General features: G+C 47.3%; 1 protein-coding gene across 4 annotated transcripts; it reads left to right on the forward strand.

Moving 5' to 3' along the window:
• Positions 1-5,889: 5,889 nt before the first annotated feature.
• On the forward strand, positions 5,890-83,527 carry ETFA (electron transfer flavoprotein subunit alpha). 4 transcript variants are annotated; one of them, XM_075897359.2, is made up of 12 exons: positions 5,890-6,033; positions 24,288-24,437; positions 34,522-34,603; positions 34,943-35,025; positions 36,775-36,874; positions 38,263-38,373; positions 39,775-39,879; positions 41,169-41,237; positions 50,879-50,961; positions 71,846-71,911; positions 74,324-74,404; positions 83,290-83,527. In XM_075897359.2, the coding sequence occupies exons 1-12, from the start codon at positions 5,995-5,997 to the stop codon at positions 83,326-83,328; spliced, it is 1,008 nt and encodes a 335-aa protein (XP_075753474.2). In that variant the 5' UTR covers positions 5,890-5,994; the 3' UTR covers positions 83,329-83,527. The 4 variants fall into 4 exon arrangements, with proteins under 4 accessions (XP_075753474.2, XP_075753475.2, XP_075753476.2 ...); XM_075897360.2 differs by having other exon boundaries at positions 39,778-39,879; XM_075897361.2 differs by lacking the exon at positions 74,324-74,404.
• Positions 83,528-114,069: the final 30,542 nt, after the last annotated feature.

Below are 114,069 nucleotides of genomic sequence, written 5' to 3' on the forward strand. Positions count from 1 at the left end.
GCGCGGCGCAGCGAGGACAGTGGAATTAAAGATCTTTGATTAGGAAACCTAGTTTGTTTGGCGTCAAACCGGTCAGGGAAAGGGGGACCCCCCCCTTTTTCCCCGAACCCGGGGCGGAGGCGTCACAGACCCAAGCACCATATATTCCCCATCTGTGTAGAAAATGTCGACGGAGCCATGTAGATGAGTTTACTAGACATAGGAAAATGAAGCGGCGATTTAAATAATCGCCGCTTCATTTACATCAAAATAGCCACCGCACTGTGCCGATCAGCTGTTTGGCGGCACAGCGGGGTAGTCTGGATGCTCCATGGTCGATAACGGAAGCCTTTGTTGACTGCTTCGCTATGCCTCGTGGAATGAGGTTTACTGGAGTGGTCGATAAAGGCTTCTGTTGTCGACCCGCTTCCGTTGTTTGCTCACCCGTCTGGAGATGGGTGAGCGGAATGCAACGGAGGTATGGGCCACATGCTGCGTTCTCCACAACATTGTGGAGTGGAGTGGGGAGGCCTTCCTCCCTGCATGGATGGCAGCTGAGGCACAGACCTTTGAACAGCCCCACACAGCTGCCATCCGCCAGGCACACCAGGATGGGGTGTGCATCCGAGAGGACCTGACGGGCATGTTCGCACAAGCCCCATAGTAGGGTCGCTTCGGTCTCCCCATACAACTCCCTCCCAACCCCTCCCCTACCCCCTCCCCTCTCCTTACCTCCCCCCAATTGTAAATGTACTGCATAGAAGAAACCAACCTTGGTTATACTTGTTTGTTTGGTTACTAAGACTCCCTTGGTAGTCTTGTCTGTCAGGTCAGGTCAAGCGGAAGGCTTGCACCTACCAATTTAAATTGGGTCCAGGGTTAGGTTTAGTTAAATTAGCTATAGTCGTCGTGAATGTTCGTCAGGCAGTGTCGGTTCCAAGCATATAGGCCATCATCGTGCATGTTCATCGGGTGCGTCGGACGTAGCTAGGGTTTTTCTTTTAGTTTAGGCTAGGGTTTAGGCCACCATCACCTGTCCGAACTATCCCGAAGAACAGGAAGAGGATTCGTGGTTCGTGTGGAAGGCTCGAGTCAGTGTACCCGATTCCAGTCGTCTTCGAGGGATCTCCTGGCTGTTCCTCTCCCGAGGCCCGGAAGGACCAAAGGATTGAGGTTGCCAGCAACACTACAATCGTCCCTGCATCTATACTATGTACATATTCTTTTGTATGCGTCTTTTAACCTTTCTTGCTTGTTTGTTATCTATGTTAATGTAGTTATGGTTTAAATTTTACCTAAAAGTGTCAGTATTTATTTATGCACCACAAACCAATGACTAATTAAAGGAATGACTGGTGATAGATACGGCATTTGGTGTCCACATTTTGTAATCCTCTTAAATTTAGTTGGCTAATTGGCATCTCAAATCATTTATTAAAGTTACCTCGAGTAACACAATAACCAACACAGTTTTGTTTTCAACTGAAAAACTTGTTTTTATTTACAAGGGGAAGAGGGGGAGGAGATCTTCAACTGGGAGGGGGAGGAGACCTTCAACCAGGAGGGGGAGGAGCTACTCCTCAGAGGGGTGGCCCCTGCGACCGCTCCTGCGGGGGCGGACCTGGACATGGGGGGCAGGCAGCAGTGGGGCAGGCTGCACGGGGAGGTGGGCAGGAGGGGCTATTGCAGGAGCGGCAGGAGGGGGCATTGCAGGAGGGGGCCTGCGCAGTGCTAGGGGAGGGATGGCGGGGGCATGGGGTAAGGGATGGCATGGGCTATGTGGGCGGTGAGGGTGGTGATGGAGTCAGCCATCCTGGTGCACTGGGCCTGGAAGGCGGCCCAGGACTCCTGGCACCACTGCAGGTCTGCCTCCACATGTCGAGTGATGGCTGCCTCGATGCGCTCGACGGCCTGCATGTGGTGCCGAAGGAGCTGGTCCCGGTGGCGGAGCCTCTGCCTCCTTGGTTGGGCAGCTGGGGGTGCCGCTGCTGCCAGACTGGACGGTCCCCGGCTTGTGCTTGGTCCCGCTGCAGGGAAGAGAAGAAAGGATGGGTCAGTCAGGCAGCCCAGCCATTGTTCCCACACCTCATGCCCTCCACCCCTGAGCCCAGGTGACACCACAGTAGTGTGGCTTGTGCCCACTCGGTTCCCCCACTGTTCCCCGTGTTGTATGTTTGCAAAGAGGACTGCCCCTGGAGTAGGGTCCTCCTCCATGTATTGCAACCACCGGTCTGTATCCTGGCCATGTGGAGGGTGGGAGGGCATTTATGTTGTGTTAACCTGTGGAACTCCCTGCTGGTGGAGCCTGTGAGGCTTTGGGCTAATCACTGGTGTTTGACAGAGAGCGAGATGCAGCCCCACACAGTGCCTGGGAGCACATCTGGCAGAGGTGGTCTGGGCTCTCAGATCCCCATGGTGTGGGATATCTCCTGGATGGAACCAGGAGAGTGACTGGGGGGGGTGTCCCATCCTTGCAGCAAAACTCAGGCGGCCCTAGGGGTGGCCCGAGCGCTTCCCCCCCCTTCTCCCTCCCACTATCCCTCACACACGTAGCCCAGGGACATGTGTGGCCGCAGTGAGGACTTCCCTCAGGGAACCAGCCAAGGCACCGGGAGTAGGCGAGGGGCTCAGTGGGGGCCACGTTCACAGGGCTGTGACGCTGCGGTTTTCCCAGGAGCAGCTGGCTGTGCCTCACAGCCAGGCATGGGACAGTGTGCCGTTCTCCATGCTGCAACCTTGTGGAGGTGTGGACTCTGGGCTGAGTCCCTGCGGCCCTGGCTGGTTCCAGCTGGCATCCACCCTTCCCCCTGGTCCCGCCGCATGTGTGTGAGCAGCACGGTCCCAGGCGTGCCCTGCAGCTGCCTGCTGCGGTCACATGCCGCTCGGTCACCAGGCTGCACGTGGTTGCACGTGCTGCTTCCTGCCTAATGCTACACAGTGTGCAGCTCACATGGCCTGAGTGACGTGCTCTCCCCCTCTCCCCTCTGGATGCCTGGCTCTCCCCCTGTCCCCCGCCCTTGTGAGTGCAAAGTGCAACACTCACCGGTGGATCCTTCCCCAGCCTCCGAGGATGTGCGGGAGACGCCGGGGCTGCTGGAGGGGGCCTGCTGGGTGGCAGTGCTGGCCTCATCCTCCGACGCACTGCTGTCGCCTCCTTCCCCCACCTTGGTGGTCCTGGTGACGGGGCAGTGCACGCTTGCCGGGGCTTGCAGGGGCTGGCAGGGCTTGCGGGGCTGGCTGGGGCTTGCGGGGCTGGCTGGCCCAGGATGGCATGGAACCGGTCGTAATGGGGGCAGGTGTCTGCTCCTGCCCCCTGGACCTCGCTGGCCCGCACATAGCCCTGGCGCAGCTCCTTCACTTTAGCCCGGAGTTGTTCGAGGGTCCGAGCTGGATGGCCCTGCTGGGCGAGTGCCTGGGTCACACGGGCAAAGATGTTGGTGTTCCGGCGCCGTGAGCGTGTCTCATGGAGGCCCTCCTCCTCCTGCTACAGGTCGAGCAGGGTGTCCAGCTCCCCCGACGACCAGGATGGGGCCCGTCGTTTGTGGCCCCGGGGGCCTCCTGCACTGGGGGTGCGGGTGGCTGGTGCCCCCGGAGCTGCCATCCTGCTGCGGGGTGGCTGTTGAGGACGCAGGGGCCACGTGGCAGACCTCAGCCCTGAGGTCCGAATAAGGGTCCTGCCTGGTGACCCCAGCAGCCTGTGTCTGCTTTAAGACGGCTCGCATTACCAGGAAGTCCGGGAAGCTGAGCCTGGCTACGGAGCCTCAGAGAGCGCCTAGGGGTTTTTTTTGTTTACCCTGCTTTTGCGCTAAACATCTTAGCTGCCTGTCTACACTGGCCCTTTTGCGCAAAAGCATTTCCGGAAAAGGGCTTTTTCCAGAACAGGAACATCAAAGCATTTTCGCAAGAAGCACTGATTTCGGACAGTAGATCTTCAGTGCTTTTGTGCAAAATTAAGCGGCCAGTGTAGACAGGTGGCAAGTTTTTGCGCAACAGCGCTTGCTTTTGTGAAAAAACTTGCCAATCTAGACGCAGCCATTTAAACAGTATATTCTTGTCCTGTTGCTGGATGAATCCGTTCTAATTTTTCCATTCTTGGCTTCTTAGCCCAGTCTATAAAGCAAGGCTGGGCAAGATGCAGCCTCGGGGCTGGATCCAGTCCTGCTAACAATTTGATCCATCCTGTAGACTGCATCTGGCTGTATATCCTGTTGTCCATGCCACTGAATTTCCAGGTAGTGGCTCAGGCAGCAGGATCCCAACAACTCCCAATGGTGGAGCTACCCTGCAAGGGCTGGAGCCATGAACCTTTCAAATGGCTGCAGCAACCCCAGGTGGCTGCCAGGCAATGCAGTAGTGACAGGCTGGAGCCACAAGCTCTTTGTTGTATTTTTACTCAGGGTGGCGGGGGGGGGGGGGGGAAGAGAGGGGGAAAGGGGAATAGTCTAGACCAGTGTTTCTCAACTTTTTTTTATAAAGTACCCCTTTACAAAAATTATAAGTACCCCCTTTAAAAAAAAAGTACCCCCAGTACCTACAGTTTTCAGACACAAAGATTTGTTTCTACCATTGCAACACATTTGTTTAAATAACTTAATCATAGCTGGGATGGCGATGAAATTTTTGGAAGCAAAAAGTACAAAAATAATAAAGTGCTGTAAAACTTAAAACAAAAATTCAGTTTTTTCCAAATTTCAGCTGAGCTGACATACCTCCTAGACTTCTCTTGAGTACCCTAAGGCTACGTCTACACTGGCATGATTTTCCGAAAATGCTTTTAACAGAAAAGTTTTCCGTTAAAAGCATTTTCGGAAAAGCACGTCTAGATTGGCAGGATGCTTTTCCGCAAATTTTCGCGATTGGGGCTTTTTTTGCGGAAAACAGTACTGTGCTGTTTACACTGGCCCTCTTGCGCAAATGATTTGCGCAAGAGGGCTTTTGCCCGAACGGGAGCAGCACAGTATTTCAGCAAGAACACCGACGATCTTACATGAGATCGTCAGTGTTCTTGCGGAAATTCAAACGGCCAGTGTAGACAGCTGGCAAATTTTTCCGCAAAATCAATGCGCTTTTGTGGGAAAAAGCCCCGATCGCCATTTTAGCCATCGGGGCTTTTTTGCACAAAACAGTACTGTGCTGTCTACACTGGCCGTCTTGCGCAAATGATTTGCACAAGAGGGCTTTTGCCCGAACGGGAGCAGCATAGCATTTCCGCAAGAACACTGAGGCTGTCTAGACTGGCAAGTTTTTCCGCAAAATCAGCTGCTTTTGCGGAAAAACTGGCCAGTCTAGACACAGCCTGTTAGCAACAGTGGAAATGTGTGTTTTAAGAATGTAAAACTAAGATCTTAAGATCAAAGACATTAGTATTTATAGTTAGCTTCTGTAATACAAACACCCAATTTCATGAAGTTTACATCTATCGTGAATGGAAGTTTGTCCCCACCCAAACTTTAAATTCTATTTTTTTGAAGTGTGCAAAGCTGAAATCAGCGGGATATTTGTTTTGCTGTAAGATCTGGCCTTTATCAGGACACTGATGCGGAGCTGGAGTTGCTAAGTCGCCCTACTGTGGAAGGAGTCTCAAACTGTGGAGTAGCCCGTCCTCGTTGAGAGCCGCGCCTCCCTGGCATAGGACAGGTCTGCGAGCTGCCCGCAGGCAGACGTGCCCGTTCTGGCCGCGGTAGAATCAAACTCTTCCCCAGGCGGGCCCGTGATTGGTGCTCAAAGCTAAGTTTTGCCAGCTGGCCCTGCGCTCCCGGCTTGGAGCGCTGCGCCGCGCGCCATCGGGGCCACCGCCCCTCGCAGCAGCGCGAGCGCCAGCAGGGCTCGACCGCGAATGACATCACGCAGCCTGGCAACCGGCCCAAGAAACCCCCGTCACTTCCTGATTGGCTGAGCGCGCTGGCCAATGGGAGCAGGCAGAATGTCTAGCGTGTCGTCCCGCAGAACTCTCGCGAGATTGAGGTCTCGGGTGTCGTTGGCTGGAGGTGAGCGCGCGCAGAGGGAGCTGCCATCATGTTGCAGGCGCTCGGCGCTCGGCGCCTGAGGCGGGCGGTGAGTGCGGCGCGCCGCTCGAGGCCCGCTCCCTCAGCGTCGGGCGGGGGAGCCGCCCCCCCGTGGAGCCTTTTCCGGGGGCCGCGCGCACGGCTTGGGGAGGGCTGTGCCGGCAGCACCGCGCACTGGGCCGCAGCTCGCTCCCGGGGCGGTGCGCTCTGGCCCGGGGTCCCAGTCACAGCCTGCGCTGCGGTGGCGGGCGGGACTCGGGCGCTCAGCCCGCCTCCTGCGCTGGCCCGGGCCCAAGTGAATCCAGCGCACCCCGGGCTCTGCCGGGTGCTGTCCGACCTGTTGCCAAACCCCCCAGTGCGGGGGCTGGCAGCCTGTCCCGGGGTCCCGCTCTCCGTGTGCTTAGAAAACTGTCCCTACTGTCTAGCCTAAACCTGCCTGCTGCCATCGAAGCGTCTGAGCCTGCCCCTGGGGACGTGGAGACCAGTTGATTACTGGTAGCTTTTTTGACATAATTTAAGCACCAGTGAGGGGAAGAGGCAGAGAAAGAGGGTTATTTGGTCTAATTTGTACTGCATTATGTAAGAGTCTGGACACCCATGGCTCTTGAAAAATACATCTCCATAGATTGATTATCTCAATTTAAATAATGGCTCCTCAAATGATAAAGCATTCATCTAATAGCAAAAGACAAAAAAGTTGTCCTGGTCTGCATTTACTGCAAGCAGAAATCCAGAACTTGCATTTTAAATGATTTTAAAACTGTGTAGCACAATGACAAATGAAAATACATTTACTGCAGCTGTAAAAGACTTAGTTTTGGTGTCTGGACCTTCTGAGAGTATATAAAAACTTGTGTGTGTCAAGGGGGGAGGGGTTAACTGGACTTGTGGTGGTAAAATGGGCAGATCACTTTTATATGTTGGGATCAGATCACTTTTATATGTTGGGTCATAGCAAGCTATTTACTTTGTTACGTCATACTCTGTGTTCAGGCTTGTATGTTGCTGAGCTTTAAACCTAAGAGAATGCTCCAGGTTACTTGGTGGGTGGCTAGGTGAAGGAGTCTTCCTGCATATTGTCATTAATTTATTATTCTATATTTGGAAGGACATTCAGCAAGTCATTTATATTCCACCTACCTAAGTACCCCTTTTAGTAAAATGGTGAGAAATTTTATTTGTAAAATCCTTTCAGAACTTCAAGTGGTATGGAAATGCAAAGTATTAATACAATAAATGTGCCTTGTCAGTAACAGTGGTTTAGTAGGTCTGTCAACAGACTGTGAGGTAAGTTTCACTGTTTTTAGAAGATACAAATTGTCATCCTGACAAATTCTTACATTAAAGATTTTTTTGGGGGGGACAAGGATGATCTTTTCCTGTATGTCTGTACAGCTGCTTGCTTGTTTTGGGGTACTATTGTAGAATAAATAATAATCCTTTATTATGATCAATTTAAAGTTCCAAGTTTCCCAAAATGGGAAATACAAGGCCAGACTCCGCGTTTGTCAACATTTGCTCCCTCATTCTTGAGTTTGTAAGATAGAAATGTAGCCGTGTTAGTCTGGTCTAGCTGAAACAAAAAAACAGGATTATGTAGCACTTTAAAGACTAACAAAATGGTTTAGTAGGTGATGAGCTTTCGTGGGCCAGACCCACTTCCTCAGATCAAATAGTGGAAGAAAATTGGCATCACCATATATACCAAAGGATACAATCAAAAAAATGAACACACATGAAAAGGACAAATCAAATTTTCTTAATGGATTGTTCACTTTCAGTCCTTTGGGTACGATGTCCATCTTCTTGCACTTGATTTGTCCTTTTCATGTGTTCCTTTTTTTGATTGTATCCTTTGGTATATATGGTCATGCCAATTTTCTTCCACTATTTGATCTGAGGAAGTGGGTCTGGCCCACAAAAGCTCATCACCTAATAAACCATCTTGTTAGTCTTTAAAGCAGTGTTTCCCAATTTTATTTGGCCACAGAACCCTTTTCAGCTTAAAATAATTGGTTGATGAAGAAAACCTGCAAAATACTGTCTCTTTAAGAGAAGGCGGGGCAATGCCGCATTTTCGCGGAACCCTTTTGCTTCGCGGAACCCCGGGGTTACACAGAGCACCAATTGGGAAACACTGCTTTAAAGTAATGGCAGTGTTGTGATCAAGACTCTCTTCCCTGCAATTTTTTAAACAGTAAGCATTTGTAAAGAATGAAGGATAAGGAGACACCCATAATTTTAGAATATTTATCCTATGCAACAAAGAGAAGGGGAGGAGAATTTTAATTGAAGAATCCTGCTGTGGTATCAGCTGACATGAGAATCATATTTAAATATATGGTATAAGTGGCTTTGTAAATCAGAACACAGAGCAATGCCAAGGAACCTGGACTTTCAACTTGTTTACTTCAGAGGAAGCTCCAGTGGCTTTTTTTATAGGAATAATGTGTAATCTGTTTGTTCTACATTTTGAAACTAAATGTATGTAAAAACCAAATTCACTACTGTTGCAAGTAGATGTGACTCCGTTGATTGCAATGGAGTTGTACCCAATTGATTTCAATGAAGTTTTGAGGTCATGTGGATAGTCAGAAGGAATTTGCAAATTTGTGACTTTCTGTATTAAAATCCTGGATTCTCCATTGCTAGTAAAACACATTTGCCTCATCTTTTTGTGTGTCAAAAAAAAAAAAAAAAAAATCCGGGAAAAAGCCAATTCCCAAAAGCATTCGAGACGATAATGTTCTGTTTAATACGACTATTTGATTACCTTGCTAACCACTATTAAACATCCCTATTTTGGACTCAACCCTTATATCTTACCATTTGTAAAGATATTTGAGATCTTGGATGAAAGATGGTAGAATTTAATTTTTCTGTATGTCTAGTATTTCTTTTTTCTAAGAAGTTCAGAGGTCTTTCACCAAGGATGTGATGATGGCTCTCACATTATCATCCACAGCAAGAACCATTAGCTCCTTCATTGTTTGTTCATTAAGATGTGGAAGATAATGTGTGAGCCATCCCCATCTGATATCCTGGCTCATACCATTTGCATGAGAATTAAACTTGTGAATGAAGTTAAGTTCCAACCCTTCTCTGTGTATTTGGCTTGTGGAATTGGTCTGTGCCCAGGAAGACTCTTGATACCATCTACATCAGTGGTCTCCAACTTTTTTACACCCAAGATCACTTTTTAAATCTCAGAACAAGTGAAGATCTTCTGCCCCATCCTTCACCCAAGGCCCCACCCTCTCTATTCTCCTCCTCATTCCCTTGCAATCCCCAGCCCTTGAACACTCTACACTGCCACTTTTTTTCCTGATTCTTCTATAGGAAGAGGTTTTCCCAACATTTGGCCTGTCTAGACTGAACCAATTGTCAGAAAAACCCCTTCTTTTGGAAGCTCCCTTATTCCTCGTGAAATGAGGAATATAAGGGTTACCGAAAGTATGTTTGCTCTTCCACTATAAAAACAGAAGAACAAATGCATCCCTGGATGTGGAAGAGTTTTTCCGGGATATCTCCGGAATCCTGGAAAAACTCCTGCAGTCTAGCTGTACCCTCACTGAGTTGAGACGGGATATGTGGGCTCTGGGGTAGGAATGAGGGATTTGGGTATGGGAAGAGGTGAGAGATGCAAGCTCTGGGAGGAAATTTGGATGAAGGAGGAAGTGGAGAAGGGGATGCTGGCTCAGGGAGGGGGCACCATGCTGGGGAGTATTGGGGTACTAAGCAAGCCACGGGCTTGTGGATGTGAGGGTGCAGGAATTTGGGTTTGGGTATGTGAGTGGCTCAGGGCAAGGGGTTCCAGTGTATGATAGGCTCAGATCAGGGCTGGCCCTTTTTGGCGCCCCGGGTAGGCGGCGCCACCCCGGGTGCACGGTGCATGTGCAGGCCCGCCCCCAGGGTGCATTGTTGAACCTGTGTCTTACCCCCCGTCCTGGGGAGTGCGGGCCAACCTCTGGGTTCATGTCGCATGTGCGAGCCTGCCTCCGAAGTGTGCAGGCCTGCCTCTGGGTTCATGGCGCATGTGTGAGCCTTCCCCGGGGTGTGCGGGCCTGCCTCCGGGCGCATGGAGTATGCACTGCCTGGCCACGGCTGCTGGCATGCCACCTGGGCGGGCCGTGCCTTACTCTGCAGGGCCCCACGGTCGCGGGGGGAAGGGCACTGCGGGGGTTAACGCAGCTCCCGCCCTGGGCGGCCACTGCAGCTGGGTGCGCGGTGTCTGATGGCAGCTATAAGGGGCACCATGTGCCCCTTACAACCGCCATCAGGCGCCCCCCATCGGTTGGCGCCCTGGGCACCTGTGACGGTGCGTTGGGAGTCCCCCGTCTCCTGCACCCCGAAATGGCACAAACAGACTGCACCAGCTGGTGGAATAGAGGAAGTTTATTGCCTCTCCAGGATACAGCACAGCACAGATGTAATCTGGTCACAGAGCTGGGCTAGGATGCCTCAGGCCCCCTTGAGATGGGGGAGACTGGGCCCCTAAACTCCAGCCCCTTCCCTAGGCTGTCTCCTCCATGCTCCCAGACACCAACTACACTCACCCTCTTCCAGCCCTGCCCCCCAGCCAGGGCAGCCTCCACCTTCCTTTGTTCCTCTCCATGGGGGGTATCTGGTTCAACAAGTTTGGCATCACCTTTGCATAGTGAGGTTTTCCCTGCTGGGTCTTGCTCCAGACAGCAGGGGTCACCACAGCCCAGCAAGTACCCCCACTACGTCACAGTTCTCCCCCCTCCGAGAGCGAACTGAGCAGGGTCACTCCGCTCGTGACCTAGGGAAGTTCGGGCCCCTCGCCACGGGACAGCGCATCGGCGATGATGTTGGCGCTCCCCTTGACGTGGATCACTTCCATGTCGTAGTCCTGTAGGAGCAGGCTCCACCGCAGCAGCTTGGCGTTGGTCCCCTTCATCTGGTGCAGCCAGGTCAGGGGGCAGTGGTCGGTGAACACCGTGAAATGCCGGCCAAACAGGTATGGCTGCAGCTTTTACAGGGCCCACACCATGGCCAGGCATTCCCTCTCTACGGTCGCGTAGCTCCGCTCCCGGGGCAACAGCTTCCTGTTCAGGTACACGATGGGGTGACGTTCCCCTTTCTCGTCCGCCTGCATCAGCACCGCCCCCAGCCCGGTGTCCGAGGCGTCCGTAAACATGATAAAGGGCTTGTCAAAGTCCGGGTTTACCAACACTGGCGCCTTGGCCAGGGCTTCCTTCAGTGCACAGAGAGCCTTCTGGCACTGCTCTGTCCAGACCACCCTGTCTGGTCTCTCCTTCCTGCACAGCTCTGTGATCGGGGCAGCGATGGAGCTGAAGTTGGGCACAAACCTCCGGTAGTACCCCGCCATCCCAATGAAGGCCTGGACCTGCTTCTTGGTCTGAGGCACAGGCCAGTCTCGGATGGCTCCCACTTTGGCCGGCTCTGGCTTCAAGCAGCCGCTTCCCACCTTATGGCCCAGGTAGGACACTTTGGCCATTCCAACCTTGCACTTCCCAGCCTTTACGGTCAGCCCAGCCTCCCTCAGCCGATCCAGTACCTGGCTGACCTGGGCCACGTGTTCCTCCCAGGACTGGCTGAAGATGCAGATGTCATCTATGTACGCTAGGGCACAGTTCTCCATTCCCCGCAGCAGCTGGTCCACCAGGCACTGGAAGGTGGCCGGCACCCCTTTGAGGCCGAAGGGCAGGACTAGGAACTCAAAGAGCCCCAGCGGCGTGATGAAAGCCGATTTCAATCTGGCTTCCTGGTCTAGCGGCACCTGCCAGTAGCCCTTGGTGAGGTCCAGGGTGGTGAGGTAGCGAGCTCCCCCCAGCTTGTCCAGGAGCTCGTCGGGCCTTGGCATTGGGTAGGCGTCGGACACCGTGATGGTGTCGAGCTTCCGGTAGTCCACGCAGAACCGGATCGACCCGTCCTTCTTCGGGACCAGCACCACGGGCGAGGCCCAGGGGCTGGAGGACGGCTGGATCACCCCCAGGGCCAACATGTCCTGGACCTCTCTCTCCAGGTCCTGGGCTGTCTTCCCCGTGACTCTGAAAGGGGAGCAGCGCACTGGGGGGTGAGTGCCCGTCTGCACCCGGTGGACAGCCAGGTTGGTGAGACCAGGCTTGTCGGAGAACAGCTGCTGGCGGGAGCGCAGCACCTCTCGGATCTCGGCCTGCTGGGCCGGGGTGAGCTGATCCGAGAGGGAAATTGACTCCAGCGAAGAGTCCTCTCCGGTCCCAGGGAACAGGCCCGCCAGGGGATCCTCCCCCTGCTCCTCCCAGGGCTTACACACGGCCAGCACCAAGTTCTCCCTGTCCCAGTACGGCTTCATCATGTTAACATGATACACCCGCTGGCCGCGCGTCCGGCCCGTCAGCTCCACCACGTAGTTCACCTCGTTCAGCTGCTTAACCACCTTGAAGGGGCCGTCCCAGGTGGCTTGCAGCTTGTTCTTCTGCACGGGGATCAGGACCATCACCTGGTCCCCGGTAGCGTAGGCGCGGGCCCGTGCGTTGCGGTCGTACCAGACCTTCTGCTTCCTCTGGGCCCTGCTCAGGTTCTCTCTGGCCAGGCCCATGAGCTCGGCAAGTCTTTCCCGGAATGTCAGGACGTATTCCACGACTGGCTCACCCTCTGGGGAGACCTTCCCCGCCCACTCGTCTTTCAGTAAGTCCAGGGGGCCCCTCACTCGCCTCCCATATAACAGCTTGAACGGCGAGAACCCCGTGGACTCCTGGGGCACTTCCCTGTATGCAAACAGCAGGTGGGGTAGATACTTGTCCCAGTCCTGCGGGTGTTTGTGCATAAAGGTCCGTAGCATCTGTTTCAGAGTCCCATTGAACCTCTCCACCACCCCGTTGGTCTGGGGGTGATACGCCGAGGCCCAGGTGTGTTGCACCCCACTCTTCTCCCACAAGCACCGGAGCAGGGCCGACATGAAGTTGGATCCCTGGTCCGTGAGAACCTCCTGGGGAAACCCCACCCTGCTGAAAATGGTCAGCAGGGCATCTGCCACCATGTCTGCCTCGATAGAGGGCAGGGCCACGGCCTCGGGGTAGCGGGTGGCAAAATCCACCACCACCAGGATGTATTTCTTCCCTGTCCGGGTCGCTCTGTTGAAGGGCCCCACAATATCCATCGCCACCTTCTGGAAAGGCTCCTCTATGATGGGCAGGGGTCTCAGTGCAGCTTTCCTCCTGTCTTGGGCCTTCCCCACTCGTTGGCAGGAGTCGCAGGACCGGCAGTACCGCTGTACAGCTGCAAACATCCCCGGCTAGTAGAAGTTTTGGAGCAGCCTCAGCCGTGTGCGCCGGATCCCCTGGTGTCCCGAGAACGGGATGTCATGGGCCAGGTGTAGCAGCTTGCGGCGATACCTTTGGGGAACCACCAGCTGCCGCTGAAGCCCCCACTTCCCTACCGTCCCGGGGGAAAGCCATTCCCGGTACAGAAATCCCGTCTCCCACCAGAACTTCTCCTGGCAATCTCCTCCTAGGGGTTGAGCTGCACCCAGGTCAGCCCGGTCCCTCAGGGACTGCAGGGAGGGATCCGCCCGCACCTCCACCTGGAATTCAGCGGCTGGGGCTGGGATAGGGCCGTGGCTCCCCCCACTGCCTAGGTCCAACTCTAGGTCTGCTGGGACGGGGCCCTGGGCCCCCTGTTGGGGAACCTCGAGTTCCGGGCCGCCAGCCCCTCGCTTGCTCTGGCTACGGGTGGTGACCAGCGTCCTGTGGGGTCCGTCTGGCCACTCCTCTAGGTCACTCCCCATCAGCACGTCGGTGGGCAAGTGCGGGTGCACCCCCACTTCCTTGGAGCCCTCCTTGGCCTCCCATTTCAGATGCACCCTGGCTACGGGTATCTTAAAGGGGGTGCCGCCTATGCCCCTCAGTGTCAGCTGAGTGTCGGGTAGCATACGGTCTGGGGCCACTATGTCGGGTCGGGCCAGTGTCACCTCTGCCCCCGTGTCCCAGAAACCCGTCACCTTCCTGCCATCCACCTCCAGGGGTATGAGGCAGTCCCTTCGCAGGGGCCGCCCTGTCCCCACCCGGTGCACAGATAAATCTGTCTCCCGAGTGTCAGACCTCCCATGGGAGGGGCACTGAGCATCCTTCCCCCCTCCCCGAGCGGAGGTTTGCCTGCCAGCCCCTGCCTCTGGGGCAGCCTGCCCTTCCTCCCGCCCCAGCCAGTTATCCCTGGAAAGTCCCAGGTCCTGGGACCTGTTCTTGTGCCTGGTGCATTGAGCCCTCTTGTGGCCTCGTTGCCCACAGCGATGGCAAGTTAGGTTCTGTGGGCCCATTTGGGTCGGCTCTGCCCGGGCCCTGGCTGGTTTTCTGGGGTATCGATGACTGGTCATGGTCCCTGGGGCTCGCTTCGGCGGTGTCTCTCTCCGTTGCTCAGCCGAGAACCGGTCTCTGCGCGATTCTCTTTCTCTCCGGGACTCCCGTTCACACCCGGACCGGCTCTCTGTGAACTCATCCGCCAGTCTCCCGGCCTCCTGGGGGTTCTCTGGTCTCCGGTCCTTGAGCCACAGCCTCAGTTTGGGTGGGCACGCTTCATAGAACTGCTCCATCATGACCAGCTGGAGTAGCTCCTCTGGGGTCTGGGCTCTGACTCCAGACACCCACTTGCGGCAGTATTGCGCCAGGTGGGAGTCCAGGTCCACATAGGTCTCCCGTGGCCCTTTCTGCACCCCTCGGAACCTCTTCCTGTACATCTCGGGGGTCAGCCCGAACTTGTGCAGCAGGGCCTCCTTGACTCGGTTGTAATCCCCTGGCTGTAGGTCCTCCAGCTGACTGAGCACTCCGGCCGCCTCCTGGTTCAGTGCGGGGATGAGCTCCTGCAGCCAGTCAGCTGGAGGGACACGCTGCAGTCCACAGGCCCTCTCAAAGGCACTGAGGAACCCGTCTGTCGCCCATGTCTTTCAATTGGGCCACCACGAGCCTCTCCAAGCGTCTGGCAGTCCTGGGACCCTGGGGCCCATCCGCACTTGGCGCAGCTGGTGCCCCGCTGGGTCTCCGCTCTGCCATGGCCAACTCATGCTGTCGCTGCCTCTCTCGGTCCTGGCGGTCCCTTTCTCGATCTTGGCGCTCCTTCTCTCGGTCCTCTGCTTGCAATTCCTTTATCCGCAGCTGGATCTCCAGCCGCCGCAGCTCCGCTGGGCTGGTCCCTGCCCTAGATGGGCTACGGCTTGCAGGCCTCCCGGGAGACGCTGTCTCATCTCTCCAGTGGGTTCCAGCGCTCCTCCCCCTCTCTGAGCCTGACACACTCTCGGGGGGGGGGGGGGGGTCTGGCTGCTTCCCCTGGGGACAAGTTCCTGGCCCTGTGGCTGGTCATTCTCTTCCAGCTGGGCAATCAGCTGGGCCTTGGCTGCTTTCTGCACAGGCAAGCCCCTCTCTCTGCACAGCCCCACCAGCTCTGCCTTCAAGAGTCGGGCGTAGGCCATCTGCCCGCTGGGCCCCTCGGTGCAGACTCACCAGTCTAGTGCTGCAGCGCCCCACGATTCCCAGGAACCGCTTCGCTCTGTCTCCAGCACGCCTGGCTCCAGGGCTCCTGCTTCTACAGCGCCTTGTCGCTCGCCGCTGGAAGCTCCATCCACGGGGTGCAGTGCATCCCACTTCTGACACCAGTGTGACGGCGCGTTGGGGGTTCCCCGTCTCCTGCACCCCGAAATGGCACAAACAGACTGCACCAGCCGGTGGAATAGAGGAAGTTTATTGCCTCTCCAGGATACAGCACAGCACAGATGTAATCTGGTCACAGAGCTGGGCTAGGATGCCTCAGGCCCCCTTGAGATGGGGGAGACTGGGCCCCTAAACTCCAGCCCCTTCCCTAGGCTGTCTCCTCCATGCTCCCAGACACCAACTACACTCACCCTCTTCCAGCCCTGCCCCCCAGCCAGGGCAGCCTCCACCTTCCTTTGTTCCTCTCCATGGGGGGTATCTGGTTCAACAAGTTTGGCATCACCTTTGCATAGTGAGGTTTTCCCTGCTGGGTCTTGCTCCAGACAGCAGGGGTCACCACAGCCCAGCAAGTACCCCCACTACGTCACAGCACCTGCCCGGCTTGCCCACTCCTTAGTCCGGCCCTGGCTCAGATCTAGAGTCTGGGAGGTGCAGGAGTGTTATAATGCTGCGGCCAGATTGGGTCTTGGCTCCAATTGGGGGGTGGGGGATTAGCCAGGGTTCATTTTTAAATAAAAGACTGTCAAACACAAAAAGTTTCTGCATTGTCTTTATTTATGAGAAGGGCGGGGAACCTGTTTTGGGTCGGGGTCACTGATCCACAGAAAAGTCAGTGGGGGCCACACAAGGGAGATGCCAAAAAAAACCCAAAACAAAAAGAACTACAGCCAACAAACTCCTCCAACTCCCCCCCCCCCCCCCCAAGCCTCATTAATATGGCTCCATCTGTGCTGGTTGGAGCAGGGGACGTGGTACTGGGGAAGGATGCTAGTGGATGCTGGGGCAGGGGACAGGGTTCTGGGGTGGGGACAGGGTGCCAGGGAGCAGGGAGTCCCCTGCACCCACCTCCTCCCTGGACTCCTTCATGCCCCGCTGCCGTCATGGAGCAGGGAAGCCCTAGTGTGTGCTGCCTCTGGGGCCAACTCCTCCCTCCCACAGGGAAGGGTGCACTTGGGCTGAATGCTATGGCCAGCTGGCTGGGCAGCCACTCCTCTTTGCTCTAGCCCAACTGCCCTGTGCTCAGCCCAGGGAGGCCGTGCTGCACTCCTGCTGATTGGGAAGCCCTTCCTCTTTGCTCCAGCCCAGCTGGATGGAGGCACAGCCTCCCTGGGCTGAGCATGGTGCAGCTGGGCTGGAATAAAGAGGAGTGGCTGCCTGGCCAGCTAGCCATGGCGCTCAACCAGGGTGCACCACTCTCCAGGTGGGCTGAAGCAGAGGGAAAATTGCCCGAACAGCTGGAGTGTGGTGCAGCCTCCTTTGTCTGTTTCAGCCCTCCCGACCTAGCAGACCTCACCACGCCGCCACAGCTACTCACCTGTGTTGCTGCTCCATGAGTAGCTGCTCTGCAAAGAGTGCCAATTTAAAATTAGTTGCGCGCAGGTGCACAGTTCAGAGGGAGCTGAAGATCTGCAGAAAAGGACCTGGGGATTACAGTGGATGAGAAGCTGGATATGAGTCAACTGTGTGCCCTTGTAGCCAAGAAGGCTAATGGCATATTAGGTTGCATTAGGAGGAGCATTGCCAGCAGATCCAGAGATGTGATTATTCCCCTTTATTCGGCTCTGGTGAGACCACATCTGGAGTATTGTGTCCATTTCTGGGCCCCCCACTACAAAAAGAATGTGGACGCGTTAGAGAGGGTCCAGTGGAGGGCAACCAAAATGATTAGGGGGTGGAGTATATGACCTATGAGCAGGGCTCGACAAATACTGGAAAACCCTACTCGCTAGACAAAAAAAGGACTCGCCACCCTCCCCCCCAAGTGTTTTTTTAATAGCATAAATTCCTAATAAGAATAAGAATAATAATTACTAATATGTTAATAAATATCACCCAAGTTATTAATAAGTATCTTATAAACCTCTACCTTTTCCCTCTGCTGCCATGTCTCCTCCCCTTGCTCCATCAGTTCCCCTGGTGGATGTTGCCCCCCCAACCCCTCACTGTCCCCTGCTGTCCTGGCTCCTGCCCTTCTCACTGCCCTCAGCCTTCCTGAGACCTGCTCTCCTCCCTGTGCCCACTCCTCCAGTAGCCCTACTCTGATCTGATCCTCATCCCCTCTCCTAACACCTCCCTCTACACACCTGCCCTGCCTCTCTCCTCTGGTGCTGGTCCCTCCCCTGCAGGTGTCTGGCCTTCTGCTTCACCCCCAGAATCCCCTGGCACCTGCACCCTCCTGGTTCCTCCCCCTTCCCTCATTGCCCCTGCCCCCTTTGCTCTCTTTTTCCCTGATTCTCACCACCCTTATGCCCCTGTGCCCTTGCACATGCCTTGCTCCATTCCCGCCTTCTTTCTAGCCTTCTCCCAGCATCTCTTGCTCTCCCCTCTAGCTCCCATCTTGTCTCCCCTTCCACTGACACCTCCCCTCCTGCCCTTTACCTCATTGTCTGCACTTGGCCCCCTGGGATTTGTCTCTCCTGCACCCCTGTCCCTTGGTGCCTTCCCCTTTCTTCTTCTTCTCCTGACCACCTCCCCTCTTCAGCACAAGCCTCTTCCCTGTATTTTTCCCCTCCCCTCCTCCCTCCACAGCCCAGCCCAGCCCAGCCCAGCCCCTTCACCTCCCCCAGGGACAGCTCTAGGTTTTTTGCTGTCCCAAGCAAAACATTTTTGGCTGCCCCCCCCCCCTTTTTGTTTTTCTTTACATGTTTGCATTTTGTAATGGTTTTTTTTTTTGTTTTTCATTTTTGTCCCAGCATTTTAGCCCTATAAATAGCAAATAGCATTTTCATTTGTTTTTTTTTCCATAAAAGCAAAGGCGCTTCAAGTGAACTCCCCCTTTCACTCACTGCTGGGTCACAGCAGCCTTTTCCCTGGCCTGTCCAGCCCCTCTCTATGGAATAGCACCCCTCGCTCCCGACCCACAGGGGAAATGGTGCAGGGACAGCACAGAGCCAGAGAGGTGCAGGGAACAGTGGAGGCACAGAGCCAGAGGGACGCAGCGTGCGGGGTGTGGTGGAGGCACGGGAAATGGGATGCGGGGAACGGGAGGGGCAGAGGGATCGGGGTCTAGGGGCAGTGCAGGGAATGGGCAGCACAGAGCTGGGGGGCAGGGATTGGAGGGGAGCAGGGTGCAAAGACGGCACAGAGCCAGAGTCACAGGGAAGAGGAAGAGCAGAGGGTCCGGAGTACAGGGGTGCAGGGGCGACATGGGGAATAGACGGCGCGGAGACTAAATCGTGCGGGGCAGGTGCAGCGAGCCGGGTGGTCAGCCGGGAGCGGTCTTTCACCGTCGAGGGGGTTGGGGTCATGGCAGGACTGGAGCCGGTGGAGCGGGGCCTGGATGGGTTGCAGCCAGCTCCCGGGGCCACACGGCCAGAGTCGAGCTGCCACGGCCCTTTAAAATCAGCGGGGCCATGTCACGCCAGCGTCCTGGTGTCTGCTGGCATCCCGCCCTTTAGCTCGTGCCCCGCCTCCTCACACCAGAGCTGCACACAGGGAGCCCGGCGCTGAGAATCACTGCACTTCCCCCTTCCTGGCAGCGCTCCACTCCTCCACCCAGCCGGCAGATTGGATGGGGCCGCACTGGCCGTAGTGTGGGCTTTGGCCAGCCTGTCACAACTTCCCACTGGCCCAGTCCACCCCTGCACTCGTCAGCCAATAAAATCTACTCGTCATGGGCGAGTGCATTTGTTGAGCCCTGTGTATGAGGAGAGGCTGAGGGAGTTGCGTCTGTTTAGTCTGCAGAAGCGAAGAGTGAGGGAGGATTTGATAGCGGCCTTCAACTTCCTGAAGGGAGGTTCCAAAGAGGATGGAGAGAGGCTGTTTTCAGTAGTGACAGATGGCAGAACAAGGAGTTGTGGTGGGAGAGGTCCAGGTTGGATATTAGGAAAATCTATTTCACTATGAGGGTGGTGAAGCACTGGAATGGGTTCCCTAGGGAAGTAGTGGAGTCTCCATCCCTAGAGGTGTTTAAGTCTCGGCTTGACAAAGCCCTGGCTAGGTTGATTTAGTTGGGATTGGTCCTGCCTAGAGAAGGGGGCTGGACTTAATGAACTGAGGTCTCTTCCAGGTCTATGATTAATTGGTCAACCTAAGCATACTGTTATAGAGGCACAAGTAAATATAGCAGGCCTCTATGGGTGAACCCTGGTGGACTGGATCCAGCCTGTGTGCCGGTATTTGCCCCCCCCTGCTCTGGAGGGTCTTGGTCTTGGAGCAGGTATAAGAAGTGGCACTGTGAGGGCAGCTGCTCTTCCCTTGTATTCTCCCATACAGTAATGAAGATCTTGGAGGATCCTCTTGGGTTCATTATCTTTGTGGGGTTTTGTGGCACTAAATATGCAGGAGATACCTGATTACTATCTTATGTGATCTTATATGTTGATAAGGAGAGATTTATGACAAATCCTTTGGAAAATAATACAGGTATGAGTTGAAGGTGGCTATATTTCTTTTTAAAAAATCACTCAGTTGGGCAGCCAGTCTACATAGTTAATTCAAAATACTATCTGCAATAGTGTTCAGTGATTTTGTTTATTGTGTGTGAGTGGCCAATGCTCTGCTAAATTAATCTACTGTATGCTGTAGTGAAATACAACTGAAGTATTAGTGCGTGTTTGCTGTGTCTTTGCCTGTTTTAAAAGTGTGTATGTGTGTGTGTGGGGGGGTGTAATTTCAAGCATGGGTTTAATTTTCAAATGATTAAAATCTCACAATTATTGGGGGAAATGGTGTATAAACAAATATGGTGTCTGATATTGTCAATAATTTAATTGGCAAATTGCTTGAAACAATTTTAAAATCTTATAACAAGTATGTGAGATGAAATACAAAGTATTGTTACAAAAACTGATATTATTCAGATCATGAGTACAAATTAGGGCCCTGATCCTGCAAAGGTTTATTTTCATGGTTAACTTTATGCACTGTGAGTAGTTCCACTGAAGACCTGAGACTGGTCACACTCTGAAGGTGAATTGGTTAAGTCTTTGCATGATTCACCCTTGCACTGGGAATTCTAGCCCTCAAATCTTCTCCACCTTTTTTGTTGAAATGCATAATCACCCATTTTGGGAGTATATAATTTATTTTGAATAAATATATCTGTTTTCAGGTTTCAATGCTGGGGTTTCATTAACATTTTTACCTACCAATATTAACAGGGTTTTTCCATATAAAAAACTTAAGTTAAAATGGAACTTTTTAACACTAATGTGTGTCTGAATTATGTTATGCTTAGGCTGACCAATTAATTAGGATTGAAAAGAGTAATCTCATTTTTACAATACCCTGTATTTGCCTTATAGAAGTAATATATTTCTGGCATTTCATTACTGTCTGGAAGATGGTGAAACAAAGTAACAATGTTTAGAATTCTTTGTTTCATTTCAGTTTGATCCTGTTTCTGTTGTTGCAATTTTTATAATCTGAAGTGCTGCAGAACTAGTTCTAATAAAAGACCAGAATTGATTAAGTGATTATTTTAAGTGGCCATATTGGACTCTGTTGGGATATTGTTTGAATCCTCAGAAAAAAATTGATCATTTTAAAAATAAAATATATTACACTTAGATTAAAGTGTGGATACAGTCCAATAAAAGTGGCGAGGAGTCCTGTGGCATCTTATAGACTAACTGAAGTGTAGGAGCATAAGCTTTCGTGGGCAGAGACCCACTTCGTCAGATGCATGTGCAATAGACTTTGTTACAGTTTCTTTAGATTGCAAATTGCTTAAGATCCTAATTATTAATTTATTTTCCCAATTCCTGACTGTTATAAGGCAAAGTAAGAATACAGTATTTTTACAAAATAAGCACAGGCTCTCCCTGATGGCTGTAGGGAGAACCAGGGTTGCCTGTCCCTTGTGAGAGGGGTGTTAGTGCGTGTAGCGATCAGTATATGTACAAATAAATTTTTCCTACAGGATGACTGAGTGACATTTTCACATCACTCTGCATCCCGCTGTGTGCCTCTGCCCTCAGCTGCGTGGCCCCTGGGCGGGAGCCATGTGACCTACCTCCTCCCTGGTGCGTCTCTTTCTGTCCCCTCTCTCCTTTCCCAGTTCTCCTGTGGCCCAGTTCATTCCCCCTGAATCCCTGCTCTCCCCTCCAGTTCCTGACTTCTCAGTGACCCCACATCCTTTCATCTCCGGGTGCGCACCTCTCCTAGCAGTCCACTGCGGTGCTAGCAGCGCCTCTTGGCTGTCCCAGCAGGATCCTGAGTTGCAGCTTTTGGGGTGAAGGTGAGGAGTGTAGGGGTCCAGTCCCCGGCAGTGGCTGCAACACTGCATCTCCAATGCGTCCTGTGGTGGCACCACTGTCTTGTTCTCTCCCATCCAAGATGGTGGGGAGCCTCCCCCGAGCATGAGCGAATCCTGCAGGAAATTGAGAGCATGGACATGGCCAGTGAGGAGCTGGGGCTGGGGGTCTGCAGATGGTGTCTACTGGGGCTGGACAGGGCTCCTGCACTGACAGTTCCCCTCTGAGATTCCCTGGCTCCAGTGAATATTGTGGAGGCACAGCCCTTTGGGGGGTTGCCCCCACTGAGTTTTGGGGCACCTTGGGGCCCCTCGAGAAGGCCTCGCCCTCTGGGGCTCCATGTCCGCCCCTTTGTCCCCAAAGCATTGTCGACTTCCTGCTGGAGCCCCAGCTCCCTGCTTCCCCCCTCTGGCTCCTGGCAGGGCTCTGCTTTCTGCACTGCATCCTGGCCTTGCCGGGAAGGGGTGCACCCACTGAAGCATTGGGGCCAGGCACCTGGCTCAGATGGCCCTTTGGGGGTGGTGCAGTTATGCTGCACCCTGGCTCTCCAGAGTAGCTGCTCTACCCTTTGACTCCTTGAGTTTGCCATGGAGCAAAGGTGCCCCAAAGGCCTTTCACACAGGGTTAGACAAACCTCAACAAGCCTGATTGGAAAGGCTGGGCTGCAGCTGAGCGTGCGGCTCAGTGAATTCGTGGGTGGGGGCAGGGTGTATGTAGACAGGGAAGAAGGAAGGAGAATGGCACATATGTGGGGTGCAGTAAGGGGGATTGCAGGCAGCCACAGCTCAGCTATAATTTATTGGCCTTGCTCAGTCAGAGGCTCAGGGCTCCTTGCATGGAGCTGACTTACTGGGCAGGGCTGATTAATCATCTGTGAAGATGTGCTGCCCTGCAGCTTAGAGGGAACACTGATTGTGGGGGTGAGAAGGGGATATAGGAATGGAGACAGGGGATGGGCAGTGTGCGGGTGCAGAGAGGGAGGGTTTAGGGAAGGATGGGGAAGTAGGAATGGAGGCAGGGGGTGAAGACTTGGATAGGCAGTGTGGGGAAGGGGTTAGGGAAGGATGGGATAGGCAGTGTGGGGTGGGGAGAGGTTGGGGAGGATGGTGAGTATAGGAATCGAGGCAGGGGATGAGGTATAGGGTGGAGGATGGAGGTGGGAGTAGGGATGGAAGGAGGGGGGTGGACTGTGGGCTGTGGGTCATGGAGTTCTGGGATAAGGATTAACAGCCCAGATTACCCCACCGTACTCTTTCCTTGTGACCCAGTGGAGTGTGGATGTGTAAAGCTGGGGGCTCCCCTATGATTCCATGTCTTTTGCTTGTGCCCTGTCCATACAGAGCATGTCCCAGCCCCGGCAGGAGCTTGCTTGCCAGGTTGAAGGACACTTCTGGAAAACTGCAAAGATGGGCAGTAAGTGGGCGTGGAGAGCAGGAAATTCTCTCTACCTGGCTGCTTGCATGTAACCCAGCCTCTGCCCCTTGCTCGCAAGCCAGGTGCCCAGGAGCACCCAGAATGAAGGGGAATCATTTGGAGTTGGGGCCCCATTTTACTGATTGTGTTTGGTTACACGTGAGGCCCACAAGCCTCCCATGCTGGCTGCTAGAAGGAGAGGCAGGTGGGGCACAACCCCCTAGTAATCATCTATTTGCTTTCAAACAGTGTGTCCTCCATTTTCCCTCCCATTGTGTCCTGCTTTCTTTCCCTTGTGGATTTCATCCTACAACCATCCAAGTTCTTTATTACTTCCATGTGCTCAGCAAACCATTTAACCAGGCATTTCACCAGGCTGATCAATTGACCTAAAAATCTAACTTATGAAATTGTTATTCCTTAGTTCTAACCATTATTTCAAAACTGCTATGCTGCATATAGACTGAAGTTAAGAATATTGTCACTTGCTTAGAGCCTGATTTCTTCAAACACTTTAATAAAAATAAGTTAGTTCAGTTGATTTGTTTGGTGTTAGTGTACAAGAAAAAATGCTTTCTATGAGGGTGTGTCTAGACTACAGGGTTTTGTTGACAAAAGTGGACTTTTGTCGACAAAACTATACCTGCGTCCACACTGCCTTTGAGTTATGTCAACATAACGTCAACAAAACTCAGCAGTTTTGTCAACGTATGTAAACCTCATTCTACGAGGAATAACGCCTTTTGTCGACAGAGTTCTGTCGATAGAAGGCATTATTGCATCTACACTGACCTTTGCGTCCACACTGTTATGTTGACAAAGCGGCTTGCTTTGTCGACAGAACTGGCTGTAGTCTAGACACTCTTTGTCGACGGAAGCTTTGTCGACAGTATCTGTTGACAAAACTTCTGTCGACAAAACCCTGTAGTCTAGACATACCCTAAGGCACTAGGTGGTTTCTGTAATACTGTAAAATACTTTGTTCCTTTAACATTTAATGTTAACCCTATGCGTGTTTCTTTTTTAAGGCCTCAATGCTCCAGCGATTTCAGAGTACATTGGTAATAGCTGAACACACAAATGAGTCTCTAACACCCATTACACTAAATGCTATCACTGCAGCAAAGCAGCTTGGAGGTGAAGTATCTTGTTTAGTAGCTGGTACTAGCTGTGACAAGGTAAGAAACCTAATCATTTTTCAGTCCAGATATGTTTAAACAATGACTACAGTTAAGTAATATCAAACAAGGTTTGGGTCGGTTTGAAGAATGTCCAAGTAAGAAACTATGCCAATGGTTACTACGGATGTGTTGGTGTAAACATGTAATCGATGAGTGTGGGCTGATTGGGTATCTGTCGTGGTTACACATAGACCACCCCTCATCCAAAATTTTTTCAGCAGTTACACGTTTAACTTAATAAACTCATTTAAACATCCCTAATGGTTAGTTATGTCAAGGAAACATCCTGCTTCTAAACCGCTGATCTTCTAAACGAGAAATGTGCATTTTGGGTTTTTTAAAATAGGTGACAATGCTAAAAGGGAGTGTATCAACTTAAGTTCTGTTTTTAAAAAAAACACCAGGTTTTTAATATAAATACCCAGGCCAATAAAAATGTTAAAATTGCAGTTAAAATTGTTTTTTTAATAGCATTCTCCTATAAAGCTTGAAATCCAGATATTGCAGCTGAGAATCTGAAAGCAAAACTTGCTTAATGAACTTTTTTATTCTGTGAAAATGGCAAAAAGTAAACCGCGCATAATGGCAAATAGAATTTTTTAAAAAATCTCACTGTTACTAATCAAAGGTGTTACTAACATAAAGATTTGGTTACAGTGTACTGGGGGCGGTGCCCCCTGCTCGCTACAGTCGCCAAACTCCCTCTCAGGATAGGTAGCCTCTCCCTCCCCACACCTTCGACAGCCCAGGAGGGCCAGGCTGAGGGATGGCAGGCTAGCCCTGGCTTCCCTCTCTTGCTCCTGCTGCTGGGGGGGTGGGTTGGGCCGAGGGTGTGGCTGGCCAAGTTAGCTCCCTTCAGCTGCCGGGGATTGAGCTGGGCTGAGTCTGGCCTTGTTCTCTCACTCCAGCCGCCGTGGGGTAAGAGGGCTCTCTTTGGGGCCTTGCAGGCCCTTCACTCTTCCCTGCATCCCTTTCCCCCCTTCCCAAGACTGCTTTGGCTCTTGGGTTCTATTGTCTCCACCTCTTTGCCCCCCCTGGCACCAAGGAGGGGGGCCCGGTTGAAGCCATGCTGGTCCCAGCTCTCTCCCTCCAGCCATCGGTGAGGATCCAAGTCCATCTTGGCCCTTGCCCCCCCTGCCACTTTGCCCCTCCCCATGGCTGCTTGGGAGGGTGGGGGAGGAGGCAAGGCCTGGCTGGGCCTGGCTCTCGCCCTGCCCCGGGTGTCTGGGGGTTGGACTGAGCCAAGGTCACGGCAGGGGAGGCCTTGCGGGACGAGGGGGCGCAGCTCCCACACTTCCCTCCAGAAGCTCCGGGAAGACTGGGAAGGGCATGTGGTTGCCACCTCCCCACCCCCCCGCACACTCACTACCCCCAGCACCAGGGAGGCTGGGGCCCTCAGCACAAGTAAGGGAGGAGGCCGGTTGGCTGAAAGGGGAGGGACTGCAGGATGCAAAGTGATGTAATGACATCATGATGTCATCCTGCAGGAAAAACTTTTTTATATATAGAGAGATGGTTAAATTGATAGTGTTTCTGAACTTAATGTATTGCAAGTGTTTAGAGAACTAATGCCTTGTTTGCTTGCCAGTCATCTCAAGAGACTGTACTAGACCAGATTTGTTGCATTGTCACTAAGGATTTTGAGAATAGCTTTTTATCACTTGACACCTACATGCCAATACAGTGTAACTATATAAGGACTGTGGAAGTGATTATCATGTATGGTAATTAGTAAAATTTACACTGAATTAGTATAGAATTGTTTTTCTTGTAGTCAGAATTATTATTTTGGGTAGAGAACTAGGGTTGTAAAAATTAAATGGAACTCATTAGCATCTGCTTATTGGTTAACCAGTTAAACGAAAAAACTTCCACAGGGCCCCATGAAGCTTGTTTAGCCATGTAACTGATTTCAGATTTTATTTGGTTATACGGTTAATATTTTTAGAAGCTTTTACATCCCTGCAGAGAACCATACACATGGCAAATGCCATTAGTGACATTGAAGTTGTGGCATCCTCTTTAATCAGAAATCTCAAGAAAAAGTATTTATTATAAGCTAGCTATAATCCTAGTTTTAAATTCAAAACCTGACATGTAAGGTTTGAGGCCAGAAGCAAATACTAAGTTTCAGAAAAATCTGGTTCATGTTTTGTAGCAACATTAATACAGGTTGGACCTCCCTGGTTTGGCACCCTCAGGAGCTGACTGGTACTGAATGAGAGATTTTGCTGGACCAGGGGAAGGTGATTTCTGATGCCCCTGCTGCTGGCCCCACCCTCTGCCCTGCCACCCCACTGGGTTTCCTGGCAGCCCTCCTGGGCCTTGCGCCAGGCTTCCTGCCCTGCACCAACCCCATTAGCTCAGTTGAGCCATGCACCAGCCCTACCTGGCTGCCATTCTCCTTCCCCCAAACCCAAGTGAGCCTAGCACCAGGATTCTACACCTCCTCTCCCCCTGCATTGTGCCGGACTCCTGTCCCCCTTCCCTGCATTGAACCAGGCTTTTCCACTCCCCCCTCTCCCCCCAAGCATGTTGAGACTTTAAGATCCTGGAACATCTGTGGGCCTGCCGGACCATGGATGTTGCCAGACCAGACAGTCACAGTTTATAGAGGTGCAACTTGTACCCCTTTATTTTGGAGATTTTTTGCTCTCATAACTTGAAAATGAACAAGTTTCACCCATTACTTTTAATGCTCAATGTGTTTGTGTTGTGAATTAGGTTCTTTTAGAAAATGATACTGCACTGTAAAGTGAACTTCAAAAAGAAAGTTGTAAGATTGTGTACAGGTGGCTCAAACTCATAATACATGTTATGTAATGGCCATTTTGGGTTTTATTTCTTACACCCCTTGTTATGTTTTTTTGGGGAAAACACTGGTATTCAGGAAAGCAAGGAAGTAGTGTTGGTTGGGACAATACAAGTGCAGTTTTATAAATTTACCTCAGTCCAATTTGCAACAACCCTTTTGTAGATTAGGCTTTGGTTCTGTGCATTGGGGATGTTAATTTATCATTTAAAATGTTAATCCATTTCAACTCTAGGTTTAACCAGTTAACCTTGGAGCAGCCCCATGCCCATGGTGGGTTGCCCTGGCTAGGCTGGGTCCCCTACTTGCCTGCAGCTCATCGTGGGCTGCCCCTCCTGGCTCAGGCCACCAGTTAACCTGATACAGAGGCAGCACCATGAGGTGGCAGCAGCCCCAGCCCAGGGGTGGGGGGTGGGGTCTGAGCTCCTGGACCCAGCATGAGCTTGAACTGAGCCAGGCTGCTTGCCTGCCTGGCTCCTAATACACTTTAAATGCAGGGCTGCCGGGGGGAGGGGAGTAGGTTCCGGACCTGGCACAAGCCGGGACTGAGTAGGCTGCTGGCCAGCCTGCTAAAAAATTTACTGGGGTTAAGGGTGGAGAATGCATGTTGTGTATAGCATTAACCTATAAGCTTTTGCATGTTGGTTAATCGACTATACTATTACATCCCTACTTCATAGGAGAGTGAAACTGGACTATGAGAACAGGAGGGGAGGGGACTGGTTTCCTGCTGTAGCAATCACATGAGTTCACCCTATCGCTTCCCTCATTTTTCCTTTATTCAGTACCTCTTAAGTCCTTTATCAGGCCATTTATCTGGTTTCTGGATGTCTTGCCTATGGAGTACCTTGCACTAGATATTCATCCAGCCTTATGAAATAAACTGCTATTTATAGCTACGCTGATCATGTGTCTCTTTCTTTTTTCTGTGACTCTCCCAAATTTAAATGCTCTGTTCCGGTGGTCCATCAAGTAGTGAAATGTCCCAGAAAGCCCTGCCAGAAATCTCACTACTTGATGGGACACCGGTGCAGTGCAGCAGCTGGGCCAGCTTCTGGTGGTGCATGGCCCCTCTCTCTCTCTCTGTCCTCTTCCTTTCCCCCATGGGACCGCCTTTGCCATATGGGGCCCTGGTCTGGTGGCCCCACCTTCTTCTCCTCCAGGCCACCTTGGAGCCCTGGCAAGAGCTGAACGGAGCCCAGCTGGGGCGCTGCGGGGTGAGGTGCGCTTGGCTTAGCAGGTGCTGGGACTGGAGCGGGGCCCATCTGTGGAGTTACTTTTAGTACTGCATTCTAGTCCCCACGGGCAGTCCTGGCTCCAGCTGGACTCAAGTGGCAACCCCATGAGGCGCGTTTCGGTGAGTCTGCCCCGGCTGGAATGTGCCTTGTGCGGCTGCTGCTTGACTGCACCTGGAGCTGGGCAGCCTGCGGGGACTGGATTGTAGCACTAAAAATAGCACCGCAGGTGGCCCTGGCTCCACTCCCAGCAAGCGGTCCCATGTCAGGAGCGGCTGGGGTTGTGGGGACTTCTGGGGCTGGGCTGCAGGCTCCAGCCCTCAAACTGGAAGGCAGAAGGTGAGAGAAGGGGCAGGAGGGAGAACTAAGGAGAAGGTGGGGGTGAGGAGAGGAAGGGGCTTGTACTGAGAGGAAGGGGGACAGGGCAGGAGAAGAAAGGGGCAGGCACCAAGAGGCAGGGTGGAGGAGAGAGAAATGCCAGTGGGGCAAAAGGAGATGGTGAGGAAAAGGGCAGGTGGAGGGAGGGAAAGAAAGGTGTCCAGTGGGAGTGGAAGAGGTGAGGGGACAGGGTGTACTGGGAGAGAAAAGGGGAGGGACAATGGGGGCAAGAGGGAGAAAAAGGAGTGGGTGCATGGAGAAGAAGCATTGAAAGGAGGGATGGACATGAGGAATACAGGGGATGGAGCAAGTCATGTGTGAGGCCACAGACGGGCATGAGGAGAACTGGGGCAAAGGGTGGTGAGGAGGTGGGCACCAGGGAGAAAGTGGGCAAGGAGGGCAGAGGCAGTGAGGGAAGAGTGAGGCACCAGGAAGGTGCAGGGGTAAGGAAGGTGGAGGTGCCAGGAGATTGTGAAGGGCAGACACCTGGAGGGGTGGGACAGGCACCAGAGGAAAGGGCAGATGGGTAGAGGGAAGTGTTAGGAGAGGGGATGGGGATGGGTAGTTACAGATGATCATAGTGGGGCTAGAGAAGAAATGGACATGGGGAAGAGAAGGGCTAATGCAGGGGAAGAGTTAGGGATGGTGGTGAAAAGGGCAGGAGCCAGGACAGTAGAGACAAGTGAGGGGGGAGGAGGCATCAGGGGAGTAGATGGGGTAAGAGAAGGGTAGGAGACATGGCAGCAGAGGGAAAAGGGAGAGGTTTATAAAATATTCATTGATACCTTGGCTGCCACAGTGGCACACCTCCAAACAAGCACACATGAACTCAATACTGGTGCACAAGACAAAATTTACTCTGCTCATGGGAGGAAAATCTTAAGGGAACACTTCCCTCAGTCTCTCCCCTGAGTTAATGCAATGCAAATTGGGTTAATGCAGTTGCAGAATAGTTGCATATGGGAGGGGGTGTTTTGTGGGGGCCAAACTCATCCCTGTTGGTAGGAAGACGGTTGGAGGAGTTTACTTCTGGTTATTTGTCCATCTTGACCCGGGGAGTACTACCTCAGAGGTGGGACTTCTTGTGGCAGTGGGTGTGGCTAATGTGTCCCTAATTTTGGTTCAGAAAATATGGTCACCATACTTATAGCTTATGACCTTTTTTTTTCTTATCTGAAAAAGTTCTCCCTGACACTTGCTCCTTTTTTTTAATGGTGGCCTGGAAGGAATTTTTCCCACACTTTATGCCTTTTGTACCTCACATTCCTAAAGGGAATGAAAAACCTGCCTGCCATCCACCTCTGACCACATTTCTTTTCCCTTCCCTGCTTTGTTAGCCCAGACAACCCCTCCCCCACTTATTTGTGGTGCAGTCATTGATTTCAGAGGAAGTAATATTAAGCTCTTGAATAATCAGTTGAAGCAGTTGTTAATGGATTTTATAATAAATGTTTCTAATCTTGCAGGAGTTGTCTTCAACCTTTTTAAACTCAAATAAAAACTTAGACATTTTTGGAACTTGGTGCCCCCTCCATGACCATAAACAATACCTTTCATTCATTCAAATTTGTACTGGTCACTGCTTCATCACAGCAGAGGAGTGGTTGGTTGAAACCTGAGAGTATGGTGGTGTGACCTGATGCTTGTCATCTCAACTTTACTGTAATTACAGAAATATTTGGAGGCTCACTGTCCCATCCCTATTGATAGTTCCAGTGCCATAAGGTTATTGCATGCTACTATTTACAAGAGGCCAGCATGTTTTACAGGCAGTCCCCGGGTTACGTACAAGATAGGGACTGTAGGTTTGTTCTTAAGTTGAATCTGTATGTAAGTCGGAACTGGCATCCAGATTCAGCCGCTGCTGAAACTGACCGCCAGTTCTGACTTACATACAGAATCAACTTAAGAACCCCAGGCATCCCCAAGTCAGCCGCTGCTGAAACTGACCGCCAGTTCTGACTTACATACAGAATCAACTTAAGAACCCCAGGCATCCCCAAGTCAGCCGCTGCTGAAACTGACCGCCAGTTCTGACTTACATACAGAATCAACTTAAGAACCCCAAGCCAGCTGCTGCTGAAACTGATCAGCAGCTGATTCCAGGAAGCCTGGGGCAGAGCAACTCTGCCTCAGGCTTCCTGTAGTCAGCGCTGGTCAGTTTCAGCAGAAGCTGACTTGGGGCCGCCTGGGGCAGAGCAGCTGGGGTGCTGCTGGGTTGCTCCAGTAGCGCCGCTCCTCGGCACTACTGGAGCAACCCAGCAGCACCCCATCTGCTCTGCCCCAGGTGTCCTGATTCAGCCGCTGCTGAAACTGACCAGCAGCGGCTGAATCAGGACCAGAGCAGCTGGGGTGCTGCTGGGTTGCACCAGTAGTGCCCAGAGCGGCGCTGGGGGACCAACCGGCAGCACCCCAGCTGCTCTGCCACAGGCATCGGGAGAAAAGCCTAGTCTGCTGGGGGGGGGGGGGCGTACTAGCTGCGCCCCCCCCACACCAGCAGATCAGGAAGACTCGGGCGGCGGACCGAGATGCACCGAGATGCACCGCGGTCCCGCCGCCTGGGTCCTCCGCGGCTTTGCTCCCCGTCTCCCTGGTCTGCTGGAGACCAGCAGACCAGGGAGATGGGGAGCGCCTCTGAGGACGCCGGCAGCGGAACAGCCCAGGCGCACCTGGGGTGCCCCGCTGCCCGAGCCCCCCCCCCCTCGGCTTTGCAAAGCGCGGGGAAGCCGGCGGCGGGGCAGTCCAGGTGCGCCCGGGGTGCCTCGCTGCCCGAGCCCCCCCCCGCGGCTTTGCAAAGCGCGGGGAAGCCGGCGGCGGCGGGGCAGTCCAGGCGCGCCCGGGGTGCCTCGCTGCCCGAGCCCCCCCCCGTGGCTTTGCAAAGCGCGGGGAAGCCGGCGGCGGGGCAGTCCAGGCGCGCCTGGGGTGCCTCGCTGCCCGAGCCCCCCCCCCCCCGCGGCTTTGCAAAGCGCGGGGAAGCCGGCGGCGGGGCAGTCCAGGCGCGCCTGGGGTGCCTCGCTGCCCTCCCCGCCCCCCGCCCCCCCCGCCACTTTGCAAAGTGCGGGGAAGCCGGCGGGGCAGTCCAGGCGCGCCTGGGGTGCCTCGCTGCCTGAGCCCCCCCGCGGCTTTGCAAAGCGCGGGGAAGCCGGCGGCGGCGGGGCAGTCCAGGCGCGCCTGGGGTGCCTCGCTGCCCGAGCCCCCCCCCCGCGGCTTTGCAAAGCCGCGGGGGGGGGGGGGGGGGGCTCGGGCAGCGAGGCACCCCAGGCGCGCCTGGACTGCTCCGCCGCCGGCTTCCCTGCGCTTTACAAAGTCGCGCGGGGGGGGGGGGGGGGAGCTCGGGCAGCGGTGCTGCCCCGCTGCCCGAGCCCCTCCGCGGCTTTGCTCTGCGTCTTCCTGGTCTGCAGACCAGGGAGACGCAGAGCAAAGCCCCAGAGTACACGGGCGGCAGGACCGCGAGGTCCCGCAGTCCGTGTACTCTGGGGCAGCCCCGTTCGTAACTGCGGATCCGACATAAGTCGGATCCGCGTAAGTCGGGGACTGCCTGTATGATGGCTTCTTTTGCAGTTTTTGTCTTATTCAGAAATTTTGTGTACTTAATGCAGTGCTGGGCAAAACTCAGCCTGGGGGCTGAATCCAGCCTGCCTAACACTTTGATCCATGTTGCATAAAAAAGCCTCCACCTGAGCTTGATTTATATACTTGGATTTTCTGAAACTACACCAAACTGTAGGGTCTAAGGTTTTAAACTACAACTCATTGTGATCTTTGTCAAACTTTGTAATCCGTGTAACTCTCAAATTTACTGTAAACTGCAACATTGTCTCTGCCACCTTGCTTGTAACTTTCCCTAAGCTGCATTCTCCCCTGAATGAATGGCGAGAGAGTGAGATAATGTGTTTGAAGAAGGCTTAGAACAATGGAGCACATTGAGTCAATGAGTCATCACAGTCTGGGCATGCTCCTTGCTGGATAAAGGGAAGTCTGGGCATGCTCCCTGATGACAAGGTGAATGAGTTACAGGAGCCATTCAGACACTATATAAAGAAAAGGAGAACATGTGAGACTCTTTTTTTTTTTTTTTTTTTCCCTTCTCGTGCTCCTGAGAAGCTCCTCTCCAGAGTCTGTCCTCCTGACCAGCTTCCCCAGCCATGAGCCGACAGACCCTCCAGAATCCACATGCCTTGGCTCCTTCTGCAACCCATATGTCTGTCTAAGGGTGTGAATGCCTCAGGGCAGGAATGAATGGGTGTGTGGGTGTGAGTGAGAGCGTGTGTTCTATCTTCTTTAGTTTAAACCTTTTCAATTTAGAAAAGAGGAGATTGAGGGAGGATATGATAGAGGTCTGTAAAATCATGAGTGGTGTGGAGAGGGCGAATAAAAAAAGTTATTTATTAGTTCCCATAATAGAAGAACTAGAGGACACCACATGAAGTTAATGGGTAGCAGGTTTAAAACTATTAAAAGGAAGTTCTTCACACAGCATGTAGTCAACCTGTGGAACTCCTTGCCAGAGGAGGCTGTGAAGGCTAGGACTATAAGGGTATGTCTGCACTACCACCCTAGTTCGTACTAGGGTGGTTAATGTAGTCAATCGAAGTTGCAAATGAAGCCCGGGATTTAAATATCCCGGGCTTCATTTCCATCTTGCCGGGCGCCGCCATTTTTAAATCCCCGGTAGTTCGGACTCCTGGGCTTCATTTGCAACTTCGATTGACTACATTAACCACCCTAGTTCGAACTAGGGTGGTAGTGTAGACATACCCTAACAGTGTTTAAAGAGAAGCTAGATAATTTCATGGAGGTTAGATCCATAAAAGGCTATTAGCCAGGGGATAGAAATGGTGTCCCTGGCCTCTGTTTGTCAGAGGCTGGAGAGGGATGGCAGGAGACAAATTGCTTGATCATTGTCTTTGGTCCACCCTCTCTGGGGCACCTGGTGCTGGCCACTGTTGGCAGACAGTCTACTGGGCTAGATGGACCTTTGGTCTGACCCAGTACGGCCGTTCTTATGTTATATAAACCTTTTGTGGCTGCTTTCTCCTCTTTAGTTTTACCTAGTGGAAATAAACCCATACTAGTGTAACCCTGGGTGGTCTCCAGTGAGAATATTTTGGGGGTATCAATCCATGCTTCTTGCTGCTTTCTATTTATAGCCTGCTGCCCATGCCACCAAATTTCCAGGCGATGGCTGAGGCAGCCAGATCCTATTTAAATGGCTCATAGTCGTGATGCTACCCTGGCAGGGGCCAGACCCCAGAGCTTCAAGCCCTTTAAATAGCCACAGCAACTCTGGGTGACTGCCAACCAGTGTGGTAGTGACGGGGCCATGAGCCTTTTGCTGTGTTTTTTAATTCAAAGCTTCTGGCTTCAGACAACTCTGGGGCCTCTAGCCCCTGGTCTAGTGTATAGACGTTGGGCTGGGAGTCAGAGATCTGTGTGCTGTTTCATTAATTTTGTCACTGACCAGCTACTTGACCTCAAGCCAATTTATGCTTCTGTTCAGCTTCTGAGTTTGTCTTTTCTATAGAGTGTGAGCTCTTTGCGGAAGGTACTGTTTCTTACTATTTGTTTTCACAGTACCTAGCACCCTGGCATTTAAAGCTCAATTGGGCCTCTGTGTGCTGGTGCAAACTAATAATAATACTTTTTGTAATCATAGGTAGCAGAAGAACTCAGCAAAGTAAAGGGTATTGCAAAAGTTTTAGTGGCTCAGCATGATATGTACAAAGGATTTCTAGCAGGTGAGCAATATTTGTATATAGCTCTTGGCCAAAAATAGTCTATCATTCTTAGCAATGAAAACTGTAATCAAAAGGGGGAGGGATAGCTCAGTGGTTTGAGCATTGGCCTGCTAAACCCAAGGTTGAGAGTTCAGTCCTTGAGGGGGCCATTTAAAGATCTGGGTCAAATCTGTCAGGGATGGTACTTGGTCCTGCTGTGAAGGCAGGGGACTGGACTCAATGACCTTTCACGGTCCCTTTTAGTTCTGTGAGATAGGTATATGTTTATATTATATTATTATATTTTATTTAAAAATATAAATGAGACTGTTATAAACTGTGGCATGTATTTTTCCTCAGAGGAGCTGACACCATTGATTTTGGCAACTCAAAAACAGTTTAATTACACACACATCTGTGCTGGAGCATCTGCTTTTGGAAAGGTGAGCAGATAAGAGAAACACACAAATGTATAGTATGTAAGAGGCGAAGAGCCCATTACAATTAAGTGAGAGTCAAAAATCCATGAAATACTTGTATATTCTGTAACCATGTTGGACTTTTCTGAAATATAGCAATATAAAGGAGCAATTTAAACCAAGTATTTAATTTTAACTTTTGTGGGTGTTAAATAAAACAAATAGGAATTAGAGATCCAAAATCATTTTGCCTTTAGAAAAGAAGAGTATAAAAAACTAATTGTGGTATCTCTTTAAAGTAAAAATTAGCTTTTTTTTCTATTCAGTTTTGTGTTGTGCATCTATGAAGAAGGAAAGCATGCATGCTCCTTAGCATTAAGCTATTTTTTTACATATGTCTATCGAGTAATGCAGACTAGAGTGTAAAAATATATATATATTGTCTATGAAAAACACTGAACTGTAACTCTAAGTTTTATCATTTTTTTTAAATGAAAGTACAATTCTCAGTATCTCTTTTGTCTATCACATAAACATTCAATCAGTAATTAAATCAGGCTTCCCTCAGATGAATTTTAACTTGCAGTCCTTATACAGGTTGGACTTCCCTGGTCCAGCACCCTCTGGACCCGACCAGTCCTGGATGAGAGATTTTTGCCAGACTGGGGTGTATGTGTGTGTCATTTCTGGCCCCCCTGCATTGGCCAAACTGGCCAGCCTCACTATGGCATGCTGGACTTTCCAGCCCCACCAGACAGACCTGCTGCCCTGCCAGTGCTCAGGGCTCCCAGTTTCCTGCCCTCCATGTGGACTCTGGTTCTGGAACAGCCATGTCCTGTTGGACAATGGATGTTACTGGATCAGAGAGATCTGATCTAGAGAGGTTCACCCTGTATGTAATATTTTAGTTTTTAATAAAATTCTTTAGATGCTTTTTGTCCCAATGCAAACTTTCTTGGCAGCTTTGGCTTAATGTTTAGCTTGTTAAAAATGATTGCTTCATTTTTCTTATCATAACATCTAATTCTGAGTTCATTGTTCACATTGAGTAGTAATTTCAGTAGGAGTAATTGAGTATACGTATTCCTGTAATAAGGTACTGCTTAACAAAGGTATCAGAAGTGTGCCCTTTATTTTATGCATGTTGTATCAAGTCAGAAGAAAGAACTTAACCCTTGTACTGCTTATTACATATAAGATCTGTGCTGCTTAGCTTCCTCCCTGATATTTTTAAATATATGTAAACTTTCTGTAGTGAACTATATGCAAAAAAGTCTCTTAAATGTTATTATTTTAATATATTTTCATTTGCTTTTGTTGTCTGCTAAAGTAAGGATTTATTCCTCTCTCTTGGTATTTGGGAACTAACTTGTAAATATTTTTAAAAAATCCACAAAAACTTTACTTGTCAGAGTCCAGCAATCCATGCTTGTCAATTTTGTGAGCAAATGGCATCTGTTTTCAGTTTAAAACTATTAAAGCAAACAAGCATAATTCAACATATTGAATTAAGGGTTTACTTACTGTAAGTCTCATAAAATTTCTAATGTTGTTACAGTAATGGGCTTTCATTTAACCGCAAAGGCTACATGAATCTATAGTTTTGTGGGCCTCCTCACACAGAAAGCATTATAGAAAAAAATTAGGGCACTGAATGTATCTTAATTATAGTTTATACACCGTAAAGGTATGTTTTAAATTTCCTTATGTATTCAGGGTACAAACTGTCAGCATATAGAATGTTTTTCTAACTTCTCATACGTAACTTTTTAGAATCTTCTTCCTAGAGTGGCAGCTAAACTTGATGTTGCCCCTATTTCTGACATCATTGAGATTAAATCATCTGACACATTTGTGCGAACTATTTATGCAGGTGAGCAATATAAGAGTATGCTGTACAATAAGGATTGTCGTGCTTACCTGTGTTACCAAAACTCAACGTGGGATGTGTAAGGAATTTCAGGATAGTATCCTAAATCATTATGGTTATCAGGAATTAAACTAGAAGATAAGTTATTTTTGTAAAAAATAAAAAAAAAAACCAAAAAACCACAGAGCATTTTCCCTGATGTTATAGGAATGCAGCTCAGAAACCAGAGCTATAATTTTAATTAAGTCTCTGGTGATGATTTTCATACATATTGTATTTCTCTGTTAATGTACTTCTGATCAGATTTTGCAAAATGTAAGATTCAGATAACTCACTTTATTTAATATGGCTAGCATTACTTTTGATTTCAGATAGCCATAAAGTTATTTTTCTTAATTATGTAGACATTGATCAGATTATTTGTAATATTTAATTGACTTTCTTTAGTAATTATTTGCAGGCTTTGCTTCAGTTTAGTTCTCTAATGCCTGTCTTACTCTTGGTTTTGTTTTTTGTTTTGTTTTGTTTTAAATGTAGACATGAGCTCATTAGCTTGTTTCAGGATTTTGTGGCAGAATTTGCCTTTCTTAAGCCTACATAGTAGTATCTTGAGATAATTGTGATACTACATTTGAGATGTGATGTCAAAACCTAGATAAGTTGCATTGCATTTTAAATTGCTTCCTTGTCATTCAGATTTAAGATACTTTTTATGGGTAGCTGGTAGGGATGCGAATGGTTAACTGGTAAGCCTCACCTTTTAATGGCCCAGGTGCACAGGGGAGAGGAGGAAAGGGAGTAGAGCTGCTCCAGGCTGGAATGGTTCCCCCATCCACCTCCCCTTAATGGATTAAACATTGTTTAACTGGTTAACCAATTAAACAGGATTTTGCATCAATAGTAGCTGGCATTGTAGCATTTCTTTTCCTGTCTCTGTTCTCAGTGCCTTCAGTTGAGAGAGATTAGTCAGTTAAGGTTGTGAAAACCAACTGTTTGGTGGAACGGGATTGAATTTTTTAAAAATCTTGTGATCATTTAAAAGGCTGTTCATGAAATGGAGGCTTTTCATATTCTTTTATTAAGTTTTTAATCTTGCAATCCCAGTCTCAAAAATTTAAAAATGCTTGGAAGTTGAGAGCTCACTTGAATGTAGTCTCTGATTGGAAAGGGGAAAGGCACACTTTCTACTGGCATGTTACTTAAATCTTGTGTGATAGGAAAGAAATGTAAAATACAGTTTTAAGGCTTCTCATTTTGTAATGTTGATGAACTAAAAGTGCAACTTAAATTAAAATCACAAGATTATTTCCTTAAACGCTGCATTTTCTGCTAAAATCACTAATTTCTGGTGATTCACTGGTGCTGTTATTTTTAAAAAATATCTTCCCTAGGAAATGCTCTGTGTACTGTGAAGTGTGATGAAAAAGTAAAAGTGTTTTCTGTACGGGGAACCTCTTTTGAAGCTTCACCAGTGAGTGGTGGTAGTGCTAGTGTAGAAAAAGGTGGGTATTTAATTTTGATACATTTTCATCTTTTGGTTTTAGTTTTGCAAAAATATGACTTCACAGAATTTCTTATCAAAGTAAAATCATTATTATAGTCTTTGTACTTTTTAAATTTTGCCAGCAAAGGAAAAATAGATATTGCTAGTCCACCTATGCTTTTCCCTCTTCTAATCACACCTGTGTAAATACTAAGTAACTGTTTCCTTTACTGTGCCTGCTTTATGGTCTTGTACCTGCTTTATGGCTTTGTGCTATAAGTTGTCTTGTATTTAAAGTTGAACCAGTTCGAGTTTTTAAATTGCTTTAAACAACAACTTGGTTAAATGGATGCAAAACAGTGTGAAAATCCATAATTTGATTTTGGATTCAGTTCTATCGCAACTTTTAGTTTAAGTTGATTTCTTATTACATTAAGATACATTGATAAACAGATTTAAACCAGATTGAATATTAGGGATGTTAGCTTGTGGTTGCTTACATGATTAACCTCTAAGCCTATGAGAGGTAGCAATGCTACAGAGGGGCAGGTGGCTCCGCGGGAGCCGGTGCTCGTGGGGGGCTGACTTTTAAAAGTTGACTCTCCACGAGCACTGGCTCCTGCCTGCACCCTTGCATTGCTGCCTCTGTGGGAGGCACTAGGGGGTGGGGCAGGCAAGTCAGGCAGAAGGCGGGAGACAGTACATAAGGGAAGTGTACCGCCTTATGTGGTGCCATCTCCCCCCACTGCCTCTGTATCAGAGGCAGTGGGGGAGAGGGTGAGGCACGCTGGAGCTGGTGCTCCCTGTGAGCACCAGCTCCCACTTGTCCCCTGCGTGTAAATGTGTAACTGCTGAAAAATTTAACGGTTACATGTTTACCAAGAACATGTTTGATAACATTCCTATTCAATATCCCAGCCTGTGTTTTGCACCAGTTGTAAATAAGTTACATTCTTAGTCAAAATCAGTGTAACTTTGAATAAAGACAAAGCTATAGTCACATGTGTCCTTTCTTTGGGTGGCACCACTCAAGACAGTTCCATGAATCAACCAGAGGGAGTTGGTAGCACCATTATTAATGATAATGTCAGGGATGTTGAGCTTCTGAATTCTTCTCCAGCATTCACCTTGTCAACTCTGATCAATGGATATTGGCATGTTTCACTGTCATTAGATCACTTAGCCAGTGTGCCTGTCTGTCTCTTTTTAAAACTGAGCTGCTTCTGCTAGGAAAATACAGTATGTGTGTCTTTTACAAAGCTTTGTTTTAGTCCAGTCTAGTATGCAATGTGAAGATAGTTTTCAGTGAACTGTGCATGCAGCACTACAAAAACATGTAAATAAGATATAAAGGAGGCAAGCTATTTTAGTGGCTAATAAATAGACTTAACACATACTTTTTAAAATATTGTGACATAAGCAGTAACAGCTCCATCACCAGTTGGTCAGTCTGAATGGATTGAGCAGAAGTTAACACAAAGTGATCGTCCAGAGCTTACAAGTGCAAAAGTGGTCGTATCGGGTGGTAAGTAAGATAAGAGTTAACAAGTGCTGTTTCAGTTGTAGTACAAACTCCATCTTTGACCTGCTCTGCTATTTATTTACAGTATGTGGCTCTCTTTTTTTGGGCAGATACCCAAAATCACTTAAATCTTGTAAACTGCAAACTGCAAGCTTGTAACACATAGTGACAAATATTTTAGGGACTTCACGTTCAGTAAGACTGTAAATTTAAAGAGATGCATGCAAATAATTAGATCCAAATGTGACCTATGTTAAAATTAGTATAACCAATGTACAGTAATCCAATAATAATTAAAAATTCATCGTGCTATCCCTGAGTAGGGTTATTAAAATGCAGCTAAGTAAACATGCAACCATTGAAAATTTCAGTGGTTATTCGCAGGTGGGCAGTTGGCTCCCAGGGAGCTGGTTTTTAAGCTGGCTCTTTGTGCATACTGGGAGCCACGAAGGTTAACTGATGATCCCAGAGGCTCTTCGTTTAACTATTTACACCGTTTCACTTTCACATCCCTATCCCCAAGTAAGAAAATAAAAAGCTACATGATGCATTTTTGCTCTGCAATAGCAGAGCTATATAACTAGAGCAGTGGTCCCCAACCTTTATGGGCTCCCGGGCGCCCGGGGGCGGGGCCACTCACGCGCCGGGCGCCCGGGGGCGGGGCCACGCGTCCTGGGGCACGCCAGGGCCGGGGCCGCCCAAGCCCCTTGTGCTGTGGGCCCGTGGCTTGCGCCGCCGCCCGTGCTGCGCGCCTGGGGCTGGCACCGGCGCCGCGCGCCCGCATGTGCCCCGGGGCTGGGGCCGCCCGAGCGCCGCGCACCAGGCGCCAGTGAGTGTCGCGCGCCTGGGGCCGGCGCCTCCAGTGCGCCGCGCGCCGGGGGGCGGGGCCAGCCCGGGTTGTCGGCGGGCGCATACAAATGCCCCGGCGGGCGCCATGGCGCCCGCGGGCACCGCGTTGGGGATCACTGAACTAGAGCCAGTAGAGGGAGCACAAATTGACAACAAATCCTGTTCCCACATTTGAGAGAGAATTGATTATGCTGCTCACAAATAAGGAAGCAAACCAGACAGGGCAATATTGATGCATGAATAAGAAATAACCACATGTTAATCAAGGAAACACAACAAAATCTGTATGAATTTAATTTTTTTCAAGATGCTAAAAATATTGAGTAACATTAAAAGTACATAGGAAAAAATCCATAAGTGCCTCTCTGAATATGCATAGGTTCTCTATTACAAGGTATTTATTCAGAATATTGAATGTCTCCTTCCTTTTTTACCTTTTTAAGGACGAGGTTTGAAGAGTGGTGACAACTTCAAATTGTTATATGACCTTGCAGATCAGTTGAATGCAGCAGGTAATTTTTTTTTCTTGTTTTAATTGTGGATGTTTAACACTGACACAAAAGAACAAAGCTTGATAGTAATAGAGTTTTTTATAGTCTTTTTGTCTAGCCATTGTGGTTTGTGTTACTATTAATGGCTTCTTAACACTATAAAAAGGAAATATCTTTTCTTTGAGTGCTTGCAAGTGTCCATTCCACAGTAGGTCTATGTATTTGCCATGTGCACCTGTGCCAGAAGTTATTCCCTCAGCAGTATCTGTAGTAGAGCAGCCCTAGCAGCCTCTGCAAGTAGTGCTTACATGGCACAGCATAAGGTGTGCTTCAGACTTTCTCCCTTCCCATCAGTTCTTGTTGCCAGGGATGGTGCATTGGAACAGCTGTGCTTTGGGCAGCTTAATTTTTGCTGCAAAAGCAGTTAGCTTTGTGTAGATTGTGCTGGTTATTAGTTGTTAGTCAACTAATTTAGTGTCCTAGATGGGAGTTAGCCTAGGGATGGGACATACCTCAATCCCCAGGTTTTAACCCATGTTTAGAATGCCAGCATCCTATGTTGGTTAATGATCTGCATAGCAGCAGCCTGAAGTGCTTAAGTGACGGGCACATTAGCAATAAGTGACACGTTTGAAAGTTATTCAAGCCTCATACAGAAACAGAAAGGGACATTTACCTCAAAGTGCTCTTAATGAGATCAGCGCTAGACTTGGCATTGGAGATCAGTTGGGCCTAGACCTTGAGTGCCATGATCTCCATACAGGGCACTCCATCAGTGCCTCCACCAAGTCAGCATCATTCCCCCTGGCAGTCCCGGTCACGGATGGCAAAGATGCTGGTGAGGGGGCACTCCCCGATATCCTGCAAGGGGAAGATGTGGGGTGGAGAGCTCAGACTCATGATGGGCAGCTCATCAGCCTCCTCAGGTAACTGGTGCTGGCTCAGGCAGAGCAGCCAACCCCTTCCCATTCCACTCTGGCAACTCCAAGTAGCAATGAAGGCCTCCAGCACATATTAAAAACATCTACACTGGAGGCCTTTTTGGGCAGCGCAGCACATCTTGACTCTGTCAGTGCCAGTAGCACCTGTTCAGGCTGTAACATGTTCCAGGGGCAAGCCCATGTTGGACCCAGTACAGGCATCTTCTTCCAAAGTACCATCCTGCCAGCACTCTCCAACATACAGCCTTCATGCCTTGGATAATGGGAGGTGGGCTTCATGAGCGCAATTCTAGTTCTCCACTTCTGGGCACAGGGGCAACATCGATCAGAGCTCCAATGAGCATGGGATTCCCATTACCCGAAGATCTTGGTCCTACTTCCAAGACAGCTTGGTCCATTAAGGTCTTCGTCATGCAGTCACCGATCTTCATCATGTCTGTCTTCCTGGTTGAGAAGGTCTTTGGATCACAGCTCCCACTCCTGATCCAGATCCTGCCCTGTATCCTGGTGCATGTGAATTTTGGGAGTTATGTATTGCTGGGTTCTCGTTGCCGGTCTGCCAGATTACACAATGCTTCAAGGGCCTGAGACAGAGATTTGTCCCATTGTGACAGGTCCTCTCAGGTTGGCATCTCTTGCTGGACACCTGGAGAGCTATGACTAAGTTTGAGGAGGTGCTCTGAGAGTATTCTGGGAAGGAGTTCAAAGCTCTACTGAAAGAGGGAGCAGCAGTGGCCAAAGCAGTCCTGCAGGCAGCTTCTGATGCATTGGATTCCGCTACTCTCACAATGGCATTGGTCATTTCAATGCATCAGGCTTCTTGGCTACTCTTCTCCAGTCTGTCAGAGGTGCAACACTCTCTCTAGGACCCCTTATTTGACAGCTGTGTTCTGCTTTCTGAACAGATAGGCTCAAAGTCACAAGAGATTAAGGGAGACTACATTATGCTTAAGACTCTGGGGTTGTATGTTCTTTCTCTATTTGAAAGCGGTTCAAGCCTCCACACTCTACCAGTCAGGGTTACCAACCATGCCAGGAGCCTCCTACCAAGCAGATCAAGAGCTACAAGTGCTGACAGTAAGCCCTCTGTTCCAGCCCTGTCAGGCTTGATCTGCCCCAAGCAAGGGGCAAAGAAACAATTTTGAGGGTGTGCCTGAGGACAATATCAGACATCCATATGAAACCAGTTCCTCCTTTCCTCCTCCCCCCTGCTTGGCAACTGCCTTTCCCATTTCTTCCTGACCCGGGCTTCCATAAATTTAAACTATAGCATCCTGATCACTATCTCCCAGGGTTATACCCTCCAATTCCTTTCTCTCTTACCCACTCCACTCCCCGTTCCTCTTCAGGGACCATTCTCATGAGTCTACTCTCCTGGGAGGTTCAGGAGCTGTTGTGGTTGGGGGCAGTGGAAGAGGTTCCACCCAATATTGGAACAGGGGATCTATTCCAGATATTTTCTAATCACAAAGACCAAGGGAGGTTTGCAGACCATCTTGCACCTGAGAGGCCTTAAGTTTCACATGGCTACCCTAGCCTCAGTCATTCCTGCTCTGGATCCAGGAGACTAGCATGCTGCTCTTGACCAGAAGGACTTCTACTTCCACATGGCAATCTTCCTTGGTCACAGGCATTCCTTTACTTTATAGTGAGGTCCACCCAGTAACACTTTATGGTCCTCCTCTTTGTGCTGGCCTCACTGCCAAGTGTATGGAGGTAGTGGCAGCCTACCTTAGGTATTGGGGTATCCAGACTTATCCTTACCTGGACAGCTGGTTGGTCAAGGAAAGTTCCAGGCCCCATGTCCAAAGCAGCGTAGCCATCCTCTTAGCAACCTGCCAGTCCTTGGTGCTCCTAATCAAGAAAGTCCACATTAGTAACACTCTAAAAGATAGAATTCATCAGGGTGGTACTCCACTCATCCTTTGTAAAGGCCTACTTCCCCCCAGACAGATTCCAAGCCTTGAGAAACCTCATGGCCTTGGCGTTTTACCACAGCCAGGATCTGCCTGTGTGTTCCGGGCCATATGGCAGTAGGTACATACATTGTTCACCATGCAGCTGCTCCTGGAGTGGCTGGCATTGGTTTACTCTGTCTCGGTACCACAGGCCATGTCTACCCTACAGAGAAGATCAAAGTAGCTGCAGTCGATCTTTTGGTGGTTTGAATTAGTGGGTCTAGTGAAGACATACTAATTCAAACTGAGAGGGTGCTCCCATCGATGCCAGTTGTCCTTCTACAAGAAGTAAGGGAAGTCGAAGAGAGAGTGTGTTCCTTTCGACTTCCTGCAGTGTGGACAGTGCCAAAATTTGATTTAAGATATTTCAACTCAAGCTATGCAATTAATGTAGCTGGAGTTGCATATCTTAATTGGAACTTAACCCCTAGAGTAGACCTAACCCCATGGACAAAGTGATCACAATTCCTCTGCAAATACATACCACCCTATGGCATTGTACAATTCCAATCAATGCTCTAGAGTAAATCCTGTTTGATGCCCCAGCTCTCTCAAACTGAGGTTGGATGCCTCAGATCTCAGCTGGGGCTTGCACCTCAGCGATCTCCTGACCCAGGGAATGTGAATCCTGGAAGGGATATGGCTCGACATTAATGTCAAAGAACTCACAGCTGTTCATCTCGCCTGCAAGGTCTCCCTGTGTCAGGCAAAGTGGTGCAAATTTTCATGGACAATATAGCCTCCATGTTCTACCTCAATAGGCAGGGAGGGGCACACTTGTTAACCCTTATGCCAGGAAGCACTCCTTCTCTGGGACTTCTGCATCTGTCAGAATGTCCATCTTGGGGGCCTGTTGTGTCCTGGATGTTGACAGTGCTTTGGCAGATTGCCTCAGCAGGGACTTCTCACCATGAGTGGTCACTCCATTTAGAGGTTTTAGAGGTGGCTGGCACAATCTTCCAAAGGTAGGGATTTCCCCTAGCGGGCCTGTTTGCCACCAAGCAAAACAGTGTCACCAGTGGACTGGGAATGGGCTCTGTCTCTCTGAAGTATTTCTCCTGTCATGGTCTGAGGTCCTGCTGTACGTATTTCTGCAAATTCCTCTTGTCTTACAGTGGATCAAACAAGATAAGGCTCAAGTGATCGTGATTGCTCCAGTGTGACCCTGCCAGCACTGGTTTTTCATGCTCATGAGCATTATGCAATACCCTCCTATGCCCCTTCCAAATTGTCCGCACCTCTTTTTACAGGGTCCTGATGGGCTTCTGTATCCCAGCCTTGCATCCCTGCACTTGTTGGTGTGGATGCTCCATGGTTGAACTCAGAGGAGCATACTTGTTCAGAAAAGGTCCAGCAGGTTCTAGGCAGCAGGAAGCCATCTACAAGTCTAACATACCAGGTGAAATGGACAAGGTGCTCTCTTTGGGCTTTGGAGTGCAGGATCTCGAAGGGACATTTTCTGGTCCAGGTCATCATGGATTACTTACTGCAGCAAAGGAACGAGGGTTTGGCACATTTCTCCAAAAGCACCTTTCAGCCATCTCTGCTCTTTGTGAGCTGATCCTAGGTCAAATGGTTTTCTCCCATGACATAATGGTGAGGTTTCTGCAGGGCCTCAGAGGTTCTATCCGCAGGTTTGGAACCCAGACCCACAATGGAACCTCAGATTAGACCTTTCACTGGGCCACCCTCCAAACCCCTTGGCTACGTCTACACTGGCCCCTTCTTCGGAAGGGGCATGCTAATTTTGAACTTGGGAATAGGGAAATCTGCGGGGGATTTAAATATCCCCTGCGGGATTTAAATAAACATGGCCGCCGCTTTTTTTCCGACTTGGGGAAAAGCCGGAAAAAAGCGTCTAGACTGGCGCGATCCTCCGGAATAAAGCCCTTTTCCGGAGGATCTCTTATTCCTAGTTTGAAGTAGGAATAAGAGATCCTCCGGAAAAGGGCTTTATTCCGGAGGATCGCGCCAGTCTAGATGCTTTTTTCCGGCTTTTCCCCAAGTCGGAAAAAAAGCGGCGGCCATGTTTATTTAAATCCCGCGGGGGATATTTAAATCCCCCGCGGATTTCCCTATTCCCAACTTCAAAATTAGCATGCCCCTTCCGAAGAAGGGGCCAGTGTAGACGTAGCACTTGTGATGGACCGAGCTGGGTCTGGGCACAGCTGAGGGTTTCCACCCCAGGCAAATTGCTCAAACACGGGGCTCTCTATAGCCCCTGACTGGCAGCCCTTCGCAAACAGGCCACAAACAAGTCACACAGAGCACTTCAGCTGCCTGCCTGGCCAGCCTGAAGCCTCATGAGCAAACCCCTCTGACACCCCAGTTCTCTCTGTGCCCCAATCAGCCTGCCCACAGGTGAGGGGTTTTAAAACCCAATCTTACCTACCCTGAACAGGTTCTGTCTGGTCCCAAGAAACCAGCCACAGATCCTAGGTCAATTTACACTCTGGATCTTACCCACAAATCACGCTGAGCCAATCCTTTAGAATCTAAAATCCAAAGGTTTATTACTAAAAGAAAGAAAAGCATGAGAGAAAGGTTGTTACAGTATCATACATTACATTCATCGAATCTCTCCGTTATTGATGCAGGCTTGCAGCAGAGATGTTATAACTGCTGGCTTAAAAGTCCTTGGTGTACATCCTATGTCAGGATGGGTCCATAGTTGTTTCCGGCTCGTTGATCCCTGCAATCCTGCATGTGGGATGAAGAGCTGAGCTGAGCACATCATGATGGAGTTGGCCACATGGCCTATTTATATACCCCCTGGCTTCTTCCAAGCTGGAGAGAGTCACATGGTCAGTGGCCAGGTGTGTCTTGGCCTCCAGAGGTCCATTGTTCCCTGGAGTTTTGTTCATTAGCATGTCCATGGGCAAACATTCCTGGCCCATTGCTCAGAGACTCTTTCAGCATCAACACAGTACATATTTATAACTTCACACACAGACATTATACAGGTATATGAAGAGCATATCATCAATCAGGAGACAATAAGCTTTCGTTTGACACCTCACATGGCTCCCTTTGTACCAACTTTTGGGGCAAACACCCCCGTAGGGGTCCAGCAGTGATCTGGCTGCTCCCCTTAAAATCCAGTAATGTGACACCCCTCCATTCCTGCTCACTGGAAGGTAGCGTTTCTGGTGGCAGTGACTTCAGCAGGATGGGACTCGGAGATCAGATCTCTGACCTAGGAGCCCACATACTTAGTCTTCTACAAAGGGTAGTGTCCAGGTGAGGCTGCATCCAGGCTTCTTACTGAAGGTAGTCTCTGCTTTTCACATTAATCAGGATATAATCTTGCCAGTGTTCTGCCTCAAGTCTCAAAGGCTGGCAGAAGAGAGGCTGTACTGAACATCGGAAGAGCCTTGGCGTTTTGCCTCGAGTGTACGAAACCTGTTCGCAGATCGACACTGTTCTTTATAGCTACTGCTTTTAGAATGAAGGACCTGCTGGTATTTGCTCAACTGCTTTTGAACTGGTTTATCTCATGTGTTTGAGCTTGCGAGGAGTCTCCCACTGCCCATCATCCACATTCACTCAACTAGGGTTCAAGCCTCGTTGGTAGCCGTTTTAGCACATGTGCCGGTCCATGACCTCTGCATGACCTCTGCAGAGCCATGATGTGGTCTCGAATTCACATGGTTATGTCTCACTATGCCATTACTAGGCAGGCCAGAGATGACACAGATGACAACTTGGCAAAACTCTGCCACAGTCAACACAGCCTTGAACTCCTACCCACCTGCTTGGAGCCACCTACTGTGGAATGGACATGAGCAAGCACTTGAAGAAGACAGTTACCTGTTTGTAAGAGGTGTTTGAGATGTCATTCGTTTCCATTCCACATTCTGCCCTCCTTCCCCACTGTCACTTTCCGGAAAGAGGAAACCAAGAGTGGGAGAAGCATGCGGCACCCATTATTTCACACCATGGAGGCATCACTCAAGGAGTTGTTACAGCTCCTCTTGTACAGATACAGCAGAGGGGAAAAACTTCTGGCATGTGGCAAGCACACAACCTACTGTGCAATGGACATGAGCATGAAATCTTGAACACCAGTTATGAAAAAGTAACTGTTTTTTTTCTTCAGGCTGCAGGAGTTTTGGTGAAATATCAGAATGGTTCCTTGTAAGCAGGAAAAACTCATGTGGGGAGACTTTTCATGTGTATTTTTAAATGGCAAAGTTACTTAAAGTTTTGGATTCAAAGCTGCTTTTTACTTTTTTTTTTTTTTTTTTTACTGCATGGGTGTTGAAATGCAGGCATTGAATGAAAATGAAATCCTAGTATATATTTAGTTATTAAAGTATAATTCTGAGTGCCTTTATTTTATATATATATATATATATATATATATATATATATATATATATATATATATATATATATATATATATACCTGTTCAAGATTAAAAAATTCAAATGATTATTATTAGCCATTGTAATCTTTCTGATATTATTTATTTGGATAGATAAGGTGGCTTGTCATAAAAAGGGCACTCTTTAACTTAACTCACTTTTAAAAAAATTGTCTAGATTAAAAATAGTTTTACGCAAGTTTTAGGCTCTGTACCAGAGCTCCTATGACAGTTTTTGTGGTTTGTCATTTTCTTCTAAGTCTTTCCCCTTCATTGCTCTCTGATACAAACAGGAAACACCAACTATGCATAATGTGGAGGCAAAATATATGCTGTGTAAAATATTTTCTCTTTATTTAGTAATTAAGGATGTTAAAATGCAGTTATCAGGTTAATTGTATAATTGGTACAATCTGTATTGACTTTATGATTAGTTGATAGGACTGCTCTGCAGAGCCAGCAGGGGTAGCTGCAGGAACTGGTTCAAGCTGGGACTGAGCACTCTCAGCCCCTGCTGGATCCAGAAGCCACCTGTGCTGCAGCTTTCATTTTAAAAGTAGTAAATGTAGGCTCTTCCTACATTTAAAATGCAAAGGTGCAGGAATCAGCATGAGCCGGGACTGCTTGGTCCTGGCTCATGCTGAGTCCAGCAGCCCCTGTTGGTGGCAGATAGCCCTGTCCACTGCAACCGGGCTGGTGCTGGAGTGGCTTCTGTTCACGGCAGCCAGGAGCTGCTCCGGCAACAGCCCCTGTCTGCGGCCAGCCCTGGCTGCTGCAAACAGGCTATATGGTGGCAGCAGCCACCCTCCATGGGGGGGCCCAGCTACCTGCTGGGACCCCTACAGACAGGGACTGCTTCGCAGCAGCCTCCTCTATTTCCTTCATTGCTACCTCTGGTAGAGGCAGTGGGGGGAAGCAGGTGACACCCTGGAGATGGTGCTTTTAAGCTGGCTTCCCCCAGCACCAGCTCCTGCTCCCCCACCTGCTCCACTGCCTCTCTCTGATAGAGGCAGCTGGGAGGGGGGGAAGCGACTAGTCAAGTCACTACTTGTCTGTCTGATAAGCTTATGCTTATCAGGTAGTTGACTAGTTGCTTACCACCCTATCAGCAGTAGTAATTTTTTTTCCATTTCAAATGTAACAGTAATAAATAAATATTTTAAAACGTGGCTTTATACTAAATGGGCATCCGTTGACTTGCAGGCAGTGTTTAGGCTACGGGTGACCAAATTTACTGATGCAAGGCCACATATGGTAATCTTCAGAAATTCAAGAGCCACAGCACACACCTGTCAGGGCTCCAGGCTTTAGCCTGTGAGGCATTGCCTACTGAGGTGCAGTTTTAAATCCTCTCTTGCTGAAGCCCTGAGTCCCAGAAGGTATGCCTCAAGCCCCAGTGTCTTCCCCTGTAGCTCTAAAACCCGCAGAACCTCTTCCTTGCAGGGAAACCCAGTGAGACTAGATTGAGTCGACTGCATGAGTGGCCCTCCATCTCTGTGGGCCACAAGATTGTCGTAACCAAGATGGCCTCTCAGGATAGGATAGTTTTTCTGACTGCGCTTGTGTACTTACAATTTGTGAGGTGTGCTGATTGGATGCAGTGCTTTGATTGGATGCAGAGGGAGCATATTGCTCCCAGAATGTTGTGTGCAATCAACACACCCCTCACTTCACATGCCCTTGCTGTAAGTGCGTGTCTCTTTTGTAATACTGGTAGCAAAAACTATGCAGATGAAAACCAGCAGAATCTGGAACTCTTGTAAGTGGACAATGATAAACAAAATTTTGTGGGCCCCACATAGAACCCCAGTGGGCCGCAGGTTGCCCACCACTTCTCTAACTTCATTACAGGGCAGAAGCTTTCCCTCCCGATTCCGCCCCCCAACAGTGATTTGGTAAGTGGAGAGTGAGGAGGGCTAAAAGAGCTCTGAGAGATGCATTTCAGCTGTTAATGAGCTATATGTGGCTTTTTTAGCCACATCTGGTTTAAACACCTTAGTCTACAAATAAAAGTGGAATCAAATTTAAGTGACTCATTTAGGATAACTGACATCAGGCTCCCATGGAGATGAGAGATGATACATACAGTAGAAGATAGGTAGAGTAAGCGAAAGACCTTATGTGCAAATATTTTTTTGATAAAATTAAGAGTGAGAGTGTGCCAGATTTAAATATACAATTCTTTCATGGTAGGAATAGAGATTTCCTCTTGCTTATGAAATGCATTAGCACTTAGTAACTGGAAACTTCAATCAGCAGTACAGACAGAGTAGGTTTTCAAATACATGCCATCACACAGGACTCTTGGTTAAGATACAAACTCTTTTTAATCAAGATCTAATGTTGGCTTGCTAATATTTTAAAGGAAAATACTGAAAATATTTTCTTTCAACCAGTTGGTGCTTCTCGTGCAGCAGTTGATGCTGGCTTTGTTCCCAATGACATGCAGGTTGGGCAGACGGGCAAAATAGTAGCACCAGTAAGTATGGAAATATCTTTTTCATAAGAACTGTAGGTATTCCCTATCATTAATATAAAAAAACCCTTTAAAGTAAATGTGTATAATTAGTGGAGATTTGGTATCAAACCTAGCAGCAGCATCTAAGAATCTCTTATAACAAATCAATTTTGAAGGCCACAACAGCAGGACTCCTCGTATAATATTTCCACTTTATTGTTCACCTAAATGTTCTGAATGTTACCTCAAATTAGATGTTTGTATGCTGGATTCTTTTCAGTTGTCTCTGCGTGAATGCTTTGCATAAGTGTCTTCATTTCTGGCATTGGCTTCTAATTCTGTTGGATGATAAAACTTTAACTAGTAATTTTGTAGTTTGGTATTTTGCAGAGCTTTTCCTCACATGCACATGCACATAGAAGTAATGTTCTATGTTCTTAGGTAAATCTTATTGAATTGTTGCACTGTATGCTAAGCAAAGCTTGTGCAACACACAAAAATGCCAGCGCCTGTTGGGTTACAAGTTTAGGGGTGATGAACAAGGAATATAGTCATATTGCAAAGTGCTAGTTCAGCTGCATATGGTTTATAAATGTCCAGGATCTAATGCTTCCATGAGCACATTCTAGAAGCAAGAGCATCTAAGCCAGTGATGGGCAACCAAAAATGAGCGAACCACGTGTATGGCCCTCTGGGATTCCACCTGCAGCCCTGCATCCGTCCCCCCATCTACTCCCCTCCCCCATGCACCTCTTGTGCACTGGGCACCAGAGCCCACACTTTCTGCACCTCCCCCATCCTCTCACAAATTTTGGAGCATGCAAACCACCTGACTTGCACTCTGTCCCCACTCCTCCCCCTCCCAGAACTGAAACTTCCGCAAATCAACTGTTTGTGGCTGTTCAAGCTCTGGGAGGCAGAGGGAGGAGTGGGACAGCACGAGTCTGATGATTCGCATGCTCCAAAAGTGCTGTGTGTGCGCGTGTGTGTGTGCGTGTGCGTGTGCATGTGCGCGCACGCGGTGCTCAGTGCGCAAGGAGTACAGGGGGGAGGAGAGCAGAGAGGGGGTCCGCAGGCGGCCCATTGCCCACCACTGAGTTAAGCTATTTTGATCTTCAGCCGTAGAGGCAGTTATGAAAAGCTGGAATAGAAAAGACAAATTTTTGGAGGAGGAAGGCTCACTCCAGTTGGCTAGTCATTATGAACAACATGTAAATGGTGTGTAAAACTCATATGGTCTTGGTGACCATGGTTAGGCTATCAGAATCAATAGGTGAGAGTTACTGTTTTGTCAGTAAATGAATCTTAATTAACACAACTATGTGGATGTAAATGAGACAGTTAAGAAATCCTTTTAACAGTATTTTTCTATATTTGTTTCTTTTAAAATTCTTTTTAAAATAAGCAGTTACATAGGGCATTAACACTTTTTTTAATTGAAAGAAGTGTTCCTAGTTATAGTCCCTACTTCCAGGTAAAAATGCAATATACTGTAACTTATATAAACTATTTTTATAGTCTCGGAGGGGTAGCTGTGCTAGTCTGTAATGTTAAAAACGAGTAATCCTGTAGCACCTGCAAGACAAAATATATATAGTATCATGAGCCTTCGTAGGCAAAACCCACTTCTTCAGATATGATTATCATTTGAAGATCATCTCATCTGAAGAAGTGTGTTTTGCCCACAAAGGCTCATGATACATACACAATTTTGTTAGTCTGTAAGGTGCCACAGGACTATTGGTTATTTTTACAGTGTATTTGTAAGTTGGAATTTAAGCTGAATTGATACTAACAAGGTCAGAGTTGCTAACTGGAAGAGATAATTTTGATGTTGAAAAGGTCTACGTCATCCACTTGATCCAGCGGTCTTTAGCAGACACCAACCACAACATCAAAATCAACCCCTGTTGCTTCCACCTCTAAACTTTACCCATAGACTCTCAACAGTCTTTTCACCCTCTATATACTGGAGCTCCAAGCAGTCATACTGCTCTCTTACGTACAATGCAACTCCTCCTCCTTTTCTCCCCTGCCTATTCTTCCTGAACAGTTTATACCCTTCCATGACAGTGCTCCAATCATGCGAGTCATGCCACCAAGTCTCCATTATTCCAATCAAATCATAGTTCTTTGACTGGGCCAGAGCTTCTAATCCTTCCTGTTTGTTCCCCAGGCTTCTCATATTTATGTACACACACCTTAGATAACCAGTTGATCACCCTACCTTCTCTGTTCGAGTCAGAGGTCCTCCTTGTATTTCTTCCCGGTAGCCGACTTCCTCACTTACTTCTGGGTTTTGGTCACCATCCTCCAACCAACCTAGTTTAAAGTCCTCCTCATGAGGTTTGCAAGCCTGCTCGGAAAGATGCTCTTTCCTCTCTTGGTTAGGTGGATCCCATCTCTTCCTAGCAATCCTTGTGCCTGGAACAGAGTACCATGGTCGAAGAAACCAAAACCCTCTCTCCAACACTATCTGCGCAACCACACATTTACTTCCTCAATTCGATGATCCCTACCCGGATCTTTTCCTTCAACTGGAAGGATGGACGAGAACACCACTTGTGCTTCAAATTCCTTGATCATTCTTCCCAGTGCTACATAATCTGCAGTGACCTACTCAAGGTCATTCTTGGCCGTATTGTTAGTTCCTACATTGAGAAGCAGGAAAGGGTAGCAATCTGAAAGTGATCCTGTCCTGTTAATTGGTGGAGAAGGTTTCTTCTGAGGGCATGTCTACACAGCAGCATGAAAGTTGAATTAAGCTGCACAACTTCAGCTATGGTAATTGTGTAGCTGAAGTTGAAATAGCTGAATTTGGCTTTTGGTACTGTCTATACAGCAGGAAGCCAAAAGAAGAACACTCTTCCTTCAAATTCCCTTACTCCTTATGAAATGAGGTTTGCAGGAGTCAGAGTAAGAAATCCTCCAGCTCACCGTTATTTCAAAATAATGGCTTGCTGTGTAGACATGTTATGTGTTGCAATAACACTGCTATGCAGACATGCCCTGAGAGAGTTGTCTTTTTCTCTCATTTCTATCTTTTGATGTGTTGAGGAGAAAGTTTGGTCCTGACCCTTAATTTTCCTTAGCTGCCTGACTACAGATTTAAGTCAGTCAGCTAGTGCATCACAGGATTTGCTGGGAATCCCCTCAGTGTTACAAGTTTTCATGGGCAGTTAAGAGCTTTTCTGAAATGCTGATATACTAACATGTGACCATATGGCCAGCTTAATGTTTTTAAACAACATACTCTGTTTGCAGTGCAATCCTCTGGGAATGTTCCTAGAAAACTTCCATAACACCTTTCACTTCTGTGACTAGAGAAATTAGTTGAATAAGAAACTCAAATACACGTGTTCCATTATGAACTTAAGACTTAACTCTATGCAATAGATCTCATAGTATGCTTTAGCTTTCCTGTATCTTTGTGTTTATAAAATCATGTATTCATGAGTTTCATGCATTTTCTGATTGAGTGGAGCTTTGGTAAAGTTGCTCTTGTATAGTTCTGAATACCTTGGTGTTTCCTGGGGATTTGAGTTATTCGCATTAGTGTTCCTGTCCTATAATGGTGTGTAATAGGTATGTCAGTGAGTAGACAACTACACAATTAATAGATAAGCCTGGGCTTATTGGTTAATCTTGTCAACTACATGCATCACCCCCTCCCTCCGCCTGCCTTGCTGTCTCTGTATCAGAGGCAGCAAAGGAGGACGGGAGCCGGTGCCTGAGAGAGGCTGGCTTAAAAGCCAGATCTCTCTGAGCATCAGATCCACCTCTGTTCCCCCCACTCCCGGTGCTGCTGCCTTTGTTAGGCAGCAGTGCAGAGGGTGAGTTGGGCAGATGGAAGCTAATACCAGTGGAGAACCAGCTTTTAAGCAGGCTCCCTGCATGTGCTAGCTCTGTGCGCCAGCTTTGAGGACTTGCCTGCCTCTCCTTAGAGGCAGCAGTGTGGAGGAGTGGGGCAGGAGAAGCTGCTGCAAAGCAGCCTCTGTCAGCAGTGGTCGAAGCTCCCCGCAGACAGCAGCAGCTGCCATGGAACAGCAGCGCTGGGTAGCAGGGGCCTCCCTGGAGTAAGGCCGGGAGTGTACTATCTAACATCCTTAGTGTATAGGCTAGTTTTTGAACTGACACATGAAAAGATTTTATCAAGTACAGAATTTTCAGGCTCGCGTTGAATCATGAAAGCTATTGAATTTTGAAGCTATTAAACTTGTAAGTTCCTACAGAGACAGTGTAGACAGGGCAACAGATTATTGTACATCTTATGTAGTGTCCTGGAAAATCTTGAAGTTAGGGTGGCTGAATGAGGATTAGCGATGTAGGAGAGGCAGGTGATGTGACCTCTCAGGCTTAGATCTGCAAGAAAAGAGATCACCTGGCCCCACCGAGGTTTGGTTCCTCTGTGCTACTGCTTTAGCTACCCTCTTCACAGTGGCCATATGGCAGCACAGCTCTTGTAGAAGCTGTTAGCTAGACTTACCATTGCTCTGGGCAAACGTGAGTAGATGCAAGTACAAAGATATACTCTGCTGCTGCTTTAAGTATTCAGAGGGAGACTGAGGCACCCCTTAGTTTCCCTGCCTCTTGCTCGTGGCTTTGTTCCCTGAAACTCTGAGAGCCTGCTTCTCTGTAGATTCTGGGAGAAATCATTCTAAGGAGAGCAGCATGCCCTCCACTTGCCATTTGTAACTAGAGTGGAGGACAAGCAGAGCAATCTGTCAGAAAACAGTGAAAGCTGCCCCTTCATTATCTAAAATGATCTCATTACTAGGAAGAAGCTATCCATTTGTTCTTCCATCTAGTTTTATCATCTCTAATTCTCATCTCTTTTTTGATGACAACACCCTTCATGTATGCAAGCTATTTAGTGGATTTTTCACTAGTCTTTTCTTGCAAATTCTCCCAGCCTCCCTGTTTTTGATGCACTAATAAAAAAAAACACAGCCCTACCAAAATAATTTTCCATTACACAAATTTCTCCCTTTGCTGGGGGAGGATCAGAACACATATGAGATACATAGGCACATTGGTTTTTATACCCCATTCATCACCATAGTATTGAGCATCTTCCAGCTGTATATTAAACAATGTACAATAGAATAGAAGTCCAGTTTCAGCTCCCAGCTTATCCACATCTTTTGCATAGACATGAATGTAGTATGTTATGTGCAGTCTCTCCCTAGGGAGCTGCTGCTAGCTGGTCAGCACTACCCAAGGTGGCCCTGGGGAGCAGCCTCTGGCCAGGTAGTGTGGCCCCAGGGAGCTGTTGCTGGCCAAGCAGCGCTGCCTCTGTCACTGTGGTGGGCCCCAGGAAACCCCCAACACCTCCCGGCCCCCAACCCTGCTTCTTCCCACACTCAACCCTGAGCCCTCCCAGCCTCCTGTCCTGATTGCGGCATCCCCCTCCCCTAAAGGACCTGATCAATGCTGAGTAAATCTTCTAGTTATCAATAATGCAGAAAAGCAGGAGTGCTCAATTAATATTTCTGTTTTGTGTTTATGGAGATAGAAATGATCTAATACTCTATTCCTCTACTGTTTCAGGAGGATATTAAGTAGCACCTAGTGAAGTAAACACTTTTAAATCACAGGTCTAGATAACTTGTATCCAAGAGTTTTAAAAGAGCTTAATGTTGATTTTTCATTAAGTCTTGAAATACTAGGGAAGTTCCAGAAGAATGGAAGAAAATGAATGTTTTGTGCCAATATTTAAAAAGGATATATGTTGTGACCTGGATAATTATAGGCCTGTTGGTCTGACATCAATCCTAAGCAAGAAGATGGAATGGTAATATCACTAATGCTCATCAACGTCAGTTTATGGAAAATAGATCCTGTCAAACCAGCTTTATATTTTTTTTGAGATTACAGAGTTGGTTGATGAAGTTATATGTTGATGTAATATATTTAGTCTTCTAGAAAGCATTTGGCTTGCTACTATATAACATTTTGATTAAAAAATTAAAAGTGTATAAAATTAAGTCACATATGCAGTTTTTAATCCATTTGCTAACTGACAGGTCTCAAAACGCAATTATAAAAAGAGACTTCTAGATCAGGATGAGTGGGATCTCACAAGGTTTGTTGCTATTTAACACTTGTATCAATAACCTAGAACAAAACAAAATCTTAACTGAAAAAGCTTTTCAGAGAATACAAAAACTGGAGTGGTAGAACCGGAAATTGAAGAGGGATACAGAGCAATCTGGATTGTTTCATCTACTTGACAGAAGCAGACAATATGCATTTTAATGTTACTAAATGTATACATCCCCCCCAAAAAAAGAATATAGCCAGTGCTTACAGGAGGGGGACTCTTTTTATCCTGGGAAACAGTGAAAAAGATTTGAAGGCCTTGGTAGTTAATCAGCTGACTTGAAGCTCTCAATACGATTCTATGGCTAAAGGGATAAACAAATGCAATTCTTGGATGCACAAATAGTGGGAATCTCCAGAGAAGTAGAGAGATTATTTTACCTCTGTATTTGGCATTGGTTCACTGCTATAGGCATACTGTGTGCAGTTCTAGTGTCCCTGAGAAACATGTGGGTATATTGGAGAGGGGTCAGAGTACGGATGTAAAATTTTGTTTAATTGGCTAACCAATTAAACATATTTAATGTATTAAAGGAGGAGTGAGTAGGCGTAGGCCTGGGGGGAAGGGGAGGGAAGGAGGCGTATTCAGCCTTGCTGGATCAGCCCCTTTGAGTCTCTTCCCACCCCCTCACCTCCATTTACCACTTAAACTTTTATATCTCTAGTTTATAGAAGAGCCCTGAGAATGATTAAAGGATTAGAAAATGTCTCTTGTGGTAGCCTCCGAAAGCTTAATTTATTTTATCTTAACAAAAAGAAAGTTAATGGGTGACTTGATTACAATTGGTAAGTTTGAAGCAAAATTGAATGCATGTTTATCAAAAATAATCTGGGAATTATTTGAGGGAGATTCTGCAGTTTTTGTTTTGCAGGAGGTCAGATGAGATGATTACAGCCTCTTCCCAATTTACGAACCGATTACAGACCAAGCAATTGGTCGTAACTCGGTTCGTTCGTAAGTCTGACCCCATTGAGTTACACGCGATTGCGCTGTTCGTAAGCGCAGATCGCGTTCGTAACTCGTGGACTGCCATTTACGACAGCTTTGGTTGTAACTCGGGGGCTGGCTGTGTAGTGGTCTCTGCTGCCCTTGGAATCTGAATAATTCTATTGTCATTGGTGATTGCAGCTAATATTTCAGATGAAAAATAAGAAGACTGAGAGAGAGCAGGTATTTCAGAAGGGATAATAGCTGAAACCCATTAAATGAAAGTCTACAATGTGAAAGTATTGCAATACATAAAAGTTAAGTATTGTATATGTTGAAGAAGATCACAGAGCAGATATAGTAACCCTTTATAGTTCTGGTGTGACCACTTCTAGAGTATTGTATTTAGGTCTGAGTACTGTAGATGAAATCCTGGCCCTGGTGAATTTGATTGCAATGCTTCTATTGACTTTGTTGGATCCAGAATTTTACCCCATGTTTCAAAAATACATTACCAGGTTGGAGGAACTTCACAAAGAACAACAAAATGTATCTACATGATGGGAGGAAAAACTGAATTGGCCACATAGATATTGTTTAATACAGCGGCTTAAGTTCCCTGTAAGCCATGTTGCTGTGCAGCTGCCTGGTGCTAAATAGGCAGCTGCACAGCAGCAGCATGGAAGTGCACAAGAAACCTGCCTGGGATCTTGACACAGCTGAGGGAGGTCTTCCCTAACCCAGCCTCCACCTTGCCATGGCCAGAGGAGGGTGGCCTGAAGCCAGCGCCAACCTGAACCAGCTTCAGCCCTGAATTAGTCCTAGCTTGAACCTACCGAGAAGGGGAAGTGGTGCCTAGCCTGCTGCCATGGTGGGGAGAGGTTCCTTCCCTCCCAGCCCAAGTGCTGTGCTTGGAGAGAGAGCTCCAAGATTGAGGCCCCTCCCACACTTAGAACTCCTATCCCCGCTACATGAATTTTATTATGCATCAATATGAAGGTGATATTGGTGCACATAATTAATTCTGCTCAGTGTTGGGAACAATTAGAAGACACTATACAGCAGTTCTTAAAGGGATGGAGGGAGTGAGGGGGAGAGAATCATAGAATCATAAAATACTAGGACTGGAAGGGACCTCAAGAGGTCATCGAGTCCAGTCCCCTGCCCTCATGGCAAGACCAAATACTGTCTAGACCATCTCTGATAGACATTTATCTAACCTACTCTTAAATATCTCCAGAGATGGGAATTCCACAACCTCCCTGGCAAATTTATTCCAGTGTTTGACTACCCTGACAGTTAGGAACTTTTTCCTAATGTCCAATCTAAACCTCCCTTGCTGCAGTTTAAGCCCATTGCTTCTTGTTCTATCTTCAGAGGCCAAGGTGAACAAGTTTTCTCCCTCCTCCTTCTGACACCCTTTTAGATACCTGAAAAACGGCTATCATGTCCCCCCTCAATCTTCTCTTTTCTAAACTAAACAAACCCAATTCTTTCAGTCTTCCTTCATAGGTCATGTTCTCTAGACCTTTAATCATTCTTGTTGCTCTTCTCTGGACCCTCTCTAATTTCTCCACATCTTTCCTGAAATGCAGTGCCCAGAACTGGACACACTATTCCAACTGAGGCCTAACCAGCGCAGAGTAGAGCGGAAGAATGACTTCTCGTGTCTTGCTCACACCATACCTGTTCATGCATCCCAGAATCATGTTTGCTTTTTTTGCAACAGCATCACACTGCTGACTCATATTCAGCTTGTGGTCCACTATAACCCTAGATCCCTTTCTGCCATACTCCTTCCTAGACAGTCACTTCCTATTCTGTATGTGTGAAACTGATTGTTCCTTCCTAAGTGGAGCACTTTACATTTGTCTTTATTAAACTTAATCCTGTTTACCTCAGACCATTTCTTCAATTTGTCCAGATAATTATGATCCTATCCTCCAGAGCAGTCGCAACCTCTCCCAGCTTGGTATCATCTGCAAACTTGATAAGCGTACTTTTTATGCCAATATCTAAATTGTTGATGAAGATACTGAACAGAGACAGTCCCAAAACAGACCCCTGCGGAACCTCATTAGTTATACCTTTCCAGCAGGATTGTGACTCATTAATAACTACTCTCTGAGTACGGTTAACCAGCCAGTTATGCACCCACCTTATAGTAGCCCAATCTAAGTTTTATTTACCTAGTTTATTGATAAGAATATCATGCGAGATGGTATCAAATGCCTTACTAAAGTCTAGGTATACCACATCCACCGCTTCTCCCTTATCCACAAGACTCGTTAGCCTATCAAAGAAAGCTATCAGATTGGTTTGATATGATTTATTCTTTACAAATCCATGCTGGCTGTTCCCTATCACCTTGCCACCTTCCAGGTGTTTACAGATGGTTTCCTTAATTACTTGCTCCATTATCTTCCCTGGCACAGAAGTTAAACTAACTGGTCTGTAGTTTCCTGGGTTGTTCTTATTTCCCTTTTTATAAATGGGCACTTATATTTGCCCTTTTCCAGTCTTCTGGAATCTCTCCTGTCTCCCATGATTTTCAAAAGATAATAGCTAGCGGCTCAGATACCACCTCTATCAACTCCTTGAGTATTCTAGGATGCATTTCATCAGGCTCTAGTGACTTGCAGGCATCTAACTTTTCTAGGTGATTTTTAACTTGTTCTTTTTTTTATTTTATCTTCTAAACCTCCCCCCTTTCCACTAGCATTCACTAGTCATTCCTTCAGACTTCTCGGTGAAGACTGAAACAAAGAAGTCATTAAGCATCTCTGCCATTTCTAAGTTTCCTGTTACTGTTTCTCCCTCCTCACTGACCAGTGGGCCCTACCATGTCCTTGGTCTTCCTCTTGCTTCTAATGTATTTATAAAAAGTCTTCTTGTTTCCCTTTATTCCCATAGTTAGTTTGAGCTCATTTTGTGCCTTTACCTTTCTAATCTTGCCCCTGCATTCCTGTGTTGTTTGCCTATATTCATCCTTTGTAATTTTTCCTACTTTCCATTTTTATATGACTCCTTTTTTATTTGTAGATCATGCAAGATCTCGTGGTTAAGCCAAGGTGGTCTTTTGCCATATTTTCTATCTTTCCGACGCAGCGGAATAGCTTGCTTGTTAAGGGCCCAAAATGTCCCTTTGAAAAACTGCCAACTCCCCTCAGTTGTTTTTCCCCTCAGTCTTGATTCCCATAGGGCCTTACCTATCAGCTCTCTGAGCTTACCAAAAATCCGCCTTCCTGAAATCCACTGTCTCTATTTTACTGTTCTCCCTTCTACCCTTCCTTAGAATTGTGAACTCTATGATTTCATGATCCCTTTCACCCAAGCTGCCTTCTACTTTCAAATTCTCAACCAATTCCTCTCTATTTGTTAGGATCAAATCTAGAACAGCTTCCCCCCAGGTAGCTTTTTCACCCTTCTGAAATAAAAAGTTGTCTCCAGTGCAGTCCAAGAACTTATTGGATAGTCTGTGCCCCACTGTGTTATTTTCCCAACATATATCTGGAGAGTTGAAGTCCCCCATCACCACCAAATCTTGGGCTTTGGATGATATTGTTAGTTGTTTAAAAAAAGCCTCATCTACTTCTTCCACCTGGGTAGGTGGCCTGTAGTAGACTCCTAGCATGACATCCGCCTTGTTTTGAACCCCTTTTAGCCTAACCCAGAGACTCTCAACACTTCCGTCTCCTATGTCCCATCTCCACCTCACTCCAAGTGTGTTCATTTTTAATATATAAGGAAACACCTCCTCCCTTTTTTCCCTGTCTATCCTTCCTGAGCAAGCTGTACCCTTCCATACAAATATTCCAATCATGTGTTTTATCCCACCAAGTTTCTGTGATGCCAACAATGTCATAATTGTACTTATTTATTAGCACTTCCAGTTCTTCCTGCCTATTACCCATACTTCTCGCATTTGTATATCTAAGTATCTAAGATACTGATTTGACCTTGTTTCCCAGTTTTGCCCTGACCCTCCTTTCTTTCTGCCATTATAGCCTACGCTCCTGCCCATTTCCGACCCATCTCCCAGGTCTCCATGTTCTCCACTTAACTGTGGGCTTTGCTTACCTGTCCCCATCGAACTTAGTTTAAAGCCCTCCTCACTAGGTTAGCCAGTCTGTGTCCAAATAGGGTCTTCCCCCTCCTCAGGAGAAAAGGTTGTGGTCTTTTGCATGGCAGGGAACAGGTTTCAGGGGTCTGGGACCTGGGACTGAAGCCAAAGCCTGAGCGCTGCTGTGGGGCTGAAGCAAAAGCCCAAGCAACTTAGCTTCATAGGCTCACCTGGGGCTGCTACTTCCTAAGGCTTGCTACTTCCTAAGGCTGACCTGAGCTTTTAATCTGCTAGATATGTAGTAAAACAGTTGTGGCATAAGTTGCCTGGGTAGACTTTTGTAGAATGTTGGGTATGCTTCAGAAAGAAAAGGTTGAGAACCATTGGTTTAATAGATACAACCAAGGGAGGGATACAAGTCCAAAATATTTGAAGGGCACTATCACCAAGGATGGAAAACAACATCATGGAGCTGGTATATACTGTAGAATTAACTTAGATTAAAATAGGCTATGAGTTTAAAGCACATTAACTACGATGTAGATATTCTCATTCCATTCTCATTCCAGAAACCCTAACATATAATAAATCCCAAATAACTAGGAATAACAGGATGAAATAATTGAGGAATGGGAAAATGGAGTCTGAATAGTAGAAAAACATTTATTGGTGGTGAGACACATTTATGTGGTAGAATAGTCTCCCCAGGAGAATGGTGGAAGCTCTATCAGTTTGAGCATTTAAAACAATAAAAATCTCTTTTTGTGCCACATTGTATTAGACAATTTCTTTTCATTCAATACATCACACTACTTTGTGTTGCATGATCCATCTGAGGCAATATCATATACTTCAAAGCTGCATTATTGTATTTACGGTACTTCTTTAATCTGCTAATTCCATTTATTGATCGGGGAAACAGCAGTGAAATCAGCGTATACAATATATGTATTCTTTATATTAATGCCTCTCCTGGTTCTGTTACTCACTTAGGTGCTTACAAGTTCTTTTCTCAATATGTATTGTATTCCATTATTTTCCTTGGGATTATTTACTTGTCCCATCTGGTGAATGCTGTTTGTTCGACTAGTTCTCTCATTTGTGGAGGTTGCACCAAGTTGTCTTTATTTCAGTGTTCTTTCTCAGATCAGACTCCCTTTCAAAGTAATTGCTATCAGTAAGTGAAATAGTTTAATTCCCTAAACCATATGCCATCTGGACCATCTGAACAAAATTTTCATTACCTCCTAATTGTACGTGGCTACAAGGGTGTACAGGTGGTCCCCGACTTGTGACACGATCAGTTCCTAGGGAAGTGTCGCAAGTCGGGGGCGTCTTAACTCGAACCTGTATTTATGATAGGTGCCATGGGTCATCATCAATATGGGCCGAGGATGTAAGTCGAGGGTTTTCGGCCCATTCTGCACTTACAAAAATGGTCATAAGTGTGGGGGGTTGCAACTCGGGCCATTGTAAGGCGGGGGTTTCCTGTATTGAAATAGCTAATGTTCAGTGATCATGCATACGGTTAATTACTTATGTTCTCACACGTATTGTTACCTTCTTTATGGAGATGTGCTGTTTGTGCATTACATTTGAGTATTTTATTAGGCGACCAGCAGGTGCATTTGTATAAATGGTTGAATTGAGGTTGCTAGGTGGGTTAGCTTTGCGGAAAATGGTCATGCTTAGGAGATTTTGTGTTTTGGACTGTCTCCTCTGCAAATTCACTAGTGTTGAAAAGTAGCTCTACAGCAGCGAACTTTAGAGAGCTGTTTGTATGCAGCTGGGACTGAATTTACAGCCTACCTTTCTCTGACTTGCTAAAAAGCTAAAGATTGACAACCCTTTCATCCTGCATTATCCAGCATGGCTTTTAAATCCAAGAGAACTGTGTTCACAAATTGATGCTCTGTTCCTTTGGGGTTGGTGCAGAAACATTAAATTGTACTAAAATATTCATATGTAAGTGCATTTAGCTGAAAGCAATTGATGTACAGCTCCCTGGAGAGCAAAAAGAAATGCTGTATGGTCCTGTACTCCAGCAGACACCCTAAGCATGCTTCTTTAGAGTAATTACATGCCCTAGCTGATCAAAGCCCTTAAAGGTTCTTTAAGCGAAAAAGATTAAGACTGGATGGAACTGAAATACTTTGTGTAATGTTTAGTAACTTCTGCTATTTGTAGGTTATTGAATAGCTTGCATTAACTTTTTGGAATAATTGATACACAGCGTGTTAATAGTTCTTAATTGGTAGGGATCCTTCATGTGACTTAACTCTCATAACTAAGATTTCTTTCTAATTTCATTGTCCTTTTGCTCTTACAAACAAAAAAATTATCCCATCTGTCTATAGAAAGAACACATGTTCCAAAGGAGTTCATTAAACTAGCTGCTTTTAAAAGCATGCCACTGCAATGATGACAAATTGATGTACACCGAAGATTTTAAATGTAATTCAAAAGTTGGGATGAAAATCAATAGAAGCTGACAGTTGCTTTGCAAGTGTGCTGTCTCATCTTGGATTACACCTGTGCAAGATACAACACTATCTTAAGAGCATTCCCACTCATATTATAAATGAAAATAAAGTATTTTCTTGTGACTCTCTTAAGAAAACCCTAAGGCGCGTTGGGCATTTTAAAATAATCTTAAGTAAATATCAACGAGCATTAAAAGATATAGCACATTTAGGAAATCTTTGTTTCATTAATCATTTGGGGATCTGTGTCCACTTGAAAAATATTCTACGTTGATCCATAAACCTACTGTAACTGGACATATTGAGTACAGATGAAATTCTACAACTTCTGTATAAGGAATCTCATTGACTTTACTAGGATTACTTGAATAAGGGTTTGCACTATTGGGTTTTTTAATTTTGACTCTGAACTGGTAGTTCAAGAAGTAAAGATTGTTCTCAGCCTAGAATTCTGGCTGTGTGAAACTTGAGTCAAAATCCAGAAGATATATAGAATAAGGGAACTATACAATGTTGTAGAAAATTAGAACAGCCAATTAGGGTGCTCTAACTTCTCCAGGGTCTCAAAATCTGGGAAACAGAAAGACCATTTTTGTCCACTTCCTCCGGGACTGTGCCTCCGGAATCTGGCCTCGCATTCTCTTGTATTTTTATACAGCACTTAATTTTGACTAGGGACAAAACTTGGGTACTATTCTGGAACAAATGATTCTAGAGTTTACCTTGGAGCTGAGGTAGAAGATTATAGTTTCAGTAAATGCATGGAAGTGGGGTGGTTTTATATTATTCTTAAAATGATTTAAAAAAAATTAAAGGGAAATATGGCTTTCTTAATCTTCCTTATCTGGACAGGAGGTATGGCTGAGAGCCTTGTGGGTGACCAGATTCTTCCTTGAAATGGTTATGTGGCAATTGTGTTTGTACTTAGCAGCTTGGAAATTTTAGTGGCCAAATCAGCTTTGTACATTTAACAGTAACATATATAAATGGAGTCTCCTTAATATTAAGACTTTTTTTCAATAGAGAACTATTAATTAGAAACCCGCTGTTCTGTGCAATGTCTTCATAATTACACATTCAGTGAAACTGTTGCCTACTTGAAGTGGTCTACCATGCAAACTACAACTGGTCAAATGGATTGTATTTGGGAAGCTGAAGAAAAGCAAATTAATAGTGTTGTGCATAAGTCTTAAACATACTGCTAAGACTCTTCTTTGTTTTTAAACAAATCTGGTAATGTATAAATGACCTTTTAAATTCAATATTTTATTAAATATATCTAGGAAAGGTAAAGGTAATGGGAAATAGACATGAGTGTTTGGAATTTGGACTCCTTCCAAAAACAGTCTTTAAAATTTAGCAAACTGACAAGAGGAACCTGGTAGTCTAGAAGACCAGTGCTTACTGTAATATGTTTAGAGATTCATTAACATGTTTTAAGAGGGTTAAAATAGAAATATAATATGAGAATAATTTATCATGTAGACTCCACTCTTTCTTTTGGAGATAACTACAATATCACAGTCTAACCATGTGTCCTTCTGTTTACATATTATATATTATATTTCACTTGTTAGATGTAGCCCTGCAGTTGAAATAAGGTGATCCCAAACAGTAATCTATTGAATAAGAGGGGAGAAAACAAAACTCAGCACATTTTGTAGCCTCTGACTCTCATATGAATTTGTGAAAATGCTCAGAACTGAGAAGCATTTCATAGCCTTGCTCATAGACTTATTAATTCAAAAGGAAAAATTCTCTCATCATTCTACTCTTCTTTGTTTTTATCACTATTAGAGTTCTCCCTCCCCTGGCTTTGTTTCCCCTGAGGAAGGGGGCAGGAATTGGCTCATTTGGTATCAAACAATAATAATGCTATTGTGTGCTAGCATCCAATAGAATAAAATATTCCATTTAGGTGTTCTCCACAGTTCTTGGAAAGAAGAGAAGCTTCATGTAGGAGGTAGGAGAACAAGTCAGAGGGCGTGAAATCTGGGTTCTAAACATGATCTGTGCATGTAACTTTAGAGGGAACAATTGAACAGCAATGGCTAACAATTAAACTGAAATGAATAAAAGAGAAACCACCACATCCATGGCCTTTTAATTGAAACCTCCAATAAAACTATACTTCTGTATCCATTTCTAGATTTTGGCATACAATTTGTAACTTTTGGGCCTCTAAGCCTGTTAGCTGGGGAAGAGGGAAAGGTATAATAAAGACTAGGGAAAGTTGAGGCATAATTTTCTGAGTAATACCTGCCTCTTGTAAGATCAAGAAATCAAGATTGGAGGTTTCAGACTGATTTTTCTCCAGATTAAGCCTGGGATATGGATGTGGGAGAAGGGAGTAATGTGTGTTGGGTTGGTGAAGTTTCTTTAGGATGGAGCATCAAAATTGTTTTATGTCTAGCTGGCCCGCAAATGCTAACTTGAACAAGAACACTTTGATTTTAAAAAAAAATGTAATGTCTGCCTTACCTCCTTGATTGTAATGGACATTGCTCTTTCTACATTGCAGTATAGGTGTTATAAACTAATTGGGCATCATAACTAATCTTGTTTTTAATTTTTGTTTTTAAATTGGAGACATTGAATGGAGAATAGGAGGCATACATCTTTTGAGCTAATAACTGCTTGTCTTGGTCTTCATGAATGACGTGGTGAAAAGTACTCTTTGTTTCTCTTCTATGAATTTTTGAAGGAAGACAAATGGTAAAATGTTGACTGCAATTTGAACCATTAGTCTAAAACTAGGAGACCGGATTGGCTTACCGGGAAATACTTGGTGAACTTAAGCACAAAAAGGGAGCTTACAAAAGTGGAAACTTGGACAGATGTCCAGGGAGGGGTATAAATGTATAGCTCAAGAATGCAGCGGAGTTATCAGGAAGGCGAAAGTGCAATTGGAATTGCAACTCACAAGGGATGTGAAGGATAACAAGAAAGGTTTTTACAGGCATGTTAGCAAGAAGAAGGTGATCAGAGAGCGTGTGGGGCCCCTACTGGATGAGGGCAGTAACCTAGTGACAGATGACATGGGGAAAGCTGAAGTACTTAATGCTTTCCTTGCCTCTGTCTTCATGGACAAGGTCCGATCCCAGACTAATGCGCTATGGGACGAAGGTAGGCAGCCCTTGGTGGTGAAAGAACAAGTTAGGAACTATTTAGAAAAGCTAAAGGTACATAAATCTATGGGTCCGGACTTAATACATCCAAGGATACTGAGGGGGTTGGTAAATGTCATTGAGGAACCTTTGGCCATTATCTTTGAAAAGTGGAGTTTGGGAGAGATCCCGAATGATTGGAAAAAGGCAATGTGTCGTGCCCATCTTTAAGAAAGGGAAGAAGGACGATCCAGAGAACCTTAGGCTAGTCAGTCTTACCTCAGTCCCTGGAAAAATTATGGAGGGATCCTCAACTAATCCATTTTGAAGCACTTGGAAGAGGAGAGAGTGATCAAGAATTGTCAGCATGGATTCACAAAGGGCAAGTAGTGCCTGACCATCTGATTAGCTTCTATAATGAGGTAACTGGCTCTGTGGATATGGGGAAGTCAGTGGATGTGATATACCTTGACTTTAGCAAAGCTTTTGATACGATCTCCCACAATGTTCTTGCCAGCAAGTTAAGGGAATATGGATTGGATAAATGGACGGTAAGATGGATAGAAAGCTGGCTGGAAGATCGGGCCCAGTAGCTAGTGATCAACAACTCGATGTCAGGATGGCAGTCGGTTTCTAGCAGAGTGCCCCAAGGTTTGGTTCTAGTACTGGTTTTGTTCAACATCTTTATTAATGACCTGGATGAGGGAATGGATTGCACCCTCAGCAAGGTTGAGGATGACACTAAACTGGGGGAGAAGTAGATATGCTGGAGGGCAGGGATAGAGTCCAGAGTGACTTAGACAAATTGGAGGATTGGGCCACAAGAAATCTGATGAGGTTCAACAAGGACAAGTGTAGAGTTCCCTTGGGACAGAAGAATCCCAAGCATTGTTACAGGCTGGGGACCAATTGGTTAAGTAGCAGTTCTGTACAAAAGGACCTAGGGATTACAGTGGATGAGAAGCTGGACATGAGTCAACAGTGTGCCCTTGTAGCCAAGAAGGCTAATGACATATTAGGTTGCATTAAGAGGAGCATTGCCAGTCGATCCAGAGATTTGATAATTCCTCTTTACTTGGCTCTGGTGAGGCCACATCTGGAATATTGTGTCCCGTTCTGGGCCCCCCACTCCAAAAAGGATGTGGATGCATTGGAGAGGGTCCAGTGGAGGGCAACCCAAATGATTAGGGGGCTGGAGATTATGACCTACAAGGAGAGGCAGAGGGAGTTGGGTCTGTTTAGTCTGCAGAAAAGAGTGAGGGGGGATTTGATAGCAGCCTTCAACTTCGTGAAGGGAGGTTCTGAAGAGGCTGGAGAAAGGCTGTTCACAGTACAGTAGTGATGGATGGCAGAACAAGGAGCAATAGTCTCAAGTTGTGGTGGGAGAGGTCCAGGTTGGATATTAGGAAAAACTATTTCCCTAGGAGGGTGGTGAAGCACTGGAATGGGTTACCTAGGGAAGAGGTGGAGTCTCCATTCCTAGAGGTGTTTAAGTCTGGGCTTGACAAAGCCCTGGCTGGGTTGATTTAATTGGGATTTGTCCTGCGTTGGGCAGGGGGCTAGATTTGATGGCCTTCTGAAGTCTCTTCCAGCTGTATGGTTCTATGATTCTATGAACTGTTGTTTCATGAATTCAAAATGTACCTGGTTTTGAGTGGCTCATAGTCAGGATAACTGTCAAGCTAAGGTGAAATGGTTTTCTTCTATACATTAAAACCACCAATATATATGTGTGTGTGTGGGGGAGGGGGGTTAGGAATTTACATTAGAAATGGGTAAGAATTGATAAGCATACAAATTCAAAATGTGTTAAGTTGCCAAATTATCAACCCTACATATTTAGGTCCTATTTATCTCTGCAATACAGACAGTAGCAAACTAGTAATTTAAATCACTATTATACATGATTTAAATTATTGGTTTTAATCAAATTTTGCATTTGTATTTTTAGTTACTTTCAGAAAGAGAGGCTGATTCTTGTTAATAACATAATGTGTATATTTGGAACATAAACATACACTTTAGCAAAAAAGAAGCATTGAAGTTAGTGTAATCAGGTGGGTTCACTCTGTGCATATTTCTTATGTAGCTTAACTTCTGTTTATTCAGATTCTTAATTTTTCCATTTTTATTGTATTTCAGAATTGCATCACTAATCATGTTTTATGTATAGATGAAAATTTTTCACTTGAGATTTGTATGAAGGATGAACATTCAATTAAATGTGCACACATTTTAATTTAATTAAGGCTATATTATGTGTGCTGATATGTAACAGGTTTATCAAAACATGTTTTGCATTTAAAACTAACTGATCTGTTAATTTAGAAAAACTGTTTAGCGGTAGTTAGCAATAGAGATGTCAATGTGTAATTGAGTAAACGATTGATAGGATTAACCAGTAAGGCCAGACTTATCAACTCCATGCAGAAGGTTGGAGCCAGTGCTTTTAAGCCGTCTCCCCAAGAGCACCAGATCCTATGGAGCCACCTGCCTTACTTTCCCACGCTGCTGCCTCTTATAGAGAAGCAGTAGCATGGAGGGCAAGGAGGCATGAGGAACCAGAACACGTGGGAAAGCTGGCTCTCCACGAGAGCTGACTCTGCGGAGCTGCCTCCTCCACCACCACCACCACCACCACCTTGCTGCTGCTTCTATCTGAGACACCTAGTTTTTATTCATGGCTTGAAAGAGAGAAACAAGCCTTCCTGCTTTTTCAGATCTCTTGGTTTCTAAATTTTGATGGAACTAGTTATTGAACTGAACTAGTTCAGTAAACAGAAAAGATTATTTTTTAATGCACCTGTAGAAGAGGTTACTGCTTTAAAAAACTGATTCCAGATGCGTAACCAGTGACTACCACTAGTTCAGTGGGTGACTTTCTTTGAAACTGGTTAGCAAACCTATACTGCTTAATATTATATTTTGCTTTTAATTTAAATGTAGACTTTAGCAAAAGTTGTCAGTTTCATATTGAATTTTAAAAAGATTTCTTTTTTAGAAATAAACCTGTTTTTTAAAAATTAAAAATGATAGTGAAAAAATTTCCAAACTCTGAGAATCTGAAAGATCTTCCAGTGATGACAGTCCCATCCTTTAACTGAATTGTGTATACATACATTTACATCAAAGGTGGGCAATACCTTTTGTGGGGCGGGGGGAGCACTCCAAGATTTTGGTTAGTGGTCAACAGCGGCATTTTGCGCTCCCTCCATAGATGAGTCTGGGGCAGAGGTTGGATGCAGAAGGGAGCTCAGGGTAAGGGACTGGGATGGAAGAGAGGGTATGAGGTCTGTGAGAGAGTTGAGGTGAAGAAGGGAGTTGTGATCAGGGGCAGGGGAATGGGGTGCAGGGTTGGGGTGAAGGTATGGTTGCAGGAGAGGATTCTGGCCTGACTTTGAGAGAGGGTGTGGGGTTTCAGAGACAGTTGTGACCTGGGGGAGGAGAGGTATGGAGGGTTTGGGTGATGAACTGGGACAGCAGGGGGCGGTGAGGTGAACTGGGGCAGGGAGTTGGGGGGTAGAGGAAGGGACTTGAGTGCCAGGGGCAGGCTACAGTTGAAAGTCCTTTACCTTGGCAGCTCCTAGTCAGCAGCCCTGCCAGACCTGAGGCCATTTGACCAATGAGAGCTGAGAGATTTTGCTGGAGGGTGGAGGCAGCACACAAAGCCTTCCCCTTTCCCCAGTGCTGGGAGCAGCATGGGGGTTCTCTGAAGCATCTGGCTGCTCTGTGCCTGAGGGTCCCAATAAGAACATAAGGAAAAAAATAAAAATATATGAACGGCCATACTGGGTCAGACCATCTAGTCCAGTATCCTGTCTGTTGGCAGTGGCTAATATCGGATTCCCCAAAGGGAGGGGACACAACAGGTAATCCTCACGTGATCCCTCTCCTGTCACCCATTTCTAGACAAAATAGGTGGCCCTTGGGCCAGATCCAGTGAATTGGCAGGCTGGATCTTGCCTGTCCCGATTTAGGTAGACAGGACATTACTGTGGTTCTGTGCATGTGCCAGATGCTTTTTTGTCTCCTTTTTTTCTTTTGTACTCCAAAACTGGCCAGGTGGATATCCCTAGGATATCTGCCTACTGTGTACCTATCCTGGATTTCAAGTAATCTAGACAAGAAACGATATATTAAAATTCTCTATCGTACCAATTTTTTTGTTAGTTTGTAACATCTCTGAAAATATCACTAATGTTAATAATTCTTTTTCTTCTAGGAACTTTATATTGCTGTTGGAATATCTGGAGCAATCCAGCATTTAGCAGGGATGAAAGACAGCAAGGTACAGTCTGGCATGAATTAGGAAAGACTGAAAGAAGTGGAAATGATTTTTTTTTATGGCAAAATAACAGATCGGAGTAAAACTTGTTCCAACATTTGTGGAAAGTGAACATGGAAAGATGATTGGTTTGTTCTGCTGCATTAAAAATATCAATTCTCAAATGATGTTAAATACTGTGAAAAAAGTGTTTCAATAGCAAGCTAACTTTGAAAGAAATGTGTTGCAAAAACAGTCATTCATCAGAAAAGACTTAATTGATTTAATGCATTGTTTAAACACAAATGCCATTCTAGAGTACTGTACTATAGTTCTGCTCACATGTATTTCAGAACTTGACACATTAATTCATGCATAACAATATGCAATTTGAATTATGAACTTACTATTCCATAAAGTAAAAGATGCCTCTGACATTCTTGCATTTATTCATTCAAATGGAAACCTATTATAAAATGGTAATAAAACTTTAAAAGGCTTAACTCGTGAGTAGCTGAAATGTACTGGCTACATATGAAATTGGACTGTGGACTGGACATTGAGAGTTTCCTAATAGATTGGCAGGATCATGTGCAGTAATAACAGCCAAAAATAGAAAAGTTGCTTTTTCTTTGTGTAATTTAAAAAAGTGACCATTTGTATCTCTTCAGGAGACTGTGTTAAAGTAGATTTTTATTAAACAGGCTCAAATGTATTTCTGCTATGGCATCCTGGTGAGGCAGGAACTGTTTATATGTGGGGCAAACATTTCTGTTTTCACCTTTTGATAAATGGGTCTTAACTTTTTTTTCTCCTGAAATTTTAGAAAATTCCCTTCTGGCCACAGCAACAAATTTAGCTTGGTTAACTATCTAGTAATATTCTTAGCATGAGACAAATTGCATAGTAGGATAAGCACTCACTTTAGCACCTAGTTTCTTCTGAATACTGCATTTTGATGTGTGAATTTTAAAGTTAAATGTGAAACTTTTTGGGGGGACACAAGAATGAATAGAGTGCTGTGCTAGCTGCCAAATTTAGTTTAGAGCAAATGCTATGGAAGATGCAATGTAATACAAGTTGTATCCTGCTTTAGAATTATACAGTTGGAAATTTAAGTTGAGAGAAATTTAAAGGGTATGCCCTTGGCAGTGGAGGAAAACTTTCAACTGGGATTGTGAGGTTGAGAGTTGCAACCTACAGTGGAAGAAGCAGATTTTATGCCAGTGTTAGTGAAATTTGTGTAGCATTAGCTTCTTCTCTTCTAAACAGAGAGGTGAAGAAGGTGATTAAAAAATATGAATTCCTGCTAATAGCATAATATCCCTGCTCTTTCTCCAATACTATATCCTGAATTCTGAAAATTCTTTGTTTGTTTGTTTGGTATCAACTATATGTAAAAATTAGGTGATTTTGAGTCATACCATTTTAAGGTTTCCCTTTATAATATTTATATTTACATAAACTTGTGTATATTTAAGACTTTTCAATTTTTAGTTGAACTGTGACCTAGTTTTGTTTTTAGTAAAAGCAGTTGGGTACTGTATTTAGTGAAAAGATCCAATTTAAAAAAAAAAATCCCTGTAACCATGGCTACAGTCTCTCTGGTGTGATATTCTCCCCCTCCCCCACTGTGAATTATCTGGCATTGTGAACTTGCACACTTAAATATGTTTTTAGAAGTAGGGAAGCTTTCTCTGAGTGAAATGTATAATTTATTTGTACCTTTACAATCAGGTAGAAAAATCCCTTTTCCGGAAGGGAACTAACATATTCATGTTAGAAGGGAAAGGCATTGCAAATCCATAAGAGACAAAACAACTAAAAGGTTTACTTTTGTATGTCTTACCTCATTTATGTGCCAGTCAATTAGCATTATTTTTAAATGTACTGAATCCACTCATTTTACAGAACAGCGATTAAAATATTCCAAAGCTACTGAAACACTACTGAAAGAGCCCATGCTCCTGAAAAAAAAAGAGGAGTATGGGTTTTTTCGAAAAAGGTTTTTTTTTTTCAAAAGAACCGTGTCTAAACTGCGCTTTCACTTTCGAAAAACCTTTTTTTGAAAAAGCGCTCGGATGCAAATATGCAAATGAAGTGTGGGATATTTATATCCGCTCTTCATTTGCACTTTCAATTTGCCTCATTTACATTCCTCTTTCAATAGAGGAATGTAGTTTAGATGTGCCCTTAGAGCTTAACAGACTTTTCTGTTGTTATTGAAGACATTTGGCTCCTTTATTGAGACTGTCTTCATAGGTCTTGTTTTTAAGGCAGAAATGGAAAATATTTGTCAAATGCACTTAACCATATCTGCTAGGTCTAGTATTCCAGTGCGAACTAAAGGCATGCTTTCTGTATTGGAAAAATTGTAATATATAACTGTATGTTTGAAACTGTAGCTGTATGTTTGTTTTTTCCTCCTGCTTTTAGACCATAGTTGCTATTAATAAGGATCCAGAAGCTCCAATTTTCCAGGTTGCAGACTATGGATTGGTGGCAGATTTATTTAAGGTAACGCTAACCTTGAGGTGGGGGCGGGGGAACGGGGGTGGAGGAGGAATCACCTTCAAGTTTTTTAGAGCTGCCCTACCAAAAATCAGTTCTGCATAGTTTTTTTCTTTTTTTTTTTTTTTTTTTTTTAATTTGCTCCTATATGAAATTTTGAAGTAAGTGTAAAGATGTATTTAAGGAAATATTAGGATAAGGAAATAGTGTTTTAAGCTGATATATAAGTATCTGGATAGGGGAAAAAATGTTGACTGAATAAGAAACTCACATGATCAATCCTCTGATGTCTTTAAAATTGTCTGCCATGAGGCTTTTTGTAGATGAAAACCATTCCTTAAAATGGTTGGTAAATTTTTTTCCTTTCATTTTCATGTAGACTAATTATAATTTAATATTGTACCTGTGCTTCTCTGTATTATAGTAGCACGTACTTCTCCTATTATCAGATTACTATAACAAACTCACAAATTATTTAGTACTGGGAAGAAGGATCAAAGAATTCGGAGCACAAGTGGTGTTCTCGTTCATCCACCCTGTTGAAGGGAAAGGACTGAGCAGGAATCGTCGAATTGAGGAAGTGAATGCATGGTTGCATAGGTAGTGTCGGAGAGAGGGCTTTGGTTTCTTTGACCATGGCACTCTGTTCCGGGCACAAGGATTGTTAGGCAGAGATGAGATCCACCTAACAAAGAGAAGAAGGAGCATCTTCGTGGGCAGGCTTGCAAGCCTAGTGAAGAGAGCTTTAAACTAGGTTTGTTGGGGGACGGTGACCAAAACCCTGAGGGGAGTGGGAAAGTTGGATACCAGGAAGAAATGCAAAGAGGAATGAGCAACAAGGGAGGACCCCTGATTCAAATGGAGAAGGTAGGGCGATTAACTGGTTATCTGAGGTGTTTGTACACCAATGCGAGAAGCCTGGGCAACAGACAGGAAGAATTGGAGGCCCTGGCCCTGTCCAAGAAATATGATTTAATTGGGATAACAGAGACCTGGTGGGATGACTCGCATGACGGGAGTGCTGTCATGTAAAGGTATAAACTGTTCAGGAAGAACAGGCAGGGGAGAAAAGGAGGAGGAGTTGCACTATATGTAAGAAAGCACCATGATTGCTCAGAACTCCAGTATATAGAGGGAGAAAAGCCTGTTAAGAGTCCATGGATTAAGTTTAGAGGTGCAAACGACAGCAGTGATGTTGTGGTTGGTGTCTACTACAGGCCACCGAATCAGGTGGATGAGGTAGATGAGGCTTTTTTTGGACAACAGAGAGAAGCTGCCAGACTGCAGGCCCTGGTATTCGTGGAGGACTTTAATCACCCTGACATCTGTTGGGAGACCAATACGGCAGTACACAGGCAATCCAGGAAGTCTTTGGAGAATGTTGGGGATAACTTCTTGGTACAAATGCAGAAGGATCCGACCAGGGGCCGTGCGCAGCTTGACCTTCTGCTCACAAACAGGGAGGAACTAATAGGGGAAGTAGAGCAGTGATCATGAGAGAGAAGATTTCAAGACCCTGACCAAAGGAAGAAAAGAGAGTAGTAAAATAAACACCTTGAAGTTCAGAAAAACAGACTTTGACTCCGTCAGAGACCTGATGTTAGCATCCCCAGGGGATTCTCCCATGAAGGGGAAAGGAGTCCAGGAAAGCTGGCAATATTTTAAAGAAGCCTTATTGAAAGCACAGAAAGAAACCATCCCGATGCGTAGCAAGAGAAACAAACATGGTAGGAGACCGGATTAGCTTACAGGGGAAATCCTTGGTGAACTTAAGCACAAAAAGGGAGCTTACAAAAAGTGGAAATTTGGACAAATGACCAGGGAGGGGTATAAATGTATAGCTCGAGAATGCCGGGGGGCGGAGGTGAGGTTATCAGGAAGGCGAAAGCGCAATTGGAATTGCGACTGGCAAAAGATGTGAAGGATAACAAGAAAGGTTTCTATAGGCATGTTAGCAAGAAGGAGGTGATCAGAGAGGGTGTGGGCCCCCTCCTGGATTAAGGAGGTAACCTAGTGACAGATGATGTGGGGAAAAAGCTGAAGTACTCAATGCTTTCTTTTCCTCTGTCTTCACGGACAAGTTCCGCTCCCAGACTAATGCATTAAGTGACGGACGGAAGATGGGATGAAGATGGACAGCCCTTGGTGGGTAAAGAATAGGTTAGGAACTATTTAGAAAAGCTAAACGTACACAAATCCATGGGTCTGGACTTAATGCATCCAAGGGTACTGAGGGAGTTGGCAAATGTCATTGAGGAGCCTTTGGCCATTATCTTTGAAAAGTTGTGGAGATCGGGAGTGATTCCGGATGATTGGAAAAAGGCAAATGTAGTGCCCATCTTCAAAAAAGGGAAGAAGGACGATCCAGGGAACTATAGGCCGGTCAGTCCCTGGGAAAATCATAGAAGGGATCCTTAAGGAATCCATTCTGAGGCACTTGGAAGAGGGGAAAGTGATCAAGAATAGTCAGCATGGATTCACAAAGGGCATGTCGTGTCTGACCAATTTGATTAGCTTCTATGATGAGGTAACTGGCTCTGTAGACATGGGAAAGTCAGTGGATGTAATATTTCGCCTGACTGCCCAACGCTCAGTCCTTGCCTGGAAGCCTCGCATATGCTCCAGATCAATTAATACCTTGACTTTAGCAAAGCTTTTGATACGGTCTCCCACAATATTCTTGCCAGCAAGTTAAGGGCATGTGGATTGGATAAATGGACGGTAAAATGGATAGAAAGCTGGCTAGAAGGTCGGGCCCAGCGAGTAGTGATCAATGGCTCAGGTTGATGGTTAGTTTCTAGCGGAGTGCCCCAAGGTTTGGTTCTAGGACTGGTTTTGTTCAGTATCTTCATTAATGACATGGATGAGGGGATGGATTGCACCCTCAGCAAGTTTGCAGATGACACTAAGCTAGGGGGAGAGGTAGATACACTTGAGGGCAGAGATAGGGTCCAGAGTGACTTAGACAAATTGGAGGATTGGGCCACAAGAAATCTGATGAGGTTCAACAAGGACAAGTGCAGAGTCCTGCACTTTGGATGGAAGAATCCCAAGCATTGTTACCAACCAGCTAAGTAGTAGTTCTGCAAAAAAGGACCTGGGGATTACAGTGGATGAGAAGGTGGACATGAGTCAACAGTGTGCTCTTGTAGCCAAGAAGGCTAATGGCATTAGGAGGAGAATTGCCAGAAGATCCAGAGAAGTAATTATTCCCCTTTATTCGGCTCTGGTGAGGCCACATCTGGGGTATTGTGTCCAGTTCTGGGCCCCCTCCCTCACTACAAAAAGGATGTGGATGCATTGGAGAGGGTCCAGTGGAGGGCAACGAAAATGATTAGGGGGCTGGAGCATATGACCTACGAGTAGAGGCTGAGGGAGTTGGGTCTGTTTAATCTGCAGAAGCAAAGAGTGAGGGGGGATTTGATAGCAGCCTTTAACTTCCTGAAGGGAGCTTCCAAAGAGGTTGGAGAAAGGCTGTTCATAGTAGTGATGGATGGCAGAACCATGGTCTCAAGTTGTGGTGGGAGAGGTCCAGGTTAGATATTAGGAAAAAACTATTTCACTAGGAGGGTGGTGAAGCACTGGAATGGGTTACCTAGGGAAGTAGTGGAGTCTCCATCTCTAGAGATTTTTAAGTCTCGGCTTGACAAAGCCCTGGCTGGGTTTTTTTAAGTTAGGATTGGTCCTGCCTTGGGCAGGGGGCTGGACTTTGGTACCTTCTGAGGTTTCTTCCAGCTGTATGGTTCTATGATTCTGAAGTAAGTGGAACTGTGTATAACGAAGTCTGAACCAGGAAGATAGTTCAAAATCTCTATTAAATCTGACTCATTCTGAAAGAGACTCTTAAAACGAGGGAGGAGACTTAGATACTATGGAACATATACAGAAACTGATGTTTAAAATGACAGTTTGTAGTGAGTTCTTCATAACTGTGTCCTGGAATCACTGTTTTACTTAAGCTTTTGACAGTTATACTATTTAAGAGGGAAAACTAGCTACTATATATACTAAGTACTGCCCTTTTAAAGATCTTTTATTTTGTAATATTAGGTCCATTATTCCTGCCACTTGTCACAATCAGACGTTTTTCATGCTCCTTATACTAGCCAGCATCTAGGTCAGGGGTGGGCAAAAGGACTGCTGCAGGTCAGATCTAGCCTGCCACGCCAGTGGATCAGGCCTGCTGCCACCTTGCTGCTCCCCTGCCCCCAGGCCAATTGAGACCTAGGGACGGGAGAGCGCACGAAGTCTTTCCCACTCCAAGGATGCACAGCTGCTAAAGAGAAATGCCGGCTGTTTTAAAACAGCCGACGTTTCTCTCTAGCTGCCATGTGCCCCTGGCAGGGCAGGCACATGGGGGAGAGAGAGAGACTTCACGCGCTCCCTGCCCCCAAGCCCTGATTGTTCTGGAGGCAGGAGGGGAGTGTGTTGAGGTCTCCTCCCACTGCTGTGCCTACAGGGTCTGTGGCAGGGGACCCTGAGAAGTCTCCTTGCCCTGCCCCTTCTGTCCAAGGCAGAAATTTGTGAAGTGGCCCCCTTTTAAAAATTATTGCCCATCCCGATCTAGGTTGTGCCTTTTTTAGGATGCACATTATTTATTCCTATATTTTGGACTGTGTCCTGAGCCAGTTACTTTGTCATCTCCTACTTCTCATCACATGTGATAAATAAAAGTATCATACATAAAGCAAAGTTTATTGGATAATCAAGAGAAAGTAAGTTTGGCGTAGAACATTTTTTAAGTCTACGTCTTGGCTTCTCTATGGAGCCCAAAATCTCTTAGAAGTTAAAAAAAAAAATCTGAATGCTATGTGTCTTGGGCTACCATGTTCTTTCCCTACATTCAGTACCCCAATATTGGATCAGTAAAACTAGAAATGTAAAATCCCATTTAGTTAGCTAACTGGTTAGCCAGTTAAACTTGCAGTGGGTGAGGGTGCTACTCAAGCCCAGCTGGGCTGGAAAGCCCCCTTTCAACAGTTTCTGAAGAGCAACTGTATACTCATTCACTGAGTTTTTAGCCACTGCATCATGTGGAATCTAACCCTTTCCACCAAAGAGTTTATTTCCTGAACACTGGAAATATGGAGTACACCAGTCCATGGCTCACTACGGATGAGGGCTGCCCCAGCCGTACTCGTTAACTATAACTGGTAAACCTCACACATTAAGGCTGGGGCCTATGGGTTAACCGTCAACATCCCCGAAGTGAAACTGTCCCATCTCCCCTTTGCATGTATACAGAATTGTTTGGAAGCTAGTTATACTCTTAACGTGCAGGTGTGAACAGACTTAATTGTTGTGTGAGCGCTACGTTTCTGAAACTCCTTTCATTTCACAGCAGAATTAGCTTGTTTAATGAGCCTTTTTTTGGCTGTGTGAAAGCAAGGCTTAAGAAGTCCTATTTCTTGTCTACTGTTGATTTGCTTTCCAGACTTCTCTTAATTCTGGGAAAGTTATGACACAAAGATGTCAAAACAATACCCATAATCAAAGCTCTGTGAGTGGAAGCGGGGGGAGAGGGCGATTCCTGTGCCTCTGCAAATATCTATTTGAATTTTATTTAGATTTGTACTAAAAGGGCATTCATCTTGTGCACTCAGTTCTGAAGAGCAACTGTACACCCATTTACTGAGTTTTTAGCCACTGTATTATGTGGAATCTAACCCTTTTCACCAAAGAGTCTATTTCCTCAACACTTTAAAGTTTTCCCTCTTTAATCCTCTGATCTGTGTTGCATATTGAAGGTATTTACATTCCCAGATACTTCACTTTAAGAAACTTGAACAATTTGTTTTTTAACTTCTTATAGAAAAAAAATACATTTAGAGGCTACACAATTTGTACAAAATTTGCTGCTAAAAGAACTCATATTGAAATTGTTAAAATATAAACCTACATTTTAAGACCAAGATAGAGTTGCTTGTAATATGTAAGGCAAACACAGCCACATCCTACAAGGTTATCCCTAAATTTTTTTAGTTGAAGTATGAATGCACGTGGAGTTGATGCTGACTTTAGATGTTTGTGAATTGTTTGGGGCAGTAGTTCTAGTTTTGTACAGTGTGAAATAAAACATGCGTGTTTCTTAATATTAAACTTATCACCTGAGCTCCTACCATCATATCAAAAACATTATGTGAAAAAGTTTGAACCTGGAACGTTGGAACTTCAGAGTGCTGCTACAGGTTACACTTGAGGCTCTGTTAGCACGTAATGTGTATGACTGGCATGAGCTCATAGTATATCTACTGAGGAAAGTAGGCAGAAACATTGCCAGCACTTAATGCCATTCCTGAACTAATGCCTGCTGGCTTGGCAGTAAACATGGGCCTTTTAATAAGCTGGAGACAAAGTGACATTCGGAAGAAACAACATGTAGACAATTTCCTTAATAAATTTTGTACGAACACATTAGTTCCACCTAATGGCAATGTAGATCTCTTAAATAATTGAGAGGCTATATTCATCAGCGATGAGTTCAGCTGGGATCTCTTTGAGCTGAGGCAACCTGCAGCCCCTTGAAAGACAAGGTAATTGATATTTTACACAAGTGACTCAGAGAGGTTTTCAGGTGCAATCTATGGACTAATCTACCAACTCTCTACATGCATTACTGCTCTTCCTAACACTAGTCAGAATTACAGTGCAACATGGTTGGTATGTAAGTGACAAAACCACAACAGGTGCCAAGGCTTTGGCACTAACTCACTTGAAAAACATGGTTTAATGCTGGTTAAATCAGCTTGTCCACTTCTTTCCTTATGACTTACTCATTTTGTGTAGCTTGACTAGTAGATCCATTTTACTTTAAACCAGGGTTACTCAACTTTGGAAGGTCTGGGGACCACAATGATACTCACAGCACATGCCAAGGGCTGCAACTTAAGCATGGTTGCATATACACGCAAATATATACAAATAGCTTCTTTCACACGGACAGGCTTGAAAACCAAGATTAAGCCTTAAATCAGTGGTCTCCAACCTTTCGTGGCTGCTGGGCACCCATGGGCGGGGCTGCTCATGTGCCGGTGTCCGGGGGCGGGGCCGCTCATGCACTGTGCTGCTGGGGCCGGCGCCGTGCATGTGCCGCGCGCCCAGGGGTTGGGGCCGCCCATGTGCTCTGTGTCCGGGGCTGGCACTGCGCATGTGCTGCGCACTGGGGGTAGGGTCCACCCAGGGCCAGCACCGCGCATGGGCCGCACGCCCGGGGGTGGGGGCTGCCCATGCGCTCTGAGCCCAGGGCTGGTACCATGCATCTGCCGTGTGCCCAGGGGTTGGGGCCGCCCACACACCCTGAGCCCAGGGCCGGCGCCCGGGTCAGGGGCCACCCATGTGCTCTGTGTCCGGGGCTGGCACTGCGCATGTTCTGCGCGCTGGGGGTAGGGGCCGCCCACGTGCCCTGAGCCCGGGGCCGGCACCACACATGTGCTGCATGCCAGGGGGCGGGGCCGCCCACGCGCCCTGAGCTCGGGGCTGGCACTGCATATGTGCCAGGGGTAGGGGCTGCTCACATGCTCGGGGCTGGCACCACGCATGTGCCGCGTGCCGGGGGCGGGGCCAGCCCAGATGTTTTGGCGGGCGCACATAAATGCCCCGGCTGGTGCTATGGCACCTGCGGGCACCGCGTTGAGGACCACTGCAAAAATCATGGCTTTGGATCCAGCCATGGCCAGTATGAGCCAGTCAGCCTTATGGGCAGAGCTTAAGAGGTGCTAAGCAGCCAGCGCTTCCCACAATGCTCCACTGCTCCTCCTCCCTGGGGGCTAGAAATGCTAACACCCTGTACCTGTCTGTTCCAGCCAGCCCATCTGCTTGTGTCCTTCAATGCTCACCCTGCCTGGGAGACGCCTCACCATTGTGGAGCATGTTCCCAGTGGAGGCCATGTTCAAAGGATCCCACCCATGGGCCATGTGTTGAGCCCCGTGTAAACTGAAACTGCTCTGTGGGCCGCATGTGTTGAGTAGCCCTGCTTTAAACTGTTTTTTGGCCAAGGTGATATTTGCTGCAAATCACTTTCCCATCTCTTCAGAATTAAATTTCTCTGATTTAGTTCTTCTATTTTTCAGTTTTCCAAGAAAATAATAGAAAAATATAAAACAGGACTATGTATCACTTTAAAGACTAACAAGATAATTTATTAGGTGATGAGCTTTTGAGTGCCAGACCCACTTCCTCAGATCAGTGGATCTGGCCTGCGAAAGTGGGTCTGACCCACGAAAGCTCATCACCTAATAAACCATCTTATTAGTCTTTAAAGTGCTATGTAGTCCTGTTTTTTGTTTCAGCTATACTGACTAACATGGCTACATATCTATTACTATAGAAAAATATGTAATTTCTGAAAGCAACTCTGATATTCCTAACCAAGCTGGAACTAGAAATTTGGGGAATAGGACCTTAACTCTAAGGATTTTCAAATAGTCAAGGGTCTGCATGTTTCTAATTTCACCCTCTTAAAATTGGGCTGTAACTGTGTATCTTATGAAGCCTTACAGAACTGATAATGATCCTTCTTGTAATATCAACTGCTGCACCTTTCTGTTGAAAATCACCCGATATTTAAATATTTACCAGGCAAATTGTAGAACTGTTCAGTACACACATTACAGTATAGTTTTTGTATTGATTGAGATTAGATTCTGACAGTCAGTTGGGTTGAGTCCTCCAGCTGAGTTCAGTGTGCAAATGTACTAATTTTTTTAAAAAATAAGCTAAATCTAAACAAGAGTTCATTAGGCTGTAATTTAATGGCATATCAAATCAATTTCTTGGTGTTTGTGTCTTACATTATGTTTATACAGTATTTTGTATCAGCAGCTCTCTTTTCCGGTTCTAGCAGACATTTTTTGTAGAAATTTGTACATACTTACTTTGTTTAAATTTGCAGGTAGTTCCTGAGCTAACTGAAGCATTAAAGAAAAAGTGATTTTGAAGAAAAGAAAGATCTGTGTGCAACACCATTGAGTTGCTGGTTTCAGGCAGACTTTGAAATAATGAAAAATTGTCTACATTTTAACTTTGTCCTGTGTACTACCCTCATTTGCCTTTTCAGCTGATGTTGGACTGCAGATAATTTTGTGACCTGTCCCCCAAATTCTATAATAAAACATACAATGTAAAATCTAGCAGCTGGCAGTTGGTCTCCTTTTTAACTCCGAACTAGATTTGTGGAGGGGACAGAAATTATCCTTCTTTTCCAGAAACTTGTCTACAAACTGTAACAAATTTGCATTTGAACTATATTTCTATATTTTAGTTCTATCTCACAAGGCACATCATAGCATAGCTCATGTTTCTTTTTGGCAGGCTGACCAATAACAAGATTAATTGAACAAGTTTTTGAAAGGCTCAACATGATTGATTTTAGATCCTCCAAATTGAGAGTTTAAGAACTTCCTTCTCGCACTTGAGACTATATGCTGCAGGATCTCAAGAATGTCAGCTTTAACCCTTCGTGTAATGATTTTTGGTTTAATTTACCAGGTTCCTTCTGCCTTGTAACTTATTTTTATACTGACGTGGATGGGGTATGAAAGTACACAATTACTACTTTGATGTGTTTCTATTTGAAAACATCTTTATTTACATTAAATAAGTCAGTGCTTTTCTGTTGAGTGGAGTCATGTTATTTAATATTATGACAACCACAGTATTTATTATGCAAAGCAAAACTCCTTGAGTTTATATATAAAATATAAAAAAAAATTTGGGGGGGGGAACTAATTTTTTTAAAGAGGTCTGCAACAACTAGACTACACTGGGAGTTACAGATGGGTTTGAAAGCCTCCAGAAATCAAGATGATTTTAGTCACTGTGTGTATCTTAGAGGAGCTTTTAGAAAGCTCAGTTTTGGATCTCTGTAAAACATTTGGGTGTTACAGAATTGTTTAATATGCCAACTACAGAGACTGATTCTGATTAATTGTGGATGAATTATGTTGAGCTGATATACAGTACTATTAATCTCCAAGTAACTGAATATATTGTTAAGCCTGTTGCCTCTTAGAGTAGTGCTATATTTGTTAGGGAAGTTAATTGTAAAAAATGTATACAAAAGTAACAAGCATCTGTGTAGTTAGGCTTTGTCCAAACACTGACCCCTGCTGGAAACTCTTAATATGCATGTGAACAATTAGTTATTTCTAGACAGTTTAATGTTTATTCTAAGCTGGGATGTTAACTTGCTTGTATTTGTGTAAACATGTAACTATAGGATTTTTTTAGTGGTTACATGTTTACATGTGACTGGGGGGTAGGAGACTGCTTTTAAGCCGACTCCTCATGTGTACCAGCTTCTTCCTGCCCCCCTCCACTGCTGTATCTCTGGGAGGCAGCAGTGCAGGGGGAAGGAGCTCCCCATGGGCACTAGCTCTTGTGCCCCCTCTTGCAGCCTCTGATACAGAGTCAGCGGGGGAGAGGTGCATGTAGCCACTAGAATTAAACGATAAACCCTAGATCATCGATTAATCATGTAAACAACCACACTCTAACATCCATATTCTAAACATTGACAAATCACAGGTAATGCTTTAACTTGACATATATGAAAGTTGGGGAATCTTAATTTATCTAAGTTTTATAAATAAGGTTAATTATCCGGAGGAAACAATAGCTAATACTAATTTACTTGGTAGAGCAGCTAGCAGTTGCAGTAGCAGTAAGCAGAAGTCCCTGGGAAATATATTTTTAAAATGTTCTATAGTGGGATGAGTGGCTGCCCACTGATCTGGAGGCGGGGAAACCCCTCAGGCAGCCATTTTGGGCACAGTCTAGACCCTCCCAGTCACTTGACCAGAAGCTTGGAGGCAGGGCTAGGACTATAAAAGTCCTCAGTTTGGGCCCAGCTTCTGGAGGAACCAGAGGCCTGCTCAGTGCTCCCTGCCTGGGAGGCCGAAGCTTGTCCTGAACCTCCAGTCTGGTCTGGAGGACCGGCCTGAACCCTTGCCCTGGCCTGCATGTGGAGACTGGCTGGGACTGGCTTGGACCTACCCGGACCCCCCAGCTGGACTTGAGCACCCTTGGCTCCCCGAGAATCCCAGGTACACGCTGAGGAGGAGAAGGGGAGTGGCGCAGGGAATAGTGAGGATGATTAAGTGCCTCAAGTAATCGCATTTCGGGCTGGAGCCCTGCTGACCCAGCAGCCAACTGTGCTGCTACTATCAGGACCACTACCGGGTGGCAGTCTCCCCCTCTCCGCCACTGCAGGCAAGCTGCCTGCACCGCTTCTGAGCAAGGAGACAGACTGTTGACTAAACTGGTTGCTTGCTGCCCTGCTCTGAACCAGGACAAGGGCTCTTTAGCCTGTGTGTTGGCTGCCCCTGCCTGAACTAAGGCCTGGGCTTCTAAAACAGCTGAACTGTGTTGCTTGCTGCCCTGCTCTGATCTAGGGCGAGGGTCTCCTGCACTTCATTTGTTCCCTTGCCTGAGCCAAGGCCTGGGTCCTGAACTTACAAACTGACTGTGGTGTTTGCAGACCTGCCTGAACCAAAGACAAGGCTTCTAAAACTGATTACACAGATTTGCCCTGCCATAATCATACCCCATACCAACACAGTTGTACACTTAACTCCTGAGAGGATACAGTCTCTGTTGTTCTTCCACTTTCTGGGATTGGAGTTTGGAGTTTCCTGGGATATTGAACAGGAACTGGAACATTCGCAGGAGCAGGGTGGTGTAGCCAGACAAGAACCCCCCCCCCCCCGGTAACATCCATCTTTGCTTGCCTGGAGCATACAGGGCACACAGAGCAGTAAAATCAGCATAATCTTTGAAGCCTTGACAGAAGGCCCAGATATTCTGGCTGCTGTGACCCTGGATGGCTGTAAACAGAGATACGCCAATTGTTGACCTCGAGGCTGCGAGAACTGCCTTGGTTGGCACCTATATTGATACAAACACACACTCGTCCGGGGGGAGGAATCTCCTGCCCAGTAAAGAATGTCCAGTACTCACAATTTAGTTATCTCTCTTGCAAGTGTAAATTAAGTTGAAACGCCCTTGTAAGAACTGGCGTCACAAAGACGGACCAGTACAATTTGGCATCTTAGATAAGAAAGAGGATACGGGCCCCTATGGGTATAAAGATGGGTCCAGCAGCACACTTACTCTGAGTGCCAATCTACCATATATCTGCTGGTCTGGATAGGTGATTGGCCTCCCGAGGTTCCACGGGGACACCCACCTCGTATTCGTCTTTCCTAGGAATTGAGGGACCGACCCTGGCCTGATACACTGGGCACAGAAGGGGATAAAAGTTGTACCTGGATGTGGTCCTTTGTCTTAAATGTACACATAGACTTAGAGCTCTTTAGAGATTAAGCTGTCAGTTAGTACCATTATTTCTATTTTCTATCTTTATTTTCTTTGTAACCATTTTTAAGATCTATATTTGGTAGCAGTTAAGAAATAGAGCAATAGCCATTGTAACCATATGATTTATAAGCTTCTTTAATAAACCTGTAACTGTTTAAGCTTTAACCTGACTCCTTCAGTTGCTGTAACAGAACCAAGCACAATTTAAAAGAACTCCAGCTGGTCATAAGGGACAGATACAGGCAGAGCTGAGCATTTGGATCGTGTCGCTTCCAGGGGACAGATCCGTAGGGGCATCTCTTAGCCTTCCCTAGGCTGCCTGCTGCGAAGGGATCATGTATCCTAGCAGTCAAAATCTGAGGTGTAATAAGCTCTCCCTGTAATCTCTGGGGCGTCTGTCAGCCTATTGGCTGCCCACCATGAAGGGACCTGGTCCTAGCGGTCAAAGACACGGACGTTAAACTTCTCGGGGCGCCCGTCAGCCTTCCCTAGGCTGCCCGCTGCGACGGGACCTTGTGTCCCAGCAGTTGAAGACTCAGGTATAACACACATACACGCTGACCATCGGCTGAGAGGTGGTCAGTTGGTGGGGCCTTCGCTTTAGCAATGCTTTCCTGTGTTTCCGCTTATATTCGCCTGGTCTCTGCCTTTATTTCTGCTATCTTGGCCTGCATTGCTGCTAGCTTCTCCAGAGGTTCTTGTTCGGCGCGCTCCTCCTCGGCTTCTATTTTAGCTAGCCTCGACAGATGTTCTTGTTGGGCGTGCTTCTCCTCGGCCTCATGTTGGGCACACTTCACCTCTGCCTCCGCTTTTCATTGGGCTGCTCTATCCTGATATTTTGTTTGTATTTGCTCCAGTTGTTGTAAGAACTCCACCTCTCGCTCAGTTAGAGGCCTGCCAGCTGCCTTACAGGCAGTTTCCCACGTAGAAGGCATTGCTGAGGGGAGGGGAGGACTGCTATAGCTTGCTCCTGCCTTCTCAAGGTTACTCCCTCCTGGACTCACAGGCTATGTCTACACTTGCGGCTTCTTGCATGATAAATATGCAAATGAGGCTGTGTGTGGAATATCGCCGAGCCTCATTTGCATACCTAATGAGCCGACATTTTTGCAGAAGAGGCTCTTGCGCCAGAAAGAGGTGTCTACACTGCCCCTTCTTGTGCAAAAAAGCCTCTCTTGAGCAATAGTTATTCCTGAAAATAATTGGCATAACAGCATTGTGCAAGAGGGTTTTTCTTGCGCAATACAGGATCACAATACATCCTGCACACAGGCATTTCCTAATATTCATGGTAGCTTCACATTATGTCCAGTACAGAGTCCTCCCATTCGTACTCTCCTCTGCCCCCAGAGTCTTTTCTAAGACCCTCCCTGTGACAGCAGACTATCTCAGACACAATGGCATTACAATATTTCCCTGTCTGGATAACTGCTTTATCAAAGGCCTTCACAACACACCATGAGAGGCATGATCAAGTTTACAAAGGCCTTTCTTAAGTTGCTAGGCTTTATTATCAATGAGCAGAAATCCACACTATGTCCTATGCAATCCCTGGAGTTCATAGTGGCTCGCATAGATTCCATTACAGCATGGATTCCACAATCACCATTTCGACAACATAAAAAGCCTTGTCACTATTGTTACCACCAGCCCAATCTGACCCATCCTAACTTGCCTCAAGCTTATGGGACACATGGCGGCCACCACATATGTAGTTCCACACACCAGGCTGCGTTTTCGATGTTTCCAATGCTGGATTTCTTCAGTGTATATGCCAGACAGCCGCCACGTCTCACCTCCTCCACGGGTCCTTACTTCCCTCTGATGGTGGACCCAGGTGCAGAACCTGTTCAAAAGGGTGCCTTTCCATTGGGAGCAGCCATCCAAACTATAGATGCCTCACTGCTGGGCTGGGGTGCACACTTCCAACAACAGGTTGCAGAAGGGAAGTTGTCCAAAGGCGAGTCCAAACTCCATATAAACCTGCTGGAGTAAGCAGTTCACAACACATAGAAGCACTTCCTCTCACACATCCAGAGCTCTTTGGTGCATATCCTCACCGACATGACTACTATTTTCTACCTCAATCGCCAAGGGGGTGCGAGATCCCAGTTGTTATGTGCAGAGGCAATCAAGCTGTGGAACTGGTGTATCTGCCACAACATAACCATCATGGCAGCATACTTACCTGGAGATAAGAATATTATGGCAGACACCGTCAGCCGCAACTTCTTCAAAGAGAATGAGTGGGAGTTGCACGATCACATCGCCCACAAGCTCTTCCAACGTTAGGGTGTACTGCAGATAGACCTCTTCGCGACCACACAGAACTCCAAATGCCCCCAGTACTGTTCGAGAGTGGGCACGGGATATGGCTCCCTGGGAGACGTAATGCTCCTTTTTTGGGGGACCCATTTACTATACGCCTTTCCTCCTATCCTACTCATTCCCAGAGTCCTCCAAAAGATACAGGAAGACAGGGCCCAAGTGATTCTAATAGTCCCAGCATAGCCTCGACAGACATGGTTCCCATGTCTTTATCAACTGTTTCTACGACCTCCCTGCCCGCTTCTGAACTGCCCAGACCTTCTGTCCTAGAACAAGGGCTCAATACTTCATCCTCAATCGCAAACACTGCACTTGACGGCATGGTACCTATCTGGTTCTCGGAAGTGGAGCAGCAGCGCTCCCAGCAAGTGAGAAATGTACTGCTGCATAGCAGGAGGCAAATGACATGCAAGTGGCGTGTACAAATTACACGCCATTACCTGTACAAATGGTGTCGCTTTACCCAGGGGTGCACGCACAGAGGAATCCAACCCTCTGGGGTGCTGCTCCACCTAATACTGGAATACATTATGCACTTGAAACAACAAAATTTATCACTCTCATCACTCTGAGTGCACATAGTGGCCATTACGGCCTTCCATCCCCCCATTGATGGGTTCTCCATATTTTCCCATCCCATCTCTAAGAGATTCTGAAAGGGCCTACAAAACCTTCACCCACAGTGTACACCCATACTTCCCACTGTTGGGAGCCTCCTCCTGAGCTCACTAGATTTATATACATGGATTTTCTAAAGCTACACCAAACTGTAGGGTCTAAGGTTTTAAACTGCAACTTATTGTGATCCTTGTCAATCTTTGTAATCTGTGTAACTCTCAAACTTATGGTAAACTGCAACTTTGTAATCTTTGTAACATGCAGCCACCTTGCTTGTAACTTTCCCTAAACTGCATTCACCCCTGAGTGAATGGAGAGAGTGAGTGTGAGTGTGTGTTCGAAGAAGGCTTGGAACAACGGACCACATGGCCAGGGGGTCGACAAATTATGGAAAATCCTACTCAACCAGACAAAAAAGGGACTCGCCATCCTCCCCCACAAAAAGTGTTTTTTTTAATGGCATAAATTCCTAATACGAATAAGAACAATAACAACTAATAAGTTATTAATAAATATCACCCAGGTTATTAATAAATATCTTATAAACCTCTACCTTTTCTCTCTGCTGCCATGTCTCCTCTCCTTGCTCCATCAGCTCCCCTGGTGCCTGCTGCCCCCCAACCCCTCACCCTCCTCTGCTGTCCTGACTCCTGCCCTTCTCACTGCCCTCAGCCTTCCTGAGACCTGTCCCCCTCCCCCCAGCCCTTCTCTGCCTCCTGTGCCCACTCCTTCAGTAGCCCCACTCTGATTGTGTGAGCTACCCCTCCTCATCCCCTCCTAAAACCTACCTCTACACTCCTGCCCTGCCTCTGGTGCTGGTCCCTCCCCTGCAGGTGTCTGCCCTTCTGCTTCACCCCCAGAATCCCTTGGCACATGCACCCTCCTGGTGCCTCCCCCTTCCCTCACTGCCCCTGCCCCCTTTGCTCTCTTTTTCCCTGATACCCACCCCCTCACCACCCTCTGCCCCCATTCCCCTCATGCCCATGTGCCCTCACAGATGCCTTGCTCCATCCCCGCCTTCCTCATGGCCACCCCTTCTTTCAAGCCTTCTCCCAGCATCTCCCCCTCCCCCTGTACCCCCAGTACCCTTACCCTCTCCTCTCCCAGCATCACCCTGTCCCCCTCCCACTGACCCCTCCCCTCCTGCCCTTTTCCTCAGTCTGCACTTGGCCCCCTGGCATTTGTCTCTCCTCCACCCTGTCTCTTGGTGCCTTCCCCTTTCTTCTTCTTCTCCTGACCTCCTCCCCTCCCCTTCCTTCCCCTCAGCACAAGCCCCTTCCCCATATTTTTCTCCTCCCCTCTCCACCCCTCCCCACAGCCCAGCCCCTTCCCCTCCCACAGGGCCAGCTCTAGGTTTTTTGCTGCCCCAAACAAAATATTTTTTGCCCCCCCCCCTTTGTTGTCTTTTACACGTTTGCATTTTGCAATGGGATTTTTTTTGTTTGCTTTCTTTTTTGTCCCGGCATTTTAGCCCTATAAATAGCAAATAGCATTTTCATTCATTTTTTTCCATCAAGGCAAAGGTCCTTCAAGTGAACTCCCCCTTTCACTCGCTGCTGGGTCACAGCAGCCTTTTCCCTGCCCTATCCAGCCCCTCTCTATGGGCAAGCACCCCTCACTCCCAACGCACAGGGGAAACAGGGTGCAGGGACAGCACAGAGCCAGAGGGGTGCAGGGAACAGTGGGAGAATATGGGGATGGTGTGGAAACGGGGGGCATAGAGCCAGAGGGATGCAGGGATCGGGGGTAGCAGGGTGCGGTGGAGGCACAGGGAGTGGGAGGGGCAGAGGGATCGGGGTCTAGGAGCAGTGCAGAGAATGGACAGCACAGAGCTGGGGGGGCAGGGATCGGGGAGGAACAGGGTGCGGGGGTGCGGTGGAGCCACGGGGAATAGGATGCGGGGAATGGGAGGGACAGAGGGATCGGGGTCTAGGGGCAGTGCAGGGAATGGGCAGCACAGAGCTGGGGGGCAGGGATTGGGGGCAGGGTGCGGGGTGTAAGGGCAGCGCAGAGCCAAAGGGTCGCAGGGAAGAGGGAGAGCAGGGGGCCCGGGGTGCAGGGGAGGCATGGGGAATGGGCAGCATGGAGACAAAGGGGGGCTGGGGCCGTGGCAGGACTGGAGCCAACGGGGCGGGCCCTGGCTGTGCCATGCGCCACAGCCAGCTCCCAGGGACACATGGCCAGAGCCGAGCTGCCGCGGCCCTTTAAAATCAGCAGGGCCAGGTCACGCCAGCATCCTGGCATACCGCCCCGCCTCCTCGCGCTGGAGTTCCACGCAGGCAGCCCGGTGGGACTCTCAGCGCCGCTGGGAAGGGGGAAGTGCGGACATTCTTCCCACCGGGCTGCCTGCGTGCAACTCCGGTGCTCATGGCTTTGCCTCCATACACAACCTTTCACAAGCACAAGTTTATTCTGTGGCCTGATCCTGACATTTTTACCTAGAGTTAGGTCTGAATTCCATATCAGTGAGCTGATAGGCCTTCCCACCTTCTATCCAAAACTGCACCACTCCGGAGAAGAGGCCACATTACACACCCTGGATGTTAAAAGGGCAATTGCCTTCTATCTTGATAGTACTCAATCCTTTTGGTTATCCCAGAGATTGCTGGTATCCCTGGCTGAAAGGTCCAGGGAACAACCACTGTCTTCTCAGTGCATTTCAAAGCTGATAACATCATGCATTACTACCTATTACTCACTCCAGAACAGGCCATTACCGATGACTCCAAAGGCCCATTCTACCCGCGTGATGGGGGCATCAGCTGCTTTCCTAAAGGGAGTCTCACTCCAGGAAATACAGAGCAGCGACACAGTCATCAAACTATACATTCATGAAGCACTATGCTATTCCACCATGCTTCACAACAGATACCGCAGTAGCCACTACGGTTCTCTTCACAATCGGTAGCAATTCATTGAAGCCCACCATCCATTCATATGAGCATTGCTACACAGTCACCAATGGTGGAGCACCCACGGGGACACCACTCGAAGAAGAAGAAAGAGAAGTTACTCACTTTGTGCAGTAACGATTGTTCTTTGAAATGTGTGTCCCCGTGGGTGCTCCACAACCCACCCACCTCCCCTCTTCTTCAGGCAATAATAGCAGCCCACAAGGGCGTCAAAGAAAAAAAGAGAGAGAAAAGTGGGCTGCGCATGCTACTTCAAAGGTGGGAACACTGCTTGGGCATGCACAGCCCACCTGATGACTAGTTGAAAGCCAGGATGAGCTTGACACCCAACGTTGGAGCACCCACAGGGACACATCTCAAAGAAAAAATGTTACTGCACAAAGTGAGTAACATCTCTTTCCCCTGCCCTCTCATCTACCTACAGCCCTCAGCTAAACAGGATCCTCCTTCACTCCACGGGAGAGGAGAATGCTCTTTCTGGCAACAAATGTGACCAGGCATCAGGGAGAGGGGTTTTTACCTAGTGTGAGGTGTTTTCTAGGATCTGGTGGCCCTTTCGGCTGTCTTGATGTAAAAGGGCAGCTGGTGGCTTTGGCCAACAGAAGCTTGAGACTTTTTTCTTTGGGAGAAAGTTATATTAAAATTAATATCCAGCATCTCAACCACTACTCTTGGCAGTGTGGATGACACCCTAGTCCAGTGGTCTCCAACCTTTTTAACCATAAGATCATTTTTTCAATTTAAGTGCAATGTGAGATCTACCTCAAATCCAAATACCCTTGACAAGCTTCTATTGGCCACGGTTCCCCATTATTGATCAATGGAACCTGCAGGAGTGGTGTCTGCAGGCAAGGACACATGTGGAGACCCCCTGCTCTGCCAGGGACATGCCAGCCACTTCTAGGAGAAGCAATTACCATGGGGATAATTACTCCAGCTGCGACAGGCTAGGCATTTTAGAACTCGCTACTCAAAGAATTAAATTTGAGTGTAAGAGAGAAATGAAATGCACAGACCAGTCAAAAGCCAAAACTAACACCCTCTGCAAGCAGTAACAGAAGTAACAACCACCCACGTATATATTGGGTCAGGAGATGAGAGGGAGGACAGTGTGTGAGAATGACAGACACACACACACACAGCATGTGAGAGTGATGGATTTGCATTGCCAAGCTCCCTCCATCCCCTTCTTTCTGTGCAGAGAAGGTACAGAAGTGGGGGGATGAGGGACATCCTGACATACCCCCTCTTTTCTCCCTCCCACACCCAGCTTAGGGAAGGGGGGGTGGCAATGAGATGAACTTCTTCCACTTTTATTTCCCCCACACCCAGTTATCAGACAGCTTGTATACAGGATGGGAACAGAGTGCTACTGCATGAGCCCTGCCAACAGCCCCCTCCATGACCAACAATAAATTTCAACAACAGACATTCAATCAACTCTGGAGCTAATTAGATTAACTATTCACCAGATGCCAATTCCAAACAGCCCCACTCCCTGCACTGGAGCCTAGGAAGCCAAACCCCATAATTTTATGCCGACTATTTAATGCCAAAATAGAGACAGTGGGGTCAAAGGGAAGGAGCCGTTGTGGCACTTTAAGCTGCTGCTGCTGCACAGGTACTGCTTGCATTTCTTTGTACTAAACCAGTGCTGCCCTCCAGTCCAATGCAGGTGATGTTTGTCTTCAGACCCAAGCACCCTTAGTGGTAACTGTAACAATAGACCAAGCAGGAAGGAGGAGACTGCACTACCCTCTCATTTCCCAGAGTTGCACCCTGCAGCTTACAGCTTCCTCTCTGCACAGCATAGGAGAACCACGCAGTGCAGTACATGGCAAAGACCCAAGCATGGAGTGAATGGCAAAAATTCAGCACATTTGAATTTTCCAATCACTGGCAATATCGACTAGGGAAGTTCTAGTGCCTTAGCACTGAAATTAATACTCTCAGCTAAGGCAGCGAGGCCTGGTGTGCCAGAAAATTGGCGCAGAGATTTTATTTCATTACTAGCTGTATTCTGAATAGAGCATGGGCCAAGAGTGCATAATGTGTATACTAAGCAAGGACACGTTTGCTTCCTTCTTGAGCTCTTTTTCAATGTCACTTCATTTTAAAAAGCTCCTGTTTCTGTCTGTTCTCAGCTGAATTGGTGGCTTCATATGGAGCAGAACTTACATGCTGGCCACTGTTTATAGACCAGGCTGCTACACCTCTCTTAATAAGGTTGCTTGACACTCCCTATTGTAACACCCTGTTCTTCGAGTGCTTGCTTATGTCCATTCCATATAGTTGTGCACATGCCATGTGCCTGAAAGTCATGTGCATGAAAATCAGAGCTTTTTTCTCCCCAGTGATACCCATTGGGCCAGGCAGGGAGTCCCCTAGAATGGCATCACTATATTGGCACATATATACTCCTGCTGGCCCTCCTCCCCTTCAGTTCCTTCTTACCACCTGTGATGGCAATTAGAGAGTCTTGACTCTTTGCAAGTCCACCCTCAGCATTTGTGCATATAGTTGGTTTAGTGTTTTATTGTACTTAGTAATAGATAGTAGTTAATTGTCCACAGCAGGAATTTCTGCTTTCTCTCTCCTCTCCTGGTGAGGAGTTGCCAGGTCCACATGGGTTCAAGCCTTGTTCTAAGTGCTTGAAGCCTATGGCTTGCAGCCACCTCTGCGGGAAGGCCACCGTGCAAACAGCTGAAAGATTTGCCAGGGCTCTAAGCTCAGAACGAAGAGGGTGCAAGATTCCAGGTTCAAGCTCCTCTTGATGGAATCTGCTCTGCACCCAACGCCACCCACAATCGCCAGTCCCCAAGAAGAAGAGAACATGTAGAGGGCACTCTGAAGCTCTCCCACTCCCTCAGCTCCTCGACACTCCTGTGCCACCCATGCGCCAGTTGAGCTCAGCACAGGGTGTGAGTCTGGCACAGGACATACCTATGGAGGATGTACAGCCACCGGCGATGCCAGACACTTTCAATGCAGCTCTGGACCTTATCAAGCTGATGTCATCACTAGGTTCAGAACCAGCTGTGGACCAAGACAGACACTGAGAGCAACAATGGCTCCGCTGGTAACATCGTCAACGGCATTAACCAGCCATGCACCGGGTCCCTTCATAGCAGCATAGCCTATGGTACCAGGGCCATCTTTGGAACATATGCCACCACCCATACTGGTCTATCACCACGGGAAGCCTGCGGCGATCACGCAGCACTGATCCTGGCACCAGTCCCTGGCACCATCATTGCTGGCGCTGTCATGGTTGGGGTTGGACCACTCATCAGAGTTGGCGGCTGAGTCGGTGTGCTCCAGAACTTCTCATCTCGGTCCTGTTCCCAGCACCGGTCTTTACTCATGCCACCGTTGCCTAGTGGTGCAGCAGACTTGGCCTTCGCAGTGGCAGCCGCAGCTCCAGTGGCCATTGTGGGCCTCCCACCAAACCCAACTCCACCGGCACTTACTCTAGGGGCACCCCTTTGGCCACACCACTTCCACGGGAACCAGCCTCAGAAAGTAAGCAAAGAAGCAGGTCGAGAGGCCACCAGTGGAGGGTGAAGGGTCCAGGGTGCAGGTACCTACCCCAGTTCCACTTCAACGGGGGGACGTGCAGTGGGAACAATTGCCTATTCAAGAGTCCTCTTCATCATTGCTGGATGAAGCCCTGTCTGACTTCTCACCCCCATGTCTGCCATGGATGTGAGAGCATAGCAAGAGCTGATACACAGGCTGGCAGCCAATCTGGGGATAGAAGCTGGGGAGGTGGCAGAGGATACCAACCCTATGGTCAATATTCTCATGGTAGATGCGCCAGCCAGGCTGGCACTGCCATTTAATAAAGTGGTGCCATACATTTCCAAAAACCTGTGGCAGACCCCAGCCTCCATACCACTGACCCAGAAGGGCATAGAGAGGCATTACTTTGTCCTCCAAACAGGCCATGAACATCTATATGTTCACCTGGCCCCAGGGTCCTTGGTTTTCCAACCAGAGAGAAAGGTAAAACCAACAAGGGCACATGCCGAAGAACTATAAGAACTATGGGCAGGAAGGACTATACCACTGGGGCTTGCAGCTGTGCATTGCCAACCAACAGGCAGTTCCCATTGGCCAGTTTCTGGACAGAAACTGGCCAATAGGATTGTGCAGGGGTGGGAGTAGCATTAGAATCTTCCCCCCACCCCTCCGGACTCAAAGAGAAAGTGCCCCACAGCCACATTTCTGAGTGGGATGCGGGGTAAGTAGGAAAGCCTGCCTGGGTCTCCCCATTGCCTCCGCAGCCTGGATCTGGTGGCTTGGTGGGCTGGATGTGACCTGTGGGCCATATTTTGCCCAGGCCTGATCTGGAGGCTTCATACCTCCCCAGGGACCTGGAATGTCCTGATGGACAGGCTTAGCAGGTCATTCAGAGCACACAAGTAGTTCCTTGGCAAAAGCCTCTGTGGAAAAAGAGCATCTAGACTACAACCAGTACTTTTGAAAAAGCAAGCCACTTTTTTGAAAGAGAGCACCCAGGTGGTCTGGCTGTTCTCTTTCGAAAAAGCACAGTTTGCATTACATAGCGCCTTTTTTCGAAAGAGCAATTTTGTAAAAAGGTGTTATTCCTCGTAAAATGAGGTTTTCCGCAGTTGAAAAAACTGCCACGTTCTTTCAATTTACTTTCGAAAGAACACGGCAGCAGTCTAGAAGCAGGGGAAGTTTTTTCGAAAAAAGGCCACTTTTTGGAAAAAACCCTATAGTCTAGAGACACGCTCATTGTGAGAGATTTTCCACAGGTGGGGGTCATTCCCACGTGGACCTGTTCACCATCCACAGCAACACAAAGAGTCGGGACTTCTGCTCAGGGGCGGATATAGGGCAGGGCGAGCGGGGCAGCCGCCCCGGGCCCCGCGCTTCAAGAAGCCCCGCGCGTGCGCCGTGTCAAAGGAGGGGACGCGAAATTGTACTGCCCTGGGCCCCGCAAACTCCTCATCTGCCCCTGCTTCTGTTCATACCTGGGCCAGGGTCGATGGGGGATGCCTTACACGTATATTGGCCTCCCCAACTGCTGTACATGCTTCATTCTTTCCCCTGACACACAAAGTCCTCCTCAAGGTCAAGAGGTTCAGAGCCTCAATGATACTGATTGTGCCAGTGTGGCCCTGCCAACACTGTTTCCCTACTTTTCTGGATCTGTTGGTGGAGGAGGCCATGGTACTGCCCTTACTACCTGATCTCATCACCCAGGACCATGGGGAGGGGGCAACTGTGCACCCGAACCTCCTCTTCTTCCACCTCACAGCATGGAAGGTTTGTGGTTGAGCAGAGTCCAACAGCCCTGCTCGGAAGTGGTCAGGAAGGTCTTTTTTGGACAGTTGGAAACCCTCCACTAGAGCTGCATGTTTAACAAAGTGTAGGCATTTCACCGTATGGTCCTCCCAGAAGTGGGTGGAGCCCATGGAAGCACCCATCCCACTCATTCTGGACTACCTCTTAGAGTTCAGGCAGCAGGGTCTATCTACCTCATCAGTTTGGTTTCATCTGGCAGCCATTTTGGCCTTTCACTCATGGGAACAGGGCAGGACTGTGCTTGCCAACGCACTATTCAAACACTTCCTCAAGGGAATGGATAGGCTGTACCCCATGTCCGTCAGCCCCTTCTATTCTGGGATCTTAACCTGGGCTTTATAAGGCATATAGGCTCCCTGTTTGAACCCCGTAGCCATGTTCCTTTCATGGAAGGTCCCCCTTTTGCTAGCCATCATGTTGACTAGGAGGGTATCAGAGCTGAGGGTCCTCACAGCAGAGCCACCCTGCACAGCGTTCTTTAAAGAGAAGATCAGACTGTGCCCTCACCTGGTCTTCCTTCTGAAAATTGTCTCATGTCTCAGGACATTTATTTACCAGTTTTCTTCCCAAAACCTCACCTTACACCTAAAGAGCGAGCCCTGCACTCACTGGATGTTGGGAGAGCCCTGGCGTTTTACGGAGAAAAAAACAAGACCATTTTGCAGATCATCTCAACTTTTTATTTCCATAGTGGAGAGGATGAAAGGCCTCCTGGTATTGGCCCAGTGTTTATCATCTTGTATCACGTCATGCATTAAAACTGATATGACCTTGCCAACAGACCAGTGCCCCCTTCATTCTACTAGGGCATAGGTCTTGTCCATGGCCTTTTTAGTGCAGGTGTCCATCCTCAACACATTCACCAGGCACTATGCCATTGCGCAGCGGGCCAGGGCCAATGCAGTCTTTGGCAAGGCTTTGCTGCAGTCCACGTTCAGTTAGTGGACTCTACCGCACCTCCTGTGGTAGAGCTATGCAGTCACCTACCTGAAATGGACATGAACAAAATGAATGGACATGAACCAGTCAAAATGGTTCAGCTTCCTTCTGAAAAGGTGGGCAGGGAATTTTTGACATTGTTTGACCATGTTAGTGGCAAAGAAAGCTCTGCCCTGCTTTGAAGCAGGGAGTAGAAATTTGGCAAGGCAGGGGCAGTGGCCTTTGTGTCAGGCCTTGTGTTTGGCAAGAGGATGCCTTTTGCAATCCCCAAAGTGTCCCAAGTTTCTAGTGCTGAGTCTGACCAGTCTGGCTTTTGTCATCTCTTCAGAGCAAAGAAGTGTGCTCCAGCCCTGGGCAACAAGGGCCAAGCCTGATGTTGGCTGTTACTGCTGCTCTGGGCTCAGGTGAGGGCAGGCTGTGGATTAGTGAGCAAGAAGTCTGACCCTCCTGTGCTATCAGTGACTGCTGCTGTCACCCAGGGTATGTCTACACTACAATGTTAATTCAAACTAACAGACGTTAGTTCAAATTAACTTTGATAGGCGCTACACTAGCGATCCGCTAGTTTGAACTTAATTCGAACTAGCGGAGCGCTTAATTCGAACTAGGTAAACCTCATTCCATGAGGACTAAGCCTAGTTCGAATTAACTAGTTCGAATTAAGGGCTGTGTAGCCCCTTAATTCGAACTAGTGGGAGGCTAGCCCTCCCCAGCTTGCCCTGGTGGCCACTCTGGGCACCACCAGGGAAACTCTTCTGCCCCCCTTGCAGCCCGGAGCCCTTAAAGGGGCACGGGCTGGCTACGGTGCCCGTGCCAGGTGCAAGCCTGCCAGCACCCAGCCAGCAGACCCTGCACCTGGCATGGCTCGAGCCAGCCACCCGCTGCCATCCAGCCCTCCCCCTCTTCCCGGGACCAGGCTGGCGGCTCCTGGGAGCTTGCCCGGGTCCGCAAGAGGCGGGCGCTCACCTGGTCTAGTGCAGACATAGTGGACCTCGTCCACGACCACCGCGCTAGGCACAGGAAAGTGGCCGTCTAGGGCAGGAGAGCTGCCAGCCTGGCCAACCAGGAGCTGGTTTGCATGAAAATCAAGGTGGTCCACTGAGACCCCCCGACCCTGAGCCCTGAGCTTAGAATGGCCATATTGGGTCAGACCAAAGGTCCATCTAGCCCAGTAGCCTGTCTGCCGACAGCGGCCAACACTAGGTACCCTGGAGGGGATGGACCGAAGACAATGGCCAAACCATTTGTCTCGTGCCATCCATCTCCAGCCTTCCACAAACAGAGGTCAGGGACACCATTTCTACCCTCTGGCTAATAGCACTCCATGGACCCAACCTCCATGACTTTATCTCACTTCTCTTTAAACTCTGTTCCAGTTCTAGCCTTCACAGCCTCCTGCAGCAAGGAGTTCCACAGGTTGACTATTTGCTTTGTGAAGAAGAACTTTCTGTTATTAGTTTGAAGCCTGCTACCCATTCATTTCATTTGGTGTCCTCTAGTCCTTCTATTATGGGAACTAATGAAGAACTTTTCTTTATGCACCCTCTTCACACCACTCCTGCATTTATAGACCTCTATCATATCCCCCCTCAGTCTCCTCTTTTCTAAGCTGAAAAGTCCCAGTCTCTTTAGCCTCTCTTCATATGGGACCTGTTCCAAACCCCTGATCATTTTTGTTGCCCTCCCCTCTCCCACCCTCTCTCTTCCCCTCTCCCACCTCCTTTTCCCAGTCTCGCTGAGTGTAGTTCAATAAAGAGAGTTTCTGTTTTTGAACACACGTGTCCTTTATTTTGTACATCAGGAAGGGGGCTAGGGAGGGGCAAGTGGAAGGGGGGGAGGGAGGAATGGGGTACGAGCCCCCAATGGGGAGGACTGGGGTGGTTCTGCGGGCTCCTTGGGGTGGAAGCTCTCCTGCAGCCCCCTGGTTGATCCCCCCCGGATGGCAGCCTGTGGCAAGTGCAGCCGGGCTGATGGCCAAGTGCTGTGATGTGCCGAGTGTGGGCACTCAGGGCACTCCAAGCCAGGACTGCTTTGCAAGCGGGGAACCCCTGAGAACTGTCTGTCCGGTGTGGGGGTCGGGTCCCTTTAAGCACAGCCCTTGGCTAGCCTGAGACAGCAGCTCCACGCTCTAAGTCCTCATCTGATGCCCTGCCGGCACTGCTTCCGGCCATCCTTAACCTCGGTTCAGGGTCCACTCAGTGTGGCCATGCTTGTTTGAATTAGCAAAACGCTAATTCGAACTAGTTTTTAAGTCTGGATGCTCTAATTCAAATTAGCTTAGTTCAGATTAACTAAGTTCGAATTAGCGCTGTAGTGTAGACGTACCCCCAGGTGTTATGGAAAAGGAAGTTGAATGCAGAGTCGGTGAAAGCTGAAGCAGCAGGAAAGCAAGTAACCTGGTGACACTGATCTGGAGACAGGTGAGACTGCTGTTGGAAGTTGGGAAAGGGATGCTGGTCCTGGCTTAGAAAGGACATTGGATCTGGAAGCGAAAGAGAGGCCAGGACTGGGAGCCAGCTGGGATGGAGGAGATGTGTGGGACGGAAAGCAAGTGAGATTGGATGAGGAGCTTTTGGGGGAGTGGGAGGAAGCTTTGCCTTGTCTGGCCGAGGAGACTGGGGCTCAGAAATAGATGCGGATGAGGGGAGAACATGGGTAGCAGGCAGGGAGCAGAGCTCTGACAAGGAGCTGGAGAACAGCGCAAGAGCTGGGACTGGCTCTGCAAAGAAACTGGGATGAGAAGCCAGGCAGATGGTGGGGAAGATATTGAGCTTGGATGAAGGTGGAGGTGCAGGCTGGGATCCAGTTTGGAGCGGTGGGGCAGCTCTAGATTGAATGAGGAACTAGGAGGGATCAGGGACTGGCACTGGCCTGGCAAAGAGACTGGGTCCAAGTAGTTGCAGTGGGAGGGGAAACTGGCAGTGGCTGGCAAAGCGTTTGGGACTGGATGTGGGTGGGGGAGAGTTCAGGGAGGAGGAGCCTAGAAAGGGAGAAGAGGGTTGTATGAGAGCAATGGATGAGGAGCGTGAGATGGAGGACAGAGTGCTGGGACAAGTTGAAAGGGGCCAGAGTGCAGGAAATGGGCAGGAGACCAGACCTCATGCCCCTCCAAAGCCTGGGATGGAATCCAAGATTCCTGGAGCTCACCCTTCCTCTGCTCTCATTACAGCCCACGGCAATCCCAGACTCTTACATGCTAGTCACTTTCTAGTACAATTCACACAAGGACTGAGAGTCACAGGCACAAATCTAACCACAACCTGTCCTGGAAAATGACCCCTCACTATCACAGGCCTTGGGGGGGGAAGTTTAAGCCTCATCTACAGACAACCAGTAACCACGCAACACACCTCCATCATAATCATCCAGGACCCACCCCTGCAATCAGCCCTGGTGCCAACTCTGCCCACACATCTACACAGGCCATTTAATCACAGGACCCAACCACATCAGCCACTACATCGGGCTCAGTTACTTGCACATCCAGTAATGTGATCTATTCCAGAAATGCCCCACTGCCATGTATATTGGCCAAACTGGGCAGTCTCTACGGGAAAGAAGTAATGGTATCCGCAAAGGCAACACACAGGAATCTGTTGGAGCACACTTTAACCTGCCCAGGCACTCATTAATGGATTTCTGTCACAGTGTTTTTTCAGGCCAATTCCACAATCCGAATACACAAGGAAGGGTTGGACCTAACTTAATTTACATGTTTGATTCCTGTCAGAGAGGAATGAATAAAGCTAGTGGCTGGCTCGCATAGTACCTTCCACATCCTAATGACTTAACCAACCAACGGGTACGTATAGAGGTGCAAATTGTTCTTACCAGACTCTTGTAACTTGAACAATCTAATATACTATATTTTTTCTTTTTTTTTCTTCTTCCCTTCTCCTCCCCCCCCCCCCCCACCTGCCCTTATTTATTCTTGGATCTGGACTTCTAATACTCCTGTCATTTCAAGAAGTGGGTAGTGCCCACGAAAGTTCATGATACCATCTATATGATTTATTAGTCTTTAAGGTGCTACTAGTCTATTTGTTGATTAAGTCTTTCTGAAGCTTTAGAACGAGAGTGTTCTGCGCAGCAGTGGGCTAGAGGTCAGTATGGAATCTCCAGCTAGATATTGTGAAAGGACACATGAATGGGGTATGTCTGCCCCTTTTGTCCGGGCCAGACAACTCCCCCCCCCCCCAATCCTTCATCCACAGTTGTTTCTGCACCCTCCTTCCTGGCCACACATTGCATGCTCCCTCCACCTGGCCAGACACTCTGCTCCCAACCTGCTTCTTCAATTTTCTTCAAAAATCACCTCTGCCTCCCACCCAGACCTCACAACCTTTCCCCCTTTTGCACTCCACCTCCCTTCCAGATCCTGCACCCCCTGGCAGTCCCACTCAGCCCTGTCCCACACACTGAACCCCTAATTTTTGTCCCTACTCCAGAGCCTAAGGGGGCCTATAAAATCCACTAAATCTGGAACCCCAGAAAAATAAATCTGGCCTAGAGGAAGCCCTGAACCTCAGTCCTCCCTGTACCTTCCCCTCACCCTGTGCGGCTGGCGCACCAGAAGGGTGAGGTGTCTGAATTGGGGAGCCACTTCCATGAGGGTTGGGGATTGGGGAGAGTTCTTGTCTCACTTGTGTGATTCCCCAACTGATTTTTCTGTGTCAGGGGCCCCCCGACCAAAAAAAGCTTGCCTACCCCTGCCATGAATAAATAAAACATTGAACCCTTTCGTGTTGGACATAAATTAATATTTTACTTTATTTAAAATGAAGTTTGGTAAACTAACATGAGAGAGTTAAAACACGTAATATGTTAGTAATGTAAATTAAACCATTCACCCTACCTGAAGCACTAGCAAAATGGCTTGGGAGTAATTGTGTAATTAACAGTAAGTTTCCATTAGCAACCGCGGAAATGTTTACATGGAGCCAGGTGGTCCACACACCAACAAGGTTGCGAACTACTGAAATAGAGGTACCCCTGGCCTCTCCCTCTGAGAAACTGCCACAGCCTCCCTGCTGCTCCACAAGAGCCCACAGACAGAACGGGTCTGTTACCACAATGGTGAAATCACCATGTCACTCTGGTGTGGATGATGGACAGGTTCTTTATGAGTCTTCTTCATCCCAGCAGTTGATGATTTAAACAGTGTGTTAAGATGCCACGTGAAAACACTTGGTGCATCCACAGAAAGTCAGGCTGTATCATCTCTCTCCAGAGAGGATTGTCATGACTTGTGTGTTTGGCTGAACCAGTTCTTTGTCAGGTCTGTGAAGAGGTGAGATGGTTTGACTTCCAGTTTCAAGGGATTTGTTCTTTTGTCTTTGGGCTGCACGTTGCCTAGACCTGACTGGAGTTAGCTGTGACAATGTGTTTCTGAGTTATTCTGACACATAAAATGAAACCTGTGCTAAAGACCCCACATCCAGTGAGAGAAAGCACTGCTGTCAGAATTCGTCAATTCAACGTCTCTCCAATTTTCTTCAAAAATCACCTCTACCAAGCAGTGGGGCTTTGACTAATCAGTGCCTTAAAGGGTGACTAAATGTTAACTGGATCTTCTTGGGTAATATCAACAGATTGCTTTGGGCCCAATCCTAGCTTACAGTTTAAATTGGATCAGGCTCTTTGTAAGTAGGTTGGGAAACAGTCTCATTTGGCAATGATTATTATTAGGTATTATTTACATACTATAGGCATTGCCATCATGGTATTGACATGTACATTTCTCAGTAGCTTTACATGTAAAATAGCTCAGCCCCATTGGTCTCCATGGGAAAGGGACCTTTCAAGCAGTGGTAGTAAGGGTTAGTGACATGATCTTCTCCACCCTGTAATTGACATTGTTAGTTCAGTATTGTCATTCTGGCATGTGGAAATGGAGGGCACGCGATAGTTTTGCAGTATCTTCAAAAAATACAGCTGCAGTCCATCTCATTAGGGATGTAAATTCCCATTCATCGGTTAATGTTAGGTCACACTGGGGCTGCCACCAGCTCCCCGCCCCCTCTGGACCAGCCCCCTGTCCACAGCAAGCTGGACTCTGCAGGGAGAGAGGCTGCTTCAGACACTGGTGCAGTCCCTGCTTGTGGGGCCCCCAGGTTTCCCAGAGACAAGGGCTGCCCTGTCTGCAGCGGGCCCTCTGCATGGCTGGAGCAGCACCTTGCCCAGAGCAGGTGGGGAACTGCTCCAGCCCCCTCTGATTACCAGTTAATTGGAACTGGTAAGCGTCATCCATTAAGAGGACTAAGGAAATTGTCCAATGAAATTGTGGACTAGTTCTGGATGATTCCCAGGCTCTGAGTCAAATGGGGCTGCAGCTACACTGCACAGTAACAGGTCTCAGGTCCCTCATCTCATCTTAACTTGAGGTTGGGCCCCTAGCACTGCAGTGTCATGGGACCTTCGGTCTAGACCCTGGTTAATGCAATTGCAGTATAATTGCCTGGGAAGCTCCTATGGGGTCCAAACCCATCCCTATTGGTAGAGGATGATGGAAGGCGTTCTTGGAGGGGGTCACATGACACCCTTTACTTCCAGTCGTGTGTTCATCTGGACCCCAGAAGTACTACCTCAGAGGTGGGACTTCCTGTGGCAGGTGGGTGGAGGTTAAGGGGGTGGGGCTAGTGGTTTCAAGGGGCGTGGCTAATGTGTCACCATAGCGCAGGAGCAACAGAGGGTGTCACAGCAAGCTGGGGGTGAGGGAGTCTTGGTGGCAGGGAGGGGAGTGAGCGAAGGGGATTGGGGCGTGGGAGTCTGGGCATGAGGGGGATACTTACCTGGCTTCACGCCCCCTTTAAGTGGAGAAAACACGATGCCATTCACCCAGCAGGCTCAGCCCTCCACGCTGTGGGCAGCCCACGCAGCCACAAGACTGCAGCACCAGCTCTGGCTTCCCGTTAGGAGGCACAGGGGAGGGGGAGATGAAGAAAGCCCCGACCCTGCCAGACCCAGCTTGTGGGGAGTGGCAGAATGAGTGCCTCTATGCGCTGCTGCTCCCCCAGCGGGGTGGGAAAGGGTGGGGGGGAGAAAGTGTGGCAATGCATGGAGTGCACTGGCTGAGCCCAAACTTACCCCACCTCACAGCACCCCAGCTGGATGCCACATGGTCCCATGGTCCACATGGCTCAGCTGGCATCTCACCAGGTTTTTCCTTGGACTGGCACCTTCCCCGGCTGGCAGCAGCAGTGGCAGTGGCCACTGTACAAAGAACAAGCAGCTGCCTGTGGATGGAGGAGGCAGTGTGGCCACACCAGTGGCCCCATATGGTGAAGGCAGGCCCGTGGAAGGATGGAAGGGGTGGTGAGGGCTTGCTGGGTGGGGGTGTACACTGGAAACTGTGTAACACCAGAGGTGGCCCTGTCTGCCCACTGGCAAAGCACCAAAGGAGCTGCTTATGCATTGGATGGAGGCAGGGCATTACTGCTGCACTGTGCATCTTCAAAGGTGTCCCAGCAGGGGAGGGAAATGGTGGTGCCATTACTAACTGGATCCAGCCAGGCTTTCCAGGACATTTTCCTCCTTGATGTGACACCAGGACAGAGCATTCTAATTCGGGACTGTCCTGGAAAAATTGGGACGTATGGTCAGCATAGGTATGAGGAGTGGCAGAGTTACCTGTTAGCTTTACTCTCCCAGAAATCATTGTGCTGGTTAATTTAGTAGCTTGTTTTAAAACCCCTTTTTCTCCCTCTCCATTTGTCCTATAGAGCTAGATGTAGGAGGGGGTGCAAAGGGGGCGAAAGCACCACCCTCACCATCCCCCAAGTAAGCACACTACGGTGGGCCAGGGGACGCCAGGAGCGACATGCTGTCCGAGCCTCCCGCCCCCGTGCTCTGGCTGGCTGGGGGAAGGCTGGGGCTGATGGCAGCCATGATGGGGGGGGGCTGGACGGGGGGGGATGTGCATGCACACCCTTGGAATCCACATTTACTAAAAAAGCACACCCCTGAAATTCCTGCTTAGGGGCCTGTCGTAGTTCATTTTGGTAGAGGAACTGGCACTAGACTGCCTGGGAAAAAGTGCAGGAGCAGTCGCTTTCCATTCACCCTGGAAGCTAAGCTGTAAACCAGCGGTTCCTGGCTGCTGGTCTGTGGATGGTGCCGTCTGCGGACCCCTGGTTCCGGTGGCTGACCGAGCTCAAGCCAGCTGTTTGCAGTAGTTCAGCTCCAGCGGCAATGGTGACTGAGGTGGCAACAGGAGGAGTTGGGGGCAGGAGGAGCTTCCCTCCCTCCACAGTTGGGGAGACAGGGCGTGGAGGAGGGAGCATATGCCTGGAAGCGCTGGGGCTGAGGCAGCAGCAGGAGGAGATGGAGCAGGAGGCGCCGCCTTCCTCCCTCAGTAATGGGGGTTGGCCGGGTCTCTGTGCTCCCTGCCCACGCGAGCACAAGATGCACTTGGGGGGAGCGTGCCTCGCATGGCAGTAACAGCCATGCTCTCTAGGGGGCAGCCTATGAGGGCGTGATGGGTTCATGGGACAACAGGCTGTTGGCATGGGCTGTAGGGGTAGCGATTAAAGGGTCAAAGGGTACGGGGTGGGGGGGGTCAAAGGGTGTTAAGCACTAGGGAGCAAGAGGCTCAGTTGGGGCTAGGCGGACAGGAAACATTTTATTTGCATATTCATTACTTGCCAAAAGTTTGTGAATGGGTTTGCCAGTCTGCGGCATAAGAAATGTGGGAACCACTGCTGTGAACAGACACTTCCTGCAAATCTCAGTCTTTGGACAGAGGCAAATCCAGCTGGAATTGAGTCACAGGTAGCGTGTTAGCAGCTCTCCGGAGGATAGGTCTGCCAGCGCTCTAAAGGAAGACGAGGCACAAGCTGTGATAAAAGTAACCTAATAGCAGGCAGGAGAGATTTTACTCTTGGTCATTTCATTTCTCCTTCTTTTGAAGCTCTGTGTTGGCCATTTGCCTATCTGAGCCCTGGTTATTAGCTCCACTTCACTACCGAGAGAGGTGTTTTGCAGAGATGCCAGCCTTTGCTGTGACCTCCTGACAGGGTTACAAAAGCAGAGTGCATCAGCTCCTGTACAAACATACAATGAAAGGAATGGCCCTGCCAAACCACTGGGAACAGACAGAGGGAAATCTGGCCTCATACAGCAAAACTGCACCACGCTGTATCCTCCACAGCCACTGATTTGTTACTTCTGCCTGGCTGCCCACATCTCTAAACATTCTGGCTCTTTCTTCACTGAACCCTGTGCTGTGCTGAGGAAAAGCTAACATCAGTAGCACAGGGAACACCCTTAGCCAGAGCTAAAACAGCTTGTTCTTTTTTTGTAACTGTATCCTCTCTCTTTCCTCCCTGCAATCTGTTTGTTACGTTCCTCTTCCGTCTTGTCTTGTGAATTCTACACTCTGTGGGGCCAGGACCATTATTTGCTATAGGTTTGTACAGCCCCTAGCACAACAAGGCACTAAATAATAGCCCGTTTTTGTGGGTGATGTTTGGCTGAGCCTTCAGCTATAAGTGATTCCGGCTACCTCCTTTGCAATCTTGTGCTTGTAACTTGAACTAAGCTCCAGCATTCCAGAATACTAGAACTGATCTATGGCACTGGCACTTTGAGGGTAAAACCCTGTTCTGGGAGAAGGCTGAGAGCAAAGCCCAAAGGTGAGGCCGATACTGCCAATTAGGGCCCGTCTGGGGGCTGTATAAATAAGGGCTCCCAGAGGGAGGAAGAGAGACACAATTGGGGAGCAGAAAGGGCCTGCCTGCTAAGGAAGCTTGACAGCTTCCCAAGATAGAGCAGAGCTGGGGAAAGGCAGGCCGAGGGGGGAGCTCTAATCTGACCTCACGCCCAGGCTGCAGGGCCTGAGGCAAGGCTTGAGGGTGATAGGACTGCAGGGAAGCAGCCCGGGTTGGAAAAGACAGCAGGTTCACACCTCCTTGCCAATGATGAGTGGCCATTTCAGACTGCAGTTTGCCCTGGGCTAGCTGAAGACTGGCAGTGGGTCACTGAGGCAAGGTGGGTACAGGGGAATTGGGGGTTCCCTGAAGGGGAGGACCCCAGAGTGCAGAGTCTGATAAATGTCCTCTCCCCCCCGGAAGGGGGCCAAGAGACACTGGAGCGAGTGGGCATTGCTGGAGGGCAGTGTCCTGAAGAGAGGCGTGGGTCCAGAGCTGGAGCGTGAAGTGAGGGTAGGAGGGATGCCCACTAGGCAGAGGTGCCCAGCTTCCAAGCTAATTCCCAGTTCTACCAGCAGGAGGCACTGTGGTGGTGAGTGGCTGCCCCATGACAGGAACTAATGAAGCAGAGAAAGGAAGGATTCACTTGCTCCTGGTTAAATACAATGTAGAACAGAGCACAGGGAGCTCCACTGATGAAGAACACAGAACTGCCTTTATACAACTCTGAAAAATGACTTGCATCCAAGTAGCTGGGTTATCCCAGGAACAACCCTCCCCTCAATATTTTCCTTACCCAGAACTGAGGCTGACATTATTTGGGAAGTGGAAGAATTCAAACATGGTCTCTGGAAAACAAATCTTTGGTACGGTGTCTGATTAGATGTTCTTAGGGACTGCTCCAATACCCATCAGGACCAAATTTGCACCCTGAGAGGAGAGTTTGAAGATTTACCCCCCCCCCCACGCACACATGCAACAGCTTCAAATTCAATACTGCTTGTTGTTGGCATTAATGCTACACAGTTATCAGCAACTCCAGCAAAAATATATTTGGGCTGTGTCTGGACTGCATCCCTTTTCCGTAAAAGGGATGCAAATTAGACACAGCGCAATTGCAAATGAAGCGGGGATTTAAATCTTCCCCGCTTCATTTGCATAAACATGGCTGCCGCTTTTTTCCAGCTCGGGGCTTTGCCGGCAAAAAGCGCCAGTCTAGACGGGGATCTTTCAGAAAATAAAGCCTTTTCTGAAAGATCCCTTATTCCTCTTAAAATCAGGAATCATAGAACTATAGAGCTGGAAGAGACCTCAGAAGGTCATCAAGTCCAGCCCCCTGCCCAAAGCAGGACCAATCCCAACTAAATCAACCCAGCCAGGGCTTTGTCAAGCCAAGACTTAAACACCTCTAGGGATGGAGACTCCACTACTTCCCTAAGTAACCCATTCCAGTGCTTCACCACCCTCCTAGTGAAATAGTTTTTCCTAATATCCAACCTAGACCTCCCCCACTGCAATTTCAGACCATTGCTCCTTGTTCTGTCATCTGTCACCACTGACAATCTCTTTGTGATTCTGATCACTTCCCTTCCTCTCATGCTTTCTTCCACTCAGCCTTTTCTGTCTGTGGCAAAACAAAAAATGAGTACAGATTACTATTAGTAATACATTTGTCATTTCAACAAATCAGACTTACCTTTCAAGCTGTACACTGACTGAATTCCATAAACTTATTTAATGTAGTGGTCACTTATTTCATGTAAATGACAAATACCCACAGTGTGCATGTATTACAGAAGGGTGTTATTTTATTATGTTAATATTTCACAATTAGATCAGAATGATTTATTCAGTCCTGATCTTTCAAACACTTATGTACATGCTTAATTTTACTACAGTTAGTAACAAATCTCTAGTACTACTCTTGGTGATAAAGTTAAGCTCATACATAAGCGAGTGTCTTGGCTTTAAAAAAAAGGGTTGCACAGTGGTCCAGGACCTTATACCAGCTAGTAATGCTGCCTTCCTAGAAGGAGTTTGACAACATCAGTGTTTGACTGGATACTTTTCAGAAAGCAGTATATGTAAGCAAAGGGCAAAATACTCCTATGCAAAGCAAAATAATCTGTTGCTGATCTGTGGAAAAAGGATGATCAATGTAAATCCCTCCAGTCTCAGGAAGGGAGTTGGCTTCTCTCAAGCACAGAACTAATGATCCCTTTTAATCTATCAAATTCCACACAGTCATCCAATTTTTGTTTAAATATATTAGCACTTGACTTTACCACCTCACTTGGAAGTGCATTCTACCCACTCATCATGCTCTCCACAAAACTCAGCAAAATGCAAATGAGGAAGTATTTATTGTCCAAATATATAAATGAGAAGCATCTGTAGACTGGTCCATAGTAGAGTAACTTTGAATGGGACCCATATGAAAACTTATGTCTCCTTTTTACCATTCCCTAAGGAACCAGGTACAAGTTAGGGGAATTAGAGCATTGTATTAATCTAGGCAATAGTAAGATAATATAGGCTTGTAATTAACACCAGACATCACATGCCTCAATTAAAAAACCAAAAAATTGCAGTTGATTACCTTGCAAGAATCACTGGCTAACAACAAAACAGTTGTGCCTTTTCTATTGGGAAGCTTTTTGACTGAACCCATTTATGAACGTTTTCAGACATGCTTTTCACCCAGCAGCCCCATTGATGTGTCTTTTTAAAACCTGGCCCTAAATGTGAATGCTGAACATCCTGGAAAAAGTGGCCACTTAGTCTTATGAAGAGAAGCAGAACAAGAGAGCATTCACTGAAATTAGGATGCAGCAAATTAAAACTAGAATGTGGATATAATTTATAATGCAATTCCATGATACAAAATATGATGGATATAAAGTGAGACCTGGACTACACTAGGGCTACGTCTACGCTGGCAGCTTCTTGCGCAAGAACTCTTTTGTGCAAAAACTCTTCCAGAAGAGAGCATCTACACTGGCATGTGCTTTTGTGCAAGAGCATCCATGCCAGGGTAGACGCTCTATTGTGCAAGAAAGCTCTGATGGCCATTTTAGCCATAGGGCTTTCTTGCGCAAGAAATTCATGTTGCCTGTCTACACTGGCCTCTTGCGCAAGAAGGCTGTGTCTACACTGGCAAGTTATTCCAGAAAATCAGCCGCTTTTCCGGAAAAACTTGCCAGCTGTCTACACTGGTCGCTTGAATTTCCGGAAAAGCACTGATGATCTACTGTAAAATCATCAGTGCTTTTCCGGAAATACTATGCTGCTCCCGTTCGGGCAAAAGTCTTTTTCTGGAAAAGGGCCAGTGTAGACAGCACAGTAGTGTTTTCCGCAAAAAATCCCCGATCGCGAAAATGATGATCGGGGCTTTTTTGCGGAAAAGCGCATCTAGATTGGCCATGGATGCTTTTCCGGAAAAAGTGCTTTTGCGGAAAAGCGTCCTGCCAATCTAGACGTGCTTTTCCAAAAATGCTTTTAATGGAAAACTTTTCCGTTAAAAGCATTTCCAGAAAATCATGCCAGTGTAGACGTAGCTGAACAGTTGCACAAGAGGGCTTATTCCTGAGTGGGAGCATCATAGTTCTTGTGCAAGAAGCCCTGATTTTATACCGTAGAACATCAGTTTACTTGCCCAAGAACACATGGCTAGTGTAGACAGGCAGCAAGTTATTGCACAAGAGTGGCTGCTTTGGCGCAAGATCGTGCCAGTGTAGACAAAGCCTAGGAGTTTACATCGAATTTAGCTTCATATATTTGATTTTCTAAATGATGTGTCCACTCAACTAAGCCTGTCTTGTCAAGCTCAAGGGCAGCTGAAATTGTTGTTGGTTACTCCTGATTTCATGAGGAGTAACACAATTTATGACCTTGTCTGGTTGAGTTTATAGACTCATAGGATCCTAGAACTGGAAAGAACCTCAAGAGATCATCAAGTTCAGTCCCCTGCCCTCACAGCAGGGCCAAGCACTGTCTAGATCATCCCTGATTGATATCTGTCTAACCTGCTCTTAAATATCTCCAGTGATGGAGATTTCACAGCCTCCCTGGGCAATTTATTCCAGCGTTTAACCACCCTGACAGTTGAAGCCCTTGCTGCAGTTTAAGCCCATTGCTTCTTGTCCTATTATCAGAGGTCAAGGAAAACAATTTTTCTCCCTCCTCCTTGTAACACCCTTTTAGATACTTGAAAACTACTATCATCCCTTCTCCGTCTTCTCTTTTCTAAATTAAACAAGCCCAGATCTTTCAGCCTTGCCTCATAGCTTATGTTTTCTAGACTTTTAATAATTTTTGTTGCTTGTCTCTGGATCTTCTAACATTTCTCCACATCTTTCTTGAAATGTGGTGCCCAGAAACAGACACAATACTCAAACTGAGGCCTAATCAGTGCAGAGTAGAGAGGAAGAATGACTTCTCATGTCTTGCTCTCAACTCTCCTGTTAATGCATCCCAGAATCTAGTTTGCCTTTTTTACAACAGCATCACACTGTTGACTCCTGTTTAGCTTGTAGTACACTATGACCCCTAGATCCCTTTCTGTAGTACTCCTTACCAGACAGTCACTTCCCATTCTGTATGTGTGAAACTGATTGTTCCTTCCTAAGTAGAGTACTTTGCATTTGTCCTTATTAAGCTTCATCTTATTTACCTCATACCATTTCTCTAGTTTGTCCAGATAATTTTGAATGATAGAATCAGAGAATCAGAGAATAATGGAGCTGGAGGAGACATCCGGAGGTTATCAAGTCCAGCTCCCTGCCCAAAGCCGGACCAATCCCAACTAAATCAACCCAGCCAGGGTTTTGTCAAGCTGAGACTTAAAAACTTCTAGGGATGACGATTCCACCACCTCTCTAGGGAATCCATTCCAGTGCTTCACCACCCTCCTAGGGAAATAGTTTTTCTTAATATCTAACATAAACCTCCCCCACTGTAACTTCAGACCATTGCTCCCTAGTTCTGCCATCCATCACTACTGAGAACAGCCTCTCTCCATACTCTTTGGAACCTCCCTTCAGGAAGTTGAAGGCTGCTGTAAAATCCCCCCTCATTCTTCTCTTCTGCAGACACAATAAGCCCAAATCCCTCAGCCTCTCCTCATAGGTCATGTGCTCCAGCCCCCTAATCAACTGCAGGACTCTACAGCTGTCCTTGTTGTATCTCATCAGATTTCTTTTGACTCAATCCTCTAATCTGGCTAGGTCACTTTGGACCCTATCCGTAGGGGGATACTTCTCCCCCTAGCTTATATCATCCGCAAACTTGCTGAGGGTGCAATCCATCCCCTCATCCAGGTCATTAATAAAGATGTTGAACAAAACTGACCCTAGAATTGATCCTTGGGACATGCCACTAGAAACCGAGCGCCTACCAGACATTGAGCCATTAATCGCTACCTGTTGGGCCCAAGAGTCTAGCCAGCTTTCTATCCATCTTACAGTCCATTTATCCAATCCATACGTACTTAGCTTGTTGGCAAGAATATTGTGGGAGACTATCAAAAGCTTTGCTAAAGTCAAGGTATATCACATCCACTGACTTTCCCATATCCAC

This window comes from Pelodiscus sinensis, chromosome 14 (assembly GCF_052426305.1).
Source record: "Pelodiscus sinensis isolate ZL-2025 chromosome 14, ASM5242630v1, whole genome shotgun sequence".
Lineage (NCBI taxonomy): Eukaryota > Metazoa > Chordata > Testudines > Trionychidae > Pelodiscus > Pelodiscus sinensis.

What these genes read in the sequence shown, in the direction of transcription:
- ETFA (XM_075897359.2), top strand. Translation starts at nt 5,995, where the DNA reads ATGTTGCAGGCGCTCGGCGCTCGGCGCCTGAGGCGGGCG. An exon ending in CTGGTACTAGCTGTGACAAG is followed by an intron (nt 24,438 to 34,521) that starts GTAAGAAACCTA and finishes TTGTAATCATAG; the next exon opens with GTAGCAGAAGAACTCAGCAA. An exon ending in GTACAAAGGATTTCTAGCAG is followed by an intron (nt 34,604 to 34,942) that starts GTGAGCAATATT and finishes ATTTTTCCTCAG; the next exon opens with AGGAGCTGACACCATTGATT.